Here is a 121896-nt window from a genome sequence, read left to right as displayed (position 1 = left end):
ATCCTTCTGTTCAGCATTGCGCAGCCCACCTTTCAAGGCGGCGGGGTGGGGTGGGGGGTTGGTAGGGGAGAAAGAGGAAAGATTTGGATTGTGTGACCAGTTAGGTAATAACAATAGTTACCAGGTGGTGAGTGTATTTACCTTGGTAGTGGGCACAGTGCTAAGAACTTTCATTTAATCCATATAATAACCCTGTGAGGTGTGTGATTTTATTATCTCCATTTTACAGTTGAGAACACTAAGACTTGGAGAATTTTAATATTTCCCTTAAGGCCACACACCTAGTGACTGGACGTGGTGGGACTGAAACCAGGTCAGTTGACCAGTGCTAGAAAGTCTTGGCATCCATTAGGTCTGAGGTGTGACACAGATATATATACAATTCTTTTTAAAGCCCCCCCCAGGTAATTGTGATGTACTGATTTCTTGGGAAGCATTGCTAGAAACTACTTCCTGTAAGGAATCCCCTGCAAATTGAGGTGCTGAGAACTGATAAATTTAGATCAGAGATGCTCGTACTTCATAAACACACACTTCAGATAGACAAAGCTAAGTGACTAGTGGCTTTTGCCTACTGCTTTGGATGAAAATATATTCTTAAATTGCTTGTGTCTTTATTTTTATGCTCATCAGACCGCCGGAAGTCTAATTGTTACAAGTACTCCCCCCAGAAAGAGAATTAAATTACCTTGTAGCTATAAAGGACATGTTTAATTACTTCCAAGACTGAGGTGGCTGGATTCTGGCATAGTTCTTGAAAGTCTTTGCATTTGTTTTTCTTTTAAAGAAGGAGGAACAGGAGGAGGAGGAGGAGGCAGAGGAGGAAGAGGGAGGAGGAGAACTAATAAATAGATAGGAAATCTGGATAAGAAGAAATAAAAATAAAGATACATAATACCATAAAAAACTTTCTTTCAATCTGAAGCATATTTTGGCAAATGTAGGTATACAATTGGACTTAATGAAATGTTCTTAATAAAATCTAAAGACTGCCCTATGAGAAATGAGTGTGCGAATTAACATAACAAGTTGTTTTGTATACACAGGCCAACCGAACACTCACTGGATTTGTTTCATTCACAAGAACTGGAGAGGAAAATATTTCAGATCACTCTTGATTTCAACACTCCAAGCCAAACAACCGCCCACAAAGAATGAAACTATTTTGAACTCGTCATTCTGCAAATATGTATTATAATATTAAGATATGCATAAAATTGTGTAAGGTAGAAACATATCCGACCATTCAATGAAAAGAGGAGGAGTCAAGTATTCTGAAAGGGGTGGGACCTGCCTGCAGTCTCTCAGAACTTCCTCTTGTCACCACACCTCTGGATTAGTTATCTGAGCTCTCTGAGCAAAGCCCTCAGTTGAAACTCTAAGGCTCTGGGAAGGAAATCATTCTTGTGAATGTGACACACTCGCTCCAGTCCCCATATGCTGAGATTATACTTCTTCATCAGCTTGATGTGCTTGGTGAGATCAGGTAGGTCATTTATTGAATCATTTCCTTAATTGTTTAAAAAATATTCAATTAAAAAAAAAAAAAAGAATGAGGTAGAAAATGCACTGAAAAAAATATTGCTAGTGTTAATGTCATTTTGCCTTTTATCATCCCACTTTCTTAATGGACTTTTTAAGTTTCATCCAATCATGTTTAAGAAAGAAGATAAGGATTAAATAAATTTTCTAATTTCAAAAAAAGATTATACATATTTTTCTCAGTATATCAAGAAACTCTTTTTCCTTTGGGTTGACTTGTTCTTCTAAGGTCCAAAAATTAAATATGTGGAAAAATCTAGAATAATGTTCTTTTCTTCATAGTTAAATTTTTCAGTGCCTTTCTACCTCTATGAAATAAGATTATCTCTTTTCTGGAAATTTAAAATTTTATTATATTAGAAGATCTAATATATAGAGGGTAGGTTTTTATAGCTTTTATGCATTAAGGGTTTATTTTAAATTGTTCTTACAGGAAAACATAATTTTATATACCGTATTTTCCGGTGTATAAGATGACTTTTTAACCCAGGAAAATCTTCTATACGCCCAGTCGTCTTATACGCCGGAAAATATGGTATGTAAACCCCTTAGAATGGTGCTTGGTATATTGATAGTTTTAAAACTACTAATCATAATTAAGAAATAAAAATTAAAACAGTAACAAAAATGAAGTGAAAAGCTTTCAACAGCTCTCAGTCTTTTTAGGAATCCAGTTCTTTTTCACATAGGTTATGGTAATGTGGTACAATTTTTTTGAAGGAAAATATGTTATATACATGGATTCATAAAATGTTCATGCCATTTGAAGTAGCAAAACCATTGCTGGGAATTTATTCTAGAGAAATAACTTTTAAAAGAAAAAGAACTTATATAGAAGATGATTCCGTAATTTACTAAAACTTGAAACTAGATACAGCAGAAGTGTAGCCATATACAGGAATGGATCAAGTACAGTACATCTATTTTTAAAAAAACGTAGTCTTTAAAATAATTCTGAAATTTAGGGTTGCATATATTCTTTCAAATTAGTGTTTTGGGTTTCTTTGGATATATTACTAGAAGTGAAATCATCGGGTCAAAAAATAAATTTTTCTTTGTGCCTTTTTTAAAATTTAATTTTTAAACTGATTTTAGAGAGAGGAAGGGAGAAAGCATCGATTTGTTGTCCCATTAATTCATGAATTTATTGGTTGATTCCTGAATTCGCGACCTTGGCATATTGGGAACTCGCTCTAAGCAACTGAGCAACAGGCCAGGGCTTACTTTGTGCTTTTGATTTAATAGTAAGTTAAAATTTTACTCGTGATGATATTTTAACTGAAAAGTCAACATTTTAAAGTGTGTTTATCGTTTATTAATATAAAAAATGATCATAAATTTAGGGGTAGCTTAAGGAGAGAGGGAGCTAACCATAACATGAAAACCTGATGGTGATTTGTGGTTACTTCTTCCGTTCTCCCATTATATATCTCTATTCACAAACCAACAACTTAATTTTGTTGTGACCTGCCTTTTTACTTACTGTTACCTCATTAGTAAAGTCTTGTTTTAAATTGATTCTAGAAGACTCACTGCTGCAGACAGAGACACACCACAATAGACTTCTGTAGCTAGAAGGAAAAAAACACCCCATAATCATGGCTGTAAGCTAGATCTAGACTCCTCAGTATCTGCAAAACCATGAACTTGGAACTTTCATGGGGGAGGGTATTGAATAACATGCATCTGAAAGCAGACAGTATTAACCACTCTCTGTTTTTGCCTTGTTTTCCTTGCTGTCCAAAAATTAGCAAGTGTTAGGTTGTGACTCAGAAATCCCAAGGATACAAGTCACTCATTTTTGGAGATTTTTGTTTTGTTGTTCTAACCTCTGTGATATCATGATGAAAATGTTTGCTGTAATCTTATCAGTGTACAAGGCAAACTCTAGTGCACACCAGAATCACCTGGGAAATTTGTTAAAAATGTGGAGACTATGCCCTAGCCAGTTTTGCTCAGTGGATAAGAGTTTTAAGCTGCAGACCGAAGGTCCCGGGTTCGATTGGTCGCAGGCTCCTCCCCAGCCCCGGCCCTGGTCAGGGCTCGTGCAGGAGGCAACCAACCGATGTGTTTCTCTCACATTGATATTTCTCTCTGTCTTCCCCTCTCTTTTCCACTCTCTCTAAAAATCAATGGAAAAATATCCTTGGGTAAGGATTAAAAAAAAACAAAACAAAAACAAACAAAAAACCGTGGAAACTCTCCACCCAGAGATCCAGACTCAGGGGTCTGGTGTGAGATCCTGGAATATGCATTTTTAATAAACCCTCAAGGAACACAGACGGGGATAAATATTGTTTTAAATTAAGGCTGTTGTCATAAGCGTTTTTTAAAGTTATTCTATTATCAATATTTTGGACTATGGTAACTTGTGTAAAACTAGGGAGATATTTTCCTAGAGAAAATAGCTTACTGCCAAACACACAGATTTTCCTAGGATGTTGGAAAGCCTCTCCAAATGATTTATAATTGTGTGTGTGTGACTCATCCTCTCCTAACACAAAGGCAAAGGTGAGTGAGGGAGTGGGGCGTGAACGCACATACTTTGCCCATGATTAAGAGATGAGAGCGAAAGAAACCTGGCACCTGATTTGTTTTCTAAGCTGTATCCTAAAGAAATATAAGCCTGGGGTTAAAAGCAGAGACATCCTTCAGCCAAGAAGGCATTTGCCCATATGCTGCTTTGCCAGTTGGTTAAAAGCAGAAGTAGCCTTCCAACTAAGGTGGCGTTTTGCCCACATGCTTCTTGCTTGTCTCTTCCTTGGGTAGAGGGGGACGGAAGGAGAAGCAAGAGATATTTCCTGGTCAGCCATGAATGCTTCACTATCTGGATCAGGACAGGTTTTTAACCCATTGGGTGCCATAAGCGTCTGTAGACGCAGGCGGCGGCCTTCCCCACACGCCACGCGCGTCTGTAAAAAAAAAGTTTTCCCTAAGTGGCAGCCCTGACCAACTTTAAAATCATTTTTCGTGAGAATTTTCAGCTCGCGAAATATTCAAGAACGCCCGAATTGTGAGTAATATATTTATTTTTATAATATTCATTGCAAATTGATTTTTAAAAATTAAATTCAAAAGATCATGGCACTCGGGGATGGTTTTCCGTTTTGGACGCGTGGCAGTTAATTGGTTAATGCCAAATTCAGGTGGCCCTCTGCATAAAATATACATTGAGTTACTTTTCATATTTAAAAAATTAAGTCGAATTTCATGGCAGGGACATGTCACCTCCCCCTTAACCAATTTCTCTTAAAAAAAGGAGTCCAACTCATTTTTAAAAATATATATTTTATTGATTTTTTACAGAGAGGAAGGGAGAGGGATAGAGAGTTAGAAACATCGATGAGAGAGAATCATCGATCAGCTGCCTCCTGCACAACCCCTACTGGGGATGTGCCTGCAACCAAGGTACATGCCCTTGACCGGAATCGAACCTGGGACCCTTGAGTCCGCAGGCCGACACTCTATCCACTGAGCCAAACCGGTTTCGGCCCAACTAATTTTTTAATTTTTCCAAGGCAAGCTTTCTTACCTAAAGAGATTTTTATTTCTGGGGCTTTTGGAAATTCCTTCAGAAAAGTGTTTTCAGGAAAGCGTAAGAGTGTGGTCAGTGTGGGTTACTGGGAACATCCCAGCTCCATCAAGTAACACATGGTGAGATGTGTCCCAGATACTGACTAGCGTTCACTGCCCAGCAAGCCGAGCACTAGACAAAGCATCTCTTAACCTTGGTGTGAATCTCCGTAAATATTTTCAGGCAGCATTGAGCCGGTATACCTGACCTTGGACTCTGTTCTAAAGAAGTTATTAACACACATCTGCGTCATGTTTGGGGGTGGGGGGAAATGGATAGCTAGCTTGAGCACGCCTTGGAACTCAAAACTTGAAATCAAAGAAGTGTGAGTCAGGGCCATGCCTGCTTTACTTCCTGTCTGGATACCATGCATCAAGGTTAAATTAGGTGGAATTTCACGGCTGTCATTGGGTTTAGACGTTAGTGGAGTCAATGTTGCCAACAGTGGGTCTGAGAGAAATGGATACTTTCATTTTTAGCCTGACTCAGCCATGTTGAGCCGTATAATATGAACCTACCTTGGCTCATTGACTCTCACAGAACATGAGAACTTTCTTCTTGGGCACACTCACAGTTGCTTCATTGTGGGTTATTTCTGTCCACGACTCCGTCGTCTTTTTGGATGTGAATGAGGTGTTTCCTCTTTCTGCAGAAGTTCTTCCCCCCAATCAGAAATGTGGGGGATGTTACCAGTTCCTGCAAAAGCAGGTGGGAACTAGGAAGCCAGAACTGAGTGTGACCCCGAGGCAGCGTGGGCAGCTTGGCTTAGCCGCGGGGCAGTGTGTCTTATGAAGGCAGAGCAAAGGGCCCTTTGGAAGGTTCATCTAGGATTGTCAATGCTTAGTGTTACCCCAGGGACGATCCAACGGAGACTCGTGAAATAAGTCCGTCTAGGAATACAGATGTCTCTTTTCTGGGCTGTCTTCCAGAGAAATACAGCTGGTGGTTGAAAGCAGCGATGTCTTTCCGATCAAGAGGGCATTTTGTTGGTCCAACCCAATTTCCTCTGGCAAAGAGAGAACAAAGTGACGGTTATATTTAGTTCCTAAGCCTGAGAATAAGAGTAGTAGTTTATTTGGCACATTGTTAGGTTCAAACCCTCCCCCTGCCAACACAGGGACCGTGGTGGGGGGCTTTATTTAACCTTCAGTGATCCAGATGGAGGTCCATCAACCTCAGCCTCCGAGAGAAAAGAAAACAAATTGGAAAACTGAAAGCCTGCTTTGATTTGGACAGAAAAAGTGAAACTTCTGCCCAGTCACGTTTAAAAGACTTTTCATTGTTTCACCCTTGACTTTCCACAAAAGTATGAAATTATAGGAACCATTCTTTTTTTGTTTTAGTTTTATTGAGATATAATTCACATGCCATGCAATTCACCCATTTAAAGTGTTCAGTTTACTCTGGTCAATGTGGCTTAGTTGGTTGGGCATCGTCCTGTGCACTAAAGAGTTGCTGGTTCGATTCCTGATTAGAGCACATGCCCGGGTTTCAGGCTTGACCCCCAGTGGGGGGCGTGCAGGAGGCAGTCAATCAATCATCGATTGATTGATGTTTCTCTCTATCTCTCCCTTCCTTTCTCTCTCAAAATCTATTTAAAAATCTTATAAAACAGTAAAGTGTACAATTCACTGTGGTTTTTTTTTTTATATTCACAGATAAGTGCAACTATCACCAGTCACTTTCAGAAATTAAAAACCTTATTATTATATATTGCTTTTAACGAGAGACAGGAAGTGGAAGAGAGAAAGAGAGAAACATCAATTTGCTGTTCCACTTATTTATGCATTCATTGGTTGATATTTGCTTGTCCCCTGACCTGGGATCAAACCTGAAACCTTAGGGTATTGGGACAATGCTCTACCAACTGAGCTACCTGGCCAGGGCCTAACATTTTTATAACCTTAGAAAGCAACCCAGTACCCTTTAGCTATTGCACCCCAATCTCTCTACCTTTCCCCATACCCCAACCATATGCAACCACTAGTTTGTTTCTTGTCTCTATAGATTAAACTGTTCTAAACATTTCATATTAATGGAATCACATAATATGTGGATTTGTATGTGTATGTGTGACTGGCTTCTTTCACTTACCAAATGTTTTCAAGATTTATCTTTATTGTAGCATATGGAACCATGTTTGTTAACTAAAGTGTATTTAATTAGAAAAAAAATTCCTGTTTGAAATAAAGATGGCAAAATATCTCTCTGGTCAACATTCTAGTTACAAGACAAAGTATGGTTATTTTCCATTTTTTAAAATTGAAATTAAAATAAATTTTTATTTCTTTCTATATTTATTTTTTCAGATTTGGGCTGCTTTTGGTTATAAGACTACCATGGAAATTCGTTTTCCTGAATAGATGCCTCTTGTCTTTTTAAATCAGCTAGCTTGCAGATCTTAGAATTTTATGTCCAAAAGGAATGCTAGAGACTAGCTTAGTCTCTAAGGAATGACTTTAACATGAGAACACTGATGCCCTAACTAGTTTGTTTTACCTTGTTAATGACAGAGCCAGAAACAAATCAAGTTCTATGGACAGAATAAAGCACTGCCACCTGTATACTGGTCAATAAAATTTCTTTTTTTCCCAAAATCTTTCCAAAATGATGGAAGGAAAGGAATTAGTGCTTTATATCAAATCTCATGCTAAGTGATTTTAATCGTATTATTTTATTTAGTCTTCATAACAACCCTATGAGAGCAATACTATTAGCCCAACTTATCATTAACATCACCAACAATGACTAATTTTTTAGCATTTACTATGTGCCAGGTAATGCTTTAGATACTTCATAGACATTATCTCTAATTCTCACAACAGTCCTGACAGGAGGGCTGGGGTTAGGGTGAGTCAAGTGAGATACTCATGAGGTACAAAATGTAAAGGAGGAAGGGACACCAAGAGAAGTTATATTTATGGTTTTTAGTGCAATAAAAATGACATTTTATTTTTCATGATATTTAAAACAATATTTAAATTATGCTTTAATATATTTTATATTTTAATATAAACGATAATATGCATACCATTAATAAGGCATACTAAAAAGCATTTTCTAACAACACATAAGTTATATGCATGAATAATATTCTAATGCAATGTTTTTAAAATATGAAAATCAATGCAAATAAGTCCACAATGGACAAAATATCAACATTTTAAATAAAGATAGACTAGTCTTGGCTAGTGTGGCTCAGTTGGTTGGAGCATCATCCACCAAAGGTCCCGCACAGGTCACATATCTAGATTGCAGGTTTGGTCCCAGTTAGGGACCCTTCCTCTCTCTAAAATCAATAAACTTGTTTTCGGGTAAGGATTAAGAAGAAAAAGAGTATTAATTAAAGATAGACTTTTGTTTGGTTTACCACTCTGTGTTATTGTACAATAAAAAAAGGCATCTTTTTATTTTTTTAATCTTGTATTCAGTCCTTTAAGAAAAGCCATTTCTGATCAAGCAGCTTCTTGGGCCCATGCCACTTTCATTTCCTTGCTGGATGGTTTATGGGGGTTGACAGTAGTGTGTGAACAGATTGAATAGTGGGAAGGATTATATCTGTAGTCATGTTTGTTGTTCGTTTTTTTATTGTAGAGCTTTTATGAACTTTCCACACTTGGTTGAAAACACTACCCATATAGTGTTTTTCTTTTACTTCAGGCTCAGTTTGCCTCTGGAAGCACTGCCTAACAGATTGCCATTATTATAACTTTACACATGGGAAACTGAGGCCCAGAGAGGTCAGGTAATTTAAACACCAGAGGTCACATAGCTAGTAGGCCATGGAGTTGGACGCCTTCAAAATCCATGTTCTTTCTAAAATCATGTTATATTTTTGTTTAAGACATTAGACCATTTTTCTCTAAAGAGGCAGATAGTAAATGTTTTCAGCTTTTTGTCCATTGGTCCCTCAACTCTGCCTTATAGTAGGGAAGCAGCTATACATTATACATACATGGGCATGTCTGGATTTGGCCCACGGGGTGACCATGCATCTGATTATAACAAAGTATATAACCATATATCAAATATGTTATCTTTGAAGATGTTATGGCCAGATTTCCCTGATATCCTACTTGGATATGCTTCTTTTAATATAACAGAAGGGAAGGCAATAAATGATAATCAGTTCTACATAGGAGTCTGAATTCCTCATTGGATGGGAGACATCACCCATCTCATTGTAATTTTCCACTTGTCAACAGGCAATGGTATTTCAGGAATTGAATTTCAAAGTAGTCTGCAAAGGAAAGGCAAAGTTTCTCCTGTTTCGCATAAACTCTAATAGAAGAGGTTAAGGTGTAGAAACCAGTTTAACATGTTCTGTGGTTACTCTGGCTCTGTTAAAACTTGACTTTGTAACAATATAAAAAAAATAACCAAAAAGAGGTTTGCTTTCTGAAGGCATACAAAAAATTTATCATTTTAGTAATACCAATATAAAGTAGAACTTAAAAAATGTATTTATGTGGGTGAAGCAATTTAACAAATTTGCTATTTGCAAATATCTACCATTTTGCTTGCATGCTCTCCAGATTGCGTGAGAATTTAGGATCCAATAAGACAAGTTCCTATGGAAGGTACTTGGAATATTGAGAAAAATAAGAAAAAGAAAAAAGTAGCATAGTAACTGCCCTCTAGGAGCTTAAACTAATTTGTAACATTGTTATTGGTGGAAGTGGGGTTCATGGGGTACCACTGGGATAAGCATTTCCAGAGACCCCCATGGAAGGATGAGATATGGTAGAAAGCTTTATTTGCATAGAATTATATTCCTGGGTTTCCCTTAATCTAGTCATAGAAGTGTAGCTGAGGTTTCAGTAAAGCTAGAAGCAAAGCCAGTGTCCAGAGTTTCCTTTCTATGTTGGAGCTGGGTCCAGTTCAGTATCAGGCTAGTGACAGTCCATCAGTCCACTTCCTGTGGGATGTGCATGGCCTTGGGCCTCACGGGAGAATGCAGGAGAGTGAGCCCCAAGCAGCAAGAGTCCCAAGGATTCCCAAAGCACAAGACATTGGATTCCTTTGTTTAGGGGATTACCAGTAAATGTGCCAAATTTCTGCGCACTTGCAGTGGCCACACCCATTCTGGCCAATGACCTTTGTTCTCAGGTGTGTGACAACAAGTACCTTCACAAGTTCCCCCAACTTTACCAGGCATGCATCTATCTTCTCTTTGTCTAGTCCCCTCTCCCATTGTTTTGCAGAGAGCATGCCTATACTGTCTGGCCTTTCCTTTGCTCCTTTCGTATTATTAATAACTAGAGGCCTGGTGCATGAAATTCATGCATGGGTAGGGTCCCTAGGCCTGCCTGGTGATCAGGGCCGATCTGTGGGGCGACTGGCGGGGCAATTGGGGGTCCCCTGCTGGCACCCGCCCTGGCTGGCCTGGGGCCTGCAGGCTGGGGGCAGCTCCTGCTTTGAGTGTCTGCCCTCTGGTGGTCAGTGCACGTCATAGCGACCGGTCATTCCACCGGTTGTTCTGCCGTTTGGTCGATTTGCACATTAGGCTTTTATTATATAGGATTAGCTAGTTACAATGGTACCCACATAGTCCAAAGTAAGGTAAATTTAATGTTTCCTTAAATGTTATTAATTCTGAGAGGAAAAGGTTAATACTCTTAGGCAGTTAAACTAAAAACATCAGAAATGGGATGCCTAACCCATTTTTGTTTGCACATTATCTTCCAGACCTTCTCATCTGCAGTTATATATGTATTTTTGCAGATATTTTACATAGTTTGTTATAAGGCATGTGCCATTTCATACTCCATTTATTTTATAAACATTGTATCATACTGTCTTTGTAGTATTCATATGGATCATTCTGAATGGTTGGATAATGTGTTAACAGGTTGATATTTATTTATTTAGGAAACATTCATTGATGCCAACTCTGAGCCAGGCCCTGTTCTTGGCACTGGGAATACAACAGTAGATAAACAGACAAATAGATCTGTTATCTTGGATCTTCTAAGCTAGAGGGGGAAGTTATTTCAGAATAAGGAAAGAATGCTTCAGGTATGTGGTAGGAGAAAAGCCAGTAACATTTAAGGTGAAACAGTCTCTGAATTGGAACTCAATACAAGAATATTGTTCAAAGTCAGGTCATCATTTAGGCCAAGGAATTCATTTACAGATATGCATGAATGTAGGAAATATATTAGTCATTATTAGCCCTTCTTGGAAAGACAGCAAGAGCTTTTCACCCAGGGGTGAGTGGAGAAGCCTGGGAAAGGGACTCACTGTAAGCAATGACTGTGTACACTGCAGAAGTACAATTGCATAACCGGGGAACTGTGGTTCCTGAAAATAATTGTTATACGCAGCTCATTTTCATTATTCATGGTATTATGTTCTATAAAGTCACTGCAAACGCTTGATTAGCAAATACTGGACCATAATTCCCAGGGGAAATAGAGGGTTAGGTTCCCAAGAGCCTCTGGTTACATTTGTGTTGACTCTTCAATACATAATCTTATTTTATGTATATTTCTGTTTAATGATACCTCATTTAATATGTATTTTGATTTATTAGCAGTGATCCTCATGCCCAATAGCACTATAAGTCATGCCAGCATAAAGCTTATCTAACCTATATATTTCTCTGAACGGCATATTGAATTTAAGAACACCAGACAGCCGAAACCGGTTTGGCTCAGTGGATAGAGCGTCGGTCTGCGGACTGAGGGGTCCCGGGTTCGATTCCGGGCAAGGGCATGTACATTGGTTGCGGGCACATCCCCGGTGGGGGGTGTGCAGGAGGCAGCTGGTCGATGTTTCTCTCTCACCGATGTTTCTAGCTCTCTATCCCTTCTCCTTTCCTCTCTTTTAAAAATCAATAAAATATATTTAAAAAAAAGAAAAAGAACACCAGACAGTATGTAAGGACTATACTTTGAGGCCATTCTAAACAGAAAGATTCGTCCAACAAAGCACAAGAAGCAAAACAAACAAACAAACAAATGTGGCAGTAAATAGACAGTGAAAAGATATTTTTTATGAGAGGTGAAGTGAGAAGGCAGAGTGTTATGGTGTTGATTTCAGCTGAGAGTGGATGTGTGGGCCCACTTCATTTTTTTTTTTGCCACTCTGCACATGTCCGTGAATAACCACAAAAGCACTTCGAGTATTGACTTTGGGGGTTACAAATAAATTTAACGAGTAGGTGAATCCACAAATAACAAGGAGTGACTATTTTTGACAACGGGAACAAAAAGTGTATGTTTGTATGTGTTTATGGCTGGGGAAGGAGTCAAGGAGAGTAAGAAAGGCAATGTAAGTGCCCTAATTTTCTCATCTTTCTTGGTAGGGAATGAGGAGATAGAACAGATGCAGTAAATAGAACAGGAACTCTCTGTGATTGATACACCAATACCAAGGCTTAAATATTTATTTTTAAACTATAAGAGGAATCACCAGATGAACTAAAAATAATTTTATAACTAATAAAAATCAGAAGGTAGAAGTCAGGTGAGTGGGAGAAGTATTGAGTGTGTTAATGCCCTCATCATGTGTAACAGAGGGTCACTAGATGTCTCATGTGTGACAGAGGATCACTAGATATTGTCTCAAGTTACCAAAGCAAGGACTGGAGCTGAGTAAAGAAATAAACTGTTTGACAAAGGTCAGCAGCAGGCTACATGGCAGAAGTCAGTAATATGCTCCACAACAGTCTGAGGTACAGTTTCCTGAGGCCCCAAAAATCCTTGCTAGGGGTTCACATCAGTGGATAATTAAGTCTGAATACATATACCTAAGTCTGGAGTAATTCTGCATGTAGTCTACTTGTGGCCTATAGTCCACACATTTAGATCCCATGAAATTGAGATATAAATATTTCATATCTACACTAATAAAAGAGAAATATGCAAATTGACCATCACTTTGCAACACCCACCAACCAATCAGGAGTAAGTATGCAAACCAACCCAACAAAGATGGTGGGTTAATTTGCATATGCAGGTGCTGAGTGCCCGGGGATGGAGCGGCCGCTTGTGCATGCGCCGGCACCAAGTGGCCTGGGTCCCGGGGATGGGCGTCCTCAGGACCCAGGCTGCTCTGAGCCTGTAGGCCTGCGCATAGGCTCGGAGCGGCAGGGGTCCCGGAATGACCCCTGGCCACTCCGGGCCTACACACACATATGCCGAGCAGCTGGGGGAGGGGCGGGAATGCGGTGGATGTTCCTGCCCTGTGGCTGCTTGCGCGCATGCTGGCGCCAAGCGGCCTGCATCCCAGGGACATGCATCCTCGGGAGCCAGGACACTCTGACCCTGTAGGCTCATGCATAGGCCCAGAGTGGCTGGGGTCCTGAAACATCCCCGGCCACTCTGGGCCTATGCTCACAGGCGCCGAGCGGCTGGGGGCGGGGCGGGAACATCCCCGGGACCCAGGTGCTCTGAGCCAGCGCGCGCACAAGCAGCTAGGGGCGAGGCGTGAACATCCCCCACAGTGAGCGAGCAGACAGCAGGGCCCTGCTTGCCCCTGGCCATGGTAGCGAGGGGCAAGCAGTCCCCCGCAGGGCCCCCACAGAGAGCAGACACCAGGGCCTATGGTGGCGTCAAGCAGGCAGGACTGCAGACAGAGGAGAACCATGGGGAGCAGGCCTAAGCCATCAGTAGGACATCCCCTGAGGGCTCCCAGATTGGAGAGGGTACAGGTTGGGCTGAGGGACCCCATCCCACCGTGCATGAATTCCGTGCACCGAGCCCCTAGTACAGTTATAAAGGTTAACACCAAAAGAATTAAAGCAGGCTATAAACTTCCAAGTATTAGAAAGAATACATAAATGAGAACAACAAAGAGAGACAGGGAAATCCATGTAGCAAACAATAGCTTTAGAAACCAAGAAAGCATTGAAATCAGAAAATGTGGCATTACAGTGTTAAATCCAGTTGTGTCAGTTTGGGACCCCCCAGGAAGAAGATACCAAGATGGGATTGGACATGCAAAGGATCTACTACAGGAAATATGTGTGGAGGATAGAGGCGGTAAAGGATCTACTACAGGAAATGTGTGTGGAGGATAAAGGAGGTAAGGGATCTACTACAGGAAATGTGTGTGGAGGATAGAGGCGGTAAAGGATCTACTACAGGAAATGTGTGTGGAGGATAAAGGAGGTAAAGGATCTACTACAGGAAATATGTGTGGAGGATAGAGGCGGTAAAGGATCTACTACAGGAAATGTGTGTGGAGGATAAAGGAGGTAAGGGATCTACTACAGGAAATGTGTGTGGAGGATAGAGGCGGTAAAGGATCTACTACAGGAAATGTGTGTGGGGATAAAGGAGGTTGGGTAAGGAGTAGGCAGAGAGAGCCTTCCCACCATGATGCAGATCTGGTACCTGGGAAAGGTGGGGGGAAAGGAAGGATCGGTAGGATGAGCTTCAGCACAGGTCTGAGCATATTACAGCCAGGCTGATGCAGAGTCCCTGAGCCAAAGTTGGCTCTTACTTGAATCCTACACGAGGCAGGAATGGCCTGCTGGCCTGGCTCCAACACCCCACAGTGGTTGGTAGCTGGCTGAGAGCAGCCTGGGTGAGCAATGGCTTCAGTGTGAATGTGGAGTGGCTGGAGACACTGTCAACTTATCTGTGCTCCCTGAAGAAGGTTCTCTTGAAGGCAGATCTGAGTAAGGCACTTCTGTGGCCTTCACACCAATTATATCTGTTATGCTAATAAATCTGAACTCACCTATTTACAAAAAAAAAAAAAGACTCTCAGCCCAGCCAGTGTGGCTCAGTGGTTGAGCATTGATCTATGAACCAGGAGGTCACGGATTGATTCCCAGTCAGGGCACATGCCTGTGTTGCGGGCTCCATCCCCAGTGTGGGGCGTGCAGGAGGCAGCCGATTGATGATTCTCTATCATCATTGATGTTTCTATCTCTCTCTCTCCCTCTCCCTTCCTCTCAGAAATCAATAAAAATATACTTAATAAAATAAAATAAAGGCTCTCAGATTGGGTCATAAAATAAAATCTAAATAGATGCTATATACAAAGATCCCTTAGGGTTTCAAAGGTTTTAAAAGGAAAAGCATACCAGGCAAATGTTAACGAAAAGAAAATATCAAGTTATGGCTTCACTGTCATCCCGTACATGCAAGGCAAACAAAACACAAAATGAAAAAGGATATAATTCCTGAAACATTAATTTCATTAGTGCCCGACTCTCCCTTGGAAATGCCACCTGACACAGAAGCTCGGATAGAGCAGACTCTTGTTGAATGAACTGTACATTTCCTCTAAGGATGGGAGATAATGTATGTAAAGCTGTTGTAGTATTTAGTACTGAAGAGAGGAACTAGGAAATCTATTTTTCACTCAGTACTTGCAATGGACTTTTCCAGATCACAATGCCAATATAAAAACAACTATGACATGTAAAAGTATTTGAAATCAGAGTGGTTCTATGAAATGAAAAATAAAAATCCATTTGTACTGCTCTTTTTGTATGCTCTATCCACTTTTCATTTTTAAGGACTTCTACTAGAGACTCAACAAGTCCAGAAGGTTGGTTGAGCCATTCCATAGCCATGAAAGGTCGCAGTTGCTACTGAAAAACAACTCCGGCACAAACGTCACGAATCTTCTCTGAGCCTCCCAAGGACTCAGATATGTGACTTTTGACACACTGGCTTAACATTACTCATTTGGGTCAAAACGAACATACATAACAAACAGCTCCCTCCTTTGGGAAGGGATCTCTGTCTCCCCCAGTGTGAACTCATTCGTAACTATCTCCACGGCATTCCTCTCCTGGGCAGGTAGATGACAAGTGAAAGACAACATGATTTCCCCAGGCTACCTGGTGAGTCAGTCGCACAGCCAGGAACAAAACCCAGAGGCTCAGCCCTACTTACCCTGTGACACCTGTTCAGTAAAGTGACTAAACAAGTATTTACTCTGGGACTTTCTGTACAAGCACCAGACAAGTTTCAGTCCATGTGTTCCAGGAGCATGCAATCCACAGGAAGAGAAGAATGAAAGGGGCCAACAGGTGGAGAACATGTTTACATAGATGAATAAGTTCTGACATCTAATGCACAGAGCAGTGTCTATAGTTAACATTACTGTATTGTATACTTGAAATTTGCTAAGAGAGATCTTAAAGCTTATCGCCACACACACACACACAGACAAAGGTAACTATGTGAGGTGAAGGATGTGTTAACAAATAACCTGATTGTGATAATCATATCTCAATATATACACATGTCAAATTATCACGTTATACACCCTAAACTTACACAATGTTATTTATCAATAGAGTTGGGGGGTGGGGGGAACAAAGATAGTATATTGTGAGCATGACCCACTGCACATGCTACTTGACAGTGAAGAGTAAAAGGAGGAATGTGTGAGTTTGGGGCTCACTATTTTCCAGGTTGGGGTATTTCAAAGCCTTCTTGATTTTTAACCTTCTATTTGAGCTTTCGCTCATTCTATTTTGGAACTTCACTCATGAGTACCAGAGCCTTTGTAAGAAGTTTCAAATAAAAGCCTATATGAATGGACCCAGGTTATTAAGAAAGGGTATAGACCCAGGAAGAAGATTACTCCGAGGCCCAGACTCAAGGAGCAGCAATTTCTGGGTGTGCAAGTGTAGATTCCCTGAGAATAGGGGCCCAGGGCAAATGGTTTCTAAATTCCTATTGGAGGAAGTCAGAACAGGTGTTTCCCAAGTCCCTCTTGTCTTCTGTTAGCCAATTGCAGGTCAGCAGTCTTCTCCTTCTGCTCTGTCCCCCCAAGAATGGCCATCACAGGGTGTGGCCCCCTCTCTAAATATTCTCTTTTTTTAAAATATATTTTTATTGATTTCAGAGAGGAAGGGAGAAGAAGAGAGAGAGAAACATCAATGATGAGAGAGAATCATTGATCAGCTGCCTCCTGCATGCCCCCTTCTGGGGATCGAGCCAACAACCCAGGCATGTGCCCTTGATCGGAACTGAACCCAGGGCCCTTCAGTCCGCAGGCCGACACTCTATCCACTGAGCCAGGCAATATTATTTCTTTTCTTTTTAAAAAATCCTCACCTGATTTTTAGAGAAAGTGGAAGAGAGAGGGAAAGACAGAGAGAAATACATTGATTGGTTGCCTCCTGCACACATCCAGACCAGGGTCCGGGCTGGGGAGGAGCCTGCAACCAAGATTTTTGCCCTTGACCGGAATCAAATCTGGTGGAAAAACTGAACAATACCTTGACTAGGTTATCCAAATGAACATTACCAATGAGGGGTAGATGGACAGCATGTGCCTCTAGCTATAATGCACTGAGAAGTGCATTATAGCTAGAGGCAGGCCGATGCTCTATCCACTGAGCAACCCAGCTAGGACTCTCTAGAATATCCTAACAGACCAGCTCCAGCTTGCAGCTGGGGATTGTTTGCTGCTCCTCTTCACCTCCTACTCGGCTGTTCTCTCAGCCAAGCAGCATGTGGGAAAGTGGGTCAAACAGGTTTTAACTAATTCTTATAATTAAAAATGCAATAGTCTTCCCAATCATTGTATTATTGTGTCTGGATAGCAATGTTGAGCAGAGGTTTGCTTTTAACTATTATTTTATTTTTATTTTTTTAAAAATATATTTTATTGATTTTTTTAACGGAAAGGAAGGGAGAAGGATAGAGTGTTAGAAACATTGATGAGAGAGAAACATCTATCAGCTGCCTCCTGCACACCCCCCACTGGGGATGTCCCCACAACAGAGGTACATGCCCTTAACCGGAACTGAACCTGGGACCCTTGAGTCCGCAGGCCGACGCTCTATCCACTGAGCCAAACCGGTTAGGGCTTAACTATTATTTGATCGTGGTTCTTAACCAAGACCTTATATAATGTAGCAAAAGTAACACTGTCTCAATACCCAAAGGCCCCAAAGCCCTCCTTCCTTCCCACCACCCCTCTTACCTTGCAACTTGATCTTTAGTTTATTTCTAACTTCCTATTCAATCTCAATTAATTTAACATTGATACCAAACTTTTATCTAGCTTAGTGTCCATATCCCAATTTAGTCAATGGCCAATAATTTCTTTTATAGTATTTTTTCCTTCTATTATAGGATGCAAACTAAGACCAGATATTGCATTTATTTTTCCTTTTTCTTTAGTTTTCCTTCAATCTAGAACATTTCTCCAGCCTTTGTCATTTATGACATTGACCTTTTAAAGAAATAGAATATTCCTCATTTTCTGTTTGTCTGATTTTTCCTCATGGTTAGTTTCGGGTTATGCATTCACCACCAAAATACTGCATAGGTGATGTTGTGTCCTTTTCAGTGCATTATAGCTAGAGGCACATGCTGTCCATCTACCCCTCATTGGTAGTGTTCATTTGCATAACCTAGTCAAGGTGTTGTTCAGTTTTTCCACCGTATATACGACTTTGTCCCTAATCACTAATAAGCAATCTGTGGGAGCCATTTTAAGACCACACATGCTCCTCCTCAGAACCCACCACCACTCAGCTCAGCATCCATTGATGATTCTTGCCTAACCAGGCCTTGTTTTGATAGTTGCAAAATGATTGGTAGCAGCTCCAGCATTCACTCCACATTTACCAGTCGGCATTCAGCCTCATACTGGAAGTAAGAGTCCTCTTTTCACCTTCATTTATTTGTTTGGAATCATGGATTCCTATTTTCTCCAAAGGCCTATACTTCATTAGTGTCCTTAATTATTTTGTGCTCAAATTATCCCAGATCTGGCGAGTGGAAGCCCCTTCCAGTTGGCTCCTGTATCCTTGTGACTTGTTTTTATTTATTTATTTATTATTATTATTAAAAAATATATTTTATTGATTTTTTACAGAGAGGAAGAGAGAGAGATAGAAAGTTAGAAACATCGATGAGTGAGAAACATCGATCAGCTGCCTCTTGCACACCCCCTACTGGGGATGTGCCCACAACCAAGGTACATGCCCTTGACCGGAATCGAACCTGGGACCCTTGAGTCCTCAGGCCGACGCTCTATCCACTGAGCCAAACCGGTTTCGTCTGTGTCTTATTTTTAAACATTCCTTGTTTTTAAACATTCCTTTACTTTCTGCCATGACAAGATGCTCGAGGTCCATCTATGCTGTTCCCCTCCCCATCCCTAACTTTTCCTCTAAGGCCATCCTTACAGCCTACTCAGCAAGATGAATGCTTGAAGGTGGTGCTTTCAGGAGCAAAGGAGCGGGTCCAACAACACCACTGTGGTCAACAGTTTTAGATGCCACTGGGCTCGTGGCAAGGCACATCACCTTCGCTGCTGCCGTCTTAGGCAGGTGCCCCAGACAAGGAAAGAGTAGCTTGGACCATGCAGCTTCAGTTATTGACTCCTCTACTGTGTGCTGGAATCAGTGCGGGATACACGAGATTATAAGACACCATTCCAAGGAGATTGCAGTCTAGCAGGATAGACACACATGTACATAAATACCCATAATACACCCCTGAAAGTATTTTCCTTGTGCTGTCAGTGAGGTCCATAAAGAGGCTTGGTGAGTTCCAGGATGAGGGACAGTACTTATAGCTGGGAGAGTTTGAGAAGGCTTCATTAAAGTGACTTTGGGATTAGACCTTGAAGAAGGTAGAATTTGGAAAGATGGTTTTCTTCGTGAAAAAGTCACTATGTATGAACTCTGAATCAGGTCTGACTTTGCAACATCATGCAACTAGATCTAGCCTCTTGATAGCTAGGTGCGGTAAGGCACATAGAACTCCGGCAAGTGTAGGACTTGATGCTCTACTAAGTAAAGAACCGTCATGATGCCATCTAATTTTTATTTTCAGACACAGATGAAACATGTTCTTCATTCACCCGACTGAGCTTCCACAGTGCGGTGGTTGGTACAGGACTCCGTGTAAAGTTGATGCTCTACACAAGGAGAGACCCGACCTGCGCACAAGTCATCAACTACACAGCTTTGGGGAACTTGAACGTGACCAAGAAAACCACCTTCATTATCCATGGATTCAGGCCAACCGGCTCCCCTCCCGTTTGGATAGGGGACTTAGTAGAGGGTTTGCTCTCCGTAGAGGACATGAACGTGATCGTTGTTGATTGGAATCGAGGAGCTACAACTATAATATACAACCATGCTGCTGATAAGACCAGAAAAGTAGCAACAGTCTTGAAGGAATTTATCGATCACATGTTGGTAAGGGAGCATTCTCTTAGATGATTCAGGGCTAGATTGAAACTGGCCCATTATCTGAAGAGTTAAAGCCAAGGAGTATCGGCAGTGAACAAGGGAACTGTTTTTGCAGATCCACATAAGCCCCAGGGGAGGTAGAGGGAAATCCCATAAGGATGGTTGTGCGGGTTGTTCACTGCACAAGGTGCCCACCAAAGGGGACATCATTGCCATTATAGACTTATATGTTTGTTAAAATAACTTTCCAGCGAATGACGGCAAAGTGTCCTTAGGAAGGGGCATATTTTTCTAACTCAGGTAAAGGTGTCCTGTGGGAAGGACAGGTTCTGTCTAGGAGTTTCTTGGCTTCAATGATTAGATCTTCCTTAACGTCTATAGCTGTTCCTCTTCCTAGAAATGTCAAAAGTTTAGTGGCTAGATTGTCCAAAACCAAAACTGATACACATGGTCTAATGAGAGAATTCTGTGTAGGTATGATTTATGTCTTTAGAAGACTGACTAAATAACTCTTTAAAAAAAAAAAAATTTAAAATATATATATATATATATATATAATTGATTTTTTATAGAGAGGAAGAGAGAGGGATAGAGAGTTAGAAACATCGATGAGAGAGAAACATCGATCAGCTGCCTCTTGCACACCCCCCACTGGGGACGTGCCCGCAACCAAGGTACATGCCCTTGACCGGAATCGAACCTGGGACCCTTGAGTCCGCAGGCCGACGCTCTATCCACTGAGCCAAACCGGTCGGCTAAATAACTCTTTTTTAAAAATACTGTATACTTTTTTTTATTGATTTCAGAGAGGAAGGGAGAGGAAGAGAGATAGAAACATCAGTGATGAGAGAGAATCATTGTCTGGCTGCCTCCTGCACACCCCCCACGGGGGATCAAGCCTGCAACCCAGGATGTGCCTTTGACTGGAATCGAACCTGTGTCAGGTCAGTCCGCTGAGCCAAACCGGCTAGGGCAATTAAACAACTCTTAAATTTCACTTAGTGATCTCATGAATTGCCCCTTTTATTAAAAAAAAAAAAAAAAGGGACTTGTATCAGGACTCTTTCAGAGTGAGTCACTGTGTCTAACAGTGGCATATGTTTTATAAGAGTTCCCCACCTAAGCCACAGCCCTGGAAAAGTAAATATTCAAACGACTCATGACAGGCTGTCCCAGCAGACTATGGTCAATGTGATCCACTCCTACCCTACCTTCCTTCCCTCTCCAGGGTAAATTTATCTAACTGAGCAAACATGAAGATAAAAAAGAGTTCATCGAAATGTATTGTTGCCCTTCTCCCCAACTGAGAAGGTTTTACTGATGTCTTGGCTTGGTTTCTAGAAGAAACATGAATGGAGACACCATGGCATAAAGGTTTAGGCACAGGATTGGAGTTGGACAGTCTGGTTTGAGTGCCACTCTGAGCCCTCCCCACTGCCTGGCCTTGGGCAGATCACTTTTACTCCAGGCCTCAGTTTTCTCATCTGTGTAATCAAATGAATAGCATTTACTTTGCAAGGGTGTAGTGACACTTAAGTGAGATAATGGATATAAGGTGCTTAGATGTGTTTCTCCAAAATCAACAGATAGGACAGTTCTCCAAATGTTGTCAACTCCTTGGCCCCCACAAATTATAACGATGGATCTCTTGAAATTCCAGACAAAAGGAGCGTCTCTTGATGACATTTACATGATTGGAGTAAGTCTAGGAGCCCACATATCCGGGTTTGTTGGAGAGGAGTACAATGGGAAGCTGGGGAGAATTACAGGTAAGGCTTCCTGTGAATGGACATGGGGTGGTGAGCCTGGGCAGGGTGTTCACTAGGGGAGCATGATGTAGGCAATCCAAGTCCTTGGCTTGAAAGCCAGATCTTCTTCCAATTATTTAACGTCCTCGTGTGCAAAAGGAAGACCATACCAATGTTGACCTCAGGTTATTAATTAATAAGATATACGCAAAGCACTTTTCAAATTGTAGAAAAGATCAGTGGTGACTTTATTTCTCGTATGGCTAGAGAAACAGCTATCTCTCTTGGGTATTTGATCTCTGTGCCTCAAGCAGATATCCTTCTTCCTTTCATTTAATCCAGAATAGCTTGAACTACATACCTAATAAATTTCTGTCCCCAGGAAAAAAATTCCCATCACAGCAGGAAAATGAGATGGGAATTTTGATGGCTTAGGTTTACGCTCTGAATATTAGCTTTCAAGCTAAAACTGAATAAAAACGCTCAGCAACACAACAGGTCAAATCCCAAACAAACCTGTGTTGGGTTCTCTTGTCTAATAGGCTAGTAACTTTCTTGGGCTACAAATGAAGGGCTAAAGGAGGCTTTCTCTTTCAGAAATTTAAGACTTCTTCCATTTATACCTTTCCCAGAATTCATGCTCACATGGAGATAGATATTTTAATTATAGGGAATCTGGAAGGTAGAATAAGGAGGTAACGGTGTGTGTGTGTGTGGGTGGGGTGGGGTGTGTGTGTGTGTGTAAATGATGCAACTTAGGCCCTAAAAGTTTAGGAAGTAAACTTTTAGGGTCACAAGTCTGAATGTGCTGCTTAAGTTGACAGGTAGCCCTGGGCAAGTAAGTTTTTTTTTTTTTTTTTTATAAAAGGGGCAATTCATGAGATCCCTAAGTGAAATTTAAGAGTTGTTTAATTGCCCTAGCCGGTTTGGCTCAGCGGACTGACCTGACACAGGTTCGATTCCATTCTCTCTCCCTCTCTCTCTCTCTCTCTCTAATCTCTCTCTCACACACACACACACACACACACACACACACACACACACACCATTTGCTGGTACTTGAGGTCACATTCTTTTTACTTTTACCCTGAACCAGGTTGCCCTCATTTTCTTATTTGCCTGCTTTCTTAGGGAAGCAAAGCTCTTTTTACTTTTTAAAACTATTACTATGTTTTAGAAAACAACACGTTCTTACCTGAAAAAATATTTCCTTTTCCCTTATGGGTACAAAGAACAGATGGCTTGAATTTGCTTGTGCTCCTTTGCTGATTTCCATGGTATACATAATCCCACCCGAATTCAAGCTACCAACCTGACATCACTGACCCAAAGTTCGGGGAGAAATGAGCAAAATTTACTCCCCAGTACTAGTCCCAGACCACCACTGGCTTATTCTACTTAACCCCCAGTTACGCCCTTCAGCCTCCCAGCAAACCTGTTCCACAACTACTTTGAATGTGAATGCAATGTGACCTGGCCTCTGACCATGGAAATTCCCCCAGCCTGCCTTCCTTCCACCCTGCTCTGTGACCTGGACTCAGCCATTGGTCCACAGCTCAGTTTTCTTTCTCCACCGACTCCCCCAAATTCTCCTGATTCCTCATCCTCTCTGAGCCCCAGGGTCAATCTCAGCTGTCCCTGAGAGCAGTTTCAGGGGTCAAGCATTTATTTCCCTCTTCCACTCATCTCCCACTGCCTTGCCTGAGTGGGCTTACTGGATTATGGAGTAGGAATCTGGCCTGCTACCCAAGGACACAATGCACTCCCACCTCCCAAGTATTGGATGGTTCTGCTTGTTAATTATCTAGGCCAGAATGGCTGCTTCATCTCCTCCCTGTCCCTCTCTTTATTCTGCCCTTCCTTTCGCTTTTCCTGTCCAGGCACAGCTTCTGCGTTTACTTTTTATTAATTTCCTCAACACAAGATGGCCGAGCATGAATAGATTTTAAAATATTTCAAGTACCCACATCACTTGATAATACATTAAATTTAATACTCAATCCTTTTTAAATTTAAAAAAAAATCATCACCAGAGGATATCTTTATTTATTTTAGGAAGAGAGGATGGGAGAGAGAGAGAGAGAGAGAGAGAGAGAGAGAGAGAGAGAGAGGAGAAACATCTAAACATCTACTGGTTGCCTCCTGTAAGCATCTCACTGGCAATAAACCCGAAACCTGGGTATGTGCCCTGACCGGAATCAACTGAGCCACACCGGCCAGGGCTATTCTTAGGTATTTGTTTATTTGTTTGTTTTTTGTGATACATAGTTCTCTTTATAGACTCTGGTTGTAGGAACGGCTATTCTCAATCTTAAGTGCCTATAAAAGTCACCTTGGGGTGCTGATACAATATTAGCTTGCTGAATCAGAATCTCTGTGGTTGGGATCCAGGAGTTTCCTGGGGTGTCCAATATAGTAGCCACTAGCCACATGTGGTTTGAGCACATGAAATGTGGCTAGTGCACATTGGGATGTGCTGTAAGAGCAAAATACACATGGATCTTGAAGACTAACTACCAAAAAATACTTAAAAATCTCAAATTTTTAATATTGATTGCATGTTGAAATAATATTTAGGTATATTGGGTTAAATAAACTGGGTTAAATAAAATGTATTATTAAAATTAATTTTCCTTGTTTTTTTACTTTTTTTTAAATGGCTGCTTGAGATTTTAAAAGTGTATTTGTGGCTCCCATTATATTTTTCTTGGGCAGCACTGCCTTAGAGAGTTCACGGTGACCTTGGGGATGAGAGTAAGAGGCAGGCTCCCAAAACTGCATGCAAAATGTTTGATGTCATCAAATTCTCAAACTAGTTAAATTCTGCAGTAAAAGACAGGGATCACTATCTAAACTCATTTCTGGTGACCTTAAGAGCAACAAGAAAGAGCTCAATTTTTCCATTTTGTCTCTATCCTACAATAATCTCAACATGTTCTGAATTCAGATCTAGGAGTCCTCTTATAAGTCTTCTGAAGTAGCTATTAATTCTACCTCCGCTTTACAGATAAAGAACTGAGGTTCAGAGAGGTCAAGTAACCTGCCTGAGGTCACACAGCTGGTTGGCATTGGTTTTGGGGCTCCATGTTACATCTATCTGACTCCAGTGGTCTCTGCCCACACCAAGTACAGCTTACCTGTGATTTTTGGCTGACATTGTAAACTCATTTGCTATGGCTTATCGCTAAGGAGAGCATTTTGTCCAAGTTTATTGTGACAGTCCCCATTTGTGCCTTGGGTCCTGGTGTAATTATTAACAGCGCCTTCATGACTCCTAAAATTGCCATGTTGGACTTTATATAGCAAGCCGATTTATCAGCCGCGGGTCTGGAGGCTGCTGTAAACTGGGCTCTCACTGTTCATTTTCTTACGCCGGAAGTGGTGCTGTCTTCGGTGCAGAGCAGGCTTCCCCAGCAAACTCTTTGCAAGGTTATGCACTTCTCTTTTTTTGTTGAGAGGATCCTGTGGACCTGGGTGCCTGGGTGTTCATCCATCTCCTCCCTCATCAGTTTCATTGGGAGCAGACAGAAAAATAAGAAAAGCTGGGGGTGAGGGTGGAGAAGGAGCTAAGGAAACAAAGCAGGTAAAGATAAGCCTCAAGGAAGCCAGAGCGTTGAGAGGGTAGAAATGGAGAAATTGAGGCTAGACCCAGGAAAGTTGAGGCAAATACGCTATCACTTGGATTTTTATATGAAACACCAGGAAATGGGGAGATGTCATTTAACATGACATTTGTAGATAAAACCTTCCCTAAGTCCCTTGACACGTTCTTCCGTTCTTCGCTCCCCAGGCTTCTAGTAAGCGGGGCCTGTTGGAACCTCTGGTGTTTGTTTTTGCTTGTTTTTTAGTTTAAAGTTTTTATTTTGTGGTTATAGCGTCATGGGAGCTGCTGTCTTGTTTTTACAGCTGTTTCATAATGATGGTGAGGAACGCCCAGCTAACATTGACCAAGGGCAAGAAATCAGTTCAGGCATTTATGGGATGGGTCAGTTCTATAAGAATTGACACCCACATTGTTTCCCTCCTCGATACCTGGTCTGATACCGCGCTGACAGGAGAGTTTCACTCTTTCCTACCGAGCTTGCCAGACTCAGTGCAATAAAACCGAGAGCTCCACAGAGAGAGGTGATTGCATGGTGAGTCTGTGGCTCTGGTTAAGACACTTGATCTCCCTGAACCTCAGTTCATTCATATGTAAAATGAGAAAGATAATAGCTACCCTGCCTCCCTCACAAGCTTGTGATGTGGAGCTTATGAGCTGCTATATGTGACTACAAATTGAAACTGTGAAGAAGAAAAGGTTTAGTGAAGTTTCTGGATCATTTAAAAGGAGATAAAGATACCGGTAAGTATAGCGTTTGCTTTTTATATGCACCCTTCAGTGCTTTTTCCTGAGGAACCAGTTTATATTCCCCTGTCCCCCATATGTCTGTGTACGCTCTGCTGTTGCGCTGTGCACAAGCTATACCTCCTGGTGGAATCTGGATGCCGTCCTCAGGGCACTGCCAGGGTAACCACCTCTCCTGTGGGAAAAGGCTAGAGGGTTGTGGAAAGTAGCCTGACCGAGCAGGATGGGAATGTGGGCGCTTGCCCACTCGGAGGTGCCCTGCAGCCTGTGAGCCTTCTTCAAGGAGAGGGATCAAAAGCTGCAGGTGACTCATGGCGTGGGGCTGCCTGATCAGCTCTGTTTTCCTTCCAGGCCTCGACCCTGCCGGCCCTTTATTCAACGGGAAACCGCCCGAGGACAGATTAGATCCCAGCGACGCACAGTTCGTTGACGTCATCCATTCCGACATTGATGGTAACATTCCCATGCTTGTGAGCCAGGGACCCCCCTCACCCAGACTCCCGTGGAGGCTTCTCCTGGGGGACTGCCATGCAGGGGCAGATCAGGTTCCTCCAGATTCCCTTTTCCTACGGGGCAGAGTTCCAAATCCACAGAAATCTTGAAGGGAAGATTTCTGTGGATCTTGATGCAGGCACCCAGGATCGCTTGCTGGAGTGGAGGTGCTTTTCCCGTCATCTCTTCCTATTATTTTTATTTTAAAAAATATATTTTTTTATTGATTTCAGAGAGGAAGGGAGAAGGAGAGAGAGATAGAACCATCAATGATGAGAAAGAATCATTGACCGGCTGCCTCCCGCACGCACCACACTGCGGATCAAGCCCACAACCCGGGCATGTGCCCTGACCAGGAATCGAACTGTGACCTCCTGGTTCATAGGTTGACGCTCAACCACTGAGCAAATGCGCCTGGGTTTCTTCTTATTTTTAAAGTGGTCAAGATGACTGTCTGCTTTGCACAGCTTGTGGACAAATGGTCGTTTGGTTGACTGGTCGTAATGGTCGCTTAGGCTTTTATATATATAGATAATTTTTTAGGTCCCTGTTTTCTGGAAGAGTTTCCAATCTCTTTGCCATCCTAGATCCCAATTTTTTAAAGAGTTTTTTCTACTAAGTAAAAGTTCATTTTTCCCGGTTTCTTATTCATTAAAGATTTACACAAAATGCAAGTAGAGGCTCAGGAAATAGAGGGTTTCAGACAAACGTAAAGAAGAAAAGTATCGCCGATACCGGTTTGGCTCAGTGGATAGAGCATCGGCCTGCGGACTGAAAGGTCCCAGGTTCGATTCCGGTCAAGGGCATTGTACCTTGGTTGCGGGCACATCCCCAGCAGGGGTGTGCAGGAGGCAGCTGATCGATGTTCTCTCTCTTCCTCTCTGTAAAAAATCAATAAAATATAAAAAAAGAAGAAAAGTATCGCTCTGGCTGGTGTTGCTTAGTGTTTGAAGCATTGGCCCACACACCAAAGGGTCAAGGGTTTGATTTCCCATCAAGGGTGGTTTCCTGGGTTGCAGGTTTGATCCCTGGCCCCAGTTGGGGTGTGTGTGGGAGGCAACCAATCCATGTGTCTGTCTCACATCAATGTTTTTCTCCCTCCCTCCTTTCTTCCCTCCTTTCCACTCTCTCTAAGAATCAATGGAAAGAATATCCTAGGGCAGTGGTCGGCAAACTCATTAGTCAACAGAGCCAAATATCAACAGTACAATGAGTGAAATTTCTTTTGAGAGCCCAATTTTTTAAACTTAAACTTCTTCTAATGCCACTTCTTCAAAATAGACTCGCCCAGGCCGTGGTATTTTGTGGAAGAGCCACGCTCAAGGGGCCAAAGAGCTGCATGTGGCTCGAGAGCTGCAGTTTGCCGACCATGGTCCTAGGGTAAGGGTGAGGATTAACAAAAAAACAAAACAAAACAAAAGAGAGAGAGAGATGTTGATCTGACTCCAGCATTCAGTACCTCTCCAAACCACTAGTTTACAGACATAGGTCTTCATTTCATGGGGTTCTTTTATCAGCCTTGCAGTGAATGAGTGAGCAAGCTGTCTTATGTCTTTACAAATATCAGAAATAAGTTCCATCACTATCTTCATAGTATCCTATTAGAGAGAGAGTGTGTGTGTGTGTGTGTGTGTGTGTGTGTATGTGTGTGTTTGTGTGTAGCAATGATGCTCTTTAACTAGCTAGGTAACTTTGGGCAAAATATTTAAGTAGGTATAATAATAGTAACAACAACAACAACAACAACAACAATAATACAGCCCTTGCCCATATCCTGCAGGCAAACGAGCTATGAGATGTGCAAAGTTCAAAGCAGTGTAAAGCACAGTATATTCTCTTTTAGCACTGGGCTATAAGGAACCATTAGGAAACATAGACTTCTATCCAAATGGAGGACTGGATCAACCTGGTTGCCCCAAAACAATATTTGGAGGTAAGTTCAGATACTTTATATTTTGTAAAATGGTGGCTTTTAAAAAGCATATTTTAAAAATCTGGTATCCTATGTGGGGTAGTTATTAATAAAAAACATTCCTGAGAAAGTAGAGGTGGTATAAATATGTTATAAATTATAATTATTACTCAAATATACATTTGGTTAATAACCATAACCAAATGATTAAAAGCTGTTATGAATTATCTGTCCCTCTTGAAAAGATGTGTCTTTGACCTAGAAATCTCTCTTAGAGAAATAGTAGGAAATGTAGACAAAAATTAGAGTGCAAAGGTATTCAACACAGTGTTATTTATAATAGTTAATTTTTTAGAAATTAATCTAAATGTCCAACATAGAAAAATTATTAAATGAATATGGTACGCCCACACAAAGGAATATAATTGTTAAAAGTCATATTTTAGAGATTAATGAAAATGCTCGCAATATGATGTTAAAAAGAAAAAGATAAAAACTATAGTTTGATCCCAACTTATTTTTAAACTTGAGGCCTGGTGCATGAATTCGTGCACCAGTGGGGTGCCTCAGCCTGGCCTGTAGGATCGGGCCGAAATCGGTTCTCTGACATCCCCCAAGGGGTCCCGGATTGTGAGAAGGCACAGGCCAGGCCGAGGGACCCCACCAGTGCACAATCGGGGCCAGAGAGGGATGCCGGGGAGGCACATGGGAGGGCTCCAGGGCATGTCCAGCCCATCTCGCTCAGTTCCGATCAGCTGGACCCAGCAGCAAGCTAACCTACCAGTTGGAGCATATGTTCCCCTGGTGGTCAGTGTATGTCATAGCAACTGGTCAACTGTCTGCTCCCTGGTGGTCAGTGTACATCATAGCGAGCAGTTGAGTGGCCTTAGCATATCATTAGCATATTACACTTTGATTGTTTGAATGGCCGACTTAGCATATTAGGATTTTATTACATAGAACTAGAGGCCCGGTGTATGAAGTTCTTGCACAGGTAGGGTCCCTAGACCTGGCCAGTGATCAGGGCTGATCTGTAGGGAGACCGGTGGGGTGATTGGGGGGCCCCTGCTGGCACGTGCCTTGGCTGGCCTGGGGCCTGTGGGCTGGGGGCAGCTCCTGCATTGAGCTGCCCCCTGGTGGTCAGTGTGCATCATAGTGACCTATCGTTCTGTTGGTCATTCCGCCGTTCGGTCGATTTGCATATTAGGCTTTTATTATGTAGGATGTGTATTTGTACAGGTGTAAGTATAGAAAAGAAGACTAAATTTAAATGCTCCAAACAATTATTAGGGTGATCTCTAGACATTAGACTTCTATGAGATTTTCACATCATTATCTTCTATTTTCTAAATGAGCATATATTACTTTGATAATGGGAAAAACCTCACAAAACAAAAATGGGTAGTTGGAGGACAACATAAAAGTGGGGTGTGGGACCAAATGCAAAACCTATCACTCAGTATTCTAAATATTTATTTCACCATTGCTATAGAAAGTTAAACAATCCTGGAAATAATTCTAGAAAAAGATGATCTTGTTACAAAATGGTAGCTGTATATGGCCCCATGGGAATGATGTAGTTTTTGAAAATGATCCCAATGTAATGGCGTAATAGGGCCAACCATATGGTACCATAAATGGTAAGCAGTCCTGTCCTGTGTGATAATACATCCATGAGCAGACAAAGATAACATGCTTTGCTTACAAAGGACATCCTCTCTATTGTTATTAGCTTCATTGCTTTTGCAAGTGGGAGATCTAGGAATAATAAATAAATATTGGCTTCCTAAGTGGGCATAAGAGGACTTTGGAGAAAGAGGAAATGTTCTGACTCCAGCATTCAGTGCCTCTACAAACCACTAGCTCATAGACATAGCTCCTCTTTTCATGGGATTTGGTTTCCCATTCAGATCCTTACCTCTTACCTCCATTGATTACCCATCTTTGGGACCTTTTCTGAGTGACTTCATCTGGACTCAGGGTGGAGTCATCCATCATCCTTTCCCAAAGCTATCTCTTCTTCCTTCCCATCTTGGGGATATTTCTCTACCATTTCCCTCCTTCTCCCCCCATGGCTTCTTCTTCTTTTTTTTTTATATCTTGAATAGTTTAAATGTACTTGCGTACTTGTCTTCTGCTAAAAAACCTCTGGGGAATCTCTGACTACCATTGAATTTTTCTTCTCCGTTTCACTGACAAATGAAATGGTCAAGTCCTGATTCTACCACATAATAACTGTGTGACCTTGGTCCAGTCATTTAACCTCTCTGAGTCTCAAAGTCCTGCTCCATAAAACGGGGACAATCATGCCTGTCATTTGTTAGCATGAATTCTGATCTATGGGTTTTCATAAGGATTGAATGGAATAGAATATACTGAAGCTGTTAGTACAGTGCCTGGTATATAGGAGACATGACAAATTGTGTTTGTATATGTGTGTGTGTGTGTGTGTGTGTGTGTGTGTGTGTGTGTACATACCGTCTGTGATATACTATTTTTAAATGCTACAACTGCTCTACTCTTTAATCATTCCTTTCACAACCCAGGAATGCAGTACTTTAAGTGTGACCACCAGAAGTCCGTGTACCTGTACCTCGCTTCCCTGAGAGAGAACTGCACCGTCACTGCATATCCCTGCGACTCCTACAGGGATTATAGGAATGGCAAGTGTGTCAGCTGTGGCATACCACAAAAGGAGTCCTGTCCACTCCTGGGTAAGTCCAACAAGCAGTTTTTCTTCTGGTTAACGAAGAGCAAATTTTTGGTAGGATTCCCAGCACCATTTTACTATCTAAAAATAAGCCTGGAAATTGTGTGCTCTTGGAAAATTTATATAGTCAGCTTTTTCTAGCCAATTTGTTCTGTAAAGTGCTCTGGGGTCTTCTAATCAATGTTAGAAAAGCAACCTGTATAGGATTTCATCCAGAAGGCAGTGCAACCTCTCTGGACACTCTATTCTAGCGTGAAAAACAAGGTTCCAGAAAAGTTTCTAAGCCCACCCAGGGCACAATCACCTTATGTAGCCTGCTCCCTTGGGGACAGGAATGCCCTCTCCTTGCACACAACCTCTTTGATCCCTTCGGTCACATGAGCCTTGCAGAATTACTCCTTCCAACAAGTTGTGTCTGTTAGTGCCTTCATAGCATACTGACTCTCGTGTGCATTGTACGGGAGTGGGGTGGGGTGATGGATACTGTGGAGGCAGCTGGGATATTTGCTAAGGGTTAATAGAAACATTTCAGGTGGTGCGGACCTTGGAACCAGAGAGTTATGAGAATTTTCTAATTGTTCCCAAAGGAAAATAATCCAAGTTAACGTCAGGGCGTTCTGTAGACAAGGGATTCTCAACCCTGATTATGCACTGGAATCACCTAGAGACCTTTTAAAAAATACTGATGCCTGGGTCCCACCCCAGTTCAAGTCAGAAGGCAGAGGCAGTTCTATAGGAGTGGGGACAGAGGAGGGAGAGCGAGGCCACACTGATGTACTGCGGGCACTCAGTCTCCTTCCTGAAGTCACACGCGTGAAGGAGGACATTCACCTGCTTGATGACATAGTCACTTGGCAAACCCAGGTTCTATGCAGTTGAGGGGCTCGATTGCAGTTCAAGAAAGCACATTGCTTTGCAGGAGTGATGCTGTTCTAGGTCCCTGGATCTGTGTAAGCTATAAAATGAATGTATTATGGAAAAATGTCAGCACTGTTTTTAGTCTGCTCCACTTCTCCACCTATGCTACTGAGAACCAGGCTGGGTGATGTAATGTCAGTGGAAAGGAGGGAAAACCACGGTAGGGCCCTTTTCCAATGGGTGTCTATAAGCTCTTAGGGATCGGGTAGTGAGTAGAGTGTGGTGGGTGCTGGGCAGGCACTGCCCTTTGGGTCCTCACCATGAGGCGTGAGGGGAATGATCTCAGTGGTGATGGAAGCCACACTCTCTGTTCTTGCTGCCTCCCCAGCTGCTTTTACGTTTATGGAATACATGTTACCATTACACTTTTCCAACTTGTTTTGTAGGCTATTATGCTGATCATTGGAAAGACTATTTAACGGAGAAAGACCCTCCCATGACTAAAGCATACTTTGACACAGCTGAGGAGAAACCGTTCTGCAGTGAGTGGTGAATGTGGTTGTTGCTTTTGCCCACCCCCTTTATTTTTGGGATGACTGAGTCTCAGCTTCCCAGCTACTTCTTAGTAAATGCAGGCCATGGTGCAGTGTGGACTTTGGAGTTGGAAAGACCTAGGTCAGTGATGGCGAACCTATGACACGCGTGTCAGCACTGACACGCGTAGCCATTTCTGATGACACGTGGCCGCATGCCAAGGATGAAACATTTGCTGCTCCTGAGGATGAAACATTTGCGACTAGAGTCTTGGAGTTAGTTTTTTCCTCAAAGTGACACACTACCCGAGTTATGCTCAGTTTTTTGGCGAAGTTTGACACACCAAGCTCAAAAGGTTGCCCATCACTGACCTAGGTTGAATCCTGACTCTACATCATAGCTGTGCGACCTTAGTCAAGACATTTGACCTCGCTGAGTCTCAATGTCCTGCTAGGTCGAATGGGGATAGGAATGTCTATCTTCTGGGTAATGAGGATTGAAAATATCAACAAAGTTGTTAGCTTCATTGGATGGCCATTGTAATCACTAACATCTTCCAGAAAATCGCTTGATCTCCCAGAGACATAAGATTGGCTCTAGGAAAAATCGGGCGTCAGCCACATCTATGGGTGGATCAGCTCCACCTTTAAAGCAACTATGATGACCTTCAAAAGACATTGAGAGATTGGGTATTCCAGAGGGGAGCTAAGTGGGATAATAGATCAGCTGGCCTGAGAAGCAAGGAATTTTCCCCGGCAGATGTATTTCTTGTAATCTTGTCTCCCTTTTCACTTTTCTTGGGAGCAACCCTTGTAAAAGAGGCTGCAGCTCACTGGGTTTCCTTCCTTCTTTAGAGCCACATATGGCAGCCACGGGTTTTGTGTCTGCCAGGTCCCAATGGAGCAGGCCCTTGAGAAATAATGGGTCATAAAATGGCCACTCCAGGGCTTGCCTTACTCCTTTGTGGGACAGCCATCTCCCTGAGCCTCTTTCCCCTTTTCTACAAGTCTGACCAAGAGATAGCAAATTTGAATGTCATAGTGGGATCCCATCTTCCCAAAGCATACTTGACCACGGTGAGCAAAGAGTGAGGAGGAAGAAGAGTTCTCCGAACACATCACGCACTCTCATTTATTGAGTAGGAATTTAATGGGTGTCTATAAGGTATTATTGCTGAGATTATAAAGAGGAATAATCCCTTTATTCCTTCCCACTTATTGTTGTAGTATATTTTAGTTTTATTGTTTATTTTGTAACCCCATAAGACACTCTTCAGGCAATATTTATATAGAATGTACCCATTCATTTACCACATTTTGATTATCATTTTTTTCTTGCATTTTTAAAATACAGTAAAGTGTGCTAATACTGGGAAAATCCCAGAGTATGATAAGAATTCCAAGAGGTAGACCTGACTTAATCTGAGGGTCAATGAAGGCCTCCTGGACGAAGTGACATTAAGCTGAAACCTGATGGATGAGTTGTCAAAGGTGGCAAAGGAGTATCCAAGTGAGGGGAAGGCTCAGGAGCAAGAGGGAGCTTGGCAGTGCAGGTGGAGTGGCATGATCGAAGAAGTGAAGAGGGAGGCTGAATCGCTAGTGGATGTGGCCCAGGCTGGGGAAGACCTTGACAGCGGTGGAGGGTCTCTACATGGCCACCTGGTTGGCTTATTCTAAAATGGGCAGGGATTGAAGTGATCCTGTCACTCAGCAGTAGGCCACGAGACCTTGTTCAGTAGGTGGGAGCACTGTTTCAACGGTGATGCCTAAACATGGCGACTGGATACCGTTGGGTTCTGCTGTCACTCGAGCCATCTTTACCAAAGGGAATAGAAAGGAGTTTTAGAAAATTCTGCCCTGATGTTGGCAGAGAAACTAGAGAGGAATTTAAAAAGAGACTCAGTTATTAGGGAGGTTGGGTTTTTAGGAACTGGCCCTTTAAGAGAGCAGTTGGGAGTATCTCTCTCTTATGATGTTTTTTTCCTGGTTTTGCAGTATATCATTACTTTGTGGATATTATAACTTGGAACAAGAACATAAGAAGAGGGTCCATTACAATCAAATTGAAAGACAAAGCTGGAAATACCACAGAATCCAAAATCGATCAGTAAGTTGGGTTGGGATCTTTTACAGTTTGCTATTTTCCTTTTTTTGCTCAGAGAAATTCAAAATATATCTATTTTCTTATTTACATGTCTGTACTTTTCTTTGTTTTACAAAAGATATAAGGGGACATATTGTTTAGTTGCTTCCTGTGGCTTTTGATCTCCCAGGATCTTTACAAATGGAATTGGTGCAAGGATTTATTACCCCTGCCTCCTCTCTTCCTCCTTCCCTCCTTTCTTTCCCTTTCCTACTTCCACCCTTCACCCTCCCTTTCTTTTCTCCCTCTTCTCCTTCATTCCTTTGTTTAATTTAAGCATTTAATTACAAAACTCATCTTTGCTTGCTGTAAAGGATTTAAACAGTAAAGGAGTATGTAAAATAAAAGTGCAAATTCTTGGTCCATCCCAACAATCCCACCCCCACAGGCATCCACCCCCATACACATATGTTCTATTCTTTTATGAGCTCATACTATACATAAACATACTTACATACACACACACACATATGTAAACATATGTATATGTTTTTGAAACTCAGAAAATGTAACTTGCAATTGAATATTGGAAACACCCTAAAACCCCCACAGTGAGGAAATGGTTAATTTAAATGTTCCCGAATAACAGAATACCATTCATGCTTTGGGATTATTTATGAAACATATTAAATGAAATGTTTATAGTATACTAAGTGAAAAACTTCAGGATATCAAATTATGTCAAGTATAAAATGCAGCATGTATTATCTATGTATAAAATTTTAGCTTAACTTAATAAAAATGAAATAGAAACATGCCAAAATATTAGATTGCCCCTTGAGTTGTGGAAATAAGAGTGCTTTCTTTCAGTTTCTCTTTATTTTTTCAATTTTCTATATATTGTATATATGTATTATATATGTATATTTATATATTGTTTAAAATAGTTAATTAATAGTTGTTTCATCTATTACTTTTACAATTGAGAAAAAGAACAAAGAAACCAAAACTCTTTAAGCAAAAAAAACTTGAGGCTTATTTTATTCATTTTCTCAGAAAATGTTTCCTGGTTCCTGTTGTCTAGTAGGTATTTGGGTTGTCTCTTGGCCTTACCCATAGAGGACCAAGTAGAATGTCATCTGAAACTGGCAATTGCCTTATGGATTCACTGTGTAGATAGAGACAGTGTAGATGGGTGGTTTAGAGGTGACTTTTCAAATATATTTTTATTGATTTCAGAGAAGAAGGGAGAGGGAGAGAGATGTAGAAACATCAATGCTGAGAATCATTGATCGTCTGCCTCTTGCAAGCCCCCTACTGGGGATTGAGCCCGAAACCCGGGCATGTGCCATGACTGGAAATTGAACTGTGACTCCTGGTTCATAGGTCCATGCTCAGCCAACTGAGCACCACCGGCCAGGTGAGGTGACTTTTTTAAAATGTATCCTTGGATAATAATAATAATAGCCTTTGTTTATTGAAGTAAGTGCATTACACACATTAGTTAATGCAATTCTCACTAAAACCCTGTGAGGTAGTATTACCATCTCTATTGTATAAATGAGGAAAGTGATTTGGCCAGTATCACACAGCTGGCTGATCAGGGCGAATGAGGTGAAAGCAGAGACAGTCTGTTCAACCCCAAAGCCCATAGCTTTAATCACTACATATACATTATACAGTATTCCTAAGCTGTATTGCTCCCTCCACCCCACCATTGTTAGGATTTGTGAGTAGTGGGGTTTTGGGGGGATCTTCGTTGATCTATTTCAATGACCGCACTATAGTGTCAGTGTCCTCATACCCACAGTGGGGCAGCATTTCCAGGGAGGGCACCCTAGGTGTAGCACATCTTGAAGAATCAGCCTCTGGGAGTTTCTGAGCTGTGACCTTCAGTGAGGAAGTGAGGCAGAGACCTCATCTGGAGATTCTAGGAAATAGCAGGGGAGATCATGCAGTTACATAATGGAGAGTGTTCACTTAGCAAAACGTGAGTATTCATGTCAATAATTGCTTACATTCTTACCTGTCTTAGGAGTTTTAATTTTACATAGTAAATTTCTTCCAAGTAGGGACTCCTAAATTTGGAGGTTTTTAAAATCTTGATTACGATAGAGACCTTAACATCTTCATATTTTTAAAATCTTGATTACGATAGAGACCTTAACATCTTCATATTAGTCATGTTTAATAATTCTCATTTTAGTCATGTTTGTGAAAAAGTCATCACCAATGAGAGAATATATGGGAATAAAAGGAAATACTTGTTTTATTATGTGGGAAATAATGGCTACTTTTTTTTCAAGGTAAACTTTGACATTTTAGTATTATTTTTACAATTTAAGGTAAAGGAAATGATATTACAGTATGTACTTTGAGTTTATCCAATCTTACCAGACTATGGGTGCAAATGGAGTCACATTCAAGGTGATTATCTGCCTGATGACTCTTTTTATATCTACTCTTTACAGTATTTCTTGTTTTTAACCTTTTAAGACATTGAAATATAATTCACATCCTATAACAGTCATCCTTTATTTTTTTAAAATATATTTTATTGATTTTTTACAGAGAGGAAGGGAGAGGGAGAGAGAGAGTTAGAAACATTGATAAGAGAGAAACATCAATCAGCTGCCTCCTGCACACCCCCTACTGGGGACGTGCCCGCAACCAAGGTACATGCCCTTGACCGGAATTGAACCTGGGACCCTTGAGTCTGCAGGCCGACGCTCTATCCACCGAGCCAAACTGGTTAGGGCAATAGTCATCCTTTAAAAGCATCTGTTTCCTTGTCTGTGAAATGAAGATAATCATACTCACCTTGCAGTAATTTCCAGGGGGTTGGAGACATGTGTCAAGAGTTGAGGATGCTGCCTGGCTATTGTAGGCAGCACATGCCTCTCTAAAGTCATAGCATTTCCTTAGTCCTGGGGTCAGCAGTGCTTGGGAAGCCAGTGGACTTTGCCCACAAAAGTCGGCTATTGCAGGCTATGGAGTCAAATGGCTGCCTGCTTACTGACTTATAAGTTTCAAAACTCTTTCACTAGCAATCAATATCCATTTAAAAATAGTATTTCTGAAGGCCTGGGGTGGGGGGCAGGGGCAGGCTAGAGGGAGTAATGGGAGTGGGGGAGGAAAGGGGACATATGTATTACTTTCAACAATAAAGAATTATTAAAAAAATAAAAATAGTATTTCTTCCTTCTAGTGAACCTGCAACATTCCAGAAATACCACCAAGTGAGTCTGCTTGCAAGGTTTAGTCAAGACCTGGATAAAGTGGCAGCCATTTCCCTGGTGTTCTCTACAGGATCTGTAGTAGGCCCGAGGTACAAGCTCAGGATTCTCCGGATGAAGTTAAGGTCACTTGCCCATCCAGAGAGGTGAGCCATACATAGGCAGGGTTTGACAAGCCCCTGTTTTCCAAAGATGTTGTTGGTTCTTGTCCAGTCTGCTTGGCCTAATGCTATAATTGGCCTTCATCAATCACAATGAAGGAAGTGAAGAGTTTTCCAAAAATAGACTTGATAAAAACAAGTAGCCCAGCAATCCAAGGAAATTTTACTGGTATGCACTTAAAAATAAATGATCCAATCAATAGTCCAAAGAAATAATTGTCCTTATATGTACAGAGTTATACAATTCCTCCCTAACCACTCTACCCACATTGCTTTGCAAGTTGCTAATTTGTTGTAGAAAAGAAAGTCTCATATAATTCAGCAAACTGATAGAACAGGTCCTGGTATAAAAAAAAAATGGTATACATCAATTAGACTATTTTATTCCATTGGTACAGTATGAAAGTTAAATTTGATAACTGCACTGAGAATGTTCTTGTTCTTAGGAAATACACACTGAAGAATTAAGTGGTAAATGACCTATTCTCAATTGGTTTTAAAAAAAGTAAACAACGAGTGTGTTTGTGTGTGCATGCGCGCGCGTGTGTGTGTGTGTGTGTGTGTGTGTGTGTGTGTGTGTGTTTGTGTAGAGACAGAGACAAAGGAGAGAAGAAAAGGCTGAGATGGTATATATGTTTAGTGACTAATGCCACATATAGTTCCAGCATCCAACGTCAGGCACAAGGGAGACAGAAAGCGATGTGAGCAGTTAGTACTTTATAAATTTCCTTTTCCTGAAGGTTTAGGATACCCTAAAACATTTAATAATACAAGTTTCTTCTAAGGTTTAGGGTATACTAAAACATTTAATAAGATAAATTTATTTTAATACAAGGGATACATGTTCATTTAAAAATTTTGGAAAGTGCAGAAAGTGTTAGAAAGTTGAGAAACGTCACCCATAATGTCATTATTCAGAGGCAACCACTATTAACATTTTTGGTTATTTCTTTCTAATCTGCTTTCTTTTACGTTATTTTAAAAAAGTATGTTTTCATTGATTTTGAGAGAGAGAGGAAGGGAGAGGGATAGAGAGATAGAAACATCGATGAGAGAGAAACATTGATCGACTGCCTCCTGCATGAACCCTACTGGGGATTGAGCTCAGAACCTGGGCATGTGCCCTGATCAGGAACAGAACCAGTGACCTCTTGGTTCCTGGGTCGACCCTCAACCACTGAGCTACACTGGTTGGGCTCTATTACTGTTCTTAAACCTAGTTGATGTTATGTGTCAAATAAATGTTTACATCCTGTTTTATTGTTGTTGCTGTTATTTTGCTTATTTGCCATAAGCATTTCCCTATAACATTAGAAATAATTGCTAAATCATTTCATATCCTAAGGATATAATACAAGTTATTTGACTAGAATAGGGTATATTTATTATTTAATTGACAAGACTATTTCATCTTATTTTTGCAGGCCCCAGTTGTGTCGGTATGACCTTGTTCTGATGGAAAACATTGAAACAGTCTTCCAACCTATTCTTTGCCCAAAGTTGCAGTTGTAACTGTTGTGAGGACACATGACCACCAAGGAACATCAAGAAAGCTATGGCAGGCTTTCTGAGAGCTTCACCTTCCTTACCTTCTCCAGGCACAAAACGTACGGAATAACCAGGGTTTTTCCAGTCGTGTCCCATGGATGTCACATTGCAAAATGACAGACGACTTTGGATTATAGAACAGTCCTGAGAAGGGAGGCCCTAAGTAGGGCAAATCTGAAATAGCCAGGCCCCAGGCAGCCAGCGCCTTGTGTGGCTGCGTCCTGGGGCCTCGTTTGTTCCGCCCTGTGATTCTGCTGCTTGTCACTCAGGCAGTTCAGTGGAACAAGCATCTTAAAGGGAAGGACTGGCTGGAGACCTCACTTTGGACTCGACTCCACACTCCCTGTGCCAAATTCCTCCAGATCCCCGCATATAGAAGGGAACCAGACAGACCTACCTCACAGGGCTGTTGAGTGGGTCTGGGAGGCAAGTCTGTGAAGGGTTCTTCGAAATCCCATGGGTGTCACACCCGTGAGTGGTTTGACAAATGTGAATATGCTTTTATTTAATTTTATAAGGCTTATCTAACATGCAACAAGAGAGCTATTCCTTATCAACACCAGCTTCTCTCTTGGCTGTTCGCTCTGGGAAGGTAAGAAAGCCATACCCTGGCTTCCCACCTCCTCTACACTGGGGAAAATGTTTATTTTTCCTTCTTACTACTGTCATCCATGATTATTGAAGGAGATTTAGAAAACGCATAGGTGCAAAACGAATATATGCTGTACACAGTCCCACCTGTTAGAGGGGATTAATGTTAACCTTTTGGAATAATGCTAAGTAACTTGTGTTGCTAACATAGGCATTCCAGGCGTAAACCGGTTTGCTCCTGGAGCACTGGCAGCCCCCAGCTTGAGGGATTCTTAGGCTTCCCCAGAGCTACGTGTGACCCATGAATCTGGAATGACCACAGCAGCCAGGCTAAGGCCAAGAGGGCCAAGGCCAGAGAGGCCAGAACCAAGGGCGGACCATCCGCGAGGCCAGATGCCCCGTGTGGGGACGGAGCCAAAGGGGTGAGCACCACCCTTCCCACAGCTGCGGCCACTGTGGGAAGTCCCTGTGACTCCTGAGTGTCACAGGCCCGGTGACTTCCTCACCCAAGTGATTCTCCTACTGCTTTCTGTGAGAACAGCTCTTATTGGAAAGAAATGGACTCTCTGTTTCATAAACGATAGGAATCTGTAAATAGTTCCCGTGTGGCACATTTTATATCTGCAATACAGAGATTTTCATTTAAGTGAGGGAAGCCCGCAGTGAACGACTGGACCAGGCGTCCTCAAACTACGGCCCGCGGGCCACACGCGGGCGTTTTTGCCGTTTTGTTTTTTTTACTTCAAAATAAGATATGTGCAGTGTGCATAGGAATTGGTTCATAGTTTTTTTTTAAAACTATAGTCCGGCCCTCCAACGGTCTGAGGGACAGTGAACTGGCTCCCTGTTTAAAAAGTTTGAGGACCCCTGGACTGGACTCAAAGAAAAGTCTCAGCGACGGTCCTGCCCACCTGGACATTTGACCACTCATCCCCCTCCTTCCCACATTCCGTTAGCCATTGGGGATGAGAGATCGGTGTGCAATAGGCCCTGATTTTATTAGCACAGTCACTTCTTCATCTTCCTTCCGTTGCCTGGTAGGCAGGGGGTCAAAACAATAGAAAGAAAGTGCCAGAATAGCATTTCTGTCATTTATAAACTCCTCAGGCCAGTGGGTGTCCCTCAGCTTCTTCTCTCGGTGCCTCCTAGCTTAGGACCTTGCTCACTGTGGACCGGTTGGATGGATGAATGAACTGGTCAATGAGTAAAGGAAGGAAGTTTGTTCACTGGCGTGGAGATGAATTTCAGTGAATTTCATTTAACAGTGATCAGGAGAAATGAAGGCAGTGACAGTTAGGACCCCTCTCTTCTCAGAACCTTTCTCCCAAGGCCCCCAAGGTCTCTTGCTATCCTGGCCTCCCCTCCCTTCTCTTTGTCAGTGTATCTGTCTGAATCCCACATCCAAGATAGTATCTCCTCTTCCTGACCATCTTCACCAATTATCTTCCATTTAGTGTGTGGGCCTGAGCTAAACTGTCACTTCTTCAGGGGGAGTCTTCTCGGACCTCATTTCCCATACAGCTTACTGAACTTCTTCATAGCACCTTTTTAAGTTGTATTTTTGTACATTATTTGTATGATTATTTGTTTATCTATTTTCTCCACTAGACTGCTCTGCAGGGCAGGAGCTATGTACATAGTGTGGTGCAGGAAATACAATATTTATTAAATGAACACTCTCCATTATCTTGTGAGCCGTATGGAACCATGTTTAGTTATAAGTAAAGGCCTCCCCTCCCCCAGCCAGAGCCCATTTCCCTGGAGGCATCCACCCTTCTTTTCCATTGACTTCTCCCCGCCACCCCCCCAACACACATTTGTTATTATTGTCTCCATTATCTCTGGAGGCCCCTAGCTCACTTCCCAGGCTCCCTGGGAAAAAGAGAGGTTGGCTCCCCCCCCCCCGCCCCCTCCCACTCCTCTTTGAACCTTCCAAGTGCCCCCAACACCATTCTTCAGCATGCCCACCTATCCTGAAGCCTGGGAGATTTTGCTCTCCCCCCTTTTAGTGCCTTGGCTTAAAACCCTCCAGGACTCTTCAGCCTTCCTGGATGACTCCAAACTGGTTCAAAGACCGCCTTGCTTGTTTTCCATGATGCCGTTCCCCCACCCCACTTTCCACCGACTTTGTATGTGCTTCCATTGCTGCTTTCATTATGCCATATTGTAGTATGTTTCCGTGTCTGTACCCGCTCCGAGGCTGTGAGCATCACAAGAGCAGATGCTGCTTGTTTGCCTTGGCCGCCTTAGCCCCTAGCACCACGTCAGGCACAAGGCATGTGCTCATTCAATGTGTGTTGAACAGAATGGAGTGGACTCAACCCTAGGACTTGAAGGAGGTCACCTCCACTCTGATTTAGACATCAACACACTTAACTGTTATCTCTGAAACCCTAAACTCAGAACCTCCTGTTAACGAAAAAAAACATTGAAACCTGTAAAGAATTTTAGTGAGTTTATTTGAGCCAAACTGTCGACATATGCCGGGAAGCAGAACCTCAATGAATTGAGATAATGCTCCGGAGAATGCAGGGTTACATCTATATTTATACATTGAAATCAAAGGAGGGACATAGGTGGGCTACATGAAATTCATTGGTGACGGATTAAGGAGGTGGGATAAAGTCAACCGGTGGGAAACCCCTGGGATTGGATAAAGAGTAAAATGATGGACACATACTTAGGTGGGTACAGGAACAATTAACATGATAATGAAGGAATTTGAAGTATCTGTCCTGGCGCCCACCACGTTTGGTTGTGCCCCAGGGGCTCCAGCAAAAGAAGGAAGTTACAAGTTACCCAGACATCTCACAGATATGTTATCTTAGAGGCAAAAAGGCAAATGGGCTCAGGAAAGAAGATCTAAGTTGAACTTTGTCAGGGAAGATATCAGCTTAGGAATGACTGCCCACTATAACCTGTTTGTAGTTAAATATTTAATTTTCAGACCATCTTTTGTGGTTATTTTAGGTCTCTGAGTTTTCAAGACTGCCACACAGGCCTCCCCTGAGCTTGTCAGGTTAGCAGGTGGCTTCTTTCGTTCACACTCCCACTTTCGGACTCCTGCCCTGTGCTCTCAGTCCTACAAAAATCTATCCTGGCCAAGGAGATTAAGGATGCCAGCAACAGAAACCCACTGGAACAACACAAGTTTTATTAAAGAGATAGCTTGTAGAAACCCAGGAAGAGCTGAACCATCAGACTACAGCCAGGCCCCTGTTCACGGGCCTTTATTAACCCTAGGGCTGGCCATGAGTCTCACTGACTCAGCTCGGCTGTCTCCACGAGGCAGTTAGACCACTGGGGTCCTTGGACCAGTGAGTCCTCAGCCACTCAGGTGGCCTGATTGCAAAGTTCAGGATTCTCTTGGCGAAGGTGACCATCCTGCTCCAATCGGTTATGGTTGGAGTGGGTGGGGAAGCAAAATCATGTGGTCGTCAGAGCTGCTCCTTTCAATTGCTCCATGCAGGGCTGATGAAGCCAGAAAAGGAGGTTGAGTGGTATTGGCAAAGAGCCATGGTAAGTGACTGGCGAATTCACTCTCACTGGAACCTCTTGCCTTTTCTCCCCTCCCACTTCCCTGAGCCATTGACACCCACCTGCTTCCCAGTCCAGCACCTGGCCCTGGTGGGGAATAGAGCTGTCCTTTGTCAGGGGCCTGGGCAGGCACTATCAGCGAATGGCCTTGATGGAGGATGGTACAGCCTGCACGTGGTGCACTGGTTAGAGTGGGCTCTGTAGGTGTGAGGTGTTGGGTTGGGGGCCAGGAGAAATGGGGAGACTGGGATCAGAGTGGAGGTGGGTTGGGAATGGGGAGCACAGTCCAGGGCTTCCCCAAACAGAGACGTTGAGTAGGAAGAATACGGACAGGAGTCTTTGGGGGAGGGGGGGGGTACCTCAGGGAAGGCAAGCAGAGGCTTGGATAGCGAGCCTGTAGGGAGTTAGGTTTGAATTTCCCAAAATAGCTCTGTCAAAGGTTCTTTACCACCTCATGTTGGCTGAATCCCACAACCTTCAGGTCTCCTTGCTGGATTTTCCCATGGGCTCTGCCACTGAGCCTGAGTCCCTTTTCTCACAGTCTTTCTTGGGCTCTTGGGACACCTCTCCTCCCCACCTCCATTTCTCATCCAACATCCTTGGATGCACCGTCTGGTTCTTTCACTGGTTCCACTATTTCCTAACCTGGCTTCTGATCTCAGTCCTCTCTCTCACAAAAATACTGGAGGGTAAGAGACTAGACTCTGTTTGCTGGTGTGTGATCTTTGTCAATTTATTCCTAAGCTTCCATTTCCTGGACTATAAAGTGGAGGCTGTTAAGAGTCCCTGCTTCATGAGAGTTGTTATATGGAATAAATACATTCTTGTGTATAAAATGCTTACTGTGAGGTTGTGAGTATATTAAGTACTCAATGAATGTCAGCTGCCGTTACTCTCCCCCTACCCTCATTTAAACTCTCCTCTAGAGACAGATGGCATCCAAATCTGAATGTTCAGTCTGAGCTCCGAATTTTCACCTGCTTGTTGAGGGGCAGCACAGGGCAGAGGAAAGTGCATGGGCTTTGGAGGGGGCAGCCCAGGGCGGGAGTCCTGTTCAGCACTCACAGCTTTGGACTTTGTAAAGTGACTTCATCGGAACACCTGCTCATCTACTTACCGTAAGTGGGCTAATGATACTTCTCTGGAGTGGAATAGCTTTGCCATTTCTATTTCCTCCATGGCACTTACCATCCTATATAATAAAAGCCTAATATGCAAATTGTCCCCTCAACCAGGAATTTGACCAGGAGTTCGACCAGGGGCGGGCTGGCAGCTGCAGGCGGCCAGGGTAAGGGAGCACCCTGGGACTGATTTTGTGCACTGGGCCGCAAGGGACTGATTTTGTGCACTGGGCCTCTAGTGTTCTATAATTACATCTTTCTCCATGCTCTCCCCCAACCAAGGGAAAGTAAAGTCCTTAAGAGTAGGAGCCTTGCCTTCTGTTCCCTACCCTGTTCCTTGCCCCAGAACAGTTCTGACAGAGGCTCAATAACACTAGTTTCTCATTTACTTTCTCTCCTATATTCCTCAGACTTCTCAAAATTAACATATACCAAATCAAACAACTAGTCATTTCCTTGCTAGACCCTACCTCTTAATTGACAAATATTTATTAAGTGACAATTCTAAGCCAAGCAGAGGGCTAAGGGCCAGAACAGACAAAAGATTGATGAGATATTGTCTTATTTGTGAAAATGTTTACTGTCTACCGGGGAGATGAATAATGACACTGGAGCATAGTATTTGCAATAATAGAAACAGAGACCCTTCACAGAGAAGTAGCCCCAAGCATCGAGAAGGGACAACCTTTTCGGACTGTAGGGGTGGGAGGAGGCTTCTCAGTGGAAGTGACAATTGCCCGGGGTGTTGATGAGAGTAGGAATTTTCCAGGCAGATTGAAGGAAGGGTATTGTCAGAGGCATGAACTAACATGGTGCATGTTCAGCTGGAATGGAGGGTTTAAAGGGACAAATGAGAATGGAGGGCTGAGACCATTTGTCCCATTTTTTAAAATGGAAAATTTCACAAACATACAGATATAGAGAAAATAGTATAAAATCCACCTCCATGTGCTGATCATCCAGCTTCAACAATTATCAATTCAGTGGGCAGTCTTGTTTATTTCTATCCCTACCCACTAAACTCCCATCCCATTGTTTTTTCAGGACACAAAGTTTTCTTTAAATATTTCTTTTGGGGATGGGACACAACACTTCTCAATTAAGAGAAACATTTTTTTTTAACAGTACAGAGGATATATATATATATATATATATATATATATATACACACACACACATACACTGAGTGGCCAGATTATTATGATCTCTGAACGCATAATAATTTGGCCACTCAGTGTATATCCTATATAATAAAAGGCTAATATGCAAGTTGTCCCCTCAACCAGGAGTTCGACCAGCAGGCAGGCCGCCCAACCGCTCATGTCCCCTCCCACTGGCCAGGCTGGCCGGACCCCACCCACGCCCGAATTCATGCACAGGCCTCTAATACACACACACACACACACACACACACACACACACACACACACACATACACACTCTGAGTGGCCAGATTATTATGTGTTCAGAGATCATAATAATCTGGCCACTCAGCATATATATATGTTCGTGCCATGGACTCACAGGGAGTGGGTTCCAACAGCTCAGGCTCCTTTCCTCTGGTTCTCCCATAGTGAGCTTCTCTGGGTGGAGCAGGCTGGCCCTTCAGTTGAACCCAAGTACCTTTCTCTTTGGCCTCCTTCTTTTTCTGATCATTTCCGTTCACACGTATCAGGAAACTATCGACTGCTAGAGTGCTTAATATGCTCAACACACACATTAATTCTCTTGGCAAGAATCTTGCCCTTGTTTGTTTACAACAATGCCAACTGCATGCTGGGTAACATTGTAGACTCGTCCAGTTTTGCCAAGGGAACATTTGTAGACATCCCTTGATGTCTACAATATCACTTTTCTTGTAGATTCAGATGTATGTGGCCAAAGAAACAACTCCACGTTTTCTGAAAGGCCTAGAAGAACCGTATAGTGTATAGCTGGCGCCTCACCTCTTTCCTTTGTATTGGTCATTTTGTGAAATTATTGGAAGATGGTGGTTCTAGCCAAAATGCCCATTCCATTATTTTAATGCAAATCCAAGACATTAAATCATTTCATTCTTAAATGCTTTAGTATTTTGAAATTGCAAATGAGTCACAATATACTCTAACACTGCAACTTCCCTATCAGACGACTGAACTGTGTCAGGATATATAGAGTTGCCTCCCTCTTTTAGGAAGCTACCTAAAGTGTTGCATTTGCGAATATACCACAATTAACCTCGCTGGTCCCCAACTGAGGGACATTTAGGTTGTTCCCAATCTCTTAATATCAAAGCAAAGCTGAGAAGAATACCTTTGAACATACATGTTTGTCTATGAGGGGGCTATCTACAGGTTAAATTCCTGGATGCAGAATTGCAAGGACTTTGTACATTTTGAAATCTGACAGGTGCTGCCTTTTTGGCCTAAAAGGTGCTTTGGATGGTAAGACAAGGATATTTTCTCTGTTCAGGCTTGTGACATTCTGGAATCCTCTCTGCCCCTGCTCCATTTAATCAGTCATATGCCCTACCAACTCAACTCCTCCCAGTCTGCCCATCTTCCTCCTTCCTTCATCCCCACTGCTGTGGTCCTGGCTCAGGCCTGCATCCTTTATCATCAGGACGGCTGCAACTATCAACTCAATGTATATTCGAATCCTAACACAGGAACGGAATCATTCTCTTGCTAAGCCACTTCGGCTGGTGTCTCACCATGTACAATATTAACACACACACACACACCAATTTCCTAGCCTGCCTGCCTTTCAAGGTTTTCCAGTTTGTCCCTAACTTCTCCCTCATTTTTCATACACCTTACTGGTAGACCTCACTGAACCCGGTTCTGGTGCCTTCCTTGTGCCCCCACCTCTCTCTCTCCCTTCTTTGATGTGGAGATCTTGCTCAACTTTTAAGGTAAATTGAAGCCCCATCTCCTCATCCACGCAGCATAGGGCCACTAGTTAACTTGAATTCTAATCCTGGCTTTCTTTGGGGGGATGTCAATCCTCCTGAGATTCAGTTTTCGTCTGTTAAATAAAGACAAAAACACCAACCTTGTTGTGAGGATTACAGCAGGCGTCAATAAAAGGTAATTCTGATCATTTCGGTGGTCACTGTGACCTTCTCACCGGAGCCCCTGCTTCTACCTGGCTCCATCAGCTCGTGTTACCGCCGTTTGTGGACACGGCCGTCTTGACCACTAGACTGCAAGCTCGCTGTGGGCAAGGCTTGTGATTTGCCTCTGGATCCCCCAGCCCTGGCAGAGAGCCTACAAATGAGCGGAGAAAGACAGAGATAAACGTGTAAACAGACGAAAGAGGGGCAGACAAGAGGAGAGGGGCTGGAAGCTAGGCTTCCGCTGGAATCTCGGCCCAGCGCCAGGGGCGGAGTCTGGGCCGGGGCGGGACCTGGGGGCGGACCCTAGGCCTGGGGGCGGGGCCTGGGGCGGGCCCCCTGCTTGGGGGCGGGGCCTGAGGCGGGCCCTCTGCTTGGGGGCGGGGATTGGCGCGGCCCCGCCTCGGTCCGTCAGCGAACGCGGTCCCCGGGGTCGGGCTGCGCGCGGCGCGGTGCAGGCGCTGCCTCCAGGCTCCTCGCAGCGGGCGGGTCCGGGTGCGGGCGCCGAGATGCGCCCCCTGCTCCGCCTGCTCCTGGTCTTCGTCGGCTGCACCTTCGCCTTGTACTTGCTGTCGACACAGCTGCCCCGCGCACCGACGCGGGGCTCCGCCGAGGACGCTGAAGGCAGGTGCGTGGCGGGGACCGGGGTTCGGGTCAGAGGAAGGGAGACAGTTTCGGGGACGGGGGTCTGGGAATCCGAGATTACGGTTCTCGGATCGGGGGCGACGGGGCCGGGACTTGGGGTTCCAGCACAGGCGATAGGGGTCTGGTCTCGGGCAGGCCGGCGGCCGGGACCTGCGCGCTGCGGGCCGCGCGGTGTGCGGTGGGCTGTCTCCCCGGCTGGTGACTTGCGGAGGGAAACGCGGCGCTTTCCCCGGCGGAGCCCGCTCGCGGCTCTGTTCACGCCGTGGCCTCGCCTGCCGGTTCGCGTTCCCACCGCGTTCCCAGGCTCAGCCCTCACCCCCCTGTGCAGCCGACCCTCACCCCTGTTTGCACCCGCAGCCCCTTTTCACGACCGCTCTCAGCCTCCCTCCTCACTTAGGTCTACCCTGGGGACTTGGAGGCAATCGGCCTTCAGCTGAAACGTTGCGTGGACTTTTAAGTTATCCAGGAATCAAGGATCGGGTCCGCCCTCTTCCTGACTGCCTTCGCCTTTCCTCTTCTCATCGCCGCCTGGACGAGGCAGGAGGCGGTGTCCTACCGGCCAGGCTGGTTTGCCGGGAGAGCTGCTGTTTGTCGATTTCATGGGCATATGCCTGGGACAGCCTTGCGTGCAGGATGTTACTGATATTTGAATATTAGGACAGTTGTTTTCAGTTATTGCACTCTTTTGCTCTAGCGGGGAGGACTTTGCTGTGGGTGTCAGATGTGCTAAGAGAAACATTTTGATGAGGACGAGGAGGGTTTGCTAATAATTGATCATTGATGGATTCAAGGGTTGTTCCGGTAGCAGCGGCAAAGTAGCCTTTACACCGTAACCCTTGTACAGGACTCAGAGTGCACCCAGGACCAGATAAAGATCAGGGTGAAAAGGCAGGCTCTTTGAAAGGATTGGTTTCAAGGCTGACACATTATCAAGAAGGTTATGTTTATGGTGCAGGACAAATAGACTTTCCCAGAGAATCTTTAGTTGGCGTGTTTCTGTCTGATCAAACAGTCCTTTTAACTAGTAACGCAGGAGCAGTGGGAAGATTGAGTTGTCCTTGGCCTAAAGTTTGTGGGGGAGGGGTACTCCTTGAAAGGAAGGCAATTTAGGACATTTCGTCCTTGCTTGGAAATTAATCCATTTGCTTCTTGAGAACAGACTATAAAACCTGAGAGGGGAAAGGGAACTTAGTGATGACCCCACACTGAGCCTCATTTTTCAGATAAGGAAACGGAGGCCCAGGGACCAGCCCAGGATCACACAGCTGGACAGGAGCAGAGTTCAGGTGCTAACCCATCTCTCTCTCTTGCTTCCACACCAGGGCTCTTCTGTCTGCTCTGCTGTGTTGTGTCAGGTCCCCCACCATCGGGGCTCCCAGCAGGTGTATATTCCCAGCAAACCAGAAGAGGAGCACATTGATAAGACGACACCATGAGAGTAACTTTCATAGGTACTCAGCTGACCTGGACTCACGTTTCCATGTGCTTTTCCAAATCCCCAGGTCCCTGTGGTTCCCCTCTGACTTGGCTGAGTTGCGGGAGCTCTCCGAGGTCCTTCGAGACTACCGGAGGGAGCATCAGGCCTACGTGTTCCTGCTCTTCTGCAGTGCCTACCTCTACAAACAGTGCTTTGCCATCCCCGGCTCCAGCTTCCTGGTCAGTGCCCTGTCCTCCTTCTGCGCCCGTCAGGAAGCCTCCTTCTGTCTTTGTAGGGGGGTCCTTAGGCTGCAATCACACAGGGCAGAGGTCAGACGACTGGGACTACCCTGCTTGGACAGCTTCTCCTGTGGCAGGCACTGTCCTAGTTGTTTTACCCGCATGACCTTATTTAATGCTCCCAACAGCCTCAGAGTGTGGGGAGAAGCTAAGTTACTGTCCAAGGGGACAAGGCAAGGAGAGGGTAGGGCTGGGATCTGCACCTGCTTCCGCTCAGCTCCAGAGCCGGCCTTTCCTCTCAGGTTTGCTGCTTTTGTTGCGAAGGCATCGAGAGCCACGGAGCACTGTCCTTGGGAGACAGACAGATGTACCCTGGGCTGGGTCAACTCTTCCTCTTCACCGCTCCCATGATGTTCTGCATTTTGGCACTGCTTTTGACTTTTCAAAAAACAATCTGTTTTCGGGGGGGGGCCCAAGTCCTTCTGATCGAGGCCACTCCCCCCCCCCCCAAATCTGTTTTTTTGTCTGTGAGTTCCTTGAGGATAGGACCTGTTTCTTATTCTCAGCACTTGTATTCCTTTGCCTGACACAGGGAGGTGTCTTCATAAGTGTTTGATGAACAAATGCAAGTTGTTTGTGGTGATGTTAGGCTGTGGGGGATCGGGACGTTTCTCTGACGTGGAGAGAACAAGTCATTGTGATTTTCCAGGTGGCCCCACGGAGCCACAGCCTTAGACCTGAGCTTGTTCTCTGGCTGTTGGATGCTTCTCATCATTGCCATCGCAGGTTTTACAGAATTCTCTGTGCTCTCCTCCCAGCAGCATTTTAAACTGGTTCTATATACATATTGAGTGGTAGAACAGGATATCCTGCTTCTCTCTCTCCTGCTCGAGCCACTTTTTGCTACTACAGGCTTACGCTGGGTCTGCTTAAGCAGTTTCTTTGTTGGAAACTGGAAGAAAAGCAAATGTGTCCATGCCAAGAGAGACGGGGGAGGTGTGTAGAGTTTGAGGTGAGGGAATGACTCCTTGGGTACCTGCCTTCCCACTTGAGCTGATCCCTCACTAGGGCAAAGAGCCAGCTGCCACCTGGATCTCGTCTGTGCCTAGTGCAGTGATCGGCAAACTGCAGCTCTCGAGCCACATGCGGCTCTTTGGCCCCTTGAGTTTTTAGCAAAGGCCAGCTTAGGAGTACCCTAATTAAGTTAATAACAATGTACCTACCTATATAGTTTTAAGTTTAAAAAAATTTGGCTCTCAAAAGAAATTTCAATCGTTGTACTGTTGATATTTGGCTCTGTTGACTAATGAGTTTGCCGACCACTGGCCTAGTGTGATCTTTGGCACGGTACTTAATCTCTCACCCATAGAATGGGGTAAGGATAGTATATGACACAGGGTCATAGTGAGGGTTAAATAAGACATGTAGTCAAGCACTTAACACATGTAGATGCTCAGTAGATCCTCACCTCCTCACTTCCACATTCCTCTTTTACTTTTCTTTTTTAAATGTGTTTTTATTGATTTCAGAGAGCAAGGGAGAGGGAGAGAGAGAGAAACATCAATGATGAGAGAATCGTTAATCGGCTGCCTCTTGCATGCCCTCTATTGGAGATCGAGCAACCTGGGTATGTGCCCTGATCGGGAATCGAACCCTGACCTCCTGGTTCATAGGTCGACACTCAATCACTGAGCCATGCCAGCCAGGCCTCTTTAACTCTCTGTCTTGTATCCCACATTTGGCAGGATGATGTTAACCAGCCAAATTACATTAGGAAGCATCAGCTCACTTTTTCATTTTTGTTCATCTAAGACTTATTTGAGTGTCACCTAGATCTCAGGTCAACGTGAACCGCACTCCCTCCCGCCAAGTATTAGCATACCACATAGAAACAAGACATTTTATATAGCTTGTGTGGTCTTACTGAGGAAAAATCCATTATTTGTGTTCATAGAAAGGGGTAAAAATAACTTGTGAGTTTCAGTTCTGCCTTCTCGGAGCACCCGTGTTTGCAGGATGTACATGGCAGACTGGGTGCTATATACTCCTGTTTTGTCATTTAATTCTCTCCTGCCCTCTGAGGTTTTAATCCTCACCCCTGGTTTAAAGGTGAAGAGAACAAAGCCAGGGATGTAGTTCTCAGCTCTTTCATCACTTTTCATTCACTTCTTTAAAATGGGAGACGGGTTTTGGCCAGAAGGGTGGAGGGAACTCATGACTCCACCTCCAAGACTGGTAGCTGCCAGATGTGCTTGAGGCTGAGGATTTGTTTTCTTTGCAGAACGTTTTAGCCGGGGCTTTGTTTGGGCCATGGCTGGGGCTTCTGCTGTGCTGTGTGTTGACTTCGGTGGGTGCCACATGCTGCTACCTGCTTTCCAGTATGTTTGGCAAACAACTGGTGGTCTCCTACTTTCCTGATAAAGTGGCCCTGCTGCAGAAGAAGGTAAGGGGCAGGGGTCCATCTGAGTGCTGGGCTCCCATAGTCACCTCAGGGACCTGGGGGTGGGGGTGAGGGGCAGGGATTTCCCACCGTATTCGTCCGCCTGCTTCTGGGAGTCCTAGGGGTTCTTTTGATGTCTCCAAGAGGCACAGACCTGGGATCAAATCCCAGCTCCATCCTTAGCAGCTCTGGGACTTGAGACAAGTTCCTGACTTCTCTGAGCCTCAGGTACCTCTGTTTTAAAAACAAGGAAAACAGTCTCTACCCTGGGGGGGTTGTTGGGAGGTTTGGGGACAGAATATATAAAGTGTCTAGAACAGTGCCTGGCACCAACAGATTTTCAATACCTGGAGATGCTTTCTGCTTCCTAATGCCTTGTCTTCTTCGGCTACAGGTGGAGGAGAACAGGAACAGCTTGTTTTTTTTCTTACTGTTTTTGAGACTTTTCCCCATGACACCAAACTGGTTCTTGAACCTCTCGGCCCCGATTCTGAACATCCCCATTGGGCAGTTCTTCTTCTCTGTGCTTATCGGTAAGAAGCTGATGGAGTAAGTGAGTCTTCAGCGTTGTCTCGCTGGGGCACTGTCCTGCGTTAGCAGGGACATGGCCACGTGCCTGCATCTGAGGCCTATGAAGAGCATCTTCAGGTGTTAGCTAAAATCCTGATTTTAAATCTACTCAGGCTTGAACAAGAAACCTCAGAAAAACACTTTCGGAAAAAATTGGACTGTTCATCCTACAGCTGTATTTAGTGCCTGTGGTGTGCCAAGCACTGTGCAAGACATCGGGTTAGAGGATAATCTACCAAGCACATGACTTGGCCCAGGCTAGGTGCTCAGTAAATCCTAGCAGGAAAAGCAGGGTTGGAAGGAAGGTATGTGGGCAGAAAAAAGGAACAAGAGCAGAGGACTTCCTGTCTGGCTTTGGCCCCTGTTTAGTTAAGATGTGCCTTAGGAAGAGCAGGTCCCACTGGAGTTCCTTCCCGCCTCCTGGCGGTTGTGTGACCTTCAGCAGGCTGCTTCGCCTCCGTGGGCCCCTTGGCCAGAGGAGGGGCGAGAGCAGTGTTTCTCAATGTATAGGCCGAGGACCACCTTTATCAGAACGCTGAAGTGCTAACATCCTATTAAGTCAGTGACTTATTTTCTCCTGGAAATAAACCATTTTCTTTAATCCTCGCGTAAATCTTCTTTAGAGCAGTGGATGGAAAGAACACTCAGGGCTTCTAGGTCAAACAAAACAAGTCTGTGGTTGAGCAGCTGCTATTAATAGGGGATTCTTGAGAGAAATTGAGATCTTAACACGAAGCAAAATCAACCACAGTTAATTCTGGTCATATCAGCTTTCAGACAAAGTGCCTCAGTGCCTCGGTTAGCAGCCTGTAATTACCCAGGTGGCACAAAGCTCAGAAAGACCCTGGGGACCAGAGCTCCAGTCTCCCCTCTGACAAGCTGTGCAACCTTGAGTGGTCTATGATCTTGAGGTCTATGATCATCTGTGGAAGAGGGGTGGATCATCAGGGGGTCCCAAGCCAATCAGAGTGGAGAGGCTTTTAAAATGCAGGTTCCTGATGCTCTCTTAGACCCGGGTAACCAGAATCTCTGGGGTGGAGCCCTAGGACATGTTTTTGTTCACTTCACCAGGAGATTGTTATGTCACCAGCCTGTCTAGCCGCCACTCAGACTTTTGGAGTCCAATGAACTTGATGACCTCTTAGAAACAGTGTAGACCATGAAAAGACCACGGTGGTCTTTATGTTATGTATACTGTAGGTCTCATAATGCTGGTGCTTCTCCTTACTTGACTCTTGGCTGCTCAGAACCAAATTTGGGGCCCACCTCTAGCTAGTGGGTGATCCTTATGCATTTTTGTCCTAACTCTACTCCCTTATTTTATCCTTCACTCATTTTTGGTTTTCCTCTTAACATCTTTTTAATCTTATTGTAGTGTATGTATTTTTGTAAACCATCTCAAGTCCTTTTGTTAAATAAGGCAGGTGTATGTGGGAAGTGACGAAAGGAGGGAGAAAGTGGAAAAGAAGAAGGGAAAGAGGTAATATGTTTAGGAGTTAAGAGCTGTGAATTTGGGGTGACATTTCTGAACGGTTAATGTTCTTCCTTTTCCTGCGCCCTCCCTCCCCAGTAACAGGCCCTCTCCCTTTTCTTCCAGGTTTGATCCCCTACAACTTCATCTGTGTGCAGACAGGCTCCATCCTGTCAACCCTCACCTCTCTGGATGCTCTTTTCTCCTGGGAAACTGTCTTTAAGCTGTTGGCCATCGCTCTGGTGGCCTTAGTTCCTGGAACCCTCATAAAAAAGTTCAGTCAGAAAGACCTGCATTTGAATGAAACAAGCAATGCCAATCATCTAAACGGCAGAAAGGCCATGTGATCTGGATTGCTTTGGTTGTGTGTCCCTGGACTCTACTGCTTCTGTGTGTCATGGGTGTGGTCCTCTACAGCCCCTCCTTGTTTTTTTAATTACCCTCAACGGGTGGTTTGGACAGTACTCATCCATGCACAGTGTCTCGCCATGAAGGACACTGTGCTGTAGAAGGGGAATTACATCAGGTTCTCAAACCAGCCCTGGTTCGGTAGGGCACTCTGTGAACTGGATAGCCGCTCAGAAAACCCTGTTTCTATTTCATTGAGTAACAAGGAGCTCAGGATAGTCTCTTGTATTTATTTGCCTCTTGCCAAGCCCGGAGCTGCCTCGGGAGAGGATGCCGGCTGTCCTTGTCCAGAGTGCCTCTTTTGCAAAGTGATAGGCTGTAGTGACCGGTGTTTCTTCTGTTCTTTTTTGCGGATGACCTACCTCTTCCATAAACCAAGGGAAAGAAGCTGCTTAGAACGTCTGTGTACAGTTCAAGGGCACAGTGATTTCCGCGATGCTCTTTGTGTTCGGACACCCCGAGGTTACCATATATGTCAGGTTCCCTCTTGGTTGCGTGGCCTGACAATTAAGCTGATTGCAGACAGATGATTAAATATGAATGGAGCACACTCTGTATGCCGTGGATACGCTCTGGAGAAACTCTCATCCCTCTGGACAGTGCAGGGCCCTAGACTCACCTGAACCAAATGACCATCAGTACATTTTCTAATCTGTGCTTTCTGTGTGTGAATCCCTTCTCCCTCCTGCTAGGAGAATGGACGCAGTACCCCCAGATATTGCCCTCTGAATGTTTTTCATTTTGTCATTTGCCAAGAATAACTGAGGAATTATGGTATTTTATCTTTTAATTCTAAGAGGAAAACTTGGTTTGGGGTTTCTGTCTTGTGTTGTGTTTCGATTATCTGCAGCTGTTGTTGCCTCCTAGCGCAGCAGTATTGACCTGGCACAGACCTGATTTCATACTCCCAAGGACAGAAGGACCTTGGCTCCTACACTGACCAACTCCGGGGTCCTGTACCCGGCAAGGAGTAACTCGTCATTTCTCACCAGAACTGTTGCGCTTGTGCATGGTCTGCTGGGCTTTTGATTTGGGTTGGCCAAGAATCTTGCCAAGGCTTTAATCTAGGCCACCTGTTCTACATGAATTCTTGGGAATGAATTCCCAAGCATTGTTTTTTGGACTCGTATGATAAAAAAAAAAAATACACAAAACAAAAACAGAAGAACTTAATTTTTAAAGATGTGTTGCTTTAAAAGAAGCTTGGTAACAAGGGTGGGGGTGAAGAGGAGGCCAGCTGGACTTGGAAACCTGTGGCTCTTTGCTCCTGGAGTCGGGGGAGGGAGGGAGGAACAGGAAGCTGTCCCACTTTGTCCTTTACCAGGACCCTCAGGTTGGTCTCTCTCCCGCATCCCCCATGATCTTGCAACAATGTGCCTTATCGGCTGTGAGTTTATAGGCAAAGCAAGCTCCCAAATAAAGGATATAAATGTTCTGTGTGGTATGTGTTTGTACATGTTGCTAACTTTCAGTTCCCCTCGCCAGTGGGCGTTAGGATTGGCTCGGAATCAGACAGTCCAAAACGGTGTTCCAGCTCTCCACTCTCGGGCCTTTTACCGATATTATTTTTTAGAAGCCACATTCTCATTTTCACCTTTCCCCTCTCTCTGCTCACTTGATAGTGGGGTAACTAGTAACACTAACTATAAGATGGGCAGCAGGCAAACCAGAGGGATGAAGCAGAGCGCCTGTCTTGGCTATGACAGAATAACCAAGAAGGGACTATAACGAAACGAAATAATGGTGCTCTCTTCCTTCGGTGATGTGTCCAACAAGAGCCACAGAAACCAGCTTTGCCATCAGTGGCTTTCCCTGGCTGCAGGAAACCTGGTCGTGTGAAGTCCTCCTTTCCCTAAGTTCTGACAAATGCTGAGCTTTGTGAAGGCAGCTCTCAGGACACAACCAGTACCTTTAGGAAAAGACGACCAAAAAAAACAGGGAAGTACACTTTTTAATTCCATGCATTTGTTTGCTTTGATAGTCGCTCTTGTTCCCATTGCTGTACAATTGTTCGGTACAAAGCGAGCTGGCATCAAACCATTACAAGGTGCAGAGGAACTAACAGGACGGCAACCATAGGGAAACAGATGAGAGGGTTCATGTTGAGACCTGACCACAAAAAGAAGTTAATTTGCTCCAAATTGATAGGGAACTCGGATTATTGCAATAAAGAATCGAAGTGAGTCTTCCCACTTCCGGAGTCAGAAGAGCTCTCCGGGTGACATGGTCAGTAAGGGACGTCTTCCTAATAGCTTGTGCACTCTGGGGTTCCCTCCTGCGGGCAACCATTGGAGGACCCTGTCTGCCTGGTCACTGGGCAGCAGCCAGGAGCCAGCATTCCCAGGGGCTGTGAAGTGGCTAGAGAGTAGGTCTGTGATTCTGCCAGGAGTTTCCTTACAGTGGCCTTGCCATCTGCTCTATGTGAAATCCTGCCATCATGCTCTGGTCATGTGACAGTTAATCAAAGCCCTAACTTCTTTGGGGTAACCTACTCTTTCTCAGAGAAGCGATTGCAGAGCTCCCCTCTTCTGCCACCTGTCCCAGAGAAGTGTTCCAGGTTCCACGGGGGTCCTGTCCTCGGCAGTCTAGTTCATTCAGTGTGAATAGGTGCTTGCAGTATTGGCGGTAACATGCCGACAAGCAGACTAATGAGATTCTTGTGTGCTGGTCTGTTGGTAACACTGGTGGTGTGAATATCCTAGGACATTCATCCTACGAAATCTGCAAAGAAGGAAAATCTTGCGACCCGGAAAGGCACTGAATTCATACTGATAGTACAAGTCAAGGTCTTAAAAAGAATGTCACATTGTTTTGATATATTAGGAACTGGGATTTAACATATTAACTATATCTAGAAGGTGAGGGAGGAACATGCTTATTTTAACACAATGAAATAAAGTGAGTGAAGAGACACATTTTGGAATTCAATTTTTCAGCAATTGGAGATGATTCAATTGGAATCGTAGTCCCAAAGGGCAGGGGTGGAGGCAGGTGGCCTTTTCCTGCCGATGGTGCCGCCCCCTGAGAGCCATAGGGTGGGGTCCATAAGGAGAACACTGCTGTGGTCTGTCATTTTCCCGTCAGGGCTAACTCCAGATCTCAAACCACTGTTAGGAAACTAATTATGAGCTTAGAGCTGGGATGGTAAACATCTCCCCCTGCACAGCCGTTCTCATCAAGTGGGAGTTGTTGCTCCCCGTGCTGTGTTGTAAGAGGTTCTGAATATGGTGAGCAGTGAATAATGTTGGTCTCGGGTGTTTAGAGTGTGTAGATTGTAGGTGGTGGTATTTTGGTTTCTGGCTTAGTGGCAAAACAAAATAACAACGCACCACTGCAGAGCAGAGCGGGAATTCCTAGGTTTCCAAGTATTATGTTCCATTTTGGAGAATTCAGTTCCAGGAACTTCAAGCAGGAACATTTTAAGGGGAAACAAAGGAGACATAAGGGGACGGGGAACAAGAGTAAATTACTTGATCGATACGAATGCACTTACACTGAAAGGATGTCAGTGCTCCACAGTGGGTGGGCATTTAAAATTAGTTGGTACCAGGAAAACCCCAAACCATCAAATCCATTATTTAGGGCAAGAGGGAAATTTAGCACAAAGAATCCATGAAATGGATGTCTAGTACAGAAAATATCCTTAATCCTTGAAGAATGGATTTGTTGATACTAAACTTTTAAAATATCTGAACTTCAGGTAGGCCATACAGGATCATCTTACAACAGAGCTAGTGTCTTCACTTTTCCGAGTAGGCACTCCCCACATCCTCCAAATAGATCTAAACTTTAAAGCCTATTATAATTTCAAAGTGGATGCAGGCTTCTTAGTTTCTCTGCTAAGCTATTTATTTATGTATTTATGTATTTATTTATTTTGAACTCTTCAACCAGGTTTATTAAAAAAAATTATTTTTTCCCCTTAAACTCCACATTCTTAGTTCTTTTCAGGAAGAGAGAGAAGTTTGCAGCAATGACATCAACGCAACATCATCTGGCTACTCCTGATTCTTCAGGACTAAAACCATTCTCAGGAGTCCTGCCCATCAGCCAGTGAGTTCAAGAATTCTTCAGGTGTGGTCCAAGCTCAAGGACATCTGGCCCACCCTGACAAAGGGGCTTGCTTGCAAGGTCTGACAAAGCACAAAACATTGAACAGGTAGTCCGGGACTCCCAGGCCTTGTAAAGAGCTTCATTAGTGCCGGTCAGGTAACTGAACCAAGCGCATCTTCCCTGACACTCTCTGCTATTCACTAGCCTCTACCTCCACAAACCTGTAAGTGTGCAAAGGTTCAACACGTGGCGGATGGAGCAAAGTGTGGTTGGGCAGCCTTTGAAAGCACACCTTTTACCAGCATTGAGAAAAGAGAAATGGCGGGGAGTGGGCTTCCCTGAAGACAATAAGATGATCTTTCCCTAGCTCAGCTCCCAGCACCTGCCTCAGGCAGTGTCCTCCTGTGAGAGGGCACTAAAGAAGCTAAAGGTGAACACTGCTATCAACCCCTGCCCCTCTGGGACGTGAGAAAAGCTCCCTAGAGCTTTACATGTGTAGCTACAAAATGCTAGTGGGACTAGGACAGCTTAACCTATACGTTTTTGTTCTAGAGCTGAGTGGACTGTGAACTTTAGTTTGTAAGAAACAAGTATGCATGACAAGAGGGCTCACCTTCTGCCATGGGCCCCTTTCCAGCCGAGCCTCAGGTTCTGTGGAGGCTGGAACCTGCAGTACCTGGTGCCACACCCCAAATGCACCCTTTGCCCTACGCAGCCAGCACTCCTTCAGCCTTGTTTTTAACCAAATACCTCTACATCTGCTAAGCAATTTTAAGAGGAATTGTTATTCAGAAGACATGATCTAGAAATAGATGGAAATCAGAAACAAATGCCCATCTGCAACCCAAATTAAAACTCATTATCTTGCAGTCAGTCAAAAACAGATGCTAAATGAATGTGGACATTCATCCCAAGGGGGTTAAACCTTCAATCAACAATGAAGCTTGAAATCATAGTCCTGAGAGGTTTACAGTCATCAGGACTGAAGAATTAGTTGTTAAATTTCCTGAGCTCTTGATTCAGTGCTCTTCAGAAGAGTTCTCAAACACACCAACTCAAAATTGTCCTGGGACCTCAGGCAGGCAATAAAGGGCACGGCTGGGATAGAGAAAGCAGTTCTCTTTTTGACCTAAAGACACTGTTCTTCTCTGAAGCCCCTAGTCACTTCTACTGAAAAATAAATATAATGTTTCATGTGGAACTTCATTAAACTCCTGACCATACAGTGAATGACTGAAGATTCAATGCTGCATATGACCCTAACATGCTTATACAGTTATCCCAGATAGGTATATGGCACTGTCATGACAGTCAAGATAGGAAATCAGGAAACTTATTAAGAGTATGAGGTGTCAGGAGGGGGTTTCCTAGGAAGATCGTGACTGGGTGATATAAGACAGACATTGACTGTCATGTTTCTCTTTTGCCACCACAGGTGGGCAAGAACCAGACCAGCTGAAGTGTCAGTGTTTTATGTTGGACAGAAAGGGGACACAGAGTTGTAGCTTATCTTTTCCCAGAAGTAATGACCCAGAGAGATTCACAGAATAGTGTGGTCTGAAGTCAGAGGATGCAAAATAGGGCTCTTCAAGGTAGTATTTTTCCAGCCCTAAGACCAAGCCTTTCTAGAATTTCTTCAGTCTTGTCTCGGTATTTTATGTCATGCCATATATATATTTTTTTTTCTTATTTTTTTAGTTTTTTGTTTGTTTGTTTTTCTGCTACTCCCAACTAGGAGAAAGCAGGTTGATTTTGTGGGATCTGGCAGGAACAAGATGACAAACTATGCTACCAGTTCTTGGAACTCTCTAACCCACAGGCCCCATGCAGAAATTCTCTATGTCTGTGCCTCTTAGGGAATTAAATAATTCTCTTTTTGCTTCTAGTGTAGTCTCATGATTTTATTTCTTAAGAAACTTGAGGAAGATTACAGCCTTTGAACTATTTGTCCATCCACTCAGTCATCTGCCCACCCAGGAGCTTCCACGATCAAGTCAAAGTCACAATATACCCCCTGGGCTCCAGGGCAGAGCACACATCCTCAGATGATTGTTGCACACAGAAAATGAGGGGATGCACCTAAGATGAATCCTGGAGAGCTCCCATGTGGCAGTCTCATTTTCATTCCTTCATAAAAACCATAACAATTCATGATAATTCATGGTTAGCAATAAACACAATCATTGTGCTACACTGTAAACCACACCTTCTGATCGACAGAAAATGAGAATGACAATAATTACTATAAAATAAAATAACAATGATAATAATGCCATAACTTAAGATCTTTCATGTAGTCCAGCTACAGAATGTATACAAAATGGAATAATTTAATGCAAACAATACTGTTCTCTGTATAAGTTAGACATTTTCCTTCATCTTACTTAAGAGCTATAAATTAAAAGACAGTAAATTTTAAATTAATATCTCAACATAAATTGTAAACAAATGAGGGATCAGACAAGCAAAAGGAACTGCTCTCAATTCCCTCCTGCCTTTCCTTTTTGGCTGATGCGATCGGTGAAACCCAGAGGAGGGCACTGGCATGGTTTAATGCCGGTATGTGTAATTCTTTCCTAACGTCCGACACGACGCAGTGTCAAAGACTCTAGCCATCGCCTTCAGATCTTGAGCCTAGAGACATTGTTTGACAGTAATCTATCTTGGAGACAGAGACAGGAACTAGGCCAACATCTGTTTTTATGTAAAATTCTATATAAAAATTGGCTTACAGCTGAGGTACCAGGATGTACCTTGGCATGCTTTTCAGAGCCCATGACCCTGGATAGGAAGGACCTCATGCTTTGGACAAGGCAAAATCTTCCCAACTGCTGCTCAGCATCAGTTGTTCTTTGCACAAAGTCCCAAATCCAATGATTTAAAACTGCATTGGTCCAAAGAGAAGTAAAATACGTTTCACAAATAGCTTTGAACAAAAATGCTATCGTGGTGGGATAGTGTGGTGGCGGGGTGCCTTTGCAACTTGCTTATTTTGCCTTTATTCTGATAGTGGAAGCCAGTCACTAAAGCTTACAGGACAGAATGAGTTAATAAGTGAAAACAAGGGAATGGTTTGGGATTGGACAGACTCACACACATCCTAGCTGCCTTCAAAGTCTGTTCTCCTGTTTGAATCGATATGACTCTAGTAGACAAGCAACCTGGTTCCACCTTCTCCATGAGCTGAACTGAGAGGTTCTGACAACGTACTAGCACTTTTACACATCCCACGTTAGCTTTTCTAACACTGTGGTCAATGTCCTTTTTCCTTTTCCTTCTCTTCTTCTCAGCACCTCCCCCACCCCCCACTTTTTCCTAAAGGAAGCGGTCACCAGGTGGAAAGGAAATGGCTATGAGGAAATGGCACATTGGTCAAGGTCACACATTTGTCCAGGTAATGGCAATGACAGCATTTTAAAGGTAAATGTTTGTCGAGGAAGATTCAACTCTATCTGTAACTCTCACAACTAAATGCTGCTTAAGATAAATAAAAAATGAAACCAGTTTTCACATATACAGGTTTTTTTTTTTTTCCTCCTAGAGGAAGCACATGCCCTCAAAGATCTTGGGTGCAAGTATCTGGTTACCAAACTTTTCTAGGTAATTTTCCTCACCCAAAGGATAAGCTGGTTCAACTTAAATGTGGTCTGTTCACAAGTTACCCGGAATTGCTTTTCTTCTGCTGTTCTTTGTTTTCTAAAATGCTCAGCATGTCTTGCTCTGGCTCTTCTTCAGTCACTTATGGTCAAAAGAACTGGTCCCCTGTTCAAGTAGCAATAATACCTCTTGGCCCCACAAATTACCCAAAATGTTGCTTCTAGATTCTACTTCTTTCTTCCTTCCTTTCTCCTCTCTCTCTCTTTTTTTTTTTTTGCAAGAAATTATTGTCTCTCTCTCTATCATATATAGTTCAATCTTTACAGTACAAAGTGTTAAAATGTCAAACAAAAATAAATATCAATGTTACAGTAGCTAGAATATTCAATAAAATAGATCCCTGCCATTCTTGATTGAAATGTTCAGTGAGACTTAGTTTCATTTGGATATTTTTTTTTTCCAGAGATTTGCAAAGTCTCATGTTCCTGTTATTGCAGCTTATTTCTAGGGGTAAGAAAGATGGGGCAGCTCTCTTCCCAGACAAAAAGGCAGGGAGAGAGCGGGAGGAATCGGGCTGGGGCGGATCTGAAACATCAGTATTGTCACGTCGTCTTTAGGATGGGTGTCCTCTCATTACCAAGTAGCAGAGCTGTAGTGTTTATTGGTCCTCACTGTGGCATCAGAACACTCCCCATCTGAAGAGTCACAGTCCGATTCGTCAAACTGCATAGGGTTCTGCAAAGTCAAGACAAAATAAAACCTTAGTTCATTTTCACAACCACTCAGTAAACATATATCGAACACCTCCCACATGACAGGCTTTGGGCTACAAAGATGAGACTAGGTCCTCTCCTGGTGGGGCTTACGGAAAAAGAAGACATGTAAAGATGATGTTCATGACAACGATTAGGACAATGATATCAGTACCACCACAACCGCAATGTACAGGGTTTACTATGTTCCAGGCACGGCACACTCCTTGTCAGAGAGCCCACTTTTAGTCTATTTAATCCCTACAACAGCCCCATGAGATAGATACTGTTACCATACCCATTTTACAGATAAGAAAACTGACCCACGGAGAATTTAAGTGACTTGCCCAACAGCACACAGTAAGTAAGTGGAAAGGCTGGGATTTGATCTGGGCAGTCAGATTTCAGGGTACACGATTTCAACCACTGTGCTATCCTGCCTCTCAAAAGGCAGCACTGACCATGAACTAAAGTGGTACATGTGCTTTGATAGCCTCATTCGGGGACAGTGGGGACATGGAAGCGGGAGGTTCATACCCTTCACCAGATTGGCGATGAGGCCAGGAGGAGGTGATGTTTGAGTTCCATCTTGGAAGGGAGGGTTCCTGAGCAGTTCAATGTTGGTGCCTCATTTGGGAGATTTACCCTCATTTTTAGGAGCTCTGTTGCTCTGTGTACTTTTACTTATTTCTTGGAGGCAGTTGTTGTATCTCATCTACTCAGTGATCATTGTAAAGGACCTCAGGACTCAAGCATGTCATAACTCAAAGAGCTACAGGAAGGGAACAGTGCCGAGGGGAGAAGAAAGGGGAGGCCCGCACCTCATAGCCACGCTGCTCCACACACAGCTTGCCCAGGGACATCTGCGTCTTCACGCGGCGCACGGCGCACTCCTTGTCAGAGAGCCCATCTGAATGCGAGGAGATCTCGATGGGAATCTCGGGCGTCTGGGACAGCAGGTCATCGAGCCTCTCTGCCAGGCGGTCTTCAAGTTTATCAGCAAACTCATCCGGACTGTTTGAGTGGTCACTGGTATTTCCCTCCTCACCGTCGGACACAGAGAAATTCTCAGAGCTAAAGGTTGAATACGACTGGCAGCTTCTGATGCAGCGATGGGGCCTAGAACCACAAAGAACCAGAGGAACTTCATCCCAGGAACCACCACTTTCCTTACCTTGTCCGTCAATCACAGTCCTGGTGAGAGGCCCTTCAGGGAGATTCAAATCCAGAGAGGCTGAAATGATTTAATTTGAAAGCAACCGAGAAGGAAATGTACATGTTGATGTGGCCAACGTCCAAAGCTGAGGGTTACCATTGGTCTTGAAAAATATCAGCTGATCTAATCATACTGTGTATACCTATGCATGGAAATTATGTTTCTTACAGAATCCCAGATTCTCACAGGTGAAAGAGACTTGGGAGATTCTCTGGTCTAACTCATTTCCCAGGTCAGAAAACTAGAGCCAGAGAAGGAAAGTGACTCGTGCAAGGTCACCCCATTGGAAAAGGCAGAGCTGCGGCGTGGGTGGGTCTATTCAAACTCTGTTCAGTGTCCTTCTCTACCTCACTCCACCCCATCGCATCACCCATTCAGCTGCTTCACCCACTGGGCATGGCAGCCCTGGGGGGAGTGCCTTCACCACCCTGTCAACCCAACTCCAACATAAAAGAGCTTGGAAGCAACATTCACCTTGCAGCTGGGGACATTGCCCAGCCAGCCAGTGGCTCATTCCAGTTAACATTGGGGTTTCGTTCTGATAAAGGCAAAGTTTCAGGGCGGGCGGGGGTCGGGGGTTGGTGGGGGGAGGATGTAAGGAGGAGAATTTTCAAAAGTTCCTCACTTCCTTCCCATGGTTTCCTTTCCCGAAGGAAACTAATTCAAGTCGCTTAGTAAATGAGAATGCTGTTAGCTTATACTGGTTTAAAAACAAAACAGAACCAATAACAGAAGAAGACTGCCTTTTCCCTCTGGCATGGTCTGATCTGTCTGTATTTCTTAGTACAAAGTGATTTTGATGGCAGATGATCTGAGCCTGGCTGATAACCAGGCCAGGGGGTGGGCTGTGGGTGGGGGATCAAGGTCACATAAAAAGAGCCACTGTGGGAAAGGCAAGTGAAGGTAAGAGTCACGCAACTTCTCAAGGCTGGTAATCCAGAAGGGAGACAGGGAGAAGAATGTTATAAAAAGCAAAACCAAGTTATAAAAAATATAACTTGCATCATAGCAAAAAAAGGTGGGAAGCCATCAGGTGGGCTGAGTTCATGGTGTGTCATAGAAACAAAAGCTGGAGGTAACATCATTGTGACGCTAGCGAGTGATTTCATTTTACTCAGGCGCAGTCTGGTTGCATAGGAGGAAAGTACTGTTCACGGCAGGTATAGCTCAGGAGATGAGAACATATTTCAATTTTGTGTAGAGCGTGGGGACCCAGAATACAATTTACCAAAGGACTAGGAGAGCCTTCGTTTGCAGGAAATTCCTGTTTCTGGGCAGGTACACAAATCTTCCTGGGATCCTTAGAGCTTTACTTTTAAAGAACAAAATGCCTATTGGCAGAAAAGGCCTCCTGGGAGGAAAACTGCCTTTCCTACTCCTGCATAGGAGCAGCCCTATTCTAGACGTAGAGTGTTTGGTCCTTCCTGAATCCTACAAGCAAAATTATTATCGCTGACTAAGCAGAAAGCTCTTTCTAAGGCTGGGTTGAGGGAGGACTCAGCTCATCTAATCTAATTATACCAGGTGCACCGGTTAATAATGCGGATTTTGTAATCAAATAAAACACCATAATTTCAAGAGAAACATCAAATGTGCTTTATTCAAAGTAATGCCCATCGCTAGCTACACATTTCCCCCATCTTTCAGGTAATTTGTGGATACCGTCCCAATAGAACTTTTCTTGTTTTGAGGCAAACCATTCAGAGACCCAATTCTCCACCTCTTCGTACGTTTTTAAGTGCTGCTCAGAAAGTGCATGTGCCATGGATCGGAACAAGTGGTAATCTGTAGGAGCAAGGTCTGGTGAATATAGCGGATGGGTTAATACTTCCCAGGCAAGATCTTTTAATGTGTTTTTAACTGGTTTTGAAGTGTATGATGGTGCATTATCATGAAGCAAAATTACTTTGCAGTGTCTTCTGGCTCATTCTGGTCGTTTCACGATCATAGTGTGGTTCAAATTGATTATTTGTTGTCGGTAGCTATCAGTATTAATGGTTTCACCTGGTTTTAGAAGCTCATAATACACCACACCTTCCTGATCCCACCAAACGCAGAGCATTGTCCTCTTTCTGAAGCAATTTGGCCTTGTAGTCGATGTTGATGGTTGACCTGGATCAACCCATGATTTTGTGCATTTGGGGTGCTAAAAATAAATCCACTTTTCATCACCAGTCAAAATTCGATGCAAAAAAGACTTTCTTTTGTGCCATTGAAGCAACATTTTACTGATGACTTTTCGGTTTTCCATTTGTCTTTTGTTCAGTTGATGTGGCACCCATTTTCCTTCCTTTAAAATCTTTCCCATTGCTTGTAAACAATTGGAAATTATTTGCTGAGCAACATTTAATCTTTCTGCAAGTTGTTTTTGAGTTTGACATGCATCTTCATCCAATAATGCTTGTAGTTGTTGGTCTTCAAACTTTTTTGGTTGACGTGAACGTTCTTTGTCTTTCACATCGAAATCATCACTTTTAAAGCATTTAAACTAGTGTTCACAAGTATCTTGAGATGGAGCATGTTCATCATAAGCTTCCTGAAGTATACAATAACTTTCAGCAGCACTTTTCTTCAAAATAAAGTAATGAATTAAAACTTTCTGCAAATGCTCTTTTCTTTGGCATGAAATTCGACATTTTTAAGTGTAAAAATATCGATGATGTTAACACCTTCAGCAAATTGGACATATGAAGTTTTGAAGCTTGCTGTCAATACAACAAAACAGCATACATATCAAAGCGCATATATATCAACATATGTGTAACGGCATCTATTGAAAAAAATCCGAATTATTAACTGGTACACCTGGTAATCTAACTAGAGGCCTGACTTACGAAATCATGCGTGGGTATGATCTCTAGGCCTAGCCTGTGATCAGGGCCATCTTTCCGGGCTTATGGCAGCCAGTCCTGCCCCCCGCTGCCACCCACCCCGGTTCCCCACCTCCACTGTGGGTCACCCTGTGTGTGTGGGGCGATGGGGCAACTGGTGGGGCAGGGGCCATGGCCTGGTGCCGCCTGCATCCCCCCGCCACCCCCCCCCCCCGGTTCCCAGTATGCTATCAGCGATCGGAGCCTGCCAGCTGGGGAAAGGGACTGAGAGGTGGTCAGTGCACCTCATAGTGACTGGTCAAGTGGTCTTTCTGGTCGTTCTGCCATTATGGTCACTGGGCTTTTATTATATAGAATTATAATTAATCTAATTATAGTTAATTATAATATACTAGAGGCCCGGTGCACGAAATTCGTGCACGGGGGTGTGTGCCCCTCAGCCCAGCCTGCACCCTCTCCAATCTGGGACCCCTCTCACAATCCAGGACTGCTGGCTCCCAGGTGCTTGCTTGCCTGCCTGCCTGATTGCCCCTAACGGCTTCAGCCTGCCAGCCTGATCACCCCCTAACCACTACCCTGCCAGCTTGACGCCTAACTGCTCCCCTGCTGGCCCGATTGCCCCTAACTGTTCTCCCCTGCAGGCCTGGTCACCCACAAATGCCCTCCCCTGCTGGCCCGATCATCCCTAACTGCCCTCCCTTACTGGTTGCCCCCAACTTCCCTCCCCTGGAGGCCTGGTCCCCTGCAACTGCCCTCCCCTACAGGCCTGGTCCTTCCCAACTTCCCTCCCTTTCAGGCCTGGTCCCTCCCAACTGCCCTCCCCTGCAGGCCTGGTCCCTCCCAACTGCCCTCCCCTGCAGGCCTGGTCACTCCCAACTGCCCTCCCCTGCTAGCCCAATTGCCCCTAATTGCCCTACCCTGCTGGCCATCTTGTGGCAGCCATCTTGTGTACACATGGGGGCAGCCATCTTTGACCACATGGGGGTGACCATCTTGTGCATTGGAGTGATGGTCAATTTGCATATCACCTCTTTATTATATAGGATAATGTCTCGGGACATGGAGAGTGCTATGGACTGAACTGTGTATCCCCCTCCCCCCCCCTGATTTAGATGTTGAATCCCTAACCTCCAATATGACGGAATCTTCAAAGTCTTTAGGAGGTAATTAAGGTTAAATGAGGCCAAAGGGTGGGGCCCTAATCCTATAGGATGTGGCCTTATAAAAAGAGGAAGATCTCTCTCTCTCTCTCTCTCTCTCTCTCTCTCTCTCTCTTCTCCTCCTCATAGCCCCCATTCCCCAACCTCCTCTCCCCCCCCTCCCCCTGCGCCATCTCCAAACATGTGAGGACACAGTGAGAAAGCTGTTATCTGCAAGCCAGGAAGAGAGTTCTCACCAGGAACTTGGAGCTTGGACTTCCCAGCATTCAGAAATGTGAGAAATAAAATTCCATTGTTTAAGCTACCTAGTCTATGGTATTTTATTATGGCAGCCCAAGGAAACTAATTCAAGGAGATACACTAGAAACCAATAAAATTATCAATAGAACACATGACCTTCTCTCATAAACTGCCCACTATATTCTTAGTTGTAGCCTTGAATCTGTATTTATGCTCATCTTGAAGTTCCTATGAAATGAATTCTGATAAACTGGGACTGGCTGTGCATAGCCAGTTGCCAAAATGTGGGAACAGGAGACCATATACTTAGTGAGTTCAAGTTTCCTTACAAGAGGGTTGTTAGAAAGTGATATGCAATTGAACAGGAAGTGGCAATCTCAGGGTTTCCGCGATTACACTGAAAGCAATCACATGTTTGATGATTTTACCTCTGTCTTCGTGGAAATTCAACTTCACTATCTACTTCCCCTTCTTCCTCTTCTGAAGACTCATCTCCACTCTAAAGAAAACCAAGAAAAAGGATTTTCTCTCTCTCTCTCTCTCTCTCTCTCTCTCTCTCTCTCTCTCTCTCCCTCTCACACACACGCGTGCGCGCACACATACACACACATACACACAGTCCTTGCAAAGATTTAGTCATCAAAAGGCATTGAGTAGTGTAGCTTGCTGAGTGTCATCTTCAAACATACATATCTTCACTCATTCTTTTAGCAACTTTTCCTGGGTGTCCATGGTGACAGCCATTGCCATAGATGCTGGAAGACATACAGAACTGAATAAAACCTATCTTTGCCCTCAGGGAGGCGAAGGCTCCATGAGTATGTCCAGCGGTGAGTGACAGAGTGACAGAGCGGGGAAACTGGAGAAGAGGTCTTGGAGTGGGGGCAGGCTCGTGTCATCATTGTCACTCGTGGTTCCAGGCTTTGTCATAGAGGCTTCACCAAGAAGTGACCTTTCCATTGTTCAAAGCCCAGCAACTGCTTTTTCCCCTTTCACATACCAATCCCCCTTTCACTGCTGGATAGTCATTATGCGTGTATCATCTTCACTACTAAGACATACATCATTTGAGAGTTAGACCACATCTTGTTGTCCTGTACCCCTCACTCCACCATGAATACAATGCTGCATGTAGAGCAGGTGCTTAGTGCATTACATTATTGAGTCAGCATGTTGGCCGGACAAGGGCCATCAGAGGCCTCGTGGTTGCGGGGTTCTGTGGTTGATCTGAAAGGCTGGGTAAGTGTTCTGTCTGAGTAAATGATCTTCCCTCACAGAGAAGCTTCCATTTCTCTTCAAGGGCACAAAAGTAGCCACACTCACACCGACTGTCCTTAACCACAGCGACACTATGTACCACATTGCTACAGTCCCTGTGAGGAGGGTAATTGGGTCCAAGTAATTGTACCAAAGACTGAGGATAATGTGCTTTGAAAGTCAGTTCTAAACGTCACTCTTACCTACTTGCATTCAGATGCTTTCTGAGTAGGAAAGACAGGGATGGAGGTATCCTGACTGCTAAGATGAGCCCTTTACCCCTGAAGTGCACATGGGAGTATATGTCGGTAGAGAGAAGTCGAACTGCTCTCTGGGAGTGTGGTTCTAATGAGACCAAATGTATAAGGTGTGTGCTCCGTGGCTGGCAGACTCATAAAAGGCAGTATGTTCAAGTAGGTGAGGGAAATGCTGGATTATACTAGGTTTCTGCATGATTTCTCAAAGTCTAGGGCTTGCTAATGTACACTAGGAATTTCCCGGAGGGGACAGAGAATACACTGTTAACCAAACCTGTTTTATAATTGGATCTTTCCTTCTTGCAACATCCTTCAGGACTGGGCTAGAGTAGTGGTTTCCAAACGATTTTGATTTCATATCCCTGATATATGGTTGTCTATTTATAAATGATGTACATTTCAATCAGTCCACTGGTTCAGTAGTTCTCAAAATGCATTTCTAAGTCCTTCACTTAAGCAGTGTGAAAAGAAAATATTGAAAATAAAGAAGCTCCCGTTTATTCTCTTGTGAGCTCATCCTTTTACAAAATGTGCACTTGTTACGTATGCTTTACAATGCACGTAACCACGACGGGCTCTGACATCCACGGAGGCAGGGGCGCCCACCGCTGTCCTTACCTTTTGAAGGGGCCTTGTTTTTCGAGGTAGCGCTGGTGGGGTGATGTGATGAGGGACGCCAAGGGACGAGGCAGACCTACAGCCATTGAATTCATTTCCTTCCATTTTCTCAGAACCTTGGGCGTTTTCTGAGAGGAGATTGTGTGCTGGTGACTTGAAAAGGTCGGGGCTCCTCCCCACCGGCTCAGCAAAGGGACCGTCTAGGGACCCGCACGGCTCCGGCCTGCACTGGACGCAGGGGTCATAGGGGTCAGCTTGGCAGCAGCCCCAGGGGCCGGCCTGGCCCTGGGCCGGCTCAGAACTCCTCCAGCCATCCGCTGCCACGGCCGTGGAGATGAGGTCAGGGCTGGAGCCAGGCATCTGTCTCTGAGCGTGGTTGCTGAGCGGGCTCCGCAGGGCAGCCGCGGGGCCGAAGTACCTCAGGTTGTTGGCGCAGGTGGCAATGTCCTGGCCGTGCACGTGGAGCCTGGGGTGGTGACTCTGGGACGCGGCGGGAGGGGGCTGCTGGTACTGCTGCTGCAGAGCAGGGTGCTGGGATGGAGCCTGGTGCGGATACGTGGGGTGGGGTGAGTTTTCGGGGGCTGGCTGGTTTTTCAAGATTGCTGCAAAGTCGCTATGGCTGCCTCGGCTGTTCCCCCGGCGGTGGCGGGGTTTGCTCCGATACCGGCTCTTGCCGCCCGAGGTGGACATTTTGGGGCTTCCGGACAAAGGGGACGCAGCGGGAGCCACCTCCACACTGGGGATGCCTTCTGATCGCAGCAGATCTGGCCTGGAAGCACAGAGCAGGCTGAGTTTTAAACACATGAAAACACATATTCAGGTTTGGGGAACTATCCCAAGCCTTAAAACACGCCGTGAGAATCAGCAGTCACACACAGGGATTTACCCAACGGAGGAAATGGATGTCCACAAAAACGTGTGTTTGAAGACACTGTGTTAATGTATTGCTTAAAATAGCAGAAATTTGGAAACTACCTAGATGTCCGCTTACGGGGGATTCCCGTTATGCCTCCGGGGTTTCATTCGGTGCCTCACTGCCCAAGGTACTCAGTCCCTTTATTTATTTATTTATTTATTTATTTATTTATTTATTTATATTTTATTGATTTTTTACAGAGAGGAAGGGAGAGAGATAGAGAGTTAGAAACATCGATGAGAGAGAAACATCAATCAACTGCCTCCTGCACACCTCCTACTGGGGATGTGCCCTGCAACCCAGGTACATGCCCTTGACCGGAACTGAACCCGGGACCCCTCAGTCCGCAGGCCGACGCTCTATCCACTGAGCCAAACCGGTTAGGGCTACTGAGTCCCTTTAAATTCTAACTCTGCCCGACAGGTTTCTGGATCTCTTCCTCATAATATCAGCCATCAGCTTGGTGCCAACATGCCAACACAGGCATGGGCGTTTGCCCACGACTGGAAATCTGTCTGGTGATGGATGGGGACAGATCCTACAAGGGATCACAAAGGAGAGAGTGCTGGCACCAGGGAAGGACACCTCGGGGTAATGAGGCAAGAGGCTAAGTTCAGAGAGTCAGGTGTAGACAGGTCTTCTTGAGGGCTGGGGCTATGTCATATTCATGTCTGTCTGTGAAGGACACTAACCAGGAGTCTTGATCACAGTAGGAACGCAATAATGTTTCAGGAAGAGGGGACATCGGGGTGGGGCCCGAAGACAGGAAACAGGAGAGAGCCCAGGAGGTTGAGCAGAGGCAGCAAGAGAAGGCTCATGAGGAGTGGCCCCGGCACTGCACTGTGCTCCTACCGGGGGGGGGGGGGGGGGGTGTCCTCTCCCAGCCCTGCTGTCACGTGCCCCCTGGGCCAGCCGTGCAGCCCGTGTGCAGGAGGAAGCCGGCTCCGGAGCTGAACGCTGTGCACACTGACTCCAAGGCACATAGGTCAGCAGCAAGTGCTTTCTGGACCGATGAAGCCATTCAGGGCAGAGATTCTAGGTCAGCAGGGAGTATTGCTACTTCCTCCCCACCGGAGGAACTGCCATTGAACTGTCCAAATAACCTAGCCTCACCCTCCTACGGGACCAGACAGGTACAAACTGGAGGCCGCCCCCTAGTTTTTTTTTTAACAACAAAATCCTTTACTCAAATTAATTATTAGGAGAAGGCCAGTATCTGAAGCAGATATAGTGGACAGTTGAAGAGGCCCCTCCCTGCAGGGCTCCTCGTTCTCTCCACCCTGCAATAGGACCTGAGGTGCCGCTCTATGCAGGCCCTAGGGTACCCCAGACCTTGCTTGGAAACACAGATGCAGTCCTGCCCCCACCCTGTGTGATGAGGAACCCAGAGCCCAGCCAAAGTGGCTCATGGTCCCATAGCTCATTCCTGGCAGAATCCAGACCAGAAGTCTCTGGCTTATTAGATACAGTATAGCTTGAAGATGCATACATGTCACTGGGGATTTTGTTAAAATGCCTGAGTAGGTCTGGGATGGGGCCTAAGGGTCTGCATTTCTAACCTGTTCTCGGATGATGCTGAACTGAGGAGCGAGGGCTTAGAGGAAATGAGCCGGCACCAGACAGTAGGAGGTGGGTTTTCCTTTTCTTTCAGGAGAAGTACAGTATAAGGCTTGCCTTAGCACAGAAGTTCCAGGAGTTACTGGTTTACGATAAGGCTTACGATAAGGTATTGTGCTGCTCTCAGCAGCTTCCTGTCTCAGATTCAGTTCCATGGTCAGTTGACCAGCTTGTGCCTCAGACAGTATTGGATGGAGGAGGCCCTGGGGCTTGTGTTGAGGCAAGAGGGCCCTCAAGGCTCAGTTGGGGCATCTACTCACACAGAGGCTGGCTCTGGTGGCATCTAAGAGAGCTGAGGAGAAAGTGTCCTGTCAGGTGAAGGCTGCTTTCATGGAAGCTGGCAGCGCAAACATCACCGAGTAACATTGACACAGCACTTCACAGGTGACAAAGCCCTTTGCATTACATAAACCACTTGTTTCCTATTATTACAATATTCGTTTAACAAAGAAAGGCACTGAGGGATCAGAGAGGTTAGTTGTATTGTGTCCATCACAAAGCAAGTAAATGGCAGAACTCAAAACTGACCCCAAGTCTTTTGACTCCGAGGAATAGTCCTTTCCCCATTCCAAGCTTCTGCTTATTCCAAGGTATTTAGATGACCTTATTGGCCTATGCTCACTTGTGACAGGTTTGGTGGCTCCATAACTGAACTCTGGCTCTCTTCTTTCTAGTCCTTGACCGAATACACCCTGAAACCTAGGCTAAAAGATGGTGGATGGTTTCTCCTCTCTGCTCTCCTCAGAGGTCACTGGCCTTCTGGTTTGATAATCATTGAACTGTCCAAATAATCTGAAACTTAACTCCATTAAGGGGCAAGCAGCTGAAAATACTCCTCACAGCTCTAGTACCCATCCAGGTTACTTCCTGGACAAGTGTTCAGTTAGCTTGTAGACTAAGCATCTGCTGATGGTCTCAAACTCCTTCAAACACATTTCCCATAGCACATGAGCTCATATTTTGTAAAAGTAAACATGAGCTCATATTTTGAAAAAAGGTACTATTCCTCCCCACCCCCACCCCACCCCGATGCTCTTGGTTTTAACTACAGGCAGAATGCAGGAGGACCAGCAGGCGAATGTGGTCCCTATTTAGGACACCCAGAGAAAGAGGTGTTGGGCTTCCAGGAGGGTCTTGCCAGGTACTATCTGAAAACAATTTCTCCGAACTTGACGATAGTCAGGAGTGATAAGTAAAAGCAAAACTGGAGTTAATCCATGGAGTTGCTCACTAGTAGTTCAGATTTACACTAGCCATGGTCTCTGGCCACCATTCTGAAAGCCTTAGAATAGATTCTTGGTTTGCATTTTTTCATTACTTTTATTCTTATTGCATTTAGCTCAAGTCTCACTGTTGGGCCCACCTCCCAGGTTTAGGGACATTTCTTTCCTTTCCATTAATTTAGCTAGGACAAAACCAACTCTCCATTATTTGGGAGGGATGCGGCTCTAGCAGAACTTGGTAAGAAAAACTGACTGGAAGAGCATTTTAAGGTAAAACTAATTCAGTATTTTAGATCTGTGGCTAGGGTCCGAGTTTGTGGTGGGCTGAATCAGGTTATACGTGGATTTCCCACTAAGCAGGTGGTTGACACTCCTAATCTCCACATTGTTCAAGGGCCAACGGTATAAGGAGAATGTGTTACAATTAGGAAAAAGGGCAATCTTTAAAAAAAAAAACCTATTAAAAAGCCCACTTTTTGAGTACCTGTGATTTATTAGGTGACCTCACATATTGTCTTATTTAAACTTCACAAAAGTCCCTTGCAAGAATGGAATGAGGGGAACCATATGGGTAGATAGAGGTAATTATCAAAGCTGCTTTGGTAGCACATATACGAAAATTGGATGATACAGAGAAGATTAGCATGGTCCCCGTGCAAAGATGACCCGCAAAATTTGTGAAGTGGAAAAAACACACAAAACACAAAGTCCCTGCCTTCATTTTTTTTTTTTTGGTGGTGGATTTATGGGCACTTATTACATTATTAAAATAACGAACTAAATGAATAAATAAAAGTGGGTCATGTGTGGACCAATGTTGCCTAAATTGAGAATTATAATTAACCCAATTCTGTGCATTCGGGGCCAAAGAAAGAGGAAATCTCATGTACTATAGTTATAGCATTTTACCATGGGGCTGAAAGAGGGCAACTGACATGGCCCAAATCACACAGCTCATAGTGGGCCTAGCCAGGATTCAAACCCAGGTCTGTCTGCCCTGCACCGCCCCCGCCTGCCCCCCCCGCCCCCCCGCGCCCGTTATTTCTCTTTTCACTATTCCATGCTAAGAGAGTAAATATCTATGCCTCAGACAGTAAAACATGGGTCCTAGGGTCCATGACACACTTTCTCTCAGCTTCCCACTGTTTTATCTGGAGGCACGTGTGCTAATGATGAGCTAGGGTGGCCACACCACCATCACCTGATAATGTGTTTTTAGGGAGCTGCTTCCCCGTTCCTCTGAATACCAGGTCAGCACAAGCGTCTCACCGTTTGGTCTGCACCCCAGGCTTGTGAGGCACGCCTTTCCTTTTCATGAGCTTCTCCATGGCATTGGGGTGGATGATTGGACGGACAGGGTGTCGCTTGTAGGTCCCAGGATACTTCTTTTCCACGGCTTGCTCACGCCTGCAGGAAAAACAGAAAAGCTCATCTCAGCCACCGCAGACAGAAAAGATGGGCAGAATGTTGCACAGGCTAATTCCACCCACAGAGTCAGGCCATCTGAATAACGAGGTTGCTATTCGGGTAAAAAGGGGATAGAAAAGATACTAAATTCAACCTAATCTGATTTCATTTTTTCCTTCAGCTCATAGATGAACTCGGAGACGGACCTTCCCCTCCACAGTTCACCTCATGAGAGACACAATGCAGTGGTAGAAGTCCTACTGATTTCAGTAGCTGCTGTGTTGGTCAGGACTCCGGGATTTTCTTGTCATTCTCAGGAATACCCTAAACCCGTGGTCGGCAAACTGTGGCTCGCGAGCCACATGCGGCTCTTTGGCCCCTTGAGTGTGGCTCTTCCACAAAAATACCACGGCCTGGGCGAGTCTATTTTGAAGAAGTGGCGTTAGAAGAAGTTTAAAAAATTTGGCTCTCAAAAGAAATTTCAATCGTTGTACTGTTGATATTTGGCTCTGTTGACTAATGAGTTTGCCGACCACTGCCCTAAACCACTTGCAGAAGCCACCTCACTTCCCCAGGGGGCAATAAGCCCACACTCAACAATATCCAGCTCTCCATGAAATGGCACCCTTTTCTGAGCCATTCAGCAGGGTGAAGTGACAAATAGCTGTCAGTGCATGCTCCCCTAGACCCAGCTCTGCGGCAACTCCACTCAACCGGAAACCTCCCCAGGGGCAGGGACTGTGCACCGCCCCCCCCCAAGGAATGTTGGGTGAATGAATAAGACATCTGCCAGTTCTGAGTAGCAGCAACATGGAAGAGTAGTACATTTCTGCTGATGGATAGACCACATCAACAAGGGCAGACAGTGGTCTGGATGCGTACTTAATGAGCTCCTTCTCCCGCATTTCCAGCTGCAGCATGATGGCACTCAGCTCCATGTATAAATTATTAGCCCGCTCAAGTTTTCTCTCGTAGTGTTCACGAATATCCAAAGCATGCCTATCAAAGAAAACACAGGATCAGTGAAATCAACCAATTTGGGGGAGGACAAAAGTCAGCTCTCATGAAGTAAGAACCAGAATGGTTGATCTCAAAAGCATTTGCCCAAGGGCCCCCTAGATTAAAGGCTCCCTTGTTTGATGCAATGACTCAGCCAAGATGGAGTGGGAGATGGAAAATCTAAGCTTTCCATTTGGTTTATCCTTAGGGGCCATATCCAGCCATACAGAATAGCCAGGAGGGCCACAGATAAAATGTGAATGGGATTTGTGTATAATTTGTAGCCTTTGTGTAGCATTGACAATACCATAATAAGAATACAGTATAATTCATTGTTAATGGAAATATGCAGTTGGAGCTGACACCATGATCATTCTTTTATATGTATCCATGGCACAGATCCTGCCTAATTATAGTGGTTATCTATGAACATATCTTGCATCCCTTAAAAGATTATAACCATCTTGAGACCAGGGACTATATCTTATAAGTTTCTGGCCTTCCATGTCACCTAGGACAGGGGCTGAGTGAACAAATAGCATTGCTCTGGGAATCTTCATTGCAGAGATATAATGAAAGAGGATAACAGAGTTGTGGGGGCTGAGAAGGGGAAGATAAGCCAGTGATATAAAGGAGAGAAAATTTGAAAGAGAATAACAATAAACAGCACAGGAAAAGGTGTGTAGAAAGTGAAGTGGTGATTCACAAAGAGAGTTCCTGCTAACATCTGGAGACCTGGGGATGCGAAGAGGGGGAGGAGGGAGCAGCTGACCTGAGCTCTTCTCGGCGCCTTCTAATCAGCTCTTCATCCAAGCGGTGTATACAGGTACCTTCACTTTTGATCTTCTCAAAGTGTTTTTTCACTTCTTCTCTCCATTCAGCCTGGGTGAGGATAAATTAGACTTTGTTAATATTCTAGGAGTTTCAAACCCTGATACAGCCATAGGCTCACGTACAAGATTTTTTTTTTCCTGTAGGCTTCTCCTGAAGAACTTTATAGAATAGATGTTCAATTAATATTAGTCAACAGCAAAATATCTCATGAAAATGTACCTGCACACCATACCCCACCCCATTTTCTGTAGTTAGTCCAACATGCGATGCCATCTCTTTTCCAGTTTCCTGGGCCACTAGAACCATCACAGCTAGCATAACAGCTATCACCTCTGCGAGTCAAGAGGGCGGCAGAGAAAGCCTGGCCGGAAAGGATGGCTGTGATAACCATCTCTGTATATAAAAGCCTAAGCGACCAAATGACGGAACGACCCAACGACCCAAGTTATGACGTGCATTGACCACCAGGGGACAGATGCTAAACATACAGGATTGGGCTCCCTCCTGTCTGGATTGGGCCTGCGGGGATCAGGCCTGTGGGGATCGGGTTCCCTCCTGTCTGGATCAGGCCTGTGGGGATTGGGCCTGTGGGGATCGGGCCTGTGGGAATCAGGCTCCCTCCTGTCTGGAGCGGGCCTGCGGGGATCAGGCCGAAACCAGCTATCTGACATCCCCTGAGGGTCCTAGATTACAAGCGGGCACAGGCCAGGCTGAGGGTTTCTAGTATGTTACAAGTGCCTGTCAGGGAGAACATGAGCATCTTTACAACTGGCACCAGTATTCCTCTTAGGTTCTGTGTATGAAAAAACTTGAAAAAATATTTGGAGGAGAAGACCCAAGGGGCATGAACAACAGGTGATGAGAATAAAAATACAGAGAATTGTACAGGAATTTGGGAGTGAGGGAATGAAAAGAAAAATAGTACGGCTAAACAATTTAGTAGGCTGACAAAATACTTAAGACAGAAAGAATGTCTAATATGTGATTTAAGTTGTTCAAAATATAAGCCTTTCCCAATATCCCAAATCTTTAGTAAAGTCTCTTGACATTCACCCTGACTTTGCATACGTGTTTTTGTTTTCTTAGAAATCAAGAAAAGGTACTGAACTTCATGGCAGGGGTGGGGGCCAAGAATTTTAGGAAGGCAGAGCCAGAGTGGCCATGAAATTATAAATCTCCAGGAATTCACAGGAGTATTAGGACATTGGACTTTTCACAGGGCATGTAATTTCAAGTCAATTTTATCTAAATTTTAGGGGCCAGGGAAACCTCTGCTGGAATATAGTTTATATAGGCAGTTTCTCAAAAAACAGCTAAGGATATATTTCCTCAAATTATGTATAGACTACCATCCCTGGAAGCTAATGAGATTAACGTAACTTCCACTAACTGTTTCCAATTGCATAATCTTCCTCTAGAGCTATTCCATTACCTTCAGAATCATGTTAAAAGTGATTCCTCTAGATCATGAAGAAGTTACACTTAAATGATTGTGAAATTACAGAAGGTTTCTCCCCAAATTTGCCATTTCTCATTTATTTTTTATTTTTTTATTTTAAAATATATTTTATTGATTTTTTACAGAGAGGAAGAGAGAGGGATAGAGAGTTAGAAACATCGATCAGCTGCCTCTTGCACACCCCCTACTGGGGATGTGCCCGCAACCAAGGTACATGCCCTTGACTGGAATCGAACCTGGGACCTTTCAGTCCGCAGGCTGACGCTCTATCCACTGAGCCAAACCGGTTTCGGCCCATTTCTCATTTATTTTTATAGAGGAAGTTATATTATAACTAGAGGCCCGATGCACGAAATTTGTGCAAGAGGCTTGGCCCTCGCAGCTGCAGCAGCTTCCCTCGGCCCCGCAGCAGCTTGCCTCAACCCTTGCAGCCCTGGCTTCATCTGGAAGGTTGTCCGGAAGGTCGTTCAGCTGTCTGGTCTAATTAGCATATTATTCTTTTATTATTATAGATTATTTAGAAAGTGATTATCCTGATTATCCATTTATAATATGCTAGATCTTCATATATATGTTGACTCTGACTGACAAAAACTGACTTTCATGCACTGAACCTGCCAAACAATGCCATCAGAAAGCCAAGGTCCAGAAAGTGCTATCCATTATTTGATAGCAGTCTTCGACAGTATCCTATATAATAAAAGCCTAATATGCAAACTGACCAAATGGTGGAATGACAGGTCGCTATGATGCGCACTGACCACCAGGGGGCAGATGCTCAACATAAGAGCTGCCCCCAGCCCACAGGCCCCAGGCCAGCCAAGGCAGGTGCCATGGGGGCCCTAGATCGCTCTGCTGGTCGCCCCACAGATCGGCTCTGATTGCCAACCAGGCCTAGGGACCCTACCCATGTGTGAATTTCATGCACGGGGCCTCTAGTCTAAGCTATAAATGCATGTTTGGGTGAGCCCCACGTAATGCTGTTCTTTCAATCATCAGATCAAAATCATGAGGTAGAAAGAGTATTGAGCTTTAACCCTTTGCACTCGCTTGCTTTTTTCTCGATTCCTTTATTTTACTCGGGATTTAATTTTTTAAATACCCCAGATTTTACAAAGCGCGGCAGTAGAATAAAAAACTGGAGTTTCTTTTCATACAAACTTATTTATTTGGATTTTTTAATATTTCAAATTATTGATACATTCAAAGAGTATAAAAAGAGCCGCTACCGATGCTAACCATGTCGAGTCACACTCGACATCCGAGTGCAAAAGGTTAAGAGGCCAAAGATTGACAATCAAGAGTTGTTAGACCAAAAAAGAATAAGGGGCCGAGTCAAACTTAGTCCTTAAAGTGTCCTCTTCTTACAAAAACCTGTCAGTGATTCCAGTACAATACTTAAAGGAACCAGGAGAGGAAATACCTCCATCTGGTGGTGAGGAGTGAGATATGGCAGATCTATTTGTTTATTTATTATTTTTTAAAAATAAATCTTTATTGTTGAAAGTATTACATCTGTCCTCTTTTTTCCCCTATTTATTTTTTAATTCTAGAGAAAATAAACCTCTTGATATTTTGCTTATGGGTTTATGGGTTAGGGAAAACTTAAAGAGAACCTTCTGAAGATTGAAACCTATTAAAAAAGTGAATTTCCAAAAAGAAGTTCCCTCCTTTGAAGAGGGAACAGGACGTGTGGGGAAACAGCAGGTACTGATTAACCATGCTTTCCCCAAAGGTATCATGTGACTGGTAGATGTTAATTTTGGAGTTCCATCACATATACTTAGAATCTTTATGTAATAGGAGTTCCAACTGGCACTTAATCTGCAACTCAGACATGTGTGGGCATATGTGAAGCCAATTTGACAGAGACTTGGGAGCCTCTGACAGAAAACAGTCGTGCAGGAAAGATTCCTGCATGAACTTGACCTATAAAAAAAGCCACCATCATTGGGGAGGAGCGGCATTTTCCACTGTTTCACTAAAATGCCTGTAAGATGTTGCCATAACCAGCATTGCCCCATTACTTTTAACAAAGTGAAGGCAACAGGAAAAGGAAGAGTTCGTTGTGTAAACAGGACCATGTGCAGCTTTGGAATCTTGTAAAGCCCAGAGCTGCCGTTACAGCAGGAAATAACAGCTCCCAGTGGGTGGCGGCGGTGCCCTAAGGACATGGGAGCACCTGGTGGGTGCTAGCCGGGGACCGCAGTCCTTTAGGAGAAAGCAGTGCTATCCAATAAAGCAATACCTGGCAGATGCTAGGCGGGGACGGCTGTGTCCAGCCAGAGCCAGTGGAAAGCGGATCAGATGCTGACACCCTACTCTTGATGGGGATTTTCCCCAAATGCATGGGGAGAGTGGAAGGAGGGAGTAGGGGGTGCTTCAAGGTACTTACATCCCCTGTGAACAGATAAGAGAAAAATCCAGTAAAACCTGGGTTATCACCATTAATGGGATCCTCTTTATGTCCTATATCAGGCTTGGGACATAAAGAGGACATTTAGGTTTTTGACTTCTCCAGCCTTCCACTTATTCAGTCAATAGCATTGAAGCTCTTGCACCCAAGCCTTGCTTCTTTCCTCTCCCATAATACAGGTGTCAAAATGAAGTTGAGTTAATAGAAGAATGGATCAACAACATGTGGTTTATATCAATTCAACAGAACATTATTCAGTCATATAAAGGAATGAAGTTCTGACGCATGCTACAACATAGATGAATCTTAAAAACATACTAAGTGAAACAAAAGTTAAATGAAGTATCTAGAATAGGGAAATTCACTGAGACAGAAAGTAGAACAGAGATTAGCAGGGGCTGTGGAGAGGGGGGAATGAGAAATTATTGCTTAACAGGGTAATGAAAAATTTTGGAAACAGATCAATAGTTTCACAACATTGTGAATGTAATTAATGCTCCTGAATTGTATGGTTAAAATGGAAAATTTTATATTATATATATTTTACCTCAAATTTTAAAAAGTAAAAAAAAGAATGAGTTCCAGCCTCTCTTGAGGACTATGGGAACAGGATTTCAGGGGGCTAAGTAGCAGGAAATCATAGATTCTGAGCCAGTAAAGACTTAGATGTGGTAAGTCCAACTCTTAATTGGCAGAGTCCTGTTTCCTGCCTCCCACGTAGGGCCCACTTCCAGCCTAAGCACATACTTGCTCAAGACGAGACTACTTTTTGTTTGTTTGTTTGTTAATCCTCACCCAAGGATATTTTCCCGTTGATTTTTAGAGCGTGGATGGGAGAGGGAGAGACAGAGAGAAACATTGATGTGAGAGAGACACATCGATTGGTTGCCTCCTGAGCACACCCCAACCAAGGCCAGGGAACTTGCAACCAAGATACATTCCCTTGACTGGAATCAAACCCGGGACCCTTTAGTCCACAGGCTGATGCTCTATCCACTGGGCCAAACCGTTTAGGAACCCAGGACCCTTTAGTCCACAGGCTGATGCTCTACCCACTGGGCCAAACTGGCTAGGACATGACAAGACTACTCTTGAGGCAGCACAGTCTTACAGTGAATTTAGTGCCTCTGCAACTCCCCTGAATCAACGGTGGCCGCAGTGGCACTCAAAAGGAGATTAGAATGATGCAAAGGCAGAGGGTGGTGGAGAGCTTTGAAGCAGGGCACACGGTCCATCTGGCAGCTGGGATTTGGGGCCAGGCTAAAATGGTATAGACTGATATAAAATGCTATTGAATACCAGGAGCAACAAGTGCCTACTTGGAGAAATGGGTTACTGTTTAAGAATGAAGCAATAGCTGTGGCAGAATCTAATATTGTACTGAAATTGATTGCTTTGTTCATCTGTGCTATATATGCTGCATCTTCACACATGTGCTGCTGATGAGAAAAAGATGAATGAAGCATTTTCTCTTAGGCTGGGGCAGCGCTCTGGACTGACAGTTTCGGTGGGAGGTGGAGACCATGGCCATCAACCATCTTCTATACTAATAAAAGCGTAATATGCTAATTAGACCAGATAGTCCGGACGTCTTCCGGACGTCCTTCCTGACAAAGCCAGGGACCGGGTGGCGCCACCCGGGGTCCCGGGTGCCTGTGGCCAGCCTGGGCAGCGCCACCTGAGGTCCTGGGTGCCTGTGGCTTGCCCGGGCGTTGCTGCCTGGGTGAAGCCGGCCTGGGTCCCAGGTGCCTGCGGCCGACCCAGGTGAAGCCGACCCAGGTCCTAGGTGCCTGTGACTGGCCAGAGGCAGGGAAGTCTGGGTCTTGGTTTCCTGTGGCTGGCTGGAGGAGGGAAGCCTGGGTCCTGGGTGCGGGGGCTGAGGTAGAGGTGGCTAGGGGCGATCAGGCAGGCAGGCAAGCAGTTAGGGGTGATCAGGCAGGCAGGAGAGTGGTTAGGGGCGATCAGGCAGGCAGGCAGAGGGGCCTAAACCAGCAGTCGGACATCACCTGAGGGGTCCTGGATTGTGAGAGGGTATAGGCCAGGCTAAGAGAGCCCCCCTCCCACCGTGCACAAATTTTGTGCACTGGGCCTCTAGTTGATTAATAACTGATGCTGACAAGTTTTTGTTAGCAGGAAGGAGGAGGTGAGGCCTCAGGTGCAAGATTGCTATAGCAAAGCAAAACCATGTGCGAATAACCAGTTCTTCCCCACCTGGGTGGCATAACATCAAAACACAATGAATATTCCCTACTGCTATCTTATCCATCTCAGGAGTTCATCAGAAAAAATACCCAGAATGTAGCTTTGTGGGAGGTTCTCTACAGTTTACACATCACTTGCACTTTTATTGTCTCACTTGAGCCTCACCAAAACTCCACCAGGATGGGAAGATACGGTTATCTTTATTGTTTACATGAGTAAGCTGATGTCTAGAGAATGTAGTGAGTTATCCAAGATCATAGGACAGGAGTTTAGACTCAGGGCCTAATTCTAGAAACTAGCAAGGATAGCAAATTTTGGGGCTCTTTAAGGAGAGGTAAAATTTTATGTTGGGAGAAAAATGTGGAAGAATTAATGAATATTAAAAGATGTCCAATGTACTAAGTTTTTCTTCTCTCTTCCTTCCCTTCCCCTCCCTTTCTTCTCCCTTTCATATTCTTGCTCCAAAAGAACCTTTTCTTTTCTGAGTTCATCTGTGCTATATATGCTGCATCTTCACACATTTAGCACTGCAAGTGCTGATAAAAGTGAGTTTGTACAAGTAAGGACACTGACTGTGGGTGCTGAGTTGCACCATACTGTGCTTTGCAGCTGGTGGGGCTCAGAATATGTTGCACTGGCAAAGAAGTGATATTCTGGGAGCACTCAAGTAAAATCTGCTTAGAAATTGAAGTTTTCCAAGTATATACAGTTATACGGTCTCAATAGCTTGTGACTTAGCATGCTCACAAAAACTGCTTTTCAAAATTGTGGTATGGCCGAAACCGGTTTGGCTCAGTGGATAGAGCGTCGGTCTGCGGACTGAAAGGTCCCAGGTTCGATTCCGGTCAAGGGCATGTACATTGGTTTCGGGCACATCCCCGGAAGGGGGTGTGCAGGAGGCAGCTGGTCGATGTTTCTCTCTCATTGATGTTTCTAGCTCTCTGTCCCTCTCCCTTCCTCTCTGTAAAAAATCAATAAAAAAAAAAATTGTGGTATGTGTAGTTTTATAGTTACTGTATAGTGAAGGAAGCAAAGCTGCGATTGCAACCATACCCTACGCTTGAAAGATTTCCTAGAGAGTGCTCACTATTATTCCCTTTCATTTCACAACAGGCCCTAGGATTTTTTTTCTAACAACAACTATTTGAGCACTAACAACTATTTGACAGATTTCTTCTCCAGTGCCCCACACCTACATGTATTTGAATAGATAGGCAATAGTTGTAATAGTTTTAAGGGAGTTTACCCGAATGCATATCAAAGAACAGAGGAAATGGTATGAAGTCAACCTCCTACATCCTCTTATTTTCTCTAAGATCAAACACTTTTCTTACATAGTAATTCCTTAGAAACACTAAAAAACTATAGGGGCAAGTCTGACTAAATATTTAAAGACACAGTTGTGGGAAGAGCTAAGTTTGTGGCTCCATAGAAAGTATGTTGGAACTTTGGGCAGGATAAGAGTCTCTGGCTTACCTTTCCTTGGGAACTGCCAGAAGCCCTGTGACTTTATTAAGAAATTTGCAATGTCTGATGGGCAGAGTATCTCTGTGTCTGTCAGATACCTGAGAAGCACGTACTCTGAGCCCTGGGTAGGGGCAGGTAGTAAGTCATATTGGAGGACTTGTTTAACCCCCAGGACGATGCCCCTCCTAGTCCAGTACTCGTTTTAACACAGACTTTCCTGGTGGGTAAGTGCACCCCCCGCTGCAGATGGGGGGCTCTGATGAATAGATTGGAACACCGATTGGTAATAAAATGTCTTCTCTGAGAATGAATCTTTGAAATGATACTGGAAAATAATGTGGAGATGGAATTCATCTTACAAAAATTCACTTAGAAGCACAGTACCATGAGAGAGACAAAGCTCTCTTGATTAGAAAGTAGGTAATATGATTAGAAAGTAGGTAATACCGTTGTGAAATCCTGCAGGCATAAAGCTATAGCTTAGGATCATCACACTTATTTCAGAAACTGTAGTTTCACCCCATTTTACTCCTTTTGCTATTACCTGGGTCTGGGAGGGATGAGGACCTCACGTACACTTATCTCCCACCACTCCCTATCCATGTTGATAGTGGTTGGACCACCAATCCTTATGACATTTGTAGCATTTTCATTTAATAGTCACAAATTCTTCCCCTAGGCGATGTCTCTTTCTCCATCTGGGTTGGCCTGTGACTTGCTTTAGCCAAGGAGACATTAGCACGCATGATACACACATAGGCTTAAAAATCACTTGTGCACTGGGCTTGCCCCTTGCTGTCACCCCGAGAACACCATGTGAACAAGCCCAAGCTAGCCTGCTGAGGATAAGAGGCCACGTGGAGAACTGAGGTGCTCTAGCTAATAGCCAACCGGTAGTCAGACTTGAGAGTGAGGCCATCTGGAACCTGCCAGGCTCCCAGCTGACCTTGCAACGGACGGCAGACATGTGAGCGAGCCCAAAGCCGGCAGAAGAACTTCCAGCCCAAATTCCCAACCCACAAAATCGTGAGCTAAACAAAAGCTTACTGTTTTAAGCCATACGTTTTAGAATGGTTTGTAATGCAGTGAAAGCTAACAGACACATTAAGTGATATTTTATTTGGTGCTGTTAAGTGACATACAAAGTTAGAGAAAAGGTTCTCTCTGGGCCTGATTCTATCATGGGCTCTTTCTGGTATTTAACTTCCCTCCTCTGTACTGTATTTTTCCTTCTTCAAAGACAGTAATACGTTCATGAAGTTCAGTAGTAATTCTAATTTGCATATATGCACATTACACTTTTTGTATCTTCTTTTCCTCTTTTCTCTTCAACAGTTTCACCAGAGCCCATGGTGAAGATCAGATTCTGATACACATTCTTTCCAAACGAGAGAATACTGTATGTGCTCAAGAAATTCCAAAAGGTCATATGTATGGGTATCACAGTTACTGTTTCACAATGAATGGCGTTATATAATTGCTGTAAGAGTCAGAATGGCTCTCTTATAAGAATTGCCTTTTCTCATTGAGGGCTCCTTGTCTGTTTCGTTCAGTAGTAGTACCTGGCAGAAAGTTTCCAAACTTACCTGAGACTTGAAGTAAGTTTCCTGTGGGGTGGCAAGAACATCTGCAGACGCGATGTCCAAATGCATGAGTGTCTGCCGGAAAGAAGGTCGGTTGCGAGGTTTACTTTGCCTAAAGGTAGAAAAAGGCAGCTTGTGCATTTCAGAAGGTATGTCCAGGAGGATAAAGATTTTATTCTACTCTAATAAAAATGAAAGCCAGTTTTGACTCCTTGCATGGCTGTACCTCAGGCAGTGTTGATGAAATGAACATCAGTGACCTGTTTGATAATCATCCCTTAGGACTGGTAAAGTCATAATAGCTATTATTTATGAAGGCCTACTATTTCAACATGCACTAAATTCTTTATTTATAAATAGTTCCAAGGCTCCTGGTTTTTATACTACCAGGTGATTCACTCCCAATACCCATTAGAGACTTCTCTGCAGTTCTGAAGAAGTTTCAAATATGGTTTTGAGGAGGAAGGTAAAATAGGATGTTGGGAGAAATACATTTCTTACCATGTCTGTTTCATAAGGATTTTGAATCCATCAGGGCAAGTGGAAGGAACTGGAAGGTGTAGGCTATTGCTTCCAACACCCCAAATGATGGCTGAAGAGTCCACATCTTTGTAAGGGATCTCTCCTGTCAGCAGTTCCCACAGCACCACCCCAAAGGACCTGCAGTGGCACCAAGAACACGCACAGAAGACGTTTCAGAAAGGCTGGCTTGTATTTTAGTTCTTTATTCATTTTTAATTGACTGTGTGCCCAGTTTTAAAATTCTAATACTGCTATAAGAAAAATGGAAACAGCCAGGAAAACTCTAAGAAAGAAAGTCACTGAGAGGTAACCAACACTCTCCAATGTTAAGACATTTTGTAAGGCTTCAGTGATTAACTCTGGTGCATGAATAGACAGCTACACTAATGAAATGGAACAGAAATCTAGAAATAGACCAAATACATAGAGGGGTTGCCTACATGATAAAAGTGACATCTCAAACCAGTGGGGGAAATTGATTATTCAGTAGATGCTGTTTGGACAACTAGGGAGAAAATGAAATTTATACGTCATCTTACATAAAGATGAATTCCTAATGAATCAAAGATTTAGTTATAATAATGAAACTAAATTTCCTGAAAAAAATACATGGGAATTTAAAAAAAATCTTAGAGTGGTGAAGGATTTTTCTGATTATGAAATCTAGAAGCCATAAAAGGAGAGAATGATTAAGCTAAACTGCATTTAAAAAAAAAAAATCTGGCATGGAAAAAAACCCTCTACTATAAGAAAAATACCAAAATGTGAAAAGTAGTTATAATGCATATATACAAAAGGCTACTCTTCTTAATATATAAAATATTCATAAATTGATAAGAATAAAGATTAGAAAGCTTAGCAAAGAATAGTTCACAAATAAGAAATTACAAATGATTTATAAATATGAAAAAATGCAAAATCTTACTTATAAGAAGAGGAATACAAGTTAAAATTGCTCCAAATATACTTTTTTTTTTTTTAACCTACATGGTTGGCAAACATCCAAAAGTTTAACTTTGTTGGTGAGGCTGAGAAAACACTATTAGACATTTCTGTTGGGAACATAAATTGGGATAATCCCTAAAGAGGACACATTAGTAATAATTACCCAAATTACAAGTCACTCTACATTTCTTCTTTTTCTTACTTACTTTGATGTTACATGCAATTATTAAAAATATATATTTTATTATTTTTTTACAGAGAGGAAGGGAGAGGGATAAAGAGTTAGAAACATCGATGGGAGAGAAACATCAATCAGCTGTCTCCTGCACACCCCCTACTGGGGATGTGCCCACAACCAAGGTACATGCCCTTGACCAGAATCAAACCTGGGACCCTTCAGTCTGCAGGCCAACGCTCTATCCACTGAATCAAACCGGTTAGGGCTTACATGCAATTTTAATATATGCTATTATTTTAGCCTAAAAGTTATTAGTAGTCCATTTTACAAATGGAAAAAAGCAACTACAGGGAAATACACTGTTAATAGCAAAGATTTGGAGGAAAAATTGATAAAGATTATAAAAAGGTCAATTAACAACAAAAAAAGGACAGCATAGAGGCTGCTTATAAAAGGTAAATTGCACTATACAACTCAAATATGTCTAAAGACCATAACTATTCACACCGGTAGGTCACAGATAATACACGATGGTCTGAGTCACCAAAACAGGTAAACTTTGTTTAAAGTATTTTATGTAAGAAGGTGAGAATTATGTAATGTAAAGTCCAGGAAGACTTTTGTACTAAATGGTTATTTAAAGTAAACTTTCCATTTCCCAGAAAGTCTAGCATATTCTCTGAAGGTCCTTCAAACTGATGATTTACTGAATCATCTTAATTCTATCCCAACCCTTCTTACCATTGTACTGGGTAATATGGGACTGCAACCAACCAGAAGAGAGTAACACTAAAGACTATTTGAGGAAAGCATTAGTGTGGGTGGAGGAAATGCTGAGGGGTGAAAGTGGGAAAAGGTTTTCCAGTCGGCACAGATGGTGCTGCTCACCATATATCGACCTTTTCAGAGACAGGCTCATTTCGTATCACCTCTGGCGCCATCCATGCGACTGTGCCAGCAAAGGACATCTTGGTACTTTTATCGCTGAGTTCCTTAGAGGTTCCAAAATCTGAAATTTTTACTGCATCCGTGTGAGTCACTAAAACACTTTGAAAAGAAATAAGAGAACATCCAGATCATTAGTACTAATAAAAAACATGACTCAAATTGGCAACTGAAGACTTTGCTGCCCCCTATCTTGCAGAATTCAGCTTACCAGTTTCAATATTACTAGGACATTAGCGATACACTAGAAATAGCACCATTCATACTTGTGAGGCAGCATAGCATAGAGGGCTTTAAAAAAAAATAAAAATATATATATATATACATGTACACACACACACACACACACACACACACACACACACATATATATATGTATACACACACATATATATACACACACACATACACACACACATATACACACACATATATACACACACACATATATACACACATATATATACACACACACACACACATATATATATACACACACACACACATAATATACACACACACACATATACACACACACACATATACACACACACATACACACACACACACACACACACACACACACACACACACACACATATATATATATATATATTATTGATGTTTTTTAGAGAGAGAGGAAGGAAAAGGGAGAGAGAGAAACATTGATGTGAGAGAGAAACATTGATTGGTTGCCTCCTTTACACACCCCACCAGGGGACTGAACCTGCAATCCCGGGCATGTGCCCTGACTGGAATTGAACCTGTGACCTTCTGGTGCAAGGGATCATGCTCAACCAACTGAGCCACACTGGCCAGGGCCATAGTGGGCTTTTACATCTGGTTTTATCCTGCCTTCACCATTGTGTGAGCTTTGCCAATTTATTCAATTCTTCTACGCTATTTTTCTCATCTATGACATGGAGACAATTCAGTTCACAATATCTTAACCACAGTTTAAAAACGCAAAAAGATCTAAAAACAGTGTATAAGTATTTTTTCATATGTATAAAGCAAACACGCTTTATTTATCCCACTTTGTGTGCCTACCATAGCTTTTGCTACAGGTATATGAATGTGGCTGATTATAGGGTGCTGCCCCAGCCTTTGCTGGGGATGTAAGGTAATGAATGCACTGTTCCTGAAATCATCTGACTCCCAGAGTTTTGGATAAGGAATACAGGCCGGAAATTATGCCTCATAGAAATTTTGTTTTGAATTAAATGAGATAAGTAAAGCACACATGCTCAATAAATATTGGTTTCCACCCTGCCAGTCTCAGACAGCCCACTAAGAAAACACTTCTTTCAAAACACTCTTTAAATGATGGCCAGCTAAAATCATGCATGGGACCATGATACTAGGAAGTCGTTACATTAAAAGGCTAATAAGTATCCTGGGATTCCACTAACGATGAGGAAAAGCAGGAATAAATTTAAGCTTAAGTAGATTTACACAACTCATGTTTTACTTTTCACAGTAGTTATCTGAAATGTGACCTGGATAAACTGCTTTTGCCAGCTTTAAAGATGGTTATAACCTGGTACTAATACAACATAGTAACATCCTCACGCACTAGACTGAGTTCACTTGAAACAGCCTGTTTAGAACTTAGGAATGTCCATGAGTTAGGGTTTCAGAGGCTTAATGATCTAGAGACCTATTTTTAACAATAAAAAGGCTTAATACTCCAACAGTATCAGAGTCAAGGAGGTTAGAAAATAGTAAACTTGAACAATTTCAAAAACACAACTAAAAGACAAAAACGTCTACCACCCAGAACCACGGGAAAGCTGGCTGAGTGGAAGACTGACAACTAAGAACAGAAAGGAGCACAATCGCTGAAAAGCTGAGGTACGGAGGCACGCGAATCGGGCCGGTGGCGGGCGGCTGGGTGCGCGGCTTTTCTTCAACCCGCAGGGAGACAAGCTCCCGATCACTCTGAAATCCAGTTTCTGGGGACACTCGGGGGACCCAGACACCTACGGGGAGAAGCTGGACTCTCGGCCATCGGGTCGGAAAGTGAGAGTGACTTTTTTGCGGTGGTGCGCCCAGCAATCATTGTTTACTGCGCTGGACCGTGGGGCGCAGGGACTTGGAAACGGGAAAGGCAGAGACGGCTGACGGCAGCCATCGCTGTTGGCCCCAGCCTAGTGACGCCCTGAGACCCCGCCCAGCCCTGAGGCCCCGCCCTGAGGCCCCGCCCCGCACATTCTACAAACCCGCCCAGGCTCCACACAGCGGCTTTTACATATAAATGGCCTGTTCTGTGGCAGCTTAACCAACTGCAGCTCCAGACTGCTCCAAAACCGCCCAAGCAAAGGAGGAGAAAACTAGCCCTTGCTGTAGCTCCTGCTGGGGAACACACAGTACACAAGGGTACACCAAGAGTGTCCACCTCAAGTAACTGGGAGGCTGACCCGTTGAACCAATAGGACACCTAGAACACAAAACTACCCTACCAACTCAGGGAAGCAGAGAATATGAGAAGGCAAGGAAACAGATCACAAACCAAAGAAATGGAGGAGAACAAGCGACTGGACATAGAGTTCAAAACCACGGTTATAAGGTTTTTCAAGAATTTCATGGAAAAGGCCGATAAATTCAATGAGGACCAACTAGAAATTAAACATACACTGACTGAGATAAAAAATATTATACAGAGACCCAAAAGCAGACTAGAGGATTGCAAGAATCAACTCAAAGATTTGGAATACAAAGAGGCCAAGGACACTCCTCCAGAGAAGCATGAAGAGAAGAGAATTCAGAAAGTTGAAGATAGTGTAAGAAGCCTCTGGGACAACTTCAAGCGAACCAACATCAGAATTATGGGGGTACCAGAAGAAGAGAGAGAGCAAGATGCTGAAAACCTATTTGAAGAAATAATGAACGAAAACTTCCCCCACCTGATGAAAGAAATAGACTTACAAGTCCAGGAAGCGCACAGAACCCCAAACAAAAGGAATCCAAAGAGGACTACACCAAGACACATCATAATTAAAATGCCAAGAGCAAAAGACAAAGAGAGAATCTTACAAGCAGCAAGAGAAAAACAGTTAGTTACCTACAAGGGAGCTCCCATACGATTATCAGCTAATTTCTCAACAGAAACCATGCAGGCCAGATGGGAGTGGCAAGAAATATTCAAAGTGATGAATAGCAGGAACCTACAACCAAGACTACTCTACCCAGCAAAGTTATCATTCAGAATTGAAGGGCAGATAAAGACCTTCACAGATAAGAAAAAGCTAAAGGAGTTCACCACCACCAAACCAGCATTATATGAAATGCTGAAAGGTATTCCTTAAAAAGAGGAAAAAGAAGAAGAAAGATAAAAATTATGAACAACAAATACATATCTATCAACAAGTGAATCTAAAAGTCAAGTGAATTAAAAATCTGAGGAACAGAATAAACTGATAAACTTATTAGAATCAGAGGCATAGAATGGGAGTGGATTGATAATTCTCAGGGGGAAAGGGGTGTCTGTGTGGGGAGTATGGGAAGAGACTGGACAAAAATCATACACCTATGGATAAGGACAGCGGGGGGGGGGGGGAGGTAAGGGCAGAGGGGAGGTGGGAACTGGGTGGTGGGGAGATATGTGGGGAAAAAGGAGAAACAATTGTAATCTGAACAATAAAGATTCATTTAAAAAAAAAAGAAAATAGTAAACTTCTCAGCCTAGCTCCTCCCTTTTCTCTGCTTGAACCAGGGACTTCACATTTGCCCTGTCCCTGCCAATGTCAAAAAGCTATTTATCAAATAGCTCAGTGCTTGTACTTGCTTTAGAATACCTTCATCCACATCCATGCCCTGGTTTTTCACCTGCTATGTAAAATTCACATAACTTAGGAATTTTGATTTAATGGTGCTAGTGTTGGTGGAAATGTGTAAGGATGAAAGTATCATGGGCTATTTGTGATAATTGGAGAATTGATGGTATCATAAACCATGAGAGTCAGAAAAGGTGATAAACCCCTAAGGGGAAAAACACCAGAAACTTCCCTTTTGCCTCTTTTGTATTGCTCATTATAGGACACTAGAGGCCCAGTGCATGAAATTCCTGCACGGGTAGGGTCCCTAGGCCTGGCTGGCGATCAGTGCTGATCTGTGGGGTAACCAGCTGGGTAACCGCCCCGCCGATCTGGGCCTGCGGGCTGGGGGCAGCTCCTGCATTGAGTGTCTGCCCCTGGTGGTCAGTGTGCCTCATAGTGACTAGTTGTTCCGCCAGTGGTTCTGCTGTTTGGTCGATTTGCATATATAGGGTTTTATATAGACAGATGACGAGAGGGAATGGACATGGGAGGGACCAGAGAAGATATGATTTTGGAACTTTTGTGAAATCTCTGAGACAAAGGTCACACAGCCTAAAGACTTAAAGTGGGTAATAAAATCTCTCTTTACAGCCAGACTGATCTTTTTTTTTTTTTTTTTTCAAAATTATCTTGGAACCCAAAGAGGCCAAGGCTGCAGGGGTTCAGGGTGGTACTGATAACAGAGGGAATGCTTACTGGGTAACCAACTTACTCTAATCTTTAAGTGAAGCAGTTAAAGAGAGCAGTGTGTGACTGCTATATATTCTACATATTCCTAACTTCCTTTTCTAAAATTAATTCTCAAGGAGAACAGGTGATTCAAAAGCAGACCATTCAAAGAGGCCTTTGGCAAGTATATTATGTGTATGTAGTGGATAACAAAAGCTTCCATATAGACAGAAGGAATGAACACTATATAATAAAGTTATTTGCAAGTAAATCAAGAAGGAGGTTGTTCAGTGAGCTAACAATGGTAATAAACATTATTGAGAACTATGGTGATAATTAGAGTTCCTTTGAAGTTTATAATCAAGACTGATTTATATCTTCCATGGAGAAGAGGCAGGATTCCTTGTGAATCCCTCACCTTCACATGATGATTTAGGAAGCAGTGATCTTTGATCGAAAAGTTCTGTGTTCAAGTCCTAGCTCCATGACTTTGGGCTCTGAGCCCTAGTTTCTCTTATATAAAATAAAAATAATGATACTTGTCACATCTATCCCACACAGTTTTTGCAAAGATTAAAGCAGATGTGATCATGAATATAAAAATGTTGTAAATTATAAAAGCACACGCAAAAAAGATTAATCCTTTTCTGCTTCTCCAAACCAAAATGTGATGAGAAGTGATAAGAGTGTTTAGAAATAGAAGCAACAGTGAAATATACAATTTTATCAATTCCTTTATGCAATTTGAGGAACTGAATAAACACTCCTCTTAATGTGGTTATTAGTAGCCAAGGAATCATTTTGAAAACAGAGGTTACTAGAAACAGCTTTGCTTCTCTTAAATAATCAGTTTGTATTTTTCTTATGGACACTGTGAACCTTATAACTATTTCTTTATTTCTTTGCTTAGACTTTAGGACACTCAATGCCAAATATGGAGTCCACCTCTACACCACATCGGTAGAGAATCTCATGGTATACATTTTGTGAACAAGCTTTAGTTCTAACATTTTTATTTATTCTTTGCCTCTGTTTCTTATTCATTCACTTTTACCTGACTGTATTAAGTGCATTTCTGAAACTCAGTTTTAAAAAGTGTTTTTCTGGAAACACACAGGAAAACATCAAATCAAGCCTCCAAGTGAGGAAGTTTGGCATTAATTATTCAAAATGATTAATTATTCAGATAATGAATTGTTTCATAATTGTACAGTTATAACGCAACAAAAAGGGAAAACTAGTGTCAGGTGCCTGAACATATCTGCCGTCTACATCAGTAAGTAGGTCAATAATAATCCAAAAGATACACTAATAGCATTGCCCACTGTACTGACTTAAGCTGAACCAAAAGTATCATGTCTGAAAACTTCAACTAAGGTTGATGGAATTCCTTATTTCAAAGCAATAAAACAAAATGGCTGAAAGATTAGCTCCAGTACTCACTTAGGTGATTTGAGATCACGATGAATAATTTTGTGAAGGTGCAAATAATTCATTCCACTCGCGATTCCTGTGGACCAGTCTACTAGCAATCGAGGCGTGATCTTCCTGCCCGCTCGCAAAACCTCGTAGAGTTGTCCATGGGCACAGTATTCCATGATGATACAATAACATGGGGCCTGAGTACAAACACCCCTTTCAAGAAAACACAAGCATGTATATAATACACACAAACACACAAACATACATGTATACCTATTTATAGCTTAAGAGTATTTTGCCCTAGCCAGTTTGGCTCAGTGGATAGAGCATCGGCCTGGGGACTGAAGGGTCCTGGGTTCGATTCCGGTCAAGGGCATGTACCTTAGTTGCAGGCACATCCCCAGTAGGGGGCGTGCAGGAGGCAGCTGATCGATGCTTCTCTCTCATCGATGTTTCTATCTCTCTAACCCTCTCCCTTCCTCTCTGTAAAAAAATCAGTAAAATATAATTTAAAAAAAGAGTATTTCATAAATTTAATCACTAAGACCAATTCTCTATCCAAATTATTTTTTTACATGCATATAGATAATCATTCCTGATTCTTAAATTAGCATTAAAACCCTTTAGTCTACAGGTTTTCTCTACTATGCATAGCAACAATTTTAGTTTTGTTTTGTTCAGTCTGGGTATCTACGTGCTATGCTATATCTGGTGCTTTTCTGAGGGGACATTCCATTCTGGGACAAAGAGCACCCTTTCCTGAGGCTTTCTGTGGGCTGGATATTGTGTTGTTTTGATTAAGAATAATTTAAATAGCTTCCTTTTAGAATTACATAGAGGGTTTTATACATAGTGTGCAGAAACAGAATTCAAATAAAATATTGCTATTTTTACTATTATTTTGTTGAATTCTAAGTTACTCAAATTTAAGACTGGCTAGCTAGATGGAGGATCAGAGAAAAAGAATCATTTTTCTTTTAAAAAATATGTTTTTATTGATTTCAGAGAGAGTAAGGGAGAGGGAGAAATGGATAGAAACATCAATTAGAGAGAATCATTGGTTGGCTGCCTCCTGCACACCCCCTACTGGGGATCAAGCCAGAAACCTGGGCATGTACCCTGCCTGGGAATTGAACTGTGACCTCCTGGTTCATGGGTCGACACTCAATCACTGAGCAACACAGTTGGGCTCAATTTTCTATTTTATATGTCTCATTATTGGTGTGTACAACTGAAACTAATATAATATTGTATGTCAACTGTAATTAAAACATAAAGAATTATTTAAATAAATTTAAAAAGAAGTTAAAAAAACTTAAAAATTTTTTCTATAATATATAGTCTTTGAAAAAATTTCTGTTTAGAATAAAAATAGCATTACACAATGTGTTATATATCCATACAGCCTGTATTTCCATCAATTCTTACGTCTTCCATGAAGCCTTTCCTGATCATTCCAGCCCAAAGATCTTTCTCTTCTCTCAATTCCAATGCTACATAGCAGCCATTAGTTTTCAGATGCGATCTGATATAGATTACAGGCTCATTGAAGGGAAAGGTTTCCAAGTTCTCATCTGTCTACCACAAGGCCTAGACATTCACAGCAAGCCCTTGACAGATAGTTCTTAACTTTACCTTAACTTTCTTTGATGATCAAACCTTCACACGAACACGTGCAGAGGCCTGGGGTAGGAGGAAGGGCACTAACATGAAAGAACATCTTCTATTTGTCAGGCATGTTTACATGTTAATTTAATTGTTTTATTTAGTCTGCTCCAAACCACTGTAAGATAGATATTATCTTTTCCATTTTTTATAGGTAATGTTCAGAGAGGGACAGTGACTTGTCTTAGATCAGACAACTAACGAGTGACAGTGGGATTCAAATCTGCCTGTTTAACTTCAAAGCCATGCTCTTTCCACTCGAACACCACACTGCCTCTGTTATCCTCCATAACTGCAGGATAGACCAGCATATTGGGGATTTCTATATTAATACTGTTACCTTATAGAAGTGGGAATAGTCATATTAATTCTAGTTCACAGTTTGGTTCAGAGGATGAGAAAAGAGAAAAAAAGTCACCGTCTGGAATTCTCTGTGTCCCATCCTTAATGGTATGTATGTATGCCTCCTTTAAAACTTTCCAGAGTAGTTATTGAGAGCAGTCTACCTGCAAGGAACCCAGCTAAATTCCTTAGCCAGCTCTCAATTCATGTCCTATTTCGTAGGCTGCTATAGGTGATGAAAGTTATTAGAGGCCATGATGGGCCCGACTGGCATGGCTCAGTGCTTGAGCATCAACCTATGAACCAGGAGGTCACAGTTCAATTCCAGGTCAGGGCTCATGCCTGGGTTGAGGGCTTGATTCCCAGTGTGGGGTGTGCAAGAAGCAGCCAATCAATGCTTTTATCTCATCATTGATGTTTCTATCTCTCTTCCTCTTCCTTTCTCTCTGAAATCAATAAAAATATATATAAAAAATAGAGGCCATGATGGCTTGTAATCACGTGAAAGTCTTACAACAATAGCAGGTTATAAAGAAATTAAAGAATTAGTCTTCATTTTCCCTGCTCTGCTGTGCCTGTCAAATGCCACAAAGCTATTTCTATTACTCTCCATCATTTTCTAAGCTACCCAAAATTTTCATCTTGATTTTCAGTGGAAACATTTTTTCAAGTTTTTGTTATTGACTTGTAGGAAACCTCATGGAGCAAGAATGTATGGCAACTACAAACAGACTTTAATTTTCATCACAGAGAAATAATGAGTAAGGCGGGAATAATGTAATATGCTTAAGGATATCAAAATACATATTTGATTGAAGTTATTCAGAATCCTGTTCAACTATGTTTTAACTTGTCACAAATGTAGACAGAAAGGGCCTAATGGTGATATGTATGCGTTTTTCATCTTTCCCGACTGACGAATGAGAAGTAATCATTCCATCAGCCCTATACTATGACAAGGCCCTTACTTGCTATAAATAACTGCTCTATAATCACTTCTAATTGCTACCTTTTCTTCCCCTTGGCACTCAATTCCATTAGGAACAGTCAGACTGGGTTTTCTTAAAAGACCGCTTTAAGAAATTGGAAGGAAAAAGAATACAGTATTCTTTCCTTGCTCTTCCCCTTCTGTACATGGTTCTTATTTCAAAAGAAGCTGTAAGCACCGAAATCAGTATCCAGAGAGACGTACTAAAATCTAATCTTGCCTTCATGTCTTCCAGATGGTCCTGAATGATTCATTGGCCAAGCAACACATGGCACAGATAGCTGCAAACATAACACTGCACAATGCCTCAAGAGCATGGTGTAATGGGCCGGGGACACAGTCTCGCTATTGTGTCCATGTAGAGGTAAAGACTATTCAAGGATCTTCAGCCTAAAGAGTTGGGCACAAGCATGGTAATATTTGTCCAAAGAGTCAGAGAGTGAGGTGGGAGGAAAGACTGAGAAGAAAAAGGAACAAAGCTTCTCATACCCATCCACTTAGGACACAAATTCTACATGGAAAGCCCTCTTACCTGGAAGATACAGCCGATTTCATTTCAGGAGGCCAAAAGGCTTGCTAATCTCTGCCTCAAACCTAAGCTTCAAGGTTTAGTTAAATGGAAGCTCTACCTTCCATTTAGAATGATGTAGCATAGTGGGAGTGAAGATCCTCTTGGTGAAGTAAAATGAAAGAAAGAAGTGAGTTTCTGGTAGCCTGCTTAAAAAGAATTCTCTTGCCCTGCCAGTTTTTCTCAGTGGTTAGAGCATCGGCCTGCAGACCTAAGGGTTGAGGGTTCATTTCCCAGTGAGGCGCATGCACCTCAATTGCAGGTTCTATCCCTGGCTCTGGGCCCATGCAGGAGGCAACCAGTCAACGTGTCTCTCTCACATTGATGTTTCTCTCTCTCTCTTTTTTTTTCTCTCGCTCTCCCTCCCTTCTCGCCCCTTCCATTCTCTCTCTAAAGATCAATGAAAAAAAATATCCTCGGTGAGGATTAAAAACATAAAACCCTCTTATTGTCTTTTGAAATGATCATCTTTGGAAAGATTAGAATTGGTCTCTAGAGCATTTTGTTTTAGTCTCACATGCAACTAGGGCTACCAGTAATAGAATCACTAGAGAGAGTGGAAGGGAGAGGGAAGCGGGGAGAGAGAAACATTGATGTGAGAGAGACAAGACACATGGATTGGTTGCCATCTGCACGTGTCCCAACCTGCACTTGTCCTGACTGGGCTGGGGATTGAACCCCAACCCAGGTACATGCCCTTGACTGGGAATTGAACCTGTGACCATTCAGTGTGCAGGCCGATGCTCTAACCACTGAGCATGTTGGCCAGGACAATGCTTCTCTTTTTTTTATACCCATTTCCCTTTCCATAAGGGATCTTGAATCAAAACAGCCTTAATACTCATTTAAACTCATTCTACAAAACCTGTATCTAAGATTTCTATTTCTTACTTTGGGGATGTGGTTCCAACAAAAAAATTATCACATCACATGTTTATTTTTATAATGAGAATTTTATCAAGAGAGGCTCCCTCTTGGAGGCTGGGAGAAATTCCTTCTAGTTTAGGGAAGGGGGATTTATAAGTTATTCCATTTTTAACTGTAGCCTCATTGGTCATATTATTTTCATATCCTATATAATAAAAGCCTAGGTGGCGTCATGTGTGACGTCATCACAAGATGGCCACCACAAGATGGCCGACAGGAGAGGGCAGTTGGGGGCAACCAGGCCTGCAGGGGAGGGCAGTTGGGTACGACCAGGCTGGCAGGGGAGGGCAGTTGGGGGTGACCAGGCCGGCAGGGGAGTTGGGGTGACTAGGTTGGCAGGGGAGGGCAGTTGGGGGCGAGATAAGGCCTGCAGGGGAGGGCAGTTGGGGGGGGGGGCCAGGCCTGCAGGGGAGGGCAGTTGGGAGTGATGAGGCCTGCAGGGGAGGGCAGTTAGGGGCGACCAGGCTGGCAGGGGAGGGCAGTTGGGAACGATCAGGCCAACAGGGGAGCAGTTAGGGGGCGATCAGGCTGGGAGGCAGAAGCGGTTAGGGGCAATCAGGCAGGCAGGCAGGTGAATGGTTAGGAGCCAGCAGTCCTAGATTGTGAGGGGCAACCAAATGACTGAACAGCAGGCTGTGTGGGGCAACCAGGCCAGCAGGGGGGGGCAGTTAGGGGTGACCAGGCCAGCAGAGGGGGGCAGTGAGGGATGACTAGGCTGGTGGGGGGGGCAGTTAGGGGTTACCAGGCTGGCGGGAGGGGGGGTGGTAAGGGGCAACCAGGCTGGTGGGGGGCAGTTGGGGGCAACCAGGCTGGCAGTGGGAGCAGTTAGGGGTGATCAGGCAGGCAGACAGGTGAGAAGTTAGGAGCCAGTGGTCCCAGATTGTGAGGGTACAGGCCGGGCTGAGGGACACTGGGCCTCTAGTATACATATAAAGAAGTTCGCCGAGACTGGTTTGGCTCAGTGGATAGAGCGTCGGCCTGCGGACTCAAGGGTCCCAGGTTCGATTCCGGTCAAGGGCATGTACCTTGCTTGCGGGCACATCCCCAGTAGGGGGTGTGCAAGAGGCAGCTGATTGATGTTTCTCTCTCATCGATGTTTCTAACTCTCTATCCCTCTCTCTTCCTCTCTGTAAAAAATCAATAAAATAAAAAAAAATATATAAAGAAGTTCTACTTTCTATACTTTCAGCCCACCTAAAAGCTATCTTTCCTATTCTTCACTTTGCCTATTCTAAAGCCACTCACCATTCATTTGTTCAAACCTAAGGCAAACTTTGAAGGCTGGTAAGAGATGGAACTCAAGGCAGAAGGAATTGCACATATTTAGAACTCAGCACTGCTAAATTTGGTGATTTCCACAAATTTGCCTTTGGGTCTCCCCCTTTTGCTAGGGATCCCTGAAAATATTGTGAAAATAATGGTCTAAACTATAAAGATCTTGAAAACAACTACTTTGTGAAATGAAAATAGCACATAACTTGCTATCACCAATAACTCTGTGTCATTACATTTAGAAAGCTGAGTATTTGGCATTTCTTAAAAAGCCACCTAGCAAGCAACGAGGCAGGGAGAAATACTCTGAAGGTATCTGTTTTACAAGTTAATATTTAATAAGAAATGCTAATAGAAACTAATAAAAAGCACATCTATTACACAGGGACTAATTGTTCTCTGTTCACTTAGATGTTAGCTTTGTTTTCTTAACTGAGCTTTCGGATGTTCAGGTTATCTGTCATCCTATTGATAATGGAGGTTGATGGGCAGATCTGGCTGCTTGGCAAGAATCCACTTTCTCTCTCTCTGCCCCATCTGCATCCTGTCCAAGCAGGGCATCCTCTGGCAAAAATAACTTCTATATTATAAACTCCTTAAAGACATGACTCTAATTTAATAGTTCTTTGATACCCTACCAAAGCACCTAGCACAGTGCTCAGTCTATAGCATGGTCTTAACATGTCTTTCAAAGCAGGAATTTATGTATATATTGGGGGAAAGAAAATCTATTTCTTAAAAAAGAAAAAAACAACACACAACAAAAGCCTGGACCTACTTGAAAGCGATGATGTTAGGATGTTTCAACTTCCTCAAATGCTTGATATCCGTCTCATTCTGTTCTCTCACTTTCTTGATGGCCACCTCCTCCGCTCGGAACTTGCCCAGGAAGACAGCTCCTTGGGCTCCACTACCCAGCCACTGCAGCTCTGAGATCTCCTCAAATGGCACTTCCCAGGTATCTAGGCACACAAATGAGAAACAAGCTTAAAAAGATTTTGGAATTTGCTAGGGATCATTCCACAAGGCCACTCCAAAGGTATCAACTTTACCATGCCCCAAAATGATTCCACCCTTTGTCTCCCACCTGGTAACTCACCAAAGGTGAAATCTTTCTATGTGCTTTGATACTATAGATTAGATATTCCCATGAGTTAGTCTGTATCAACTTTTAATCAGTGAAATCAAGCAGATCATAGATCTCCAATATACTCTCCTCCAAACAAAACATACAGGGTGTCCCAAAAGATGTATATGCACACTTTGAATAATTATAAAGGCAGTGTTTATTAAAATACATTTCATTTTCAAAATTGAGCTATCAGCTGTTAAAGTGTGAATACAATTTTTGGGGACACCCTGCTTACTCCCTTCTCTGCGCTTCAAGCTTGCATGTTCAGTCGATTCCACTGTCTCTACACCACTATCCCTACCCCATCACTCATTAAAAGTGTTGTTTTATTCTTCTTAAAATTTCTAGTCAGGTGCTCAATTAATTCTTGCTGAATGAATTTTCAATGATACTCACCTAACAATCTAATTATGTATAATACCTGATTAGTATTTACCTTTTATTTAGTAGTTTCTATATGCCAGACACTAGTATACTGTTTTACATGTCTCATGTGTTTAATCCTTACAACAATCCTACAAGTTCAGCCTTATTATGGTTATTTAAAGATGAGAAAACTCTTTAGGGGTAAAATGGTAAGTGGCAGAATTGGGCCTAGAACTCTAGAATTGGCAGATTCCAGGGACAGTGCTTTTCTACTATACCGCATTGCCTCTCGTGCAGTAACTAAGAGTGTCATTAGTCATGATATCTATATATATAAAAGCCTAAGCGACCAAACAATCGAACGACCGGTTGACCAGTCGCTATGATGTGCACTGACCACCAGGGGGCAGACGCTCAACACAGGAGCTGCCCCTGGTGGTCAGTGCACTCCCACAGTGGGAGCATCGCTCAGCTGACTGACGGGCGCCAGAAGTGGGGCCCACGGTTGGTTAGCGCTGCTGTGACAGCGTGAGCCTCTCTTGATCGGGATTGACTGGGCGCAAGCCCATGACAGGTGCAGTGGGGCTGGGATGTATGGGAGCAGCAGACGGGAGTGGCAGGTGGCATTGGACTGCCAGTTTCTGCCCGATCCTTGCACGCTACGCTGAGGAACCCCACCGGTGCACAAATCCATGCACCGGGCCTCTAGTATTTACTAAAATAGATATTTACTCTTATAGTTCTCATATTTTCATGTTTCTCTCTTTATAGAGTTTTATTTTTATTTTTGGTACCAAAAAATGTAACAGAGGTTATTTCTAAGTGGTGGTATTATTAGTGATTCATATGGTTCTTTATCCTTTTCTGCATCAAACATTTTTAACTATAAGTATATAATACTTTTATAATGAATTAAATGCTGTTTGAGATAAAGCACTTAAAAAGCCAATCAATATGTGCTTTAATCTTGTGAAACTTAAAAGGAAGAATATAATCCATTAATCCTTCTCCTTGTCCCCCTTTTGCCAGTGCATCATCACTGCACTGGTAAGAAATGAACATCAAAGAGCCAGGAGCCCCACGGAGTGAGGGGAGGATGATGACAACATTAAAGGTTATGAGAAATTCTTGTTGGATTACTGATCACTAAAAGGCTGCCATTTAGAGAACACTGAACAAGGTAGTGTTGAGGTGGCTTTGAAGATATTCTGGTCTTGAAAGCAAATCAACTCACCATTTGCCATGTGAAGCAAGAGCAGAAAGAGTTCATCAGTCTCCAGAAGGGAACTACATTTCCCTCTTCTCTAATTTTCTCCACTTTAGGAGAAAAGAAATTCTGTAGGCTCTTAATAAAATGGCTTCTCATTACAATGGTTAAAACATGACCTTCCAAATGTAACTATGTAGAGCAGAACATATTATAGTGAGGGTGGTTTATATCATGGGCATTCGTCCCATTCTGCTGATATCAGCAGTATTTAAAGGTTTCTATGCTATTGAAAGGGACTATATGCTATATATCAAAGCAAATCTCTAAAGTACAAATAACTCACAAATAAGAAATCACCTAAGGAACAAATAATATCAAATGCGATTAGGGAGAAAGCAGTAAGTTATAGACTTGACTGCTTTCAATATCTTTCTGGCTTCTAATGACTGATAAGTATTAAGTGGCTCAAGCAGTCTCACTTCCGTCCCCACGGGCTTATTCGTGCAGCACACACAGGCGCAGACATTGAAGCATACTCTAAGACAGTTTTACTGTTCGGGTCAGTGAAGAACTACTAGCAAACACGGTGTCATTGGGACCATCCTGAGGGCGGAATAAGGTATTATTACAGGATATGGGGCAAGAGCATAACTGGATAATATTTCTCTGAATAACTTTATAAAAGCCCAAGTTACCCTAATTTTTAATACAATAGCTCTTAAAATTAGACAATCTTTAGGTGTCTTTTTTTCCTATCTACTCAATCTTTATTTACTGTTAAATACTAGAAAATTAGAAAATACCAGAAAAAACACCTATTTTATCTGATATCCCATCCCATACTCAGTTTTCATCTTCTCTTTTAGTCTTTGTTCACATGTATACAGCTATGTAAAAGTTGTATATGATGCATAATTTTTTCTTTTTCATGTATTATGTATTCCCCATGTATTTATATAATTTTTATTTTAAGCTTTAATAGTTGTTTACTATATCCTCATCTTTTTTTGGTACTTAAATATTTCCATCTTTTTGTTTCCTAATTTAAATTTGAAATTAAAACACTTTTTTCTTTCTTCATAATTACTTCCTCAAACTCAATCCTTAAAGAGTACAGTTTCCTGGCTCTTGGTATACATTCCAAATTGCTACCCAAAAGGATTTAGCTTGTTTTTGCTGACAACAGCAATGTATGTTCCTTTTATAACAACTTTGCCAACCACGAATATTGCCAATTATTTTTTGGTGCTAACTTAATTAGATATAAAATACTATTTAATGTTTGTACTACTTTAATTGTCAGCAATGTGGAATATTTCCTTTACATTTGCTTACTATGCACATCTATTTTGTATGAATTGTCAAATTTATCCTTTGTCTATTTATCTAGTTTGGTTTGTAGTTCTCATAAATTTGAAGGAACTTCCTCTCTATTTCTTTGAAAACATGAAGATAATTTTTTTTTTACAAAAGCCCTTTTCTTTTATTATTTTTTTGAACAACATATTTTTGTGGTTGCCTGAAATTTTCTTTGTAATGTCTTCTACTGGCTATTCTATCTTCTAAGAGTTGATCTATAGTTGATTTTTAAAAACTTTAACCTTTACATCCATCTGGAGTTTAAGTAACTCTTTCTTTTTATATCATTTTATAATGCTTACATTGTAATTTATTATATTTTAAATAAATAATGCCTATTATTAATTTTTTTTTTCTTTTTTAAAAATCCTCACATAAGGATGTTTTTATTGATTTTAGAGACAGAGGAAGGGGGGAGAGAGAGAGAGAGACATCGATGTGAGAAACATCAATTAGTTGCCTCCTATATGTGCCCCGACTGAAGATCAAACTCACAACTATATATGTGTCCTGACCAGGAACAGAACAGTGCAACCATTCTGGTGTGTGGGACGACACTCAACCAACTGAGTCACCTGGCCAGGGTGTATTATTAAGTATTTTTATAAAATGAGAAATAAATAAATTGTCACTCAAATACCAAAAGTTGAGGATATTATAATAAGGAATAAAGTATTCCTCTACCATCAGTAGCTCATGCCTATGTTATTCAGCCAAGTGTTAATTAATATGGAAAAATAAAGGAGATAGCATTGGTATTCAAGGACACAGAGTGCAAAATAAAATAATATTTCAACTACCTTCGCATCAATCTTTTTACTAGAACTGATTACCAAAAGTAAAATGGATGGATGTGATTTAGTGCTCTTGTCCCAAAGTCCCTGTCAATACCTAGTAAGGAGGCAAGGGACAGAAGAATGGCAGGAAAAAAAACCAAAGAGCAACAAGAATGTGAAAAATTGGGGGCCTAGATCATTGATGAACGAGATCACTATCCTCATAATAATGGAAATTGGCTGTGCTCCCTCCAGGGTTAGCCCCAGACTTTCTGCTGCTTTTACATCTGTCCCTGGTACTCTTCCCAGCTTTTATCTTCTCTCTGACACAACACTATGACTACTATCTTAATTCCAATATCCACCAGGATTCTTAAGACAGAGAAAAAGCCACATGCCCACCCACTTTAATGCATAAGTTCTCCTTTGTTTATTCAGACATGCCTACGATAATACTTGTTTTGAGACTGGGAATTATTTGGAAATAAAAGATTTCAATGACACATAGTGCTACCTTACTTGGACTTCACCACCAACAAACTAAATGGCAGATGAGGACATAATTCAATTTTTTTTTAAATCTAGTGAAATTTCCTCATAAGTACCAACCACAGGGGCACATCTGTTACACGAGCTATCCCTTGGTTGACTGTAATCCAGGATTAAAGATAATCTCCCTGATCCCAGGCTGACAAGGAAGAAACGCTTAGTTTCTGGCTAGCAAATCTCTTTCACAGCCCACGGCAACACCAGCCCACAATAGGATATCTCATCATCTGCTGAAGAGTTAGGCAGCTGCTGGGTCCTTGTAAGCTTAAACTGACCAGGCCTGTTTCTTATTTATTCCGGCAATAATCCTTTCTGAAAGTCACATAATCAATTGGAAGACAAATTAAATACAAGTTTATAGAACAATAAAAAAATTTAAAGGCTCCTTTTCACAAACACAGAATGTGACTTTTATACCTTTTATATGTCTAAACTTCAACGTTGCGTTTGGATCCTGAGACCTTCAATTTTACCACCAAAATAATTATGAGACTGGACAAGTTAAGACCCTAAAAACCAAACATAGTTTATAGCATAAGCAGATATTTGTAGGTTTTGTGTCTATTCAAAGAGGGAACTTAAAAAAAATAATTACTTAAGGGTTGTTATCTCTAGATTGTGGGATGACAGGTCATTTTTATTTTCCTCTTTGTGCTTATCTTTATTACCAATTAAAAAAAAAAAGACTGTTTAACATAGGAGTTTGCAGCTTTTGTGTGACAAGGAATGCTTTTTTAATTTCCTTGAAAACTTAAGATCATGGGGTGTGGGGGGAGGGTGGAATGTGCAGAGTATGGGGATATGTATGAAAAAGAGAGAGATACAGACAGACAAACAGACAAACAGACAAAATCCAGGTACTGACAAAGAATTTCTGCATGGAGCTCAAATGGAGTCTGACAAATCCTGAAAAGTACACCTGGAATTGAGGATCTACCAGTAGATTCCAATATACTTATGGGGAAGAAGTATAGAGGGAGAGGTTGGTATGGTTTAGGATGAGTATTGCACAAATAGGAGAAACAGAATGCATGAGAAAAGTGGTTACTGGCGACTAATGTCAACTGGCTGTTGTGGAGAAGCTGTCAACAGTCCTGATAAAAGAGAAGAATATATTTTAAGGGAGGGCCACAGAGTCCAATATTCATTATAAAAGAAATAAAACAGAATCTTATTTCTGGTCCATATTTTTCCCTTCTAAAATTTTAAATGAGAGATCTCATAACAACTGATTCATTTACACAAGGCTACAAAGATGTGTATCAAAGGCCTTAAAAGCAACAAACCCTTTGAACCCAACCATTCCTCTTCTAGGAATTTATCCTAAGGAGTAATCAAAGATATGTGCAAAAATTAAGTAATAGACAGATGTTCATTGCAGTGTGACTTATAATCACCAAAAATAGCAAACAAATTGCCAAGTAATAGAGGGTTGCTTAAATAAATATTGGCATGTTCACATGATTTAATATTATGCAGCCACTAAAAATGATGCTGACAAAGTATATTTGATGATATGGAAAAAGTTCACCTTATGAAGTGAAAAACAGTATGACTCTATTTGCTTTTAAGGCACACATACACACACAAAAGGACTAACGTAATATATACCAAAAACATTAATGGTGGTTATTTGCAGGATACTGGGATCACAGATTATTTTAACTTTTTTTGGGGGGGGTGGAGGTGGGGGGGGAACTTACCTGTATGTCCCAATTTTTCTACATATATTACTTTTGCTATCAGAAATAAAATGTTCTTTTAAAGAACATAAATGAAGTTATAAAGAACACTAGGGCCATGTGTTCTCTTTACTTCAGAACCATCATGCTGGAATTAGAATACATGAATATATGTGCTACACAGTGATGGGAGTTAAAATTTTACTTTTTAAAAAGCAAGGGTATCTAGAAATAATGATGTATCTCAAGAATGGTTAGATATTTTATCTTTCCTCAAACTGTGGGCTCCCTGTACCTTGACTGAAAGAAATAAATTCCTTTTATGACACCCTCAGGTGGGCTTGCCATCATCAGGGGCAGTACCATGTGGCTTCCATCTGGTTTGGGATCAGTCCAGTGGCCATCAGACTTTTTGATTGGCCATCAATAAAAAATTTGAAATATGCAAATATTATGTGGTTTATTTATAAATTAGATACCTTCACTTTATGAAAATACCAAAAACTATATGAAAACACATGTGAAAATAGAAAGTTAAAATGATGAGATGAAAGGAAGAGAAACTCTAACATTTTCTTCTTATAACACCATGGATTGTCTTATCTGTACTCTACTCTGGACACCATTGGATTGGACAATCACCAAAGATGGGCTTCGACCAAAAAAATCCAACCGAATGTGAATCTGTTCCATTCAGTAGGTCTATGGGAAACTGATGTGGGTATTCACTAGGCACTAGTTCTTTAATTTACCCACAGGCCAAAGGTTATGCAGTTAGTGATGATGGTGTCTTTACACAAGAAATACCTTCCAGGTCTATATGATAGCTTACCTTGCTGCTGTAATTTGTAATCAGTGGAATACGCCTTCCCAATGATATTCCATACCGGCCTTAAGCATCCAAATAGTCCTTCAAGAAACCCACCACTGCCGTTGCCCGACCTGCTGAACTGAATCTTGATGTCTTCTGTTCCACTCATGCTCTCTCCATCTACAGGGTTGCTGTTCCCCTGAGACACAGCCATTTCCGATTCATCTTGTTCCCTTAGCTGAAGAACGCTGTTCTCAAACTGGTCCCTGGAATCCTCGCTCACACTTGTCAACACTGTTGTGGTGATGGGGCTGTTCATGCCCTCCGTTAGCTCGGTTTGCACCACCCCCTTGTCCTGCTGGTCCTTGAGGAGCTTGGGTGAAGGGTGGCTCCCCACGGGTGGGAGTTCATCTTGCAGTCCATTGAAGGTTTTGTTTTCACTCAAGGGTAAGTGTGGGGAGGAGGAGCAGCTCAGGTGCTCCTGAGGGTCGGCCATCGTGCCATGAGTGTGCCTGAGGCCCTGAGATGACACTCAGAGGATTATCTGAATAGAGTCCTGATGTAAGAGAGGGCTCCAAAACCTGGGGGAACAGGAGGAGGACATGAGATCACCCTTTCTTCAGTCATCCACACTACACTTCTGTTTAGAATAATAAAAACACTGAAACAATGAGGTTAGTTAAACAGTGGTGCATATCCACATGATGGAATATTGTGCAGCAATTAAAAATCATGCTGAGGAAGAGCATTTACTCACATGAGAAAATTCATGACATATTAATATAAAAACACATTAGAACAATATATTTAACATAAACTGTTTCAAATATATTTAAAAGGATACATAAACACATATACAAGAAAAAAGACTGAAAGGATATATCCAAAGAATTAACAATAGTTAATTCCAGGTGGTTAGATTGAGGGGGTGGTGGTGGTTATATTGTCATATTTTTTGAGATATTCCAAGCATTCTGCATTAATACAGTATGTTGCTATAGACCCACTGTTTGTGTCCCTCCCAAATTCATATGTTGAAACCCAATGCCCATAGTGTTGGTGTTTGGTGGTGGGGTCATAAGGGTGAAGTCCTCATGAATGGGATTAGTGGCCTTATAAAAGAGACCCCGAAGAGTATCCCCTGTCTTTTCTGTCCTGTGAGGACACAAGTGAGGAGATGGCTGTCTATGAACCAGGAAATAGGCAATGAAGATGAGGTGGTAGATTTCAGAGGCAGAGTTGGTAGGATCTAGTGATTAAACATAGGGGTGGGTAAGGAAAAGGGAGAGGAATAACTTTCAGATAACTTACATGGGATAATGGATAGATGGATATGTCATTAACGGAGATATGAAACATCAAAAGAAAAGGAGATTTAGAAAGGAGGTAATTAACTCAGCTATAGACATAGAGGTTTTAAGGCCTACTGTGTATGTCATGCACTGAACCAGGCTTTTATTTTTGTTATCTGATTTTAAAAAGACACTTTGTAGAAAGGGATTTGAAGAGAGGTAAAGATGGGTGCTCCTTTAGCTCAGGGCAGAAGTATCAAAATAATACAAGGGTGAACCCAAGTTAAATTAAAGATGTATTTATTAAATATGTGCTAAGAGCTGTGCTGCAATAGGCTAGGTTCTGTGGATACAGAACATTACTTGTTGCCATTACTACTTTTAATGCTGACTAAGACAAAGAGCTTTATAGTTTACTAGTGACCTGGTGCATAAAATTCGTGCACATTAAAAGGGAATTAATTAGAGGAAATATTTTAATATTGCTATTTGCCCTTTCTCTATAATAGAAGTATCAGAGATGAAAGAAAATTAGTAAAATGTATATGAAAATCTTCCTCCTGTCAGAATCTGGGGCACACCACAGGAACCAGAGTCAAGTCCCTGCCCACCCACGTGTGCCTTGAAATCATGTGAGACCCAGACCCAGTTGGCCCCACCTGCATTGGGCTAGATCCAGACCTGGCCGGCCCCACACCTGTCAAGTCCCACTGGGTGGGGGGCGCAGCCTCAGGTCCCCCGGCCCAGGAGGGGGAGTGCGCCTTGAGGTCCCCTGGCCTGGGCCAGGGGGTGTGGCCTGAGGTCCCCCGTCAAGCCCTGCATGACAGGGGGTGCGGCCTCAGGTCCCCTGGCCTGGCACTGGGGCGGGGGGCGCAGCCTCAGGTCCTCTGGCCTGGCGCCGAGGCGGGGGGTGCACCCTGAGGTCCCCCAGCCCAGCACCAGGGCAGGGGGCACAGCCTGAGGTCTCCCGTCAAGCCCCGCTGGGCAGGGGGCGTGGCCTCAGGTCCCCTGGCCCAGTGCCAGGGCAGGGGGCACAGCCTGAGATTCCCCGGCCCAGCGTTGGGGTGAGGGGTGCAGCCTGAGGTTCCCCGTCAAGCCCTGCCGGGTAGGGGGTGCGGCCTGAGGGCCCCCAGCCTGGTGCCAGGGCAGGGGTTGCGGCCTGAGGTCCCCCGTCAAGCCCTGCTGGGCAGGGGCCGTGGCCTGAGGACCCCTGTCAAGCTCTGCTGGGCGGGGGTCTCAGCCTGAGGTCCCCATCAAGCCTTGCCAGGTGGGGGGCATGACCTGAGGTCCCCCGGCCTGGTGCCGGGGTGGGGAGGGGTGTGGCCTGAGGTCCCCTGTCAAGCCCCACCAGGCGGGGGGCGCAGCCTCAGGTCCCCTGCTCCGGCCCAGCGCCACACAGCCTCAGGTCCCTGCTGATTGCTTGTTAAGGCTCGTTACGGGAACTCAGCCTCCGCTGTGGGCGCAGCCATCTTGTTACGGTATGACAGTCAATTTGCATATTCCCTCTTTATTAGATAGGATAGAGCTCTATTACATAATTCAGCCATGTGCTGGTAAACCAGCTCTCCAGGGGGAAAAAACCCAACAACCCAATTTGTAGGGTTGTAATTTCCCTGGGATAAATACTTCCACTATGGCAGATTTTAATCTAATAACACTTTAACAACCTTCTTGCAAAGTTACTCAATATTGGACAACTGGCTCTTACAAATGGATGTATAAGCCAGCTCCAGCACTAATAGTCCTGGTAAGAGTGTCTTGTCATTTTACAGAGAAGTAAGAAACTTTTCTAAGGTCATATGTGGAGTAAGAGGCAGAGCAGGAATTAAAATCTAACTAAAATTTAGATTCCTAAATCCCCTTGCCTTTTTAATAACACGATGGCCCTTACTTTCTTAGAGTGCTTCACAGTTAAAAAATACTGTTGCTCCTGATCTTGATCTAAACATTTGTCCCCTGTGTAAGGAAGAGAAAACATGGGATCATTGTCCCTGTTTTTCAAAGAAGGACACTAAGGCCTAGAGACAGGTATGTGTTAAAGGTCACAGAGCAGGATTGAATACCAGGTTATTTTTCCTTATCCCCAAACTCTCCTGTACCATACAGTCTCTGTAAGATGTAAGACACAGTTCCTTCCTTTCAGAGCTGGCAAACTAGTCAAGGAGTTAATAATTACATCAAGGGAATCACCTCCTGACTGTTCCCCAGACATGACAAATGAGCTGTGAAAAGAAAAACAATAAAGGGGGTAGGAGTAGTGAACTTGGGCTGAAGGAGAGAGGTAGGACTTGAGATGAAACTTTGAAAGGAAGATGTGTTTCAGACAGACAGAAGAAAGGAAGGCAGGGAGGAAGAAAAGACCAGGGCATGGAAGGGATTGATAACTTAAATTTTAGGGCATGGAGAAATTTTGGGGAAAAAAGAGAAAAAGAAAAGCTGGATTCATGTGTTACAGAAATAGATGTTGGCTGAATGGACCCCCATTCTCCTCACCCCATCTTCCCCACTTTGTTCCCTTTGTGCTCATCTCAACATTTTGACATCACTGATCCCCTCATTTTGCTTTCTTGCTAATCTCCTGCTACAACCTTGGGCTGTCTCTTGCCTTTGGTCTCTCCAACCTTGTTCTGCCTGATCTCTTTGAAGACTGCTGACTTCGGATTCTCTGACCTGGCCACTGCCTCAGCCGTTCCTTCCAGTCTGCCTTTGCCGTTGGGACCTGTGGTTATCCTATACAGCACAGGGCGTCCGTTATGCTATTGGCTCACATTAGACTTGAGGACAGTACATAATGCACATGTGATTTTCAGCCAAACACTTATTTGTGCAATTTGTTCTTTGAATCCAACTATGGGACTTTATATTAATGCTTAGTAAATTTCTATTCTGTCGATTTTTATGCTCACACACAAAAAATTAGAAAAACATGTTTGTTTTTTAATCTCTTCCCTTTTCCAAGAGGTTAAGGGCGCACATGAAGCGGACCTGTTGCCACTGGCCCTGGGAACAAGTACAGAAGAGAACTTCATCATGGGCATCACATGCAATTTGATATTTAAGAGATCAAGGAATAACAGGACTTCAAGGAATACAGTCCAACCCACTGGCTTTACATATAAGAAGCAAATCTCAGAGAAACTGCTGACTTGCTCAACACAACCAATTAGTGGCAGAGCTGGGATGCGACCTCTTCCTCATCCCAAGAAGTGTGGTCAAAGAAGCTTGTGCCAAGTCCACTGTCAGCGAACAAAGGCAGAGAAATGAGAGACATAGAACAAAGGGAAGGAAATCATCGCCATGACTATATTCCAATATGATCAGAGCTGACTCTACATTTAAGAAGAGTGTAGGAGGAAAAAAATGTCTAAATTTTACCTGTGTTTGTGTGCACACCTACAAACAGCCACTGCACAGTGAAGAAGCTGGTAAGAAGAAACTGAGGGAATGCAAGCAACCCCACTATCTCTGCCTCTGTCTTTGTCCTCTCAATCCCACTCTCCCTGACCAGATTCTGCTCAGGTATCCTCATGGGAACTGACTGGATCTTCTTTAAAAAAATTTTTTTAATTGATTTCAGAGAGGGAGAGGGAGAGAGAGAAACATCAATGATGAGAATCATCGGTCGACTGCTCCTGCACGCCCCCTACTGGGGATCAAGCCTGTAACCCACCCAGGCATGTGCCCTCAACCAGGAATCCAACCATGACTTCCTGGTTCATAGGTTGAGGCTCAACCACTGAGTCACACTGGCTGGGCCTGACTGGATATTTTAATGCATGAGAAGTCAAAGTTAGTTTTTATTAGAAGGGGATAGAAAGGAAAGGAGATGATATTTTTAAACATTGAGAGTTAGATGGAAAAAGATAAGGAAGAGCAGAGGATGGAAAAAGATAAGGAAGAGCAGAGGAGTGAAGGGGCGAGGTGGGCAGGGCTGCAGGTGAGGTGATGCGGCTGCCACCCTCACAAGGGCTCCAGAACCTGCCAGGAGCTCAAGAGGGGCTTATGTGTCTGCCCTCCAGGCGTACTCCTCTGACTCGGTGAGTTTCTCAGCATCAAGAGGAGGAAGCGGTTTGTGCAAAATGAGTAGGCAAGAGTTGGAGACAGCAGCAGCTGTGCATTTGCCAGGGCCCTGCCAAATTCTGGAAATTACCTTGGCTTTGTGCCAAGACGCATCCAGCACAGAGAAAAAGAGGAATGGAAGAGGCAACGTGGCCATATGGCCTTCAAATTCTTGAGTTTATTATATAACACAAATTTTCCCATGTTGCTAATAGAGGATAATTTTATAATAGATCACATTCCGAGTTTTATATCATAAACATGAGTAAATCAAAGAATTTGGGAAAATTTGCCCCATAGATAAAATTTTCAGTGTGACTAAAATTGAATAAAATTTTAATTTAAGCATTATTGCTGAGATTTCTTGATTGATTGTGAGAATTTCCCAAGCTGTCTTCTCTTTATTTGGGATTTTCTTGCCTTAAATTAAACACAGTCCTGCTACCCTAACCTCCTGGTCATTTTTCTAAAATACATAGAGTAATATTTCGAGCATAAGAGACTTCTGCCATTAGGGCATCATTTCCATCTTAAAATTGGGATTAAGTTACTTGTTCACAGTAATAACATAAAATGGTCTTCCCAGAATAGAGGTCTATCACCAAGATCTTGCTTGGAATTTTGAAAAACATTAGATAGCTTTTTAATGGAATTAAAATTCTAAGTATGTTATTTAAAATCAGATCAAAAGAGTGGCCAACGATCGTGCTTTTATCCCTAACCTGCTTTCATAACTATGAACCATCTACTAAAAGTTCTATTTGAGAGGATAATTATAACCTCCCATCAACCAAACCCACTCACCTACTTCATCTCATCTTTATAACATTTCACTAAAAAACATGCACTCAAAAAATACTGATTCAGTACTTACCATATGCCTATATTTTTGGTTAAGATTCTGAATGTTTATTAATACTGAAGTATGCTGGAGCCAGCAAAAAATAAAAATTACAAAAAGGCAAATTCTACATATTGATGGATCACCTTCTGCATACTAATACTTATAAATACAACTGTGATTGAAGTTAAAATATGTTTAAAATGTAGGCTTTAAAATGAATAAAGATACTTCATTTTCATAGTCATAATTATACACTTATCAAGAAGTAGAAATTTGTGATATACTATATATTTCATATATAACTTAAGTCAAAGGCTGAACATATTTCTTGACCAAAGAAATGATTTCTCTATAACCTCTATAAATCTATAATAAATAATAAACAGCATGGGGAAAAAGTAGGTTTGAACTGTGAATATACAAAACAGAGTTTATGTTTGCATTATTATTTGTTTATTATTGTATTATTTTCCATACAAACAACTGTAAACCTACTTTTGTCCCATCCGGTACACTATTTTTAGTGTTAATATTTCAGAACAGAATCAACAATTCCTGACCTATCTCTGACTTGCCATATGAAGAAGAAAATCAGGAACTAAATAAATTCACTTAAAGTGTCTTAAAAATAAGATACAGACCTATTGCCTTTAAACATACAAATATTAATGAGTGTAAAAATAATTATTTAAGCATTATAAGAAAACAGAAAAATTGGTTTAAATGGTCAACAGTGGTTATTACTGCTGTTCTTTTAAATTGTCTCTCTTTTCCTAAATTTCTATTAATAGCATGCATTACTTGTTTAATCAGAAATTTTCAAACCAAATCTTTATTGCTTTAAACACATAGACTAATGAGCCAATTTACATACATTTGCATATATGACAAATGATATGAGATGTTAAGGACATTGTCAGGAAACCTACTTGTCAGTATGTGCTGCGGCTTGCAAACAGATTGAATAATAATTATAAATTCAAAATGAAAAGAAAATGAATAAAAAACAGATGACAATGAGGAAACAAAAGTTGACTCCTGTTTTGTTTTTACCTTTTCTACTCGTAAAGTTTATATTCAAGTGGGAAAAGGTAGAATAATTTTGACTAAGAGAACAAACTCAAAACAGATGAAGAGATAGGGCCTATCTAAGTGTTTTGATTATTTCCAAGTTCTAAGGTCCAGATGTAGTACGTGCTAAGGCACTAAAAAACTTGCATTTAGAATCACAAAAACAACCTTTGGTAAAGAATTATCTTTAGGAACTGTGACATCTATTCATGGAAAAAGGAGAAGATAGAGACATACCCTAATTTTTTTAAAAAACGGGAGGATTATAGACTATATAGAACTAGGAACTTGAGTAGGTCCCTAACACAAGCATCAAGTATATAGTAAGCACTCTGTAAATGCTAGTCCCTTTTCTTCTTTTCCTTTCCTGTTACTTTGTGCCTTTTCCCTCTCTTTTTGGAAATCTATGCCTCTCCTTAAGACAAACAGTTCAGGAGAGTCATGTTCAAAATGACAATTGAAATTATTTAAAATTAAAATTATGTTTAAAAATCTGGGCTATAACACAAACTTTAATATTGTTTCCCAGTCGATCAATTCAGAAATTTCTATACACTTCATCATATAGAGAACAATATTGTGAGGGTCTAAGAAGGGAAGCACTGGAGGAAGATAGACCTGGATTCAAATATTAGTCATTAACTTGACCTTACTCTCTCTCTAAGTCTCAATTTCATTATCTATAATTGGCGACAATAACAGAATCTATCTCATAGAATAGATTTGATAATTACACGAGAGAAAGCATATATAACTTACACAATACACAGTGAATCTTTAGTACTTGTTAACTCCATGCCTTCTATTTTTCAAGAGAAATAACTAATTTTCATTAGCTTATAAATTTACTAGAAGTAGAATCCAAGTATTACTTATCTCTGTATCTTGTCCATCTTCTTTTTCTTACTATCTGGCCTCAGCACTTAGTACAGGACCTGATATAATAGGATGCAATGTACTTTTTGGATGGGAGAACTTTACAGGCACGCATGCACACACACACACAGAGCAATGGAATAAGTAATATATTAATAACAATAGCTAACATTTACTGGGATTATTGCCACTCACTGCTCTAAACACTTTTCCTGTATTAACTTCTCTAATCCTCATATAAATCCTGATGATAATTGATAAAGAAATTGGGGCACAAAGTTTAAATAACTGACCTACAACTACTAAGTGGTAAAGACAGGGTTTGAACCCAGTTCCAGAGCCTCAGCCTGAGTACAGGTCTGAGCAGCACCCTTAGTCACAAGACCCTACTATCAATATTATAATGGGCTTCCACTTAATTAAGAAAGGCCTAAGGCAGAGAAATATGGACTAGACTCACATCTTACCTTGAACTTTGGTTCTACACTTAGGATGAAAGGTAAAAATTCCTAGCAACAAATAAAAATAAGTGGAGAATTCTAAAATATGCCACTTTCTGTGGGGTTTTCTTTGTTCTGTTTTAACATTAAACCCCTATATCTGCACTGCCCAATATGGTAGCTTCAAGCCATATGTGGCTATTTAACTTAAAATTAAATTAAGTAAAATAGTTAGTTCCTCAGTTGCACTAGTCTGTTTCAAGTGCTCAGTTAAACAAGTAGCCCTGTGTGGCTAGTGGCAACCATATTGGACAGTGCAAAATACAATCTTTCCATCAGTACAGAGAGTTCTATTGGACAGGGGTGCTCTGAATGCTTTATTCATATTAACAGATTTTTGTTGTTGTGAGGATGAATAAAAACTGTGGCTTCCCTTTGTACATGGGGATTTGCTAAATGTATAGAAAGCCATTACTTCCTTTAAAATAACAGTTCTGTTACCAAATTTTAGGAATATCTATAGATGAAATGACTTAAGTATAGCTCATCCTAAATGATTGGTTTGTCAGAACCAAGTTAAAGCAGAGATTTAAAAAATATATATTTTATTGATTTCAGAGAGGAAGGGAGAGGGAGAGAAAGATAAAACATCAATGATGAGAGAGAATTATTGATTGGCTGCCTCCTGCACACCCCCTACTGGGGACCAAGCCTGAAACCCAGGGCATGTGCCCTGGAAATCGAACTGTGACCTCCTGGTTCATAGTTTGATGCTTAACCACTGAGCCACACCAGCTGGGCAAAGCAGAGATTTTTAAAATAGGACTTTTCAAGAGGCCATAGCCAGGTATCTAAAACCATCAGAAGAGCCAAGGAATTATTTTCAAATACTTAAGTAGTTTCAACAGTCATTTGTGGAAAATTTTTAAATTGCAATTGGATTATTGCTATTCTCATAATTACCCTTTCTTGAAGTTCTTAATCACAGTACTAGTTTAGGTGAAAGGCAAAAAACTAGGGAAGGCTAATGGAGGGAAGAATAAATAAACAGAAGTATCAAATCAGCAATAGATCTTGTTACTTCCCAGAGAAGATTGTATTACAGATAACCAGGATAAAAACTCCAGGAGGAGCAAGGATCTATAGACTCTGGATCCAATGCCCAATTTTAATAGTGAAGTAATTAAAACCATATTAGTGAAAGATCCCATTGCTTTAGACTTTTACATTTCTCCTTAACATTGTTTTTGCTCACAGAAGCAGTCCTAAGTTTTAATTTTTTAAGGTAATGATTCAATCAAGATGATATCCTAGCAAATGTGTGATGAACATTTTGAGCTTTACCAAAAGGAAATTGGCAAAGATCAATAATTTTTCACCTGTCTTTTGTCACTATTTTGGAATGTGAATTTGACTTTGTGCTAGAGAGTAATCCAAACCCATTATTTAATTATTCATTGGTATATTTTCCATTTATACTCCCAATATGTAGCTGAAATTTGCAGACTACTAAAGGATCCTTGATAAGTCCCATCTGTCTAAGATGAGGATGACTAGGAAGAACATCAATTAATATTAAATATTTATTCTAAGTGTTAAAAAATTATAAATGTACAAGACAGTTCTAATGGAAAAAATAAATGTAGAATAACAAACTATTTGTGATAGAAAACAGTATGTAGTGCCTCAATAAAAAGATTAATATTACAGAGGATGGAATTTAAAGACATATTTAGCTGCCTCCCTTCAGAAATTATAATTTATTTATTTTAATTTATTTCAGAGAGAGAAAGGAGAGGGAGAGACAGAAACATCAATTATGAAAGAGTATCATTGGTCAGCTGCCTCCTGAACACCCCCTTCTGAGGATCAAGCCCTCAACCCAGGCATGTGCCCTGACCCGGAATCAAACCATGACCTCCAGGTTCATGGGTCAATGCTCAACCACTGAGTAACACCAGACGTGCCAGAAATTATAATTTTAACTCACTACATGCACACATGTTTTCAGTACACATGTTCCTAAAAAGTTGCATATAGATTCTATTTTTAAAAAAATATATATTTTATTGACTTTTTACAGAGAGGAAGAGAGAGGGATAGAGAGTTAGAAACATCAATCAGCTGCCTCCTGCACACCCCCTACTGGGGATGTGCCCGCAACCAAGGTACATGCCCTTGACCGGAATCGAACCCGGGACCCTTCAGTCCGCAGGCCGACGCTCTATCCACTGAGCCAAACCGGTTTCGGCTAGATTCTATTTTTTTAAAAAGTTAAAATTTTAAAATTTCCAGTAGAAGCGACTATTTGAAGTAACACTGACAAATCTGTTTGTAAAATCCTTGTAAATGCTAATGAGTTTTTATTATTGTACTTGTTTAATTTGAATTTTCTTCTGTCTCAATATAAAGCCACTAGTCAACTCATTAGCCATCACTTCTCATAGCTGTTAGTAAATCTGCTTGAGTAATTAATGCGTCTTTATAATTTGTTCTGGACCCGGAAACCAGATAACCAAGCTTGTTCAAAGGTTTTGTACAAAGGCTTGAAGACTCCTCCTATGAGTGAACTGTGAGGGTTGGAAATGGGTCTATGACAGTGTGAGAATGTTTCTCCCCCTCATAGTCTGGTTCTAAATAACTACAAATTGATATAAATTATGTCTAGCTGTTTTTAAAAGCATAGCATAGGAGTTATAGTCACAACACTCTGTAAAGTGAGGATAAGAAGAGACAACTCTACCTGAAGAACCTATGAAATGACAGTGGTCCATTTAGCCTGGCACGCCGACTCTGACAATAGCTTCGGAGGGGATGTCATTGTTTTCGGTAACTTCTCCTTCCAAAAGGGATGGCTATACCATAAACATCACTTGCTTCTCTTCACAATCCACTAAAGAATCTTATTCATGTGCTGAACTTATTTTTATATTAAACCTTAATGCCTTTATGTTATCACTAACATTTAATATTATAGATGATCTCTACAACACATATGTTTCTCTCACTAGAAGAGAAGCTTGCTGAAGGTAGGAACTATCTTAGTATAGTTTTTCTCAATACCTAGCATGGAACCTGAAATTAATAAAGGTCCTATGAATTAATAAACGAAGGTAAAAAAAAAAAAGCCTTTTCAAAATTTAAAAGTATCTGATGTTCTTAAAGTCTAGAACTCCAGAGTTTGTACACAATGATTTTATAAATATCAACTTTTTCTTTAACACTGATGGGTCTTCAAAGCTCCAGGCTGCATTCCTAAGGCAGGACACACATCCCTTGAATAATTTCAATTGTTCTTACTGATCCATCTCCAACTTCATCTTTCCCAGAATTTTGCTCTGAATGTCACTGCTCCCTGGCGGTAGATTAAAGAGAGGAAACTTTTCTATTTCATTGCTAGACCCCTTCTGATATTGCCCAACACATTAGTGAGTTGGCCACACACAGCACACTGAGCAAATGTCATCAGTGAATAACCTACCATTATGTCAAATTTCCTCCCAGAATTGTAATGAACCAGACCGTAATGAAGGCCAAGATAGTGTAAACAGTTGTTTCCCCATGTTGATTACATTATGCTTATGATGTGTTGTAACAGGAAAGAATCTGGGATTTCAAGTCAGAAAGACCTCATTGAATCCTGGCTCTGCAAC

General features: G+C 42.8%; 3 protein-coding genes and 1 non-coding gene across 7 annotated transcripts; 3 read left to right on the top strand and 1 right to left on the bottom strand.

The window, feature by feature from the left end:
- The first annotated feature begins 1332 nt into the window (after positions 1 to 1332).
- On the top strand, positions 1333 to 42948 carry LIPH (lipase H). Of its 4 annotated transcripts, XM_008157554.3 has the most exons (10): positions 1333 to 1486; positions 19888 to 20255; positions 21910 to 22018; positions 26697 to 26798; positions 28681 to 28770; positions 31296 to 31463; positions 32764 to 32859; positions 34846 to 34957; positions 38142 to 38315; positions 39755 to 42948. In XM_008157554.3, exons 1-10 carry the CDS (start codon positions 1438 to 1440, stop codon positions 39840 to 39842), a joined length of 1356 nt encoding a protein of 451 aa, XP_008155776.2. In that variant the 5' UTR covers positions 1333 to 1437; the 3' UTR covers positions 39843 to 42948. The 4 variants fall into 4 exon arrangements, with proteins under 4 accessions (XP_008155776.2, XP_027989775.2, XP_054569781.1 ...); XM_028133974.2 differs by lacking the exon at positions 28681 to 28770; XM_054713806.1 differs by lacking the exon at positions 39755 to 42948 and having other exon boundaries at positions 38126 to 38167.
- A 5692-nt stretch (positions 42949 to 48640) lies between these two features.
- Positions 48641 to 56855, top strand: TMEM41A (transmembrane protein 41A). Its single transcript, XM_008157553.3, has 5 exons — positions 48641 to 48849; positions 50369 to 50522; positions 52804 to 52965; positions 53357 to 53495; positions 55130 to 56855. Exons 1-5 carry the CDS (start codon positions 48731 to 48733, stop codon positions 55348 to 55350), a joined length of 795 nt encoding a protein of 264 aa, XP_008155775.1. The 5' UTR covers positions 48641 to 48730; the 3' UTR covers positions 55351 to 56855.
- A 6587-nt stretch (positions 56856 to 63442) lies between these two features.
- Positions 63443 to 110157, bottom strand: MAP3K13 (mitogen-activated protein kinase kinase kinase 13). Its single transcript, XM_054713805.1, has 13 exons — positions 109683 to 110157; positions 102555 to 102738; positions 96036 to 96227; positions 90049 to 90207; positions 88017 to 88175; positions 87519 to 87627; positions 78327 to 78436; positions 77438 to 77554; positions 76418 to 76555; positions 71393 to 72161; positions 69689 to 69759; positions 64635 to 64932; positions 63443 to 63796 (listed from the first exon to the last, which is right to left on the bottom strand). The coding sequence occupies exons 1-13, from the start codon at positions 110155 to 110157 to the stop codon at positions 63695 to 63697; spliced, it is 2883 nt and encodes a 960-aa protein (XP_054569780.1). The 3' UTR covers positions 63443 to 63694.
- On the top strand, positions 75743 to 75845 carry LOC114228373 (U6 spliceosomal RNA). The gene has a single exon (XR_003614518.2). It is a non-coding gene; the product is annotated as a U6 spliceosomal RNA (small nuclear RNA).
- Positions 110158 to 121896: the final 11739 nt, after the last annotated feature.

Source organism: Eptesicus fuscus, chromosome 3, assembly GCF_027574615.1.
Source record: "Eptesicus fuscus isolate TK198812 chromosome 3, DD_ASM_mEF_20220401, whole genome shotgun sequence".
In the NCBI taxonomy this organism is placed as follows: Eukaryota; Metazoa; Chordata; class Mammalia; order Chiroptera; family Vespertilionidae; genus Eptesicus; species Eptesicus fuscus.
This window is presented reverse-complemented; position numbering and strand designations above follow the sequence as displayed.

What these genes read in the sequence shown, in the direction of transcription:
- LIPH (XM_008157554.3), top strand. Translation starts at nt 1,438, where the DNA reads ATGCTGAGATTATACTTCTTCATCAGCTTGATGTGCTTGGTGAGATCA. An exon ending in CCCCAAAACAATATTTGGAG is followed by an intron (nt 28,771 to 31,295) that starts GTAAGTTCAGAT and finishes TTCACAACCCAG; the next exon opens with GAATGCAGTACTTTAAGTGT. An exon ending in GGAGTCCTGTCCACTCCTGG is followed by an intron (nt 31,464 to 32,763) that starts GTAAGTCCAACA and finishes CTTGTTTTGTAG; the next exon opens with GCTATTATGCTGATCATTGG.
- TMEM41A (XM_008157553.3), top strand. Translation starts at nt 48,731, where the DNA reads ATGCGCCCCCTGCTCCGCCTGCTCCTGGTCTTCGTCGGCTGCACCTTC. An exon ending in GCCGAGGACGCTGAAGGCAG is followed by an intron (nt 48,850 to 50,368) that starts GTGCGTGGCGGG and finishes CCAAATCCCCAG; the next exon opens with GTCCCTGTGGTTCCCCTCTG. An exon ending in TCCCCGGCTCCAGCTTCCTG is followed by an intron (nt 50,523 to 52,803) that starts GTCAGTGCCCTG and finishes TTTTCTTTGCAG; the next exon opens with AACGTTTTAGCCGGGGCTTT.
- MAP3K13 (XM_054713805.1), bottom strand. Translation starts at nt 110,157, where the DNA reads ATGGCCGACCCTCAGGAGCACCTGAGCTGCTCCTCCTCCCCACACTTA. An exon ending in CGTGATCTCAAATCACCTAA is followed by an intron (nt 90,208 to 96,035) that starts GTGAGTACTGGA and finishes TTCTTTTCAAAG; the next exon opens with TGTTTTAGTGACTCACACGG. An exon ending in AGGCGCCGAGAAGAGCTCAG is followed by an intron (nt 77,555 to 78,326) that starts GTCAGCTGCTCC and finishes TTTCTTTGATAG; the next exon opens with GCATGCTTTGGATATTCGTG.